The following is a 129782-nucleotide window of genomic DNA, read 5'->3' as shown; positions in this document are numbered from 1 at the left end:
TCGACAGGGGGATATTAGCAGGCCCGAGAGCTGTGCCCATCTGATGTGTCCCTTTATTATCTCCTTTATTCGCAACGTTTAAGGTTTGGGAAATTTCTGTGATTTCTGAAGTACCACCTGGCCTGCCTCTCTGGCAGGGAATGCCAGTGTGGCTCCGTGTAATGCCCCGGTTTCCAAAATGGGATCTCTGGCTCTTGGAGCCGTCTAAGACAATTATCTGGGTGCAGGAAAAATATTAATTAGAATTACTATTTTATTCTGCCGTATTTTAGTGCTTAAAATACCTGCCTTGGGGTTATGGTGACAGCAATGCTATTGAAAGTCAGGTCCATCAGAGGCCGCTTCGACATCACCTGGGAACCCGTTAAAAGTACAAACTCTTGGGTCACATCTCAAACCTACGGGATGTCTGGTGCTCTGGGGAGGGGGCCGGAGGAGCTGTGCCTGAACACCCCAGGTGCTGCTGGCACCCACTAAGGTCTGAAGAGCAGACTGGTTTCTGATGTATATATTTATAATTAAGTACACACGCGAGACATACTCGGAAGCTTCTCCTGCGGGGATGGGCAAACACAAACGTTTGAAGATGTGCTGTGGCGGAAATGTGTTAATCCGAGAACCACAGATATTCTTGTCCCTTTTCTTCTGCTTTGCTAATCGACCCGAGTCAAGGAGGGCTGGTTAGCCTCTTGTACTTCCTGGGTGAGATGAAGTAGGTTACTTAAGCACTCCAGAGAATGAGAATCAAGTGAGACGTCACTCGCCTGCGGGACTCTTGGGAGTGTCCTGTGAGTTTGTGTACATCAGAAACCCGTGGTGAGCCCTGAGCACAGACAGATGCTCACTTCTTCTCCATCCCCCCCACCCCCCGGTACGGCTGTGGACCCCACAGCCCAGCGGTTTATGTTCTTCTGCCTGCTAGGGGAGATCTCTCAGTCCCGAGCCCATCCGTGTATGTACGGAAACCAAAAAGATCTCTTACATCTATAGGCTACAACCTGGTACATTACACTTGGTGAAGCCTGGACCGGAAAGCCAGGTGGAGAAGACAGAAGATGAGTTTACTACTTGGTATTACTACTTGGTATTTACTACTTGGTATTGGAAGGTATTGACCTTCCAAGAGTTGCTTATAATTTTAAGCTGCGAAGAAGAGCTGTGTCGGGGGGGATGCGGTAGGAGACTGTAGCGGTTCAACCTCATGCTGTGAGGGACGCTTGGTAAAACCACGACATCACCGATCATCCTGAGAAAGGTGGGAGCCTCGGCCTCCAGCTGCCCGAGCTGCCTGGCAGCCAGACGCAGGGGAAGGAGTCCACGGGATACTGGGAAAAGTGCTGGCCAGAGCTCTTCCCTAAGACCCTTGGAAGTACTCCTAACCTCCAGCGTCCTTAGGAATCACCCGGAGAGCTTGTGCCCTTGGTGCATTTCTGGGCCTTGCCCCCAGAGATTTTTAGTCTACGGTACGGAGTGGGCCAGGGACTCACTGTATTCTGAGCTGTGTTTGTTCTGTGAACTGTTCAGTGAACTGTATTGTTCACTGTACTGCGAACAAGCTTCCCAGGTGGAAGACTGTAAGGGGTTCATGCAGAAGAGATTTTATATGCCCTGAATCGCACATGTCTTCAAGATGATAAGCCCTTTCCGAGCTCACTTGGTGTAAGATTTCTTAACCTTCTTCCCTTCACAAAAGCCAACATGATTGCCATTAAGATAAGTGCACAACACTTTCTTATTAATGTATTCACACTGGACAAAACCACAAACGTTGGTAAGGACTCCCTATCAGCTGCAATAATTCACAGCAGACCGAGGCACTGAAAAGGCTGTGTTTCACTCAGTTCCCTACTGTTGAACTAAACACTGCCTCAAAAGGAAAACTCATCAAGATGTAAAAAAGCAAGAATAGGTGTTAATATAGGGATGACCTTGAATCCACCCACGGTTTTTCAAATAATTCATTAGTAATCTTGAGTACTTAATTACTCAATTACTAGGTTTCCTGGTGCACAAATCACCACTGGCACATCACTGTGGCAGAGCCTGTGGCTGTCCCCTGATGTTTCTTTTCCTCTGGCCTCTGTAAGAACCTTCAAATTTTAGCTGGGCGCATGGACACCTGGGGCGGTGTGGGGAGGCGGGGGCAGGGAACTACATTTCCCAGCCTCTCTTGCAGCTACAGCAATCATTGTAGAGGTTAGGAACAAGTTCTTAGGGACAGGATATAAAAGGAAGTGGCATGTGAGGCTTCAGACAGGGTCCTTAGAGGGGGTCATGCCCTTTCCTTCCTTCTGTGGCCGAAATGTGGAGATGAAAGCTAAAACAGTCATCTTGGACCATGGTGCGGAAAGCAGGTATTGAGGACGGCAAAGGAAAGCCAAGTAGGAGGAGCCTGGGAGCCTGAAGATGCTGGAGTTGTCATGAGATCCTTGGGCTGTCTATTTACAATATAGAGAACTTTATTTCTATCCTACTTAAACCATTATTATTTCTGGCTTTTTGACACGTGTTGGGATCTGAAGGTTGAGAGCCTCTCATCCAGCCAACCCTCTTGGGTTTCAGAGGAGGACAAGAAGCCTGGAAAAGTGAGTGGCTCACCTGAAATCACACAGCAAGTGAGGTACAGACCCGGGAATGAAATCTAGGTATCTTGGCTTCTGGATCAATGCCCTTTTTACCACCCTAGGCTTTCGCAAAGTCACTGCGAGAAGCCATGCCTAGAATGGAGATCAGAGTTCTGCTATTGAACCGAGATGACTGACTGAACACGTGTGCCTACCTATCTCCTGTCCAAAGTCTTGTTGTAAAGGCAGAGAAAACATTTTTAAAAGGTTAAGTCCATAATAGTGTGGGAATACAAGAGATGGTACTGTTAGTGGATTACAGATTGAGCGTTCCTAGAAATGAGAAATTCACAAAAGGCAGAAGCAGATGGGATTGGACTGAGGAAAGTAGCAAGCTGTCCAACTGCATGATACATTGAGGCATCAGGAAGGAAAGCAGAGGAGTCCACCTTCTGTCTCGGTTTGCTCAGGCTGCTATAACAAAATAATCATAGACCAGGGGCTTCAAGCAACAGATATTTATTTCTCACAGTTCTAGGAGGCTGGAAAGTCCAAGATGGAAATGCAGGCAAATTTGGTTCCTGGCTTATAGACAACTGCCCTCTCTCTCGATCCTCACATGGTGGAGAAAGCAAGCTCTGGTGTCTCCTCCTCTTTTGTAAGGATGCTAATCCCATCATGGGAGCTCCATACTCTTCACCTCCTCTAAACCTAATTACCTTCCAAAGGTCCTACCTCCAAATGCACTGGTGGTTTGGACCTCAACATACAAATTTTAGAGGGACATAAACATTCAGTCCATTACAATTCCCCATGCCACAACTAAACTCAGGGAGGTCTAAGAAGCTGTTACATTAATAAAACAAGGGGAGAAAACCCTTCGCTAATGGGTTATTATATAGCAGACAGCTGACAACTGAATTACTGAGTTGGAAGACCAACCCAAGAGGTTGGGCTAGAACTCAAAATGAAGATGGCTAAAGGGGGAAAAAAGTTAAGATTCATGGTGGATTGACCTAGAAGTTCATGCATTTGTGTAGAAGGGAACAATGAAGAGACTGGAGGGGAAGAAATAAAGAAATAGTAGAAGAAAAATTTTGAGGGCTGAACAAAGAGGAACCTTCTGATGGAACACATCCTCTAAATCCTGAATAGGATGAAGGAGACTAAATCCACATCAAGAGACACCCTGGCGACATTTCAGAAATCACAGTCCTTGTTGCTACAGGATCTAGACACATTTCAAAATTGCTTAAGACTATGGGATTGCTACTGCTTCACTAACTCAACTCCTGAAACAACACTCCAATACTCTGTTCTCAAGGTGTACAGAACAAGGAGCCAAAGGCTGGGTCTTGATTGGTGTGCCTCAAGAGGAAAATGCACAGAAACACTATAAATTTAGATTCTAGGGATAGTATCACATAAAACAGAATGCAAAGTAATAGTGAGGGAGATAAACAATAATTCATGGTAGAAAATAATAATATTATATCTGTGCCTGTTATTAGAGCCCAACAAAAGGAACACCAAGGAAACCTGCTGCTTATATAGCTAAGTTCATTGAAGTTGCTGAGCAGGGAAAAAACATGATCTGACAAAGTCTTAGTAGGGTCTCTAAAGAGAGAAGTTAGGGAAGGATACTTACAGAGTTTATAGGACTGAAGGACATCCTGTTCTGTCAAGATTGACAGAATTTGTACATGTGGCCAGTTGCTAGAACTGTCGGTGGTCTTTGGAACACATAAATCCATGTGTTGTTACTGTTACTATAGTCTTACGGGTGTGAATGAGCTGGTGTGGAAATAGTTTGGTTTAGTTGGGTTTAGATAGTTTATATTGAATATTATGGTTTGGTACTTTTTAAAAATCAAAGTATGGGAATTTTTTGTTTGTATGTTTGTTTTGCAAATTGGGGTTACCATTTCTTCTCCTTGCCTTAGATCTAGGCTACTGCCTGGATGGACACTCAATGTTGAATGAATTAGTAAATTAACTATTAATGGGGAATCCATAACAAAGGTAAAGATCTTAAATGTCTACATGCAAAAGCATATGGCAATGTTGCTTAGTGAAAATGCAGATTCCTGGGGATTCTCTCCCTCCCCCCCCTCCACCGTCCCCAAGATAATTTGATTCAGTAGGTCTGGCTTTGGGATGAGGTGATTCTGATGCAACTGGTCTACAGTTGTGACTTTTGAGAAACTAGTGTAGTGGCATGGGGACAGACAAAGTGGGCTTCAGATCTTAACAAGTGCAAGGAAGTAAGACCTACGCGTACCTAAGAGATGGTAAGACAGGATGGATATGTGAACTACGGTAATCAAGAGAATCAAGAGATATGACCCCCTCAAAACAAGCCAGCTGATGAAGAAGGGAGTGAATCTGTCCACCTCTAAGAACACACCTGCCTACCCATCCATGCGTCTCTATGTGACACACAGTGGCGAGCCCTTAGCTGAGAATTAAAGGGAAATCAAAGTAGACTGGTAGGGGGAGGGAAAGAAGCGGCATTGCCATGGTAGAGCATTTTAGATTACAGTGTCCTCACAGACATGTTACTAGGTTATTTCTTATCAATAATAAAAGGCCTACTTTGGAATGCATTATGATTTTTTTTTATTGAAGTAAATGAACATCAAATTCACCACTTTAGAGTGGACAACTCAGTGGCAGTTGGTCCATTCACATTGTTGTACAGCAATACCGACTATCTGATTCCAAAACTTTTGCATCATCCTACAATAAAACTCTTTCCCAGGAAGCAGTTACTCGGCCCTGACTCCTACCCCCAGTTCCTGGCAACTGCTGATCTACTCTGTCTCTACAGATTTGTCGATTCTGGATGTTTCATGTAAAATGGAGTCATACGATATGGGACCTTTTGCGTATGTGTTCTCTCATGCGGCACATGTCTCCAAGCTTCTAAGTTTCATCCACGTTGTAGCATGTATCAGTACTTCATTCCTTTTTATGGCTAATAACACTCCATTGTATGCATATGCCACAGTTAGTTTATTCATTCATCCATTCATGGGCATTTGGGTTGTTTCCACCTTTTGGCTATCATCAATAATGCTGCTGTTCAAGTGCGTGGATTTGTTTGAGTAGCGGTTCTCAATCGTTTTGGGCATATATACCCACGGGTGAAATTGCTGGGTCATGTGGTAATTCTGTTTAGCTTTTGAGGAACTGCCAAACTATTTTTCCCAGTGGTTGAATCATTTGACATCCTCATCAGAAATGGACAAGGGTTCCAATTTCTCCACATCTTTGCCAACACTTGGTATTTGTGTTTTTTTCTTTTTTAATTATAGCTATTTTGGTGGATATAAAATGCTATCTCATTGTGGCTTTTATTTGCATCTCCCTAATGACTACCAATGTTGAGCATCTTTTTGTTTGTTGGTTGGTTATTTGTATATCTTCTCTGGAGAAATGTCTACTCAAGTCCTTTGCCCATTTTAAAAGTTAGCTGTCCTTCCCCCCCCCCCCTTTCTTATCATTCAGATTGTCAACAATATTTATTGTGAACCTAATGAATGTGGTGCATTTGGGTACAATGCAGAGTTACAAACACAGTAAAAAATACTTTTTTTTTACTTTTTCCCCTTTAGGTCTCATTGGTATCATTTAAAAAAAAAATCTGAATATAGTTGACATGGTTGTCTTTTTGTTACTGAGTTGTAAAAGCTCCTTATATGGTCTAGGCCCCAGGCCTTTATCAGATAATACGATTTGAAAATACTTTCTCCAGTCCCATCCATGTTGATGCAAAAGCTGGGTATTCATCCTTTTTGATGGCTGAGTAATATTCCATTGAGTGTCTGGACCACATCTGGGCATGTATTGCATGGCGAATCGGGTGTTCTATGCAAACAATGAATCTTGGAACACTACATCAAAAACTAATGATGTACTATATGGTGACTAACGTAACATAATAAAAATAATAAATAAGTAAACCGGAGGTACAGCAATTAAAAAAAAGGAAATACTTTCTCCCATTCTATAGGTTGTCCTTTGTTTTTTTTTTTACTAAATTGAATAGATTCAAAATTATCTTTATACTAACATTAGTTTCACTCCTTTTCATTCTGATATAGTTTCTTGAGTGGAAGACTTAGGACAGTATACATATATGCAAACCTATATGGTATAGATTATCTCACGCCTAATCTTAATGTCTGTGGAACAAGTTGCTCACAGGAACATATTTTTCAGGAGTATCAAGGCAGAAAAAAGATTGAGAATCACTTTCCTAGACCAAGGGTCCAGGTTCAAGAATAGGATGATGTATTCCTGATTCCTGTGTACCAAAAACTGGTATAAGCTCTAAAACAATAACAGGAAGGACACCAACTAACCTAACATCTGAAGCCACACTGAAGCCACACTGACTTTGCCATTCAGCCATATGATTGGGATACTTCTGCCTCAGGATCTTTGCACTTGCTGTTTCCTCTGATGGGAGTACTCTTTCCCACATGGCTTGTACCCTCAACTCCTTTAGGTGTCTGCTCATATGGAACCTTCTTTGTAAAACTTTCAACAACACTCTAATCATAACTGCAGCCCCCATCCACTCTCTGAAACTCCCTATCCCCCATTCTGCTTTATAATTTTCTTTAGCAACACTGAAAATACCATATGTTTATTTATATATTTCTGTTTGTTTTCCTTATCTTCCAACAGAAATATAAGCCCATGAAGACATGGATTTTTTTTAACATTGAGATATAATCCACATACCACACAATTTACCTACTTAAGCACACAATTTACCTACGTAAGCATACACCTACTTAAGCATACAATTTAATGGATTTTTAAAAAGAATCAGATTTGCCTGTCATCATAATTTTAGAATATTTTCATTCCTCCTACCCCCCTCCAAATACATTCCCACTAGCAGTCACTCTCCTTCTTGCCATCCCCCCACAGGCAATAACTAAATGACTTGTCTCTATAAATTTGCCTATTCTGGACATTCCAGAATTGGAACATGGACATTCCATAAAATTGGAATTACACAATGCATGGTCTTTTGAAACTGGCTTTCTTTGCTTAACATGTTTTCAAGGTCAATGTTAGAGCATGTATCAGTACTTCATTCCTTTTCATTGCTAAGTAATATTCCATTGTAGAGCTATGAACATTTTATTTATACATTCATCAGTTAATAGATACGAATAATGCTTCTATGAACATTTGTGTACAAGTTTTTATGTGTATATATGTTTTTATATCTCTTGGATATATAGCTAGGAGAAGAATTACTGAGTCTGGGTTGCACAGTAACTCTATTTTTAACCTTTAAAGGAATGCCAAACTATTTTCCAAGAGGCTGTACAGTTTTACATTCTTACTAGCAATGTATGAGGGTTCTAATTTCTTCAACACTTGTTCTCCAACACTTTTGCTGAGACTTGTTATTATCTGCCTTTTTTAATAACATTCATCCTACCAGATGTTCAGCGTCTTTCATTGAGGTTTTGATCTGCATTTCCCTAATAGCTAAGATGCTGAGCATCTTTTATGTTCTTCTTGGACATTTGTATACCTTCTTTGGAGAACTGTTTATACAGATCTTTTGTCCATTTCTTGATTGGGTTAAGTATCTTTTTTTAAAAAGGTTTTTATTTAAATTCGAGTTAGTTAACACACAATGTAAAAATAGTTTCAGGTGTACAATATAGTAAATCAGCACTTCTTTACATCACCCAGTGCTCATCACAAGTGCCCTCCTTAATTCCCTTCACTTATTTCACCCATCCCCCATCTACCTCCCCTCTGGTAACCATCAGTTTGTTCTCTATAGCTAAGAGTCCATTTCTTGGTTTGCCTCCTCCTCTCTTTTTTCCCCCTTTCTCATTTGTTGCTTAAGTTCCACATATGAGTAAAATCATATGGTATCTGTTTTTCACTGACTTATTTCAACTTAGCAAATTAGTACTCTCTAGCTCCATCCATATTATTGCAAATGGAAAGATTTCATTCTTTTTATGGTTGAGTAAAATTCCATTGTGTGTGTATATATACACCACATCTTCTTTATTCATCAGTGGATGAACACTTGGGCTGTTTCCGTAATTTGGCTATTGGTGATAATGCTGCTTTATACATTGGGGTGTCTCTATCCCTTTGAATTAGTATTTTTGTATTCTTTGGGTAAATACCTAGTAATGCAATTGCCGGACCATAAGGTGGCTCATATCCAGAAAGAAGTTGCTACAGCTGATGTCAAAGAGGTTACTGCCTGTGTTCACTTCTCGGATTTTTTATGGTTTCCTGTCTCACATTTAGGTCTTTAGTCCATTTTGAATTCATTTTTGTGTTTGGTGAAAGAAAGTGGTCTAGTCTCATTATTTTGCATGTTGCTGTCCAGTTTCCCCAACACTATTTGTTGAAGAGATTATCTTTTTCCCATGGGCTATTCTTTCCTGCTTTGCCAAAGATTAATTGACCATATACTTGTGAGTTCATTTCGGGAGTTTCTATTCTGTTCCACTGATCTCTGTGTCTATTTCTATGCCAGTTCCATACTGTTTTGATCACTGTAGCTTTCTAATATATCTTGAAGTCTAGAAGTGTGATGCCTCCAACTTTGCTTTTCTTTTTCAAAGTTGCTTTGGCTATTGGGGTTTTTTGTGGTTCCATACAAATTTTAGGATTGTGAATTTTAGGATTTTATCTCCGGGAAAAATGCTGCTGGTATTTTGATAGGGATTGAATTAAATGTGTAGACTACTTTGGGTAGACATTTTAACAATATTTGTTCTTCCAATCCATGATTGGAAGATTGGGATGTTTTTCCTTTTCTTTGTGTCATCTTCAGTTTCTTTCATCAGTGTTTTATAGTTTTCCAAGTACAGGTAACTTTTTAAAGGTGTGAGAGTTCTTTATGTTGTTTAGCTTCAAGTCGCTTACTAGATAAATAATTTGCAATATTTTCTCCCATTCTGTGGAGTGTCTTTTTACATTCACGATGGTGCCCTTAGTAGCACAAGCTTTTAGTTTTGATGAAGTCCAATTCATCTGTATTTTTCTTTTGTTGCTTGTACTCTTGGTGTCATATCTGAGAAAGCATGGTCTAATCCAAGTTCACAAAGGTTTCTGCCTATGTTTTCTTGTAAGAGTTCTATAGTTTTACCTGTTATGTTTAGGTCCATGATTCATTTGGGGCTCATTACTGTATGATGTGAGGGAGCAGTCCAAGTTTATCCTTTGCCTGTGGACATCCAGTTGTCTCAGTACTGCTGTTGAAAAGACTATCCTTTCTCCATTGAACTGTCTTGCCCCTTGCGGAAAATGACTTAAACATAAATGCTTATAATTTTAATGTATGCATTCTCAATTCTATTCTGTTGATCTGCATGTCTACCATTATGCCAGTACCACACCACCCTGACTACTGTAGTTTGTGGTAAGTTTTGAAATTAGGAAGTGAGTCATCCAACCTTATTCATATTTTCAGGATTGTTTTGGCTATTTGGGGTTCCTTGAATTGCCAGAGAGGAATTCTTATCTGTTTTGTTAATTGTTGTATCCCCAGAGTTTAGGACAGTGCTTGATAACACATTAAATGCTAAACAAGTATTATTTGAACAAATAAATAAATTCTCATAAAATTACAACAATAATGATTATGAAGTGGACATCTCTAAAAAATATCTCGCTTAGCATTCCTTCCCTCTATTCTTCAGGAAAGAACACTCACGCAGGCTTAGAAAACTACCCCTCACTAACTTCATGTTGTTCTTTTGGGGTTTCATACCACAGGTCATGGGTCATTCCACCACCCCCTGACCCCGGAAGAGGGTATATGACTCAGGGCTGGCCAATTCCATCCCCTCTCCTGCTATACGGAAAGGCTTTGGTATGATCATGTGAGTCAGGCCCTGCCAATTAGAGTTCTGTCCTGAGATCACCTGTTTTAAGGAGTGACACCCCCCCCCCAACTGCAAGAGAATGCATCCTACCAAATTGAGAAACATGCAAAACAACCAATAAAACCACTGCCATCATAAAAACAGGTCAAAACAGATGGGAGTGGCAACAAGACAGAGTGGGGAGAGCCTCCTGGTGAGCTCTAAGTTCCTGAATCCAGTGGACCCTGAAGCTGTACTATCTCAGCTGAGGGTAACAGGATTCTCAACTGCATACAATGCAACTACTCTGGTTGACTTCCGCAGATGAGGAATTCAGTGGGAGAGCACTGGGACGCTCACAGAATGCACGGGAAGTTTGAAAACCCTAGCTGAAGCAAGAGCCAAGTAGGTAGAGCCTGATCCAGAGCCTGCCACAGAAGTTGTGTGCTTAGGATGCCAGACCCTTCCTGCTTGGGCTCCACACTGCTACTCTTGAACTCTTTGCTCTGCCCTCGGACTCTCAACCTTGCCGCAGTCAAGAAACTATCTCGAATTCACCCTTGTACCTCTGTCCCCCACCTCTTTTTTTCCAAGTAGGTTCCACGCTGGGCATGGAGCCCAACACAGGGCTTGAACTCAGAACCCTGAGATCAAGACCTGAACTGAGATCAAGAATCAGATGATCAACCAACTGAGCCACCAAGGCACCGTTCTCTGAAGAGGTAAAGTCTTGGGCAGGAGCATTTCCTTATGTGGCCCTGGGTCAGCCACCAGGGCCCCCCTTCTCAATGCCAAGACCAGCATTTAATAAATAAATTTGCTTCCATTATTACATTTGTTTTGTCTTTTTTTGATTAAAGGAGCCAAAAAAATTACTCCCTGTTTGGCCTAAGCCACATTGGCTGAATTTCTATCATTTACAACAAAGGAAATCTGATTCAAGGAAACAAAAATAATAGTAACAGCCACAACAATTTATGGTATTTTAGCAGGTCCTGAGAGAAACGCTTTACATCCTGTATTAGCTTCCTATGGCTCTGGTGACAAAATTCCATAAATGTAGTGGTTTAAAACACCCACATTTAGCGGCTCAGTCAGTTACGTGTCTACCTTCAGCTCAGATCATGATCTGGAGTCCAGGGATCGAGTCCTGCATTGGGCTCCCCATGCAGCGGGAAGTCTGCTTTTCCTTCTGTCCTTCCTGCTCCCTACTCGTGCTCTCTCTCTCTCAAATAAATAAATACAATCTTAAAAAAAAAAAAAAAACAACCCCACACACATTTATTGCAGTTCTTGAATCAGAAGTACAAATGAGTCTCAAGAGACTATAAAGTCAAGGTATTGTGAGGGTTCTCTTCCTTCTGGAAGGAATTAATTTCCTCACCTTTTCTAGCTTCTAGAAGATGCCAGCATTCCTTGGCCCTTTCCAGTAACTGCTTCACTTGGACCCCATCACATCTCCTTCTCTGATTGACCCTCCTGCCTCCCTCTTTCACTTATAAGGACCCTTGTGATTACATAGGGCCCACTGGGAGAATCCAGGATAATCGCCCCATCTCAAAATTCTTAATCATATCTAACAAGTCCCCTTTGCCATGTTAAGGAACACATTCACAGGTTCCACAGATGAGGGCATGGATACGCTTGAAGTGCCAATGCTCTGCCTACCACACACGAATCATCCGTTGAGTCCTCACAACACTCCTGTGAGGTAAGTGGTGCTATTGTGCTCATTTTAAAAATAAAGAAATCTTGCCCAGAGAGTTTAGATAATGTGTCCTGTGTTGAGCAGAAGAGTCCATGTTCAAGTCTCGGCTGCTTTTCCAAAATCTGGTGTGTTACCCTTTCGCAACCTTACCACCTGGCTTCAGTAGACTGGCTGGTTTGGGAGTCTTGGTGAAGAAAATATGGATAGGATCTGACGGATGCATCATCTTTGTGTTTCCCTTCTAATCTGATGAATTAAGAAAAGATAAAACCCTTGGATCGTGAGATACAGTGAAGAGAAGCACCCTAATTCTATGATCCCTATTTCCAAACGCTGGCTTATTCAGCAGCCTCCATCTCAAGCCAGTAGAGCTGGCCTTATTTAAAGGGAACACAAGTCTCAAAAAAACCTCAAATACCAGCTCCTTTAACAAAGCTAAGAGCAACAGCGGCATGAGATAGAGTACGAAGCTGAAATTCTTCAGACCCTGGAGGTCGAGGGGAAGGATGTACCCAAAAGAGTGATTGTCCTTAACTTGGGAATAATACAAAGATCAGTGAGAGAGTAGACTGTTCTCGGCTGACAGAACCACAGAGCATCTCAGGTAGCCCGACCCCCTTAGACCAGGCCTTCCGTGATATTAAGCACAGGGTGAAAACTGTCTTTAACGTTCAGCTATGGACTTTGAGATCTGGAAAATGCTTGATCTTAAAGGCAGTCCCCTAGCACTCAGCATGCACGGACAGAGTAAAAGTTGCTGACTCTTCCTCATGAAATCAGGGCCATCAGCTCTCCACAGCCAAATTCTAGACAAACTGGAGCCCTTTGTTAATATAAGCAAAAGCTGGAGTCTGCATATGCTCGGGGCCCATAGAAACCATGGGTGAACTGGTGGAGATGAGAGACGTACAGGAAAGCTACTCTGGTACTTCACTATTCCCGCTTTATCCAGTCCCAGTGGACAAAATGGCCACCCGCAGAGACTTAATCGAGTCTTGAGTCACAAAACATTTACTGAGTTTCCGTTCCATGCTAGAGACAATACGAGATCATCAAAGACATAGTTCGGGCTCTGAAGGTGAGGCAGCCTGAGAGAGGAGAGGTTTCTCGCATAGAAGGAAGGAGCCTGGCGGAGGGAGGAGGCCCAATGGACTTGGGAGGAAGGAGAGCTGGGCCAGCTTTGCTCTGTGAGCCAGGGCTCTCCAAGTGCAAGTGACAGAAACTAATTTTGAACTACAAATAGGAACTGGAATGTCATGAGAACAATTGTCTGGGAAGGCAGGGGATTGGCTAAGCCTCAGAAGTGCTTGGAACTAGGGACCAGATGGCCATCATGAAGAGGCCACTGCCTGGGTTCTTCCGGGTGTCTGGAAACCTCTTCCTTCCCACTTGGTTTATTCACTACTCATTATTTGTGTGTCTCCAGTCACCTCCTTAGGGGAGCCTCCCTTCTTTCCACTCTCTTCCCTGACTGAAGCACAACCAGAGCCTTGGCTGGTCTGTTTGAGACTTCGGGGCACATTAGAAAAAGATGACCCTTTTGGGTGGACCACCAAGAGGTGAAGAATAAGATACCCCTCTGAGCAGACACAGCTTCACACCAAGTCCATGGGTCAGTGAGCAGACTGTAAGTGGTACTCCAGCCCCTTTTGTCCCTTGGCTGTGCTCCTTTGTGCAGTGCACGAATTGTATACCTGTACAAAGTTGCTGAGTCAGCTTTGCTATTGTATGCTCTCAAAAACTGTGCTCATTTTCTTCTACTTGTCAAAAGAGCCATTTTACTTTGCTTGCATGGTTACTTAAGGAATGCCTCCTCTGCAAGCTCATAAGCCCCATGAGGGCACCAAGTGGGGCTGTTTTTGCTCAACATGTTATTCCCAGAGCCCAGCAGTGTCTGGCACACAGAAGGCCCTTGCTGATGGTTATTTCATGAATAGATGAATGAGCAAGCAAGAGATCACGTGCCCACTGGGAGTGGGAGGGATCCTGATTGGCTATCAAAACTTTATCTGATGAATGGTGAGGTGAGCAGTTCCCCCCAAAGAAGCAGGGGTCTTCCTAGCAAAAGAGGGGAAGGCCAGGCAGGAAAAAGTCCAAGTGGCCCCACCCAGCCACTGACTTGCCGCAGGCCCTGTCTGACCAGACTCGTCTGTGTCTTTTTCTCCTCACCTGTGGGATGAGGGAATGTGCCCGGCTCACCTCTGAGATTGTCCTGCCCAAACATTCTATTCCCTTTTGTTCCGGTTCTGTTCCCTCCTGCCAAGTTCCGTTCTAGTGCAGCAGGTGTTCAGTGGAAAAAGACATGACTGTGGGCAACCTCAGGCAAAGAAGGGCTTAATGGAGGTAAGCCCGAAGCAGAGCTGGGGAGGGCTGGGACGGAGCTGTCGTGGAGACAGGGAGGAGGACAGGCTTGAGGGTGGGAGGCTGGCTGGGGGAAGTATGTTGTTGGTGCCGGGCCACGTGTTTGTTAGGAGTCTTATTTCAAGGGTAAATATCTCTGCGAGGGGTACTATGTTCACGCATGTGTATTTCCCCTGGATTAGCTTATCGGAGAACAGCAAGCCAGTCATGTACAAGGAGCTGAGGGAATGAGACATTGGATGGGTAAGTTCTGATCATCAAAATAGGTCCCAGGGACTACATGCGGCTCTGGGGTGCGTGAAGCCCGCTGATGGCGCTGGGCTCTGTATTTTGCCTGCGTGCTGTGGGGCGGCGGGCCTTGTTTTGTTCCATTAGTGGCAGAGTGACTCGGAGGCAGGGGAGAAAGAAGTGTCTCCATTTCCTAACCCAAAAATGGCGTGAGGAATTTCCGGAATTTCACCCTTCCTGTGGCCCCTGAGTACCGTGCTCTCTCAGCATAAGTCTGGTCTCCTTCCGATTCTCAGGCAATTCCTCTGTGTCTTTCCTCTGGGATGTTTAAGTTTGTTTCAATCTTGCTCTTATTAGGGGACAGAGAGGTTCGCCTTCTCTCACTGAGGATGGACCTCATCCTAAAAATGGCAGGGGTTTGTCCTGGAGGGCTGGCCACCAAGCACCATGATGACAGGAGCCCTGGGCACTTGGCAGGGGAGCTGGAAAAGGGAGAGAAGGCTAGTGGGGAGCAGGGGGCAAGTGGCAGAGTTTTGACCCCCATGCAGTGGCAATCCTTTAAAGCTGAATCGCCTGTAACCATACTCTGCTACTTTGAGCCCTACTCTTTTTTTTTTTTTTTTAAATGTTAGTTCTATGCCCAGCTTGGAGCCCAGTATGGGGCTTGAACCCATGACCCTGAGATCAAGACCTGAGCTGAGATCAAGAGTCGGACACCTAACCAACTGAGCCACCCAGGTGCCCTGGAGCCCTACTCTTATATCCCTCAGTAGGTAGTCCTGGTGCCAGATCTCCAGATTGTTTTAACAAGGAAGAGAACAAAGTTCCACACTCAGAACTAGGGAAACCATGTTTCATGTTGCCACTAATGATGGGCAGAGAGAACACGGGACCTTTACCCTGGCCCCCTAGAGTTATATTGGGCTTGACTGCCTACTGATACCAAAAAATAGGTATAGTTTCCACAATAAAGGACTTGGAATGTGCGTTGGGTTGGCAGGGGGACAGGGGGGTTGTTGCAGAGGGTGGGCAAACAGCCCTTTGCACAAGGCCACATGAAGAAGCGATACAGCAAAGTGATGAAAAATACAGATCTGAATCCAGGTTGCCTGGGCTTAATTCTCCCAGTTCTGCCCTTTACTAGCGGTGTGACTTTGGGGAAGTTACTTTATCTGTCTGTGCCTCAGTCGCCTCACCTGTAAAACGAGTTTAACAAAAGTTTCTACCTCTCGGGATTGTTGAGAGAATTAAATGAGTTGATAGGAACACTAGAATAGTGCCTGGTAATAAGTGAGTGGTACTTAAATTAAGTGTTTGCCAGTACAGTATTTATAGCCCCTAGTCTATTATCTGTGAATTGGAAATGTTTCCCCAAGCTACGGTTATCTAAAATTTGAAAGGAGGTTTAGAACAGATGAAGGTTGTAGTGATAGAGCTTTGAAACCAGAACCAGTGACTGTGAGGTGGAGGGATGAAGAATGAGATGAAAGCAGGTGCAGGGAGTCAAGGTCAGACTTTCCCAGGAAACTGACCAGACTGTGGGGGTGGGGCAAGGTGGCTCGGGGGCCCCAGCCCAGTGGGAGCTGCTCAGGGCCTGGGATCAGGGGATGAGAAAATGAAACAATTAGATGAGAGGTAAGGCAAAGGGTGACTGTGGTCAGGGGAGGACCCAGAGTCTGACTGGGGGTGGCTGCAGAAAGAGCAGCTTTGACTGCAACCCAGTTTGGAACTGGAGATGAACGAAACTTGGGAACAGGAGTTTATTTTTGGCATCTCCTCTCCAAAGAGCACTGCTTCTCTCTTGCTCTTTGTCCAGTGGTCCAATACACCACACTGCCTTGAAACTGCTGCCCCCCAAGAGCCAAGGCTTCCCTCCTCTCCTATTGCTCCACAGCTTGAAACTGTTCACCTCACCCACCAGTTCCCATTACTTGAGCGCAGGCCCAGACGACAGTCAGACTGGGGAACTCCTCTCTCGCCAACAAGTCACTGATGGCCACTGACTAGTCCCTCAAGTGTCTGGATTTTAAAAAGGAAATACTTGTGAACTCAAATGAATGTCTAATCTAGGAATTCTTAATTTAGGGGGTGATGGGATGGACGTAGGGGGATTTCAGGCCTTTGACAGGGAGTCATCATTTTCAATGATTCTTAAAGGGGTCCTGTGACTCCCAACATGTTAGGGCATTCGCTTTAACCTATCTTGGCTAAGGCAGTATAACAAACTGAAGTGTAAACATTCAGGCCAGCTGGAAGGAAATACTTTCCAATTGGATAAATCAGGGATGTATACATGTGTAAGTGTGCCTGCACACGTGTGTGTGTGTGCGTGCACACACGCACACGCCTCCAATTCTTTCCTTTTCCTAATTTGGAATGATAGATCTTTTTCTGAAATACTTGGATTCATTACTTTCTTCCCACAACATGGCTTCTGTGGTAACTTCAGTTGGGTGGGTGGGAGTTCAGGTGTGTCGGGGGCTTGTGGTCACTGAGACCACCCTCTGCGGATGTAACCAGCTTGTAGGAGCGGGAATCTGCTTAGTCACAGGTTTCTGATATCCTACATCCTCTTCCTTTCTAGAACAGGAAGTTCTTACTTCCATAACATGTTATCACCAAGGAAGTGAGCATATTTTTTCCTCGGCTCCTGTCCTCCTCTTCCCTCCCCCACTGCCTACTGCTGCCTGCCGGCTCCATCCACTCTCCCAGAATGCTTCACTTTGCCATAATGAGATGCTCGGCTGCCGTGCAGCCACCGACGTCTGGAGATGGATGGGGCTCCTGTACTGCCCTGAGAGGGATGTTAGAAAGACATTGTATTCATGGAAGCAGGCTAGAAAAGGCGAGGAGAAATGAAGAGCCTGACAGCACACAGCAGCCTTTGTACAAGTAAAATGGTTATTTTTTTCTGCCCATACCCTGCTAGCTGGAGTAACTGAAGCAATGGTATATTTATGAAAGTCACTATAAACCTCATGCATTGTTTAGATTCGATTGGAAAATTATACCTTCCGAGATCGAATTTAATGTAACATCATTAGGACTTGATTAGCTCGATGCGAATGAGGTGAAAATACCCAATTCAGAAAAGAACATGTGGTAATGAACACAATTTTATTCAAACACTCTGTTAAATCCCTAGGCAGGTATGATTTCTGAAAAATAGAAGGCCCTGGGTAAAAAGAAAAAAAAGAAAGAAAGAAAGAAAATAAAAATGCCAGTTTAAGCATTCTATAGTTGTGCTGGAGAAATTAACAAAAAAAAAAATTGAAATTGAAACACTGATGTCAAATCTCAGCAGAATTAGAAAATTCTTAGCTTTTCTGAGAGATCCCTAAAATGGCAGCTTCCTTCAAAGAAGGAAACCCGGATTTTCTAGGTAACTTAGAAACACAGACTCATTTTTACTTGAAATAGCTCCAAGCATAAAAATTAAATGTACCTCACAAAATTGCATGAAGTTCCTAAGGAAGTATGTTAAAACATCACATAATTGGGGCTCATGCATTTATTCCTGCTTCTGTCTCCTACTTTCATAAATGCTTGTACGTATGTTATCATATTTATCCCTGGACGATATTAATCCCATGTTTATAGATGGAGGAATTAAGGCCCAAACAAGTTTAATGCCTCCTGAAGTGGGAGGGTCTGTATCTTATCCCAGGCTGGCCCAAAGGTAATACTTAAAGACACTTTGTCTCTAGTACAGCAGATTAAAAATCTTTTATACCAGTAACTGCGTCACTCAGGGAAGGGTAACATGACTTCAAAGGACAAGGAAGAGAAATTAGTCACTATGGGAACACCATATGCACCTCTCATTATGTAGAATCCCCTGTAATTTACTACAATCTGTTTAATTGTTTAGGAATTTCCTATGTACATCTGAACTTCCAGGATCAACCAATTTTCACTAAGCTAGTTAGTTTGAATGACACAGCATTGATACTGGGTACTCATTTTTTTTCTTTATTGTGTAAAATCTCACATTTCAGTTTCAAACTAGACTAATTTCACATGGGTGGCCTGTCTTGGTGAAGAACGATTTTGTCCCTAACTCACTGTTCACTGTAAACTCTAGAAAGGAGAAAGGAAGCCAAGTTAATAAAACACAGTGACTGTGGAGGCAGGGACCAGCTTAGAGGAAAAGGAAGGTTTGGGATGATGGGGCTGCAAGGGGGAAGGACTGATTCAAGGATGTGGTGAGTACTGAGGCTAACAGGTACGGAGACAGGTACTTTTCCGTGCTCTACTTACGCTGACTCGTTCATGTAGTTCTCACAACATACCTATAAGGTAGTTCCTATTATTTTCACTATTTTGCAGATGAGGAAACCAAAACACACAGGGACATGAAATAATTTCTTTCAAATGATGCATTGTCTTCTTACGCCAATGGGTCTTTAATCCAGGCCATCTGAATTAAGTCTATGTTCTGCTTTAGGAAAAAGGTATCAAAAGTGTTGCCATGGCGAACAATGCTCAGTGTAGCGTTGGTTCCAGAAAGTTCCATCCCTTAAGGTCTCTTTTTTATTGTGGGATTTACACTACTGCCCCAACAGAAGTTGATGAAAAAAAAAAGAATTTTTTATGTACATTATAATGTACATTATAAATGCACATGACAGGATCTCAATTCTATGAAGTAACCTGGAGCAATTACAAAGAGATCACTTGCTTGTGTGTCTTTGTTAGTGTTCTGACCTCTAGCATAAGGGGGGCAGGGGAAAAGGAAGCTGATGAAAGGAGAGGATGATGCTGTATTTTCAGCTTGCCAATCATGACCAGTTTTGAGGAAGGACTGTCCCTGTTGGTGACACAGGAGGAAAATGCCTACTTCTATGCTTTTCCATTAACCTAATGATTGGTACATGACTATGTATAGGTATTGAAAAACAAAACCTCCATGTTTACTACCCTATTAGCATTCGGTAAGTGGCTAATTGCAAAACTGTTCTATGTATATATGTGAAAAGTTACGGTGATATTCTTAGGAAATTAAAAGCTAGACAGCTGAAACTGTTTCCCAGTAGCACAGGCCTCAGTGTTTAAAAGGCTAATTCCCATAGGCTGAAGGGGCTGCCCCCTCCCACTGATCTATCAGAGTAGGGAAATTATACTCAGCAAAGCCTCATGGGATACTCTAGATAAATAATCTCATTAATAATATACCATGAAGTCAATAGTTGTTATTGAAATAAGGTCAAAGGCTAAAATAGATAAGAAGGACGGAGTCACCTGGAAATAATCTTTCAGGCTCGTTTTTTCATAATATATATCAACAAAGGCAGCCTGAGTGTCTACATACTCAACTCTAGAAAGAGGTCAAGTTTCACTATCTTTTTTTTTTTTAATATTTTATTTATTTATTTGACGGAGAGAGAGGTCACAAGTAGGCAGAGAGGCAGGCAGAGAGAGAGGGAGAAACAGGCTCCCCACTGAGCAGAGAGCCCTATGCGGGGCTCGATCCCAGGACCCTGAGATCATGACCTGAGCTGAAGGCAGAGGCTTAAACCACTGAGCCACCCAGGCGCCCCAAGTTTCACTATCTTTTAAAAACACATTCACCTCCATATTATTGTATTCTTAAGTAAATCTCTCAGGTATGGAGGGCATACATTAACCTGATTAAGAAGAGAGGGAATATTATATAACACAGGGAGTTTGACCACTTAGGCACACTGTTCCTTATTAGCTAGGTGGCAAGTTACTGAAAGGTCTAAGCCTCAGTTAATTTATCTGTAAACTGGGAATAATATTAGTTTACCCCCCACCCCCCGCCTTAGAGTGTTGTGAGGTTATGCAGAATACTTTAACAAGGAAAGCACTATAAGAGTAATGCCTACCACATGGGAAGCAACTAAAAAAAAGTTGGGGGCGCCTGTGGCTTGAGCCTCTGCTTTCGGCTCAGGTCATGGTCTCAAGAGTCCTGGGATCGAGGCCCGCATCCGGCTCTGTGCTTGGCGGGGAGCCTGCTTCCCCCCTTCTCTCTCTGCCTGCCTCTCTGCTACTTGTGAACTCTCTCTCTCTCTGTCAAATATATAAATAAAATCTTAAAAAAAAAAGTTGGGATCACTTGGATCAGCAAACTGTTAGTTGGTTATGAGTTTGGAGAAATGAACTATCCTGACTTCTACCGATAGATTTACTTTTTTTGGTTTGTCTGTTTCCATGTAATCCATCTAGCCTGACCTTTCTTTTTTTTTAAGATTTTATTTATTTATTTGACAGACAGAGATCACAAGTAGGCAGAGAGGCAAGCAGAAAGAGAAAGGGGGGAGAGGGAGAAGCAGACTCCCTGCTGAGCAGAGAGCCTGATGCGGGGCTTGATCCCAGGACCTTGAGATCATGACCTGAGCCAAAGGCAGAGGCTTAACCCATTGAGTCACCCAGGTGTCCCTAGCCTGACTTTTGACAACTAGTAGAGTTCTATACACTCTTTCACTGCAATCTGAGGCTGAATTAATTCCTCCCTGGCATGAGTTCTTTCCAACTCTCTTCCAATTTTATCAGGGGCATATATATCGATTTGTCTAAGAAGGCTCAAGTTTATTTCAGTCTTAGGACTACGCTATTCTCCACTCTGTGCCCCCATCCCCCAACATATGCAGAACTGCATGCTATGGTGGGATGTGTGGAATTTGGGGAAAAGTTTTACTCTACCACCACAGTCCCAAGACACTTATTAATTCCCCCCCCCAAGGATCTGAGTATAAAGGCACAGAAGTGTACATTATTATCTTACTAAACATCCCCCCCCCCACAGAGATCAAGTTATTTGGAGATGGTACCAATGAGAAAAAAGTTAAATGTTCTATTACATATTGAAAAAATTTCCTGTTGAATTTCGTAAAAAAGAAAGCAGTATTCCAGCTATGAAGTATAGGATTTGTATTAGATTGCTATAACAACTCTCAAGTGGGAAGGAAGAGTAGTTTACCCATTTTTAGAGTTTTGAGGCTTTGATATGGGTATGGGGGAAAGACCTGGTCTAGGAGTTGAAAAACCCGAGTTTAGTTATTGCTTTGTAATGAACTAGTTGAGTAAGTTGGATTACACATTTAACTCCTTTGGACCTCAACTCTCATACGCTTAAAATGAGGAAGTTGGATTTTCCCAAGGCTCCTCTCAGATCTAAAATTTCACATTACAATCAACATTCAGTTCACTCTATGGAACAATTAAGTAGTGTCTGTTATCTGAAAGCACTGTACTAGATGCTAGGGACATAAAGATAAATATAAGAAAATTCCTGCCCTCAAAGGTTTATAGTCTTGTGATTTATTAAAATGATGGGGTATATCTGCAGAATATTACGTAATCACTCAATTACACCTATTTTGCTATTCATACATGTGGGGCCCTGAGTTTTTGCAGACTAAGAATAAGCTTAGCCCCTCGATCTTCAGGCTGTAGTTGACCTACCAAAAAGATCTGCTTTAAATTACTCTCTAAGTCTGTTTTTCATTGGAAAATAACCATAGTGACCTCACTGAAAGTGATGCTGAGAAATAAGAAAGGTTGAACGTTCTATATATTTTTGTGGACACCACGAGCCAGTGAAGAGCTGGGTGCTAGGGGCAAAGCAGCGGGCAGGTCACTCATGTAGCTTAGCCATTACATACATTATCACCAAGTTTGCAGCAAATAAATCAATATAGTAAATGGCTACCTAAAACAAATTAATTGTGAGCTTATTTTAATTTGAAGGTGTCAAGAAGCAAACCCATTTCTGTGCAAAACAACAGTTGCGACTCAGCCCTTAAAGTACCGTGATCAATAAAAACATACAAGTATTATATACATAAAATATCATGATTTAAGTTCTACAGAATTTATTACTTCCTAGATAATGAATAGGTTGCAAACCTATGGGATAAAGAATGCAGGAGCAGCTTTTCCATTTTGAGTAAGGAGGGACTTTCTTAGAGTTAGATCTACCCCACAAGGAATGGCCTCTTTCAGAGTTCAGAAGTACTTACCATCTCTGTGAGGCCCAGCTGCCCAACCTGTCATTGTTAAAGTTCACCAATATAGATGAGAATCTTGAGAAGAAACCTACAGTGGATAAATTCAGGTCAATTCTGAGATTCTATGATTAGGTGAAGTGATTCATAAATATTCGAATGATAGAAGTATGATAGATATAAAATTACAAGGATGCAATTTACCCATGAGATATTAGGGATTAAGAGGGACGAAGTATGCAACTACAGGAGTGGTGTGGGACAGAGGAACTGGTTTGATTCCGTTCTTTAAAGATACCTTGGTTATAGCGTGACATTTATCCCGATTTGAAACCTAAATTTCAGAACCATGAAACTCGAAAGCATTGGCTGAAGAAATCGAAAACCAAAATGACTAATGTTTTGTTACCAATTGTATGTGATGTAATCCTATTCTTTGACCCTATAATGCTTTGGCTGTAGGTTGGCGTAGGGCCTTGGGATGCAGGTAAGTGGTGTATGTATCCTGTGATTGAGGTAGGAGGGGGCTATTCTCCTCCCTAAATATCTCAAAATATCCTTCTGCTACACTATGGTTAAGTGTGATGAGTTGGTTGGGAAGTGTTAAAAAAAGTGGTTGCAACTCATGAAAATGGTGCGAATTCTTGATTTAGGAAGATCAATGGTCCGACGAATTTACTTACATTAACACCTTCTTTTGCTAAGTAACAGCCAAATGAGGCCCTCTCAGCGTCAGTGAGTTAGATTCAGGCTAGGTGTCCTTGAGCCCCTTGAGGGCTCAGCACCTACCTTCTAGACTTGCCAACGTGCCAGACGGAAGCTCAGAGCGTGGCCCTAATTTCCTGAATGCAGTGTGGGGCATATACAGATGTGTGCATGAAGGACAATGCCTGTGTAGCATTCGAAGCCTTTAGAAAAGCTTACTCGTGACCAAGGGGGAAGAAGTGTGATGAACCTGGAAGAGACGTGTATCTCGAAAACGGGGAGAGGACAGACTGTTGTAATTGTTGTACAAGAATCGGGAATTTGTTCCTCACCCGAGGGTTTGCTGGAAGTGAGGACTCGGCGATTCTTTACCCAGTTTCCAGCAGTAGGAAACACCTCCAAGAGAAGTCCCAGTCCAAGTTCCGCGCGGACTGGGATCCTGCTGAGAACGGCTCGGAGGCGTGCGAGACAAGTGGGGGATCCCAGTAGGGGGTGACTCCCCTACTCCTTGTACGGGACACGAGCTGCCCCAACTGCGCTTTCCCTCCTCGGCTCTTCGCGGAACACCACGCGTGCTTTGTTTCAGAGCCGACGCATCCTTCTCGGTTGGTCTGCAGCTCCACCAATCCCGCCCGTGACGGGGCGGGGCCTCAGGGTCAAGGTGGACCAATTCCCCAGCCTCGCCCCTACACGCGCTTTCGGACCCCCGGGGATGAGTGACAGCAGCCGGGTCCAACCTGCTGCTCCAGACCGTGGCCTCCGCCAGGGGCGTTACGGGGACGAGGTGCCGGGGCCAATCGCATTGGACCTCAAGGGGCGTGGCCTCATTGCCAGCTCTAGACCGGCGCCCTCCGCACTCCTTTTGTCAAATGAGAGACGCGGATGGGCGGTCCCGCAGCCGAGGTTCAGCCAATGCTTGGAGCCGAGGTGGGCGGGCCGGGTGTGCTGGCGGCTGGTCCTCAGCTCCGAGCCGAGGTGCGGCGAGCCGGTGGGGGGACCGCGAGGCGAGCGCGGGAGCCTGGGCGGAGAGTGGGGTGTGAGCTGCCCGAAAATGCACTCGGATGCTGCCTCTGTCAGTGAGTAACAGAGAGCGAGCGGGCCGGGGCCGGGCGGTTGCCAACACTCTCCACTCCGCTCCCGCAGTCCCCGCCCCGCGCCTCCTGTCCCGAAACGCGCCGGGAGCCCCTGCCCGGGAGCCACCCCTTCCCCTCCCGGGGCCGCGGCGGGCGGTGACGCTGCGGGCGGCGCGGGGCGGGGGCGGGCGTGGGGGGGGGGGAAGGGGCCGGCCTGCCGGGGGAGGGCGGAGGTGAGGGGGGTGGGGACTGGCTCCTTTTCAGTGTTGGGGGCAGGGGGGGCGGGACGTGCGATGAAGGGCTGGGACCGGAGTGCCTGGGGTGAATGGAGGTGGAGGCGGCGGCGGGCGCTAGCGGGCAGGGCCGGGGGTGGCACCGGCGCGGGAAGAGAGAGCGAGGGAGCGAGCGAGCGGGGCGCAGGGTTGAGGATTTCCTAGGGGCTGAGCGGTGCGGGCGGCTCCGTGAGAAAGGCGGGTGAGTGCGAGGGGAGCGCGGGGGCGGGGACAATGGGAAGAAGGGCTGGATGGCGGGGGTGGGGGGAACAATGCGGTGGGGGAATGGGGGGTAGCGGCCGAGCGGGGCAGGAGGGCGGGCTCGGAGATGAGGGCTGATGTAACGGGAGAGCGAGGTGGTGGGAGGGATTGGGGTGTGATGGGATAGTTGGGGAGTCCGGCGGGCTGGAGAGGCATAGAAGGGTGGTGGGGTAACTGGGAGTGGTGAGAGGGGGCAGACGTTGGGGTAATAGGATTGAGCAGGTGTTGGGAAGAGAGGTTAATTGGGAGTGAGAGGAGAGAGAAGAGGGGAGGGTTTGGGGTGACAGGATGGGGGCAGGGGTAGAGGAGGTGCGGTGGGGGTGTAGAGCTAGTTGGGAGGAAAGGGGGGTTGGGAGGGGCCAGGGCAGGGGGAGGACTGTCAAGTCCAGATTCGGTCCGCGCGGGGCTCGGGGTTGGGGGGGGGAGGTGTCAGACTGTGTTTTCTGGGAGGAGACCCCTCCCCCAGATCAAGACAGAGTCCGTGGAAGGGGGAGCCCTGAGCTTCGGGTGCGGGGAGTGGAGGGGGCGGGGCTGAGGTGGAGGGGGCGGGGAGGTGCCCTGAGGTTGGCGCTGGCCGCGGTTCCCCCAGAGCGGCGGGAAGCGAGGTCAGCGCTGGCGCGGGCTCCGGCTGCGGGACTGGGAGGCGGGGCCGGGGCGCGGGCTGCGGGTTTTCCGTGGCGGGATCCGGAGGGGTCGGGCCCTGGAGACCGGGTGGGGGGTTTTGCGCAGGGGAGGTATTGGGGTCCCAGGCAGTCCGTGGGATTGGCAGTCTGTGACGCAGTTGTCTAATTTCTGGTCGTCAGGTGTGGACGCTGGTGCCTGGGGACCCGCTTCCTTGCAGGGAGGGCCGGGCCAGAGGCCCCGCGTAGCGCTCGCGGGGCGCGACCTCTGCCAGGCTTGCGGGGAGGACGCTTTAGGGGTTTCCTTTAGGGTCTGGCTCCAGTGGCCGGGTGTGAAGGGGAAAGGCGGTCGCGCGGAATTCTGGGACTTGTAGTCCGCGCCGCGCGGAGTCGCGGTTGGGTTGGGTGCACGTGGGTAACTGTGGAAACGAGTCCCAGAATGCAGCGCGCCCCTCGGAGCCTCCAGGCTCTGCTAACTCGTGGTTTATTCCCGGAGGACCCGAGCTAGCCCTTGGGAACCTCTCTCGTGCCCTGGGACTGAAGCGATTCACTGGACCTTCTCCCTGAGTCGGCGGGAGGCGGAGAACCAAGCCAAACGCAGTCCTTTCACACTTGGGTTCTTGATTCCCGAGTTGATTACTTTCCCCTGCATTTAGTGGCCTTATTTGTAGAGTAAATGCTTAGTGTTTTACCTTATAGCACATAGGTTTGGAGAACCATTCAGGGTGCAGCACCGTCCAAAGCAGAGTTTAGGATGCTGTATTTTTTGTGGCATCCAGCGTTAAACAGAAGGTTAAGAGGTCTTTAGGTAAATCTGGGAATGCAGTGGAGACCCATGGAACCCTTCTGACGATAATATAGATTATGTGTTTGCATTTCCTGGGCTCTTTGAACTGCCCAAAGATAGGACTTCCTGAAAGAAGATGGCCTTGAAATGAATTGAGTAATGAAGGTGGCTTAGTGGAATTTAGGGTGGAACTGTGCATTCATAAACCGCGCATGAAGCTGAGCAAAGGGATATAAGATGTCTTCAATTTTCAAGGGAACGTGGGAAGCAAATGAGGCTAGCAGAAGGTAAACTCAGTGGACGACCTTAAGAGGTTTTTGTGTTTGTTTTTTTTTTTTTTTTTTTTTTTTAAGCTGGGGGTGTAATTCTTTTCTCTTGGCCTCTTTAATATTAGAGACCTTCCTCTCTGTAGATGCCCCAGACCCTAGTCCTTTGCCAGTTCCCATTACCATTTATTTTTACGCAGAATTACCATTTATATGCTGAATTTGAACATTGGAGAATCTGTCATGTAGAGGGCTATAACATTAGCTCAAAGATGACAGACTATTTTTCTGTGATATATAAGGTATTATGAAACTATTGGTAGCATAGTTGCTAGAAGAATATTACAATGACCCTAATGATAAAATTTTACCAAAAAGTCCTAAAATTTGGAAACCTTTTAGTGTGGTTACAGATATACTGAACTTGATGAAGTAATTAATGATTAAATCGTGGCTGAAAAATTGGGCAATGTATGGTTTTTTCAGGAAAAGATTTCTGTTCATCTTATATTTTACTTAATCTTATGATGAAATATTCAAGAAGCCTGTTGTGATATGTAAGTATATAATATGGACATGTTTTTTAAAATACGCACTTAGTGCTAGAATTTGTTTATATAAAGCATGGAGTGTCCGAGGTTGAAAACAGAAGTTATCATTGTGTTCAAGATGGTGTTTTAAAGAAAATATTTGGCTAGTAATTTCTATCCCTTTTTATTTTTGTTACAGCACAAAGATCAGGTGCCCTTTACACACACATAATCCCCCTCTCCTCCAGTCTCCCAAACCCTAGGTTTCTAAGCATGATCAGCTTCTATTTTATGTTGTGGATTTCAGGTTCCTCTGATTTTTGGTCTTTGGGGAGGTTCTTTATTTTCATGTGAACTGAGATATATGTCTAAACAGACGTTTCTTCTACTTTACACGGAATTTTTTGTTGTTTTATATTGGGAAGGATTTTTAGGTTATCTTGTTTATAACATTGCCAGAAGAGAAAGTCTCCCTCATTTTCTCCATTTTAGAGGACTTCTGTACATTACGCTTTCCTTCCTTTGGTCCTGCCTCCAAGAAGTGCTCCTGTAATCAATACTTGATCATGTTTTTTCAAATGTTTTTTATCATTACTTCCCTTTCTGTTTTTATCTTTAGCTGCCCCCAACAGCTCTTATAGGTTACTGCTTTCTTCCTGACTGCAATATCTGTTTGTAATACATGTTTGTACTTTCTCATCTCAAGAATAATGATCTTGTTAACTCAGCAGAATAAAAATCAGCCTGTCAGAAACTGACCTCATGATTTGACGAGTGTTGTATCCATCATTGGGAAGTAATGATACACTACAAAAAATGGCATAGATAACAGAATTTATTGTTGTCCAGTACTAAGAAGTATAGAAAATAGTTGGTTGTAAGGGTGGTGCAGTGTCTGAATGATGTTTTTGAAGACTCTAGGCTCTTTGCATTCTTTTATTCCTCCATTTTTAGTATTCTGGCTTATGGAAAGCCTCGGGCTCATTGCTTCATGTTGGCAGTGTGGTTGCTGTGGCCCCAGACATCATGCCTGTGTGAGACAGGGAAGGAAGGAAGATGTTTTCTTATAACACCCTCTTAGCAGAGAGGAGTCTTCTGGAAGGTCACCTTGGAGACTTCCCATTCAGTTTCATTGGAGAACTGATTTCATAGCAGTGCTACTTGTGAGAAAGTTGGAAAAACTGGAAGTCTAGCATTTTTCCGTTTCTTTTGGGAGATGTGGCCTTTGCTAGAGTGGTAGAGCAGTGAGGAGAATGCTCTGGGTTGGCAGCCTACAGGTTATATCCCTGATCCAGCTACTTTGTCCAGCTATCTCTGGCGTGGTCTCAATCTTTTTTTAATGTGTTGATTTATTTTCTGCCTTATTTAAAAATAATTAAAGGTGACTTACTAAGTATAGATAAAAGCCTGCGAAGAGAAGGAAATTAGGGGCACCAGGGTGGCCCAGTCAGTTAAGCGTCCGACTCTTAATGTCAGCTCAGGTCATGATCTGGGGGTTGTGAGATCGATCCCAGGGTCAGACTGCACACTCAGTATGGTGTCTCCTTGGAATTCTCTCTCTCCCTCTTTGCCTCTCCTGTCTCTCTCTCATAAGTAAATTTAAAAAACAGAAGGAAAAAAACCGTAGATTTACAGGCTGCACATAATTGCTTGCCGTATGTTAGAAATAAGCCATATATTTGGCTCTGAGCTTCCTAGTAGTCAAAACAAAGAGGAAAACAAGACTAATTTTATTCATTTGCAATTCATTTAATAACTCAAGGTGGAAACTAAGTCATTCCTCATCCTTTCGTTTCCCTGGCTGGTGGTGAGAGCGAGACTGCCTCTCCTCCTGGGCCTCATGGAACTCTCTCCTACCTGTTGCTGCCTTCCTAGGGCTCACCCATCTTTCTTACTTTCTTACATTGTTGTGGTTAATCCGCAGTAATCCTTTTGCTAGCCTCAGCCCCTCTTGCTTTGTCCTCTGCATCACCAGTTTAATCACCTTTGTCCTTAGGATTGCCCCACACAAAACTTCAAGGGCTCCTGTTTGCTTAATGAAATGCAGACTCCTTGGAACCTGGGGTTGAATTGGTTTGTGCAGTTTAAGCTCAGTTTCTGCCCTCGGCGCTCTCTGCTTCTGCAGAACTGTTCTTTACTGGGTTCCTGTTCCCTCTCTAGCAGACTCATCCTTTCCCTCCGTTGACTCTCCAAAATTGGGTTTACCTCTGTTCTCAGTTCTGTCTGATATAGCAATAGCTGCTCGTGTACTTGTCCCTTTCCCAGTTAGAGTCTTACCCCTTTGAGATCTAGTAAGACCATCTGTTTAGTATCCATTTCTCATCCACGATGGCACTTTGTTTAGGGCCTCAAATAGGTATTGAATTGCACTTAAAATGGTCAACTCTTAAATAGTGAATTATCTGGAAATTTTTAGTTCTCCCTCGTGCTATTTAGCATGCTCCTGAGTCGCCTTTCATCATCTTCAGATTGTCTCTTCAGGGAATATAAACTCTCACTTAATTCATTCGGTCTTTTTTGACAAAGTCAGCCATAAGCAAACCAATTTAAACAATAGTTCTTTTTTAAAAAATTTTTTAAATATTTTATTTATCTGACAGAGAGAAATCACAACTAGGCAGAGAGGCAGACAGAGAGAGAGGAGGAAGCAGGCTCCCTGAGGAGCAGAGAGTCCAATGCGGGGCTGGATCCAGGACTCTGGGATCATGACCTGAGCGGAAGGCAGAGGCTTTAACCCACTGAGCCACCCAGGTGCCCCTAAACAATAGTTCTTTTTAAATATGTGCAAAGATACCAGTTTTGAAGAATGTCTGTGGCATGGAGAAATTCTCAAGGAGCAAGTAAAATGCTGTTGATGGACTAAGGGCCCCTGAGTCTGGGAAAATGCGTGCTTCCATTTTGGATCTGGTATGTAAGTCTTGTGCAGATAAGGCTAAGGCAGGGCTTAACAGGTCTGACATTACCCGTCTTTTGTTGTATGACCAGATTCTGGTCCGTAGGGTTATTTCATGTTAACTGCACATTGAGATCACTGGAAAACTTTCTTCATTTAGAAAATAAACTTTGTTAGTTGGAGGTGAATTTTCTGATTATCTGACATTGACGCAGATACCTTTCTATAGTTGGTCATCTTGAATTAGTGTTAATAGCTTTTCATAGCTTGTTCTTTTTTCTTACACTGAGATTCGGGTTAGGAGAAGTACCTCTTGAGAATTACTCTTTTAAGCAGAACATACGTTTAAAAAGTATGCTTTAAGTAGAAAACGATATTGAAATGCATTTTGAATAGAATCATGTATTTTAGTGATCATCATATCACTGTTTCAGAGCTAAGGACTTTTTTTCTCTTGTGTCCTTTATTCTAGCAGACAAAGTATTTGCTACTCTGGATTTGAATTTTCTTTTAATTAGAAAACACTTTTAATGAGTCATTTTCAATTTAGGAAGGTAGGCTTGTAGTTTTTGAAACTAATATGCTGAGTACAATACTAAATGATACGAAAAAGACTTCTATCCTCCCCAAATAGCATTACCTCTGGATATGATGATTCCTTTCAGTTCCCTCTTTGAGGATTTTTTTTCTTGAAAATATTTTTTGAAAACCTTTTATTCTTGCTATCACTAGTATTCCCAAAGATGGCATGTCATCCATTTCTGTTCGTGGTGGGCATCATCAGTCTTAAGGGCCCTGGCTCTTTCCCTGATTGGGAAATTCCTACCTTTGCAGGCCAGGCTGCTCAGACACTAGAGTGTGACTCCGAAGGTGGAGGCAAGTGTTGAGAAGAGGGGAGTGCCTGGAGGCCATTTAGAGAGGACAGATAGTGGGAGGCAGCTGCCTGCTGTGGTCCCAGGGGCCAGGCCAGTTCTGGCTGTGTCCATGTGCTCTGCTGTGTGTCCTTAAGTTGTGTGACTTGATTTTCTGGATTTCCTAGACCTTCTTGTGAACTAACCAATGGCTCTTTAAAAAAAGAAATCACGGTCCTGCTCTATTAGCTGGTTGGTTTCTGATGCTCGAAACTCAGAATCCTGACAAATTGAACAACCGTACCTGTCACTGGTCAAGATGTGGCAGAGGCCCTGGAAGAGACGAGCAGTGATGTGCCTTACTACCCCGACTGGACTCTGTTCTAGGGTCCTGATCTGAGGTTACCCAAAGGACAGAAGGAGCACACAGTCAATGTTAGTTGTGGGCGCCGCCTTTGCCAATGGTCAGGCAGGCTCTGAGCCGCACATCAGCCACCCTGCTGGATCTCATTATACGGAGCTCTTCACTGCTTGTCTTTTTCCAATCACCTCTTTGTCCTTAAAAAAGAGAGAGAGAGAGAGAGAGAGGTGTGATTCTCAGGAGCTAATAATGTCTAACTTCTGGTGTGTCTTTTTGGATCTAATTTAGGAGTATTAGCCTGGAAATATTCTTTGTGCCTTTTTTGGGTAGAATCCTATCTGATAGTCTTTATTTTATTTTTAGTATTTACTGAGTATCCTAGATATACTATGAAATGGTACCTATTTTAAGTGTACAGCTTGATGAGTTTTGGTAAATATCTATACTGGCATAACTGGTACTAAAATTAAGCTACAGAACATTTTCATGACCCCCAAAGGTTCCCATGTGTCCCCTTGCAGTCTATACTTCTCCACCTTCTACCCCAACTTTTGGCTTTTCGTGTATGTCATGGGAAGCCACCTTCATGGTAGTTGATGATTTGCCATCTTGCTGTTGATTGGGATATTACAGTATAAAAAGGTGTGATAAATCTCTCCTCCTTTTTTTTTTCCCCCTGAACTATTAAGTCCAGAGAACAACTGTCAGGGCTGTATAAATTATAAATCTGGTAGTGCTTTACCGCATGGAATGGTCTAGAGTGAAATTACTAGTCCTTTTCAAGTTTTGCAGTGGATGGCTGTTCTGTACCGCCCAAAGACACAGACGGCTTGCATTTGCTCCCTGAATGTGATGATGTCTTTTAACTATTATCTGGGTCAGGTTGGGAGACAGTTAACAGTTCAGAGTTGGCCCAAGAGTCAAATTGCCTGGATTCACATCCTTGCTCTGTTATGTCTTCTCTGGGTGACCGCAGGTGAGTTACTTAGCAGCTCCTCTGCGTGCGCTACTGCGTCCTCGCCTAAAACGTACCTACCGCAGAGTCTGGAGCTGTTCGGTCTACACTGCTTACTGAGCATCTACATGGACCAGGCCCTGTTCTTGTCTCTCGTGAAGTTCTCTGTCTGGCTTAGGGGAGGGAGCCTGCAAGCCTGTAAACCATACGGTGTGTTGGATGGTTGGAAGTTCTGTAGAGAAGAGTAAAGCAGAGGGTAGGGCACGCAGGTGTGTGAGCAGAAGGGGAGAGGAGTGGAGGATGTTGTAGTTTTTAATAGCAGGGTCACTGGTGGGAGTGAGGGGCCTTCCAGGCAGGGGGCAGAGGAATGCAGGGGCTGGGCTGGGGGTTGGGGGGGGGGAGCAGACCTGTGGTGGGAATTCCATGGAGGCCCGTGTACTTGGAGTGGAGCGGGGGGACTGGGCAGAGGGGAGGAGGTAGGAGGCGAAGTCAGGGTGATCCCAAGGATTAAATGAGAAAACCACACACACACACACACACACACACGCACACACACACACACACACACACACACACACACAGTTTAGAGAAGTGCTTGGCTCTCTTCTGTTTTAGTTGCTAATGATTGCTGTGTAGGGACACTGTCCTCGTTAGGCTTTAAAAGGAGACCCTTGAGAGGAAGAGAGGTTATCAGAAAGAATCAAATGAGGCATTCCCTCCCTTAGTCATTCACCAAACATTTGAGGGTTTCTTGTTGCCAGGCAGTGCGGTAACACATGTGACTGGGGGTTTGGGGTTGGGGCCCTGTGTCCAAAGAGCTTCTTCTGGCGGCTTCAGTGGTGCAGACAGAGAAGTAATGGACAGCTTGAGTACGGCACAATGGCAGCTAGGTTGGTTGGGTTGCCCAGAGTGCTTTGGAAACAAATGGGAAGTCATTAAAATTAGACTTCATGGAAGGGTTAGCATTTATCATATGGGTTTTGCTTCTGAAGTGCCCCCCCCCCCCATTGCCGTGAGGAAAAAGGTTTGAGTGTGGCGCCTCTCCCCCCGCTGGAGGGGGAGGGTGCTTTCCCAGGGGAAGAGACAGCAAGGGTGAAAGTATTGAGAACTGGGGCTGGAGAAAGGGGGGTTGGGGAGGGGCTGACACATGCTTGGTGATTAGTGTTGGCCTGTTCCAGCTGCTTTGCCTGAGTTAATGCATTCAGTCCTCACAACAACCCACAGAAGCAGATTGTGTACTTAGTATGTCCATTCTACAGATGAGGAAGTTGAGGTGCAGAAAGGTTAATTAATCTTCTCAAGGTCACACAGCTTCTAAGTGGTGAATTGAGATTCTGACTCCAGGGTCTAGGGGCCCCACCAGTGCCAGTGAACTCAACATTCTATTTTTGCCTTTGGTTTAATCCTCACCGCGGCCCTCCAGGTATATCGGAATTCCCTATTTTGTCTTTGGCCTATGAATGTTGATGGCAGAGCCAGCTGACGTGGTCATCTCCATTTTGCTTCTGGTTCTTTTGTTCTTGGAATGGGCCCCAGTAGCATCAGGATGTAGGAGGAATTCCTTCTTTCCCATCCCTCCTGTCCCCTCGTTTCTGTCATCTTGCCCTCAATGACAGTAGGCTTTAAAAACTGATTCTAACTGGGGCACTGATCATGGCAAAGCGAAGTATTGCATTCCTTTACTCACTAATGATGTCATTTTAGTCTTCTTGGGTCTTAATTTTAAACAGACCTGTGTTAACTACTTTCTAAGTACACTTTTTGTAGTATTTTTAAATACAGAAGATATCGGACAACATTGCAGAAAAGCTACAAAACATAAAACTTACCTTTTAGGGGCTTCCGAGTGGCGCATTGGTTAAGCATCCGACTCTTGGTTTTGGCTCAGGTGGTGATCTCGGGGTCGTGGGATCGAACCCCACATTGAGTTCTGTGCTCACCAGGAGTCTGCTTAAAGATTTTCTTCCCCTCGTCCTCTGCCACTCTCCCCTCTTGGTATGCTCTCTCTCAAATAAGTAAATTAACCTTAACCAAAAAAATAACAAAAACAAAGCCCAAACCCCTTACCTTTTAGTAGAACTACTAATGTGTTTTCCTATAACATCTTTGAAATTATTTTTTATTTTGTAGTTGAGATTAAGTCCTTTTCTGCTTTAATATCCCTTTCTTCAATGCCATTCCCAAAATTTGACCACAGATTACTTGTTCTTAATTAAACAGGAAGCTGAAGAACATGGCTGTACATTCAAGTCCAGGCAGCTGGCTGTTGATGTCATACTTTTAATGACCTGTCACCTTGTCATCCCTTCCGCCTTGTCTTTACTTTCTGGTCTGGCTTCAGTGTGTTTTAGTCTCTTCTACGTGCTAATAATAACAGGGAGTGAAACGGTGCACCTCAGGGGCGCATAGGACAGGCCTGTGCTCTGCTCGTGCTTGTTAGGCACCATCTCGTTTCACCGTCGCAGAAGCCTTGTGCAAAGGGGCCTGTTAGAGCAGCTGTACAGATGGGGACACTGAGGCACAGTGAGACTGGGTCACGGGCAGGGTCACTCAGCTGGAATGTCACAGAGCTGAGACTCTGGCTCAGGCCTTTCTGACGCCAGAGCAGCAGAACTCTTGTCACATCAGTGAGATTAAAGGACGATTTTTCCTCTGAACTGTTGAGTGGATCTGTGCTCCTCAGTGGGTGAGGCGGGGCACAGGGAATGAATCTAGGGCCCCTTGTACCTTGTCACACTTGGAGTGCAGCCACGCAGGGTGTCCTGAAGCGGCCGGTTCCTTTGAGATGGCATTGGCAGGCACAGGCCGCGGAGTGGATGACGCGGCTAGGTGGCACGCCGCCTCTCCGGGCTGGATGGCTTCTCCTCGCAGCCTCTTTTATGGGTCCCGGGAGAGCCCCAAGGAAAAAGCCAGCCGCGGTATGCTTGGATGGCTTTCATTTTGGAGCCTGCGTTCCGTGAAAACGCTGAGTCACCCACGATGACCGGCCTCCCACCCTTTAGCCAGGTTCCCCTTGCCGTGCCTCACCTCCTGGCTTTTGTGCCTTGTAAAGTGGCAGGTATTTATTGATGAGGAGAGATGCCAATATCTTCCCGCTGCTACTTGGTTTCTCATTTTCACCTGGCTTTTCGGTTTTGTCATCTTTTCCCTGGATCTCGCTCTGGTTCTTTTCAGTGCGCGGGTGGGGTACCAATGACTGAGTGAGATTCTGGTCTGTAGCGTGCGGAGCTTGTCCCGTTAGCGGGTTGGCTGCCCGCAGGCTGGGGACCGAGTCAAGAGTGGGGCTAGAGCTCCCTTCTCTGGCTGCCTATTAGAATCGTCCGGGCTGCTGAAAAAAATCAGACCCCACTCCCATCCGGATGGGGGCCCTGGCCGTTTTTTCAAGCTTCCCAGGTGATGGGAAGCTTTTTCTCTGATGGGCAGCTGCTGGATTCGTTTGAAAGAGGTTTCATCAGCAGGCTTGGTTTGGACTGTGGGCAAGAGGGCACTGGGCCGATAGTGCATCCCGGGTAGTGCCTACCTCGCGCTGGCTACTGTTCTAAGCCCATCAGATCATTGACTCATTCCGGCCTTGCGGTATCCCTATGAGGCAGGCACTGTTAGGCATTTTATAAAGAAATTCCTATTTCTAGCGAAGAAGGGCATGTCGGATGAAGCTGACCCACAAACCTCACACACAAACGTAGAGAAATAAAATAAATCTAAAGCTGGTGGGGGGAGGAGGTGCTGCTTTTGCTAGGGAGTCGGGAGAGACCTCTCTGATGAGGTGACATTTGAATAGGTAGTGCAGTCAGCTGCGAGGCTCTGTGAACACCAGAAGTCGTTGACGCGGAGGGCGTATTAAATGCAAAGGCCCTGAGGTAGGAATTCACGTGAGTCTTCAAGGAAGAGAGTGGCTGGAATGGAGTGAGCAAGGATAATGGAATGAGATGACTTTAGGTCAGATCATGTAGGGCCTTGTAAGGACTTGATGAAGACTTAGGGGTTTTTTTTTTTTTTTTTTTTTTTGTTTTTTCCTTTTATACTGCAGTAACAAATCTGAAATCTTGTTGACTGAAATCAGACATTGTTACGTGTTCTTTATAGGTTGGTGGGTCTCGTCTTGATATCACTGGCATTTTCATTCTGTCTATGTGAAACCCACAGGAAAGAGGGCTCCTGTTTCTAGAAGGAAGGAGACAAGGCAAACCTAAAGAATATAGTTCAGCTACTATACACCCTTGACTTTGACAATAGAATTTTTTTCTTTTTCCTTATCACTGAATAAAATTGACATTTCAGGAGAACGGGCCATATAACCTGTAACTTAGAGAGCTCCTGAGCGTTCCGTACCCCAGTTAGAGAGGCCAGGCTCTGCTTGCTCATGTTCTGGTTCTGTCTGAGAAACATTCAGGACCAATGCTGATTTTGATAACCTTTATTTTTGTCTGATTCTGTTTCACTTCTTTGTCATGAACATGGTCATTATTCTGCCCCTCCCCTCCTCAAGAGCCTTTACTGCTTTAGTTCATCATTTTCATTGTCATCAAGAAGCATTTATTAAGCACATACCTGTGCACAGTGCTGCATTAAAATCCTTTATACCTGAGCGCATTGCCCGCTGATGGGCCAACTAGAGTCTAGCTAATAATATTTTTAGGGGCGCCTGGGTGGCTCATTCGGTTAGGCGTCTGACTCTTGATTTCGACTCAGGTCATGATCTCAAGGTCCTGGGATGGAGCCCCACGTCGGGCTTGTCCCGCTCCCTCCTCTTCTTCCCCTGCAGGCATGCGTGTGCTCTCTCTTTCTCTAAGATAAAATCTTTAGAAAAATAATGAAATACTTTCATTGATCGTTAGTGCTCAGAAGAAAGAGGTGTACTTGAAGTCAAAATAAGGTGTTGGTGGTATCTTGTCTGCCCATCTCTTCCCTTTAAATAAAGGTGGTGGGGACCCCTGTGTGGCGCAGTTGGTTGAGTATCTGACTCTTGCTTCGCGGGGGTCCTGATCTCAGGGTCCTGGGATCGAGCCTCCTGTGGAGCTCGGTGTGGAGTCTGCTTAAGTTTCTCTCTCCATTTCCCTCTGCCTCCCCCTAAAATAAATAAATAAACCTTAAAAAAAAAGTTGGTAGGTTGTTTTAGATTTAGCCAGTTTTAGTAACTTTTAAGAAAATGTTAGTCTAAGTTTGTGTACTTGATTTTTAACAACTTAGAGAGAGTGTTGCTTTTTTTTCCTTTACCGGAGCCTGGAGATCGATCTGTTCTTGCTGATTAGAAATAAACTAGAATGGAGGAATGGGCTCCGGACTGGGAATTCGAAGATCTGTGAATCACTCCCAGCTTGGCCACAGCCAGCTGTGCGATCCTGCCTGAGCCAGTAAAGGGAGAACTGGACAGATGGACACAAAACACTGAACAACTCCATGGCATCTCCTGAATGCAGTCATCGTGGTATTTCCTGATAGTGTGATCCCATTTTATCTGGACGATAGTTCTGGGTCCCTGTGTAAGGTCAAAACCCCCCGTATTAAAAACGTCCCTTGGAAACGCTTTCAGAAGGTGCCCCGCTGGAGGTTCCCTGAGATCAGCCCAGCACGGCCGCTTCTTTCCTCCGGCGCTGGAACAGATCTCTGGCTCTTCAGCGGAGCACCAGTTGAAGCAGCTGGCTTGCATTTAGGGACCATGTTTTATGGAAAATACATTTTTAAATACTAGACTCATCCAGTGTTGTGAGATTCGCAAAATGTGACTAGCATGTGGGAACGGACAGACCGAGCGGCTATGGGATCTGTGTGCCTGTCTCTGGCTCATTCAGTAGAATGGAGGGTGGTTATGGGACAAGTGAACTTTCTTTTCTTCTCTCTTCCTCCTTTCTTTTGTTGTTTTTTCTTTCTTTCTTTCTTTCTTTTTTTTTTTTTTGGCCAAGTGAATGAGGTTGAATTTGTGTGAGCTCCATGTGCGTGTGGGAGGGCCCCGCTGTACTCAGTGTTGCTCCTCTCCACTGGTCCTGCCCCATCTCACATCAGGCCCTAATCCTTCCTCGCCTCAGTCACTTCCGGTGGTCTTTGTGAGAGGCCATTCTGAAGCCAGGCCACCCACCATCCGTGCTACACATTTGCTGCCAAGTGATCCTTCTAGAAAGTTCCCAAACTGAACACTGCAGCACCTGGACCCACAGCAGTGCTCCTCAGAGTTCTCCACCGACATTCTGCTCTGGCAGAGGTTCAGTGACTTTAGCGTCCCCAGGATCCTGGCAGCAGAGCTCAGTGTGGTGGCGTCTCCTTGAAGTCTTGTGCCGTACTTGTGTCTTTGTGGCCATGTAACACTTTCAGGTGAATTACTCCTGAGTAGAATCGATGGTGCTTGAATGTGCCATGTCTGTCTGTGTGATTTGCATACCCGCAGGTGGCCCAGATGGAGACTGGGCCTTGAGAGAGTAAATCAAGACTGGTAAGCAGGGTTCACAGATTCTTCATGGTCTGACCTTGGCCGCCTTTATGCGTTTCCTCTTCTACCATGCTGCTTCTCACATTTGAAGTTCTAATGGTGTGGATGCCCTTGAAATGCCCTGAACGTACCGAAATTAAGATTTGGTGCCTTTGATCTGCGTCCATTCATTGAGTATTTATTGAGTGCCTATTATGTGCCAGGTATCGTTTTAGGTACTAGGGATGCAGTAGTGGACAAGACCAAGTCCTGGCTTCCATGAAGCTTACCCTTTAAAGGGAGAAGAAGATGACAAATCTGTGATACAAAGAAAAGAAAAAGGAAAGGGATGTGTGGGAAAGTGATAAAGATTGAAGAAGGGGTCCTATTCGTTGGTCGGGTGAGGTTGTGTAAGAAGGCTCCTGGTGGTGCCACCCCATGAAATGTGAGAGCAGCCATATTCTCATCAGAGAGCAGAAGGCTGGAGGCAAAGCACGAGTTAAGGCCCTGAGATTGGAGTGTGCTTGGAATATTCACAGAACAGCGGGAAGCTCACGTGGCTGCTGCGAATAGCGAGAGGAGGATGGGTGGGAGATCAGATCGGAGAGATGGGTAGAGGCAGAGCGCGCAGAGCCCTGAACCCAAGAGAAGGGATTTTCTTTCGCCTCGAATGCCTTCCCCTTCCATCTGTAACTTTGGGGTGAGGTTGGAATTAACTTTAGTCTGCTCCACATGCTAGCTAGTTGCCCCTCTCTCTTTTTTTTTTTTTTTTAAAGATTTTATTTATTTATTTGATAGGCAGAGATTGCAACTAGTCAGAGAGGCAGGCAGGGAGAGAGAGGAGGAAGCAGGCTTCCTGCTGAGCAGAGAGCCCGATGTGGGGCTTGATCCCAGGACCGTGGGATCATGACCTGAGCTGAAGGCAGAGGCTTTAACCCACTGAGCCACCCAGGCGCCCCTAGTTGCCCCTCTCTTTACTGATTCTCTCTCTTTACTGATTCTCTCTTCCTCATTGATTTGAATGTCATTTTATTGTATATTAATTACGTATGTGTGTTTACACAGATGTACATATGTTTATCAGCGCTCTTCCATTGATTTATCTTCTCACACATGTACCATTTTGTTGTAATTATTGTGCCTTTAATACCCAGCATTGACAGATTACAGCCCACGGGCCAAATTTGGCCTACTACTTAGATTTTATAAATAAAGTTTTATTGGAACACAGCTACCCTCATTTGTTTATGTGTTATTTATGGCTGCTTTGCGCTCTAATGGCACCAGCAGTTGCAACAGAGATTGGCATGGCCCACAGAGCTAAAAATGTTTACGATCTGGCTCTCTACAAAGAACTGACCAACCTCTGCTTTATACTGTGTATTGCTGTCTGATAGGGCACGTTCTTCCTCATTCTTCCTTTTCAGCAATTTCTTGGCAAGGCCAACGTGTTTATTCTTTCAGATGAACTTTAGAATCAATCTGCCTGACTCCCTTCCTTTTCTCCACCTCTTTTGGGGTGGAGATCTGGAAGGCAGGAAGAGTAGGAATTTGATTGCATTTAATTTGTAGTTTAGTGCAAAGGGAACGTGATTGCTTTATAATACTGAGTGTTTGCATTCCAGTCGTGTAATATCTCTGATATCTCACATTTGTGTGTTTCAGTGAACTTTCATGGTTTTTCATTTGTATGTTCCGTATTTGTTTATTCTTGTATGTATGACTGCTTTTTGTTGCTATTGTAATTGAGATCATCTCCCCTCTGTCTTTGACAAGTGACTATGGTATGAGGGAAGGATTTGATTTTTAAGAGTTGAAATTGTTTCTGACCTTCTTCTGGAAACAATCTCCTATTAGGACTGTTAATTTTTAAAATTTGATTCTTTTGGTTGATGGTCATTGTCTGAAGTTACATAACTGTTTCCTTCCTAATGTTTGGGCCTGTTTTATTGTGGAACTCTATACTTAGGGTAGGTTGGGGACATGGACTTTGACCCCTTCCCCTGCCCCCCCCCATTGTTAATTCATTTTTTTCTTTTATCATATATAGCTCACAGCAAATGGTAATTACAAAACAACAAACAAAAACCCAGGAAGCTTTATGCCCAGTCATCCTCTGTTGATGGTTGTAAGAATACCAGATCATTTAGGCATGCTGTTTATTAAGCAGGCTCTGCCTTTTTTTGCACAGCCAGGTTTGGCTTTTAATACAGGATAATAGGGTTTGCATGTCATACAGGAGAGTGAAACCCAGTCAGTGCTTTACTGTGGAGAGTCATTTGATCATGGAATAAAGGTGACTTAACCTAGCATTTATCCTTTGGAATTGAAATATGAGCAGAAGAAAATTTTTGTGAATCAGTTAGTGCTTTCCTAAGTACGTTCTCTGGAAAGCATTTGATCTTTACCCTTACTATCTATTCCTTAAAGATGTGAAATCTATTTTAGATTTCAAGGTCTGTTACTTGCCCTGAGCACTAAACAGATGAACCATAAATTCAGTATGTGTTAACCTTTGTGGATTTATCTTTTAATGCCATTCTGGTCTTTTTTTCTCTGAATTTGTATCTCCCCCTTAGCTGCTTCTTTCCTTGGTGAAGCTAAAGAGAAAGTATGCGTGTTGCTGGTTTCTTTTTCCTTCTGGTGATGCAGTGATGAGGTGGTGATGACAATGGACGTGGAAATGGAGACCCCCTAACTGTGTTGTGTGATTTGCAAAATAAACCCGCCACATTGCCTGTGAACTGAAAGTTCATATGTAGAACCTGGTCTTAAATGCTCGTCTTTTGTCCCCACTATGTCAAGGTTATCTTTGACTGTCATCATGGACACCAGTTGGTGGTATATGAATATAGAAATGCCATCATAGGCTGTAAAGACATACCAGGCCACATGCCTCAATCACAGAAGTGGCCCCAACTTGGGAGTTGGGGTTTGGGGGCTTGACTTGGACCAATGGAAATTAGGGACCATTTTAGATAGCGGTGTGATATAGAAAATGATGTTAGCGAATGTAGTGATAATTGGTCTCTTTTATTGGACACTTAATATGGTCTAGACATTATAATGGATGTCTGCCATATCTAGGAATCATAATCTATTTTATAGATAGGAGTGATGAGATTTAGGTTCAATAACTGGTAGACCTGAGATTCACATCAGCTTTCGGTCTTCACAGAGAGGTTGTAAATCGAAGTAGTATTTTGGCTGTGATTTTTAGTACAGAACTCTGTGTGTGTGTGTAGAAGGATTCAGAAATTTTAATTCATTTAGTTGGTTTTTTTTTAAGGGGGGACAGAGGGAGAGGGAGGAGGGTTTTTTTTTTTCTTCAGATTTTATTTATTTGTTTGACGAAGAGAGAGATAGCAAAAGCAGGAACACAAGCAGGGGGAATGGGAGGAGAAGCAAGCTTCCCACGGAGCAGGGAGCCTGATGGAGGGCCGATCCCAGGACCCTGGGATCATGACCTGAGCCAAAGGCAGCCGCTTAACAACTGAGCCATCCAGGCGCCCCAAGAGAGAGAATCTTAAGCAGGCTTCACCCAGCCAGATGCCAGGCTCCATCTCTTAACCCTGAGACCACGACCTGAGCTGAGATTCAGAGTCAAATGTTTAACCCACTGAGCCACCCAGGTGCCCTCATTTAGATTCTTTTATGTGAATGTCAGCAGTTGAATTAACATCAGAGTGGTGAAAGGTGTAGCGTGGGGGTGGGGCATCTGGAAACCTGGGTGCTTGAATGATCTTTGGCGAAGCCCCTTTTTCTGTGCCCCACCCCCACCCCCCCGTGTGGCTTCAGTGAAGAGAGAATCTAGATCCTTAAATTTCTTCAGTTTTTAGCTTGGGGGGGGGGTGGGCAGGAGTTTATTTCAGGATTTAATTTAGAGATGATGATGGAGTGTATCTTTTATCTTCTGATTTTGAAATTGAGAGCGTACGAGGAAGGGGAGGTTTTGGTGTGGTGGTGACGTGGGTCGGGGGGCTGTGTGTGTTCAGGCTCCCCAAAGCCTCCTGTGGATCAGAGAGCACTGTTGCTCCTAGCTTTAGAGACCCCATCAGTGTTTACTAAATATACGCATAAGTAAATAAACGCACACACATATGTTCACATACTCCAAATGCTTTCCTAAACCTTTTCTGTGCAACTGCACTGATTAAGATGGAAAATCATGATTCTGGGCCACATTATGTCATCATTTACCTTAAGTATGGCTGAAGCATTCAGATGCTAAACAAGTAACACTTGTCCTTAGTCAAGCCCATTTAGACTCTGAGGCCTTGCTCTGGTTGTCTCTCAGCCAAAAATTCTGGTTAGTTGGGCAGTTCTCGATGGCTGTGAGCAGAGCCTCTGACCATTGCTGCCACCAGGTGGGTCCAGCAGCACACCTGTGTGTGTGTGTGTGTGTGTGTGTGTGTACGTACGTACGTACGTGCCTGCTGCTCCTGACAGTGACTTGTGAATGCCAGGGGCTCTGCTCTACCGGCCTGCCCAGAACTGGATTCCTGGCACAATTTCGAAAAGAAAGTAAAGCTTTCTAAATACTGGCAGGGAAATCAGCTTGCTTTCCAGCCTCCGAGCAGCAGCCCAGAGTCCAGCCCAGCACAGACAACTTCTAGTGTCTGCTCTTTGGTCTTTTCTTTGCATCTAATACAGGTCCCAAAGAAACTGTTCCAGTGAAAGGGGATTTTTTTTCCTTTTTTATCAGAATGGCCTAACTTGAGGGAGTTACAGTATCTTTTCAAGGTCACTTTCAGACTAACTTTTCTGATGGTAAAGGAACTAGTCTAAATCTTGATATTTTATGAAAATACTCTTTGATGTTTATTCAAATATAAAATGGTCTGTAGACTTTTAACTTATATTTATGTAGCCTCCTCATATGTGTGCCAGCGACAAGAAACATTTGAACTTAGAGATTCAAAAGCCTAACAGTTGAACGTTTTATGTTGTGTGGGATTCTGAGATGGGGGTATGATTGAGCGTGTGATCCTGAAATTATTAGAGACGATGGGGGATAACGTTCTTGGATTTGGACAGGTTTATGAGCATGATTTCTGCTTCTGCGTTCCTGGGTTTGTGGCATTTTTTAATCTCGCAGTGCAAGTAACTGTAGGCTCCATCCCTGGGCTCTGGGCTCCTGGCCTCAGCTTGCAGTGGAGTCCTTTGATTTGTCTGTGTTTGCTTGATGGGAGGGGAGGGACTTAGGTTCCATTTTTGCTCTCTCGTATAAGAGCCAGCAAAATAAATATATTGCAAGAAATGCCAAATGGTTGAGATGCTTTTCTATACTTTCCTGGTCAGTAGCTTGCTTTGATACTGTATTAGTAATTCCGGGGAAGAGAAAGGGAAAAGGAAAGAGAAAGAGAAAGTGAACATGTTTCTTCTGAGATCTTTCTTCTATTTGTGTGACTTTAATTTGCTAACGTTATTGACATTTTTCTCGTACGTTCAAGTTCATTGCTGGTAGGATTTTACAACTACTGAGGGATTTTTGTTTTTCCTTACAGTTCACATGAAAATTTCATGAACTTAAACATTCGGTTGGGAATTTGACTTTATTGCCAGACTTTATTTCTAAGAGATAGGTCAGTAGTTGCGTGTTGTATTTTATTTAATAAGTATCAAATTAATGGAGAATACCATTCAGTCGTATCCAAACATTTGTTTTTCTTCACTTCTGAGTTTTCTTCTTTTCCACTGTTTTGGCAGCCTGGGAAATAAATGACACTGAATTTTCTTCTTTTTCTTTTAAAGACTTCCAGCTGAACCCTCATCTCTCAACACTGGCAAATATTCATAAGATCTACCACACCCTTAACAAGCTAGTAAGTCAACATCTTAAAGACAAAACTACCAGCTGTTTGAAGTAGTTGTTTTACGTGTATTTGGTAAAAATTTAGATTACAGATATGAAGATACTGGCTGTTTTTGAAAATGTTTATGAATTTTCATACTTGCTCTGTGGCATGTGATTTCTTGGTAATAATGAACATATTTCTTGCAGAATCTAACAGAAGACGTTGGCCAAGACGATCACCCAACAGGTATGTGTAAATGCTTACACTACTTAATTTTAAATAAGCCTTGTATATAAAGTTATGAAGGAGAAACACGAGCTGAGAATGCTCTGTGTTGTAATACACCAACAAGCTGTTACTTGGTGGAGGTGTTTCTCAGGGTGTCTGAGGGAAGCCGTGTTATAGCTCCCTCCCAGCAGCATATCTGCTGTGGGGCTCTGGCTTCTGTCAGAGTAATTCAGTCCCTTTAAAGGGGCTGGGAATCCTCCCTAGTGGTTTCACAGTACTGTTTCCTTACTCAAGTATTTTAGTTTATACTAAAAACTTACTATGGTGATGCAGTTCGAAAAGTATCCCACAAATGGTTATTGAATTGAGATGACCGATCATTTGATAGATGAGTAGAGTGTTGGATGTATGTGTTGTATAGGTCTTGAGGATTTATGAATTGGAAAATGGAAATTAATAATTACAAACAATTCTCTAGTCCTGTATGTAGTTCTTAAACTTTAGCTAGCTTATAACCCTCTAGGGAGGGCATGTTAAAACAGATTGCTAATCTCCTCCCCCAGAGTTTCTGATTCTGTAGACTGGGGCTGGGGCCCTAGAGCATGCATTTCTTTTTTTTTTTTTAAAGATTTTATTTATTTATTTGACAGACAGAGATCACAAGCAGCCAGAGAGGCAGGCAGAGAGAGGAGGAAGCACGCTCCCTGCTGAGCAGGGAGCCCCATGTGGGGCTCGATCCCAGGACCCTGGGATCATGACCCGAGCTGAAGGCAGAGGTTTTAACCCACTGAGCCACCCAGGCGCCCCTAGAGTGTGCATTTCTAACAAGGTCTCAGATGATGCTGGTGCAGCTGGTCAGAAGACCACCCTTTGAGAACCACTTCCCCAAACTGTTGCTAATCCGAAGGTTCAGAAACTTGGACTTGATCTGTGGTTACTACATCTCCCAGCAAAAATCATTAGAATGTATTTAGAGTTTTTGAAAATGACCACAGGAGTACAGGCTTGTTGGTGAATTTTGAACAGCACAAAAGCGAATGGAGTAAAAAGCGACAGTCCTCCTCATCTCCCAATCCAGCCTTCCCCATGATGCTGTTTAACATGTGTTCTTTCAGACAATTGTATGTATGCATATACTTTTATAGTACTTTAAAAATTTAGCATCTCTAAGATCATAATGTACATACTATACAGCATCTTGCTTTTTCTTTTTCATTTAATGGTATATCTTGGAGGTTTGGGGATTTAGAACTCTCCCACCTTCTCCTCCAGATTGGTTCAGAACCAGTTGAAAATTAGGTGTAAGATGGAGATTGAAGTAACAGTTTTGTTGGAGAACCCAGCTCTGATGTGCAGCGAGAAGGCGGAGGCTTTTCTGTATTTCACCAGAGTGAGATAGCCTGACGCCCAGTCACCGCCACAGCCGGATGAGCCCAGGCCGGCACACCTGCTGTGCCCCTCAGGGCCTGAGAGGGAGTTCAGAAGGGCTGGGCCCCTCTGCTCAGCTCTTTCTCCCTGGACCACTAATTTGATCAGACACTCCTCCTTCCAGGGCAAGGAGTGAGAGAGGTGGTGGGTGGTGGGGTGGGGTGGGGGGCAGAGTCTGTGCTAGGAGTGTTCTAGAAGGCCAGGCCACAGAGGCTCCCTTCACCTGATCTTTCTGTGTCAGTAAATCAACTTAAGGGCAATCAAAAGCAATTTGCTTAATACGTTTTGAAAACAATGTGTGCACGTGGTTTTAAAAGAAATGTCGAAAAGGTATAAACTAAAAAAATGAAAGTTTCTTTTCCATTTTATTGCCCCCAGCTGTCTTCCCCTGTTAGCAGTCTGCATTTGACTCTCTAGGGGTAACTCTTAGATTCTTGTTTGTCTCCCCAATGCTGATGGTAGCCCCCCAACAATATATATTTGTATGTGCCTCTTGTGTTTGTCACTCAGTATATCTTGATTGTTTTCTAGTAGCACATTTATAAAGCATCTGCTTTATATTTTCATGTCTCTGCATTTTGAAAGTTGATGGATCTATCATAATGTTTCCGCAGCCTCCTACTGGTACACATTTAAGTCTCTTTGACTCGGCTGCTCCCAATTATGCTGAAATAAAATTTTCAGGGCCAGTTTTAATAGTTCAGAAGTAAAGCACGTTTCTCTCCAATTCTGAACTGATGTATTGGTGGGCTCTGAGGAGTTTTTTAAACTTCCGAGTTCACGCAATTTTGATTGAAAACTGAATTTTGTGTTGGTACAGCCTTGAGGTTGTCTCTTCTTTAGCAGAAGTAATAAAACCTCTTAAGTTCTGAATTTTGTACATTATGTAGTTAACTCTGAACTTTAGATTCAAATGAATATTGTTACTATAGTAATTTTATGTCTAAACATTTAACCTGAATGTGGCAATTTAAAAATTGGAAACTATAATTAAGAAAACGAAAGTAGAAAATGTAGCTGGCCTTATACCTCCTCTCTCACCCTTGCGGGACAGAGCATATGTGTGCTGTTTGGAATGTAACGTGCTGATGCAATGCCTGGCACCTCGTACGTGCCTGTCAGTGTCGATTAGCATTAGTAATTTCTTCAAATAGTCCATTTCATTAGCATTTGCCCATTTGGTTATAGCATCGCTTGTGATTACCATACCTGACAGAGTGTGCTTTAAAAATCAAACATTAAATCTGTTGTGTTTGGAAATCCGAGAACATTAATCACCGTAATGCTGCTTTGAACCTTTTTGGCTCAGCCATAGTCTCAGCAATCTCTGTAAGAAACTGTACATGCAGGAGCCAGTCCTAAGTCCAAGAGAGGCTGCTGTCTTCCTGCTCTGTCTCTTCCAGAACTTTCCTTTGCTGCTTTCGGTCTTCCTCCCACCAAAAAAAAGAAAAAGAGAGACAGAGAGAGTTCATCTTGGACAAGTAGCCCCAAATCCAGATTATAGGGAATGAATAAGAAAAGCCAAATGGAAAGGACAAAAAACAACGAAGGAGGAGAAAGATGACAGATGTCAGAAGTCCGTATTTAGAAAGGAACGGCAAAATTTTTTTGTCTTAAATAGGGAAAAAATTTCCCATTTAGACCCAAATAGTTTCACTCAGGCAAGCAAGTAGTTCAGTGATCTGTTCCAGGACATGAAAGAAAATATTAGGTACTAGAAAGGTGTTTTGAAATGTGATCTGTTTATCAACCGAAATCACTATGTCTTTGTGACATTGTTCAGTGACGAGTGAGGCGAAACAGCCATATGAAAAGTACTGAAGTGGCAGAATGAACTGTGTATGTTATTAAGTGAAACAAGGTTATAATAAACTCAATAAAACGAAAAATTAGTGAGTTTTTTTGTGTCAGAACATGCATTTACGCTGTAAGGAAAAGTCAGACAAATTCTCTGATTTTATGGATCTCTTGAGGCCCCAAAACAAAAAGATTAAAAAAGAAAAGGCCGTGGAGCACCTACTTAGATACTATTTATTAAAAATAACAGGTTTAGGGATGACTGGGTGGCTCAGTTAAGTATCTGCCTTAGGCTCAGGTCATGATCTCAGGGTCCTGGGATCTAGCCCTGCATCAGTCTCCCTACTCAGTGGGGAGTCTGCTTCTCCCTGTCGTGCACACACTCTCAAATAAATATAATCTTAAAAAGAAAAAAGTGGGGCTCCTGGGTGGCTCAGTGGGTAAAGCCTCTGCCTTCATCTCAGGTCATGATCTCAGGGTCCTGGGATCGAGCCCCACATCAGGCTCCCTGCTCAGCGGGGCGCCTGCTTCCCCCTCTCTATGCCTGCCTCTCTGCCTACTTGGGATCTCTCTCTCTATCAGAAAAATAAGTAAAATCTTTTAAAAAAAAGTAATACGTTTAGCTAAATTATCCTCAAAACAGCAAGCCGGATAGTCATTAAACAGCCTTTGGTCTGATCCAGGTGAACTTGAGTTGCTGTTTAAAATAGATTTTGTGGGACCAACTATTAAATAAGCTGAAGGATGTTGGCAGTATTTCTGATTGTTTAATGTGAAAAGATTTCACTGACTGCCCGATTTATTTGAAAATGTAGGCAGTAAGTAGAAATTTCATTTGTTCTCTTTAGTACCTGAGATCACTTTGGATCCACTTTAGTGATCCGAAGTTCTTTTAACACTAAATCAAAAAGAAGGGAACCTGAACTCAAGTCATAACCCTTGGGTAAAAAATATAAGCAATTTTTATTGCCTTCTTAACACACACACACACACACACACACCAGCATCAGGGTAGATTTCAGACTGTCCATCTAGTGTAGAAATACTGAGACTGAACACCAGGACATCAAGATAATATTAAAGAATGTCAGAGTTTGTGATTGTTAGATGAGATTCTTCTCTCCCTCTTCCTCTTTCCTTATTATTATTATTATTATTATTATCAAAAGGCTTTTCTTTCCTGTGTATCTGCCAAATATTTCTCATGATGTAAGATGGATCTTTAAAATCTTTTTCATTCAGTGCTTTCTCTTAGATGATTGGCAAAGAATGAAAACTTGTACCTGTGATCATTTCAAATGAATTTTGGGGTTTCTTAAAGCTCATCTATGGAAGTTGCTTTTTCTTTGTTAAGTACTTATTGATCTAGGAACTTTTGGGTGCTCAACTCTATAGGTCAGTTTTCTCATCTGTAGAATTGGGACGGTAATAATATTTCTCAGATTTGTGAGGATAACTTTAAAAATGCTTCAGAGTTATTCTTTAAAATGTCTGCCTTTACATTTTGCCTCGATCGATAATGTCACATTGATTGTACTTCCATAGCTACTTCTGGGGGTTAAAATAGTCTATTCTTTGAAGGAGACAACATTTCATAACATTTTTATAAATTTTTTTTAGTTTAAAAATAAAGTTTAATTGAAGTAGATTAATAAATTCTGAGTCAGTAAAGCCAAAATTTAATGATACAAATAAATACAAATTGATAAAATATTCATTTAAGTGATTATAATTTTTATTATAAAAAGACATTACAGAGTTATTTTAAGAAGCAACATTCTCAGGGCACCTGGGTGGCTCAGTCATTAAGCATCTGCCTTCCGCCCAGGTCATGATCTCAGAGTCCTGGGATCGAGCCCTGTGTCTGGCTCCCTGCTTGGCAGGGAGCCTGCTTCTCCCTCTCCCACACCTCTGCTTGTGTTCCCTCTCTTGCTGTATCTCCCTCTGTCAAATAAATAAATAAAATCTTAAAAGAAAAAAAAAAAGCAAACATTCTCGAGTATTTTTGTTTAAAAAAAGCCCTACTTGCCAGGCGACTTAAAGTTGAGTGCTCATTTTATTGACAAACAGAAAAAAAGAATCTGAAATGATGATATACTGTCTATTCATTGGTATTTTAAATATCTGGAAAGGCACTGAGGAAACGTACTGACTTTTTTTTTTTTTTTTTTTTTTTTTAAATTTCTTTGACAGAGATCACAAGTAGACAGAGAGGCAGGCGGGGGTGGGGGGTGGGTAGGAAGCAGGTTCCCTGCTGAGCAGAGAGCCCAAGGCAGGGCTTGATCCCAGGACCCTGAGATCAGGACCTGAGCCTAAGGCAGAGGCTTAACCCACTGAGCCACCCAGGCGCCCCTGTACTGACTTTTTAGAATTTGATTTACACATGTTTTAAGAACGTTTATTTATTGCGAGCCTCCTGTAGGATTCTCGGTAATGTGTGTATCTTATTATTGTTCTAAGATACTGTATTAGCTGCTGTGTACGCACAGGTGAACCAGATGGGGCCCTCCATGCCAGTGTGTACCTTTGTGTGTGCACTTACAAACTCTCGGTGTTGCCCTTGCTCAGGCAGACTCCCTGGAACTCTGTTGGGGTGGGGGGAAGGGGAGCAGGTTTGGAGCACATAAGCCTTGAGTTGTGTGCTCTCTGTGTATTTTGTTGATTTGGTTCATGTGGCAAAGTGTATTGTAAGCAAACTTGCTTTCTTCAGCATTAAAAAATTGCTTCATGTAGCCTGAAACTTTTCCCTAACAGTACGGGTTCTAGGGTTCTACCTCTGGAGCTATGCCGTATGGCCCTTTGTATCTACACTCGGGGAGGAGTTTGACACGCCTTTCCTCTGAGGCGGGGTAAATGGGTCAGCGAGCCAGTGAGGGCCCTGGGAAGGTGAACGGACGTTGTTTCTTGGTGAAAGATGGCCCCATATAGCCACTCGCCTATGCTGTCATTAGAGTAGAGCGATCTAAGCCAAAGCCGAGCTAGAAGATAAAAATTTTAAGCAAAGAATAAAACGCCGAAATGGGGCTCAAATAGGAGTGCATTTTTACACAACCACCAAAAAAAGAGTGATTTGTGAAACTTTTCACAGAAAACATTCAGCAATGAGGAAGAAAATAAGAGAAAGTTGAACAAGTGAACTTAAGATGTTTGTATATTTTCCAAAAATAGGATACCCTTGAAAAGTCGGCCTCAGCGAAAGCTAGACGTTGTGCCAGTGTGTCCACGAGGAAGCAGATAGCAGAGGAGCTCGTGGCCTAACCTTTATTGGTGAACGTTGGTGGAGACACTACCTTAAACAGTGTGCATTGTTTGTGGGCTGAGGGGGCATGGTGCGTTTTCCTCCATGTTCTGCAGACACTGGTCTAAGGGGGTGGTTATTACTACATGAGGTGCTCAGAACCAACCCATCCCCAGTACTGGATGGAAATGACTTTCTTTCAAGAGGGAGAAGGAGAGTGAGCAATGTGGAAGGGGGCAGGGAGGGGCAGGAGGAGGGGGAGAGAATCTTAAACAGTTGCAGAGCTCGATCTCATGACCCTGAGGTCATGACCTGAGCTGAAATCAAGAGTCTGATGCTTAACGGACTGTGTCACCCAGGCTCCCCAACTTCTCTTTATACATAGACATCAAGGAGGGGAAAGTGAGCTTTGAGGTTTAAGACAGACCACTCTTCCTTCCTTCCTTCCTTTTTTAAAATTGAAGTGTAGTTGACATACAGTGTTGTATTAGTTTCAGGTGTACGACATACTGATTGGACAGTTCTGTACATTACACGGGACTCCCCAGGATAAGCGTAGTTACCATCACTCACCCTACGAGGCTATTACAATATTATCGACTCTATTCCCTGTGCTTTACTTTGCATCCCTGTGACTTAGGTATAAGTGGAAGTTTGTACCTCTTAATCCCTTTCACTTATTTTGCCCATCCGCCCAGCCCACCTCCCCCCCTGGCAGCCACCAAATTGTTCTTTGTTATTTATGAGTCTGTTTCTGTTTGTTTTTTCATTTTTTTTTTTAGATTCTCCATATATAAGTGAAACCATACGGTGTTTGTCTTTTTCTGACTTATTTCCCTTAGTATAATACTCTCCAGGTCATCCCTGTTGTTGCAAATGGCAAGACTTCATTATTTTTTAATGGCCGAATAATATTCCACTGTATGTATACCCCACATCTTCTTTATCCATTTATCCATTCATCTATTGCTGGCCACTGAAGTTGTTCCCATTCTGGGTTGTTGTAAATAATGCTGCACCCAGCATTGGAGTCCATATAGTCTTTTTTTTTTTTAAAGATTTTATTTATTTATTTGACAGACAGAGATCACAGGTACACAGGCAGGCAGAGAGAGAGAGAAGCAGGCTCCCCGCTGAGCCAGAGAGCCCGATGCGGGCCTCGATCCCAGGACCCTGAGATCATGACCTGAGCTGAAGGCAGAGGCTTTAACCCACTGAGCCACCCAGGCGCCCCATATAGTCTTTTCAAATTAGTGTTTTTGTTTTCCTCGGGTATAAAGACCCAGCAGCAGAATTTTCAATTTTGGGGGGACTTCCGTACTATTTTCCAGAGTGGCTGCACCAGCTTGCCTGCCCACCAACAGTGCCCAATGGTCCTGCTAGCCCCACGTCCTCGCCAACACTCGCTGTTCCTCGGACACACTTGTTTCCAAGCCGTGTGGCCGGCTTTCCAGCCAGGCAGGACGCACTGTTACACTTTGCAGACCTTACCCCAAAGCGTTCATGGACAAGAATAAATCTTTTTCTTTCTTTCTTTCTTTTTTTTTTTTAAAAAAGCTTGGGTCACTGTGAAACTCTTTGGACCTTTTTGTACGCTTTAGTGTTATTTATAAACAGGACCATTCTGTAGGGAAGATGGGGTGTGTGCGGTGGTGGGAGGCACTTTCCCCACCTTCCTCTTTAGTTGCCACTGCTGTTGCTGGGGTCAGAGATACCGTCTGCCTTTTGTCTCCAAAAAACTCTCTGTTGCCATCCTTGCACAGGATCTGGTCGGGAGCTGGAGAAGGGTGACTGCGGGTTGTCTTTTTAGCCCTGTGTGGGGTCTGCTTCTGAGCTAGAGGAGGAGGCAGGATCCTTGAGCTCGTGCATCGTTCAGTGCCTGGCACTGGGCAGCCACCCCATTTGGGCTGTGGTCATGGCTTATTACAGAAGAGGTGCTCTTGGCCGATGTGTGCCTGCAGCACGTCGCCCTGGGAACCTAGCACCAGCCGTGAACCTCATTGTGAACCGGGATTTAGGTTCCATTTCTGATCATCGCTCTTCCTGGGGCTGTGACCTTTAGCTATGGATGGCTGTCTCCCTTCCCTCAGAGCAGGTTTCTAGAAAGAGCTGCCGTGTGCCCTGTGCGGGCTCCCTCACCCGCATCCCTCTGTAGGCAGGCCAGCTGCAGCCTGGCCTCCACCCTCGCCCCCGCCCCCTGCTGCGGGCCTTCAGCCCCTAGTCCGGTGGGGGCCTCCGCTCCTTCCCGAGCTGACCTCGGCTGCCCTCGGCTGCCCTGGACCACACCTCCAAACCCGCTCTCCTCCTTTGGCTTGTAGGGCATGACGCTTTCTCCCCGCCCAGGTCTTTCTGAGCCCTTATGCATTCACCCGTCTCCTGGGGCTCTGTCCGGAGTTTTCTGCTTCTCCGTCTCCACTCAGAAGGCCTCAGAGAGGCGACACTGAGTAGTGGCTGAGCACGAGGACTTCGCTGCATGGCTTCCGTCATCCACTTCACCTGCTGCTTTCTGGATTGGACTTAGTCTCTCTTCAGCATCTTCATCTGTGAAAATGGGGATGCTAGCAAGGCCTACATCCACGGTGGCCGTGAACACTCGGGGCGCTAGGGTCTGCCTGAGCAGCGCGGGCATCCCTCCGTTCTGGCCGTTAGAACGCGTGTCTGTTTATACCCCCGCCACCTCTCTACACACAGTGCTTGGCGCCGAAGCACTTCCAGGGCATGTGTTTCTTCACGAAAGTCCCGAGAGGGAGGCATCATAGTTCTTGCTCTTAAAATGATGAACCAGAATAGGTCAGTGATGGACCAAGCCACATAAACTTACTCACTGAATGCAGATCACCAGCACCCTTCCTTTCATTTTATTTTTTTATTAAAGATTTTTATTTATTTATTTGACAGACAGATATCATTCATAGGCAGAGAGGCAGGCAGAGAGAGAGGGGGAAGCAGGCTCCCCACTGAGCAGAGAGCCCAATGTGGGGCTCGATCCCAGGACCCTGGGATCATGACCTGAGCTGAAGGCAGAGGCTTAACCCACTGAGCCACCCAGGTGTCCCCAGCACCCTTCCTTAAGCTCCCTCTTGTCCTCTGACTCAGGGAGAGCCCAGGGCCTTCTACCAAGGGACTAGTGGAAGGAGGAGAGACATGGGGGCCCTGAATTCACCCCTCTACACTTTGGGGACCTTGGAAAACCACTTGAATGTCCAAGCTTTGGTTTTTCCCCTCTGTCGAGCAGAGATAACAATCTCTACCTTGCCAGACTGACATTCGGGGTTAGTGTGGGACCCAGACGGCATATCCGGTAGCCCCTGTGCCAGGATGGACACATTTTAATGATCTTATAATTGTTTTGTAAGTTGTAATGGCTTTAGATGGTCCAAAGCAAGACTGTCTGGGTTTGAACTCCAGTTTTGCCACTTAACCTAAGCTCTCCCTGCCCCCCATTCTCTCATCGGCATAGACAGTAACGAGGATTCTCTTTTCATAAGCCGGGTAGGTGGTTAACAAGTAAAGACATCCTATAAGTGTTAGAAACTGGGCCTGGCTCACCGTGAGGTCCCTGTACGTGTTTCCTATTGGGATCATCTGTTAGTACATTTTAATATCTTTTACCAAAGGAAGGTTTAATTCTGAAAATCCTGACCAAAAGTGGCAGAAGCAGACTAAAAATTGGTATGGAAATTTGCTCAAGATCCTGTCGGGCTTCTGTCCAAAAAATCTAAATCTTGTTTTTCTGATATCAGCTATCCCTTGAAGCTTAACAGTATTGGGACTAATGTGCTTGTTTGTGTTTCAGAGTCAAGGTTACTGGTTGATCTGACCTTGCCTAATGAAATACACAAATGAGATAGCAGTGCAGTTAGTTCCTTTTGAAGGAACACTGACCTATGAAAGAGACCGAAAGCTTTGATGATTTACGTTAGTGTTTTTGGAGAGTAAATGGAAATCATGATAACTTCCGTTTCTAATGTGTTTTTTTCCGGGGGTTTGGGGATATTAACTTATTTGTGTCATTGCTAGGTTTATTTCTTGACTATAACATTTTCCCAAAGAGGAACCAAAAACCTTTTTTTTCACCTTAGAACATTTACAAATAACATCAAAACCCTTTACAGTACAAGCCGCAGACATTCTTAATTTGGCGGGTGGCGCTCTCTGGGGATGTAGGATGTGGCTAAACTGGCTGTTGTGCCCTGTGGCCCTTTGTCCCTAGGAAGCCTGCGTTCGTGCAGCTCTTCAGACTGCTTTAGTAAAGTGATGCCGCCGAGGAAAAAGAGAAGACCTGCGTCCGGAGATGACTTATCCGCCAAGAAAAGTAGACACGATGGGTATGTCGCAGAGCCAGTAGATCAGACACGATGACGTGTATCAAAGAGGCACACTTTCAGAGTGTAATTATCTTGGGATATTTATTTTATGTGTGGGTTTATGAATGAAATCCAAATTAGGTAAGTCGAGTTCTTAGAAACTGAACTTTTATCTCGGTCCGTTGAGCCACCAAAACTGGTGTAGAGTCTCTTTCTTTCCTTTCAAGGGCTTGCCGTCTGTGCCCGTTGAGGACCTCAGGATTGGTATGTATCTGTCCTCTAAGAGGGTCTCGCCAAGCACAATCACAGGAATCCATAATTGCTTTCACGAGGGCCCCCACGGCCGAGTGGCTGGGGGAGCGCCGTGGGGCCTGGCCGCTCTGAGCCTGCTTGGAGTGTTAGTCGGGCCGACCAGTCTCAGATGAGTGAGAATTTCTTAGAAACTGTGAAAAAGAAGACCCTGCAAACCACTTCTCTTTCAGACAAGTGCACTGTTGAATTTGGTCACTCTGAAAGTCAGTAGACTTACCTTAGACATCTTTATTCTTTCACCTGGATTTTCATGAGCCGTTGGGAACAGACATCATAATTTTAATCTTTTCTGCCTTTTTTCCACTTTTCTCCATTCTGGCTCTGTAGGTTACTTCACTCATGGGCCTGAACATTCACATCTATGAACCAAGGGGATTAGATGAGATTTTTCTGTTGTGTTCTTGCCATGGTACTTAATATGCTCTGCCTCATTTGGAAGGATAGAGAACTCAACTCTAAACATGGCCATCCCTCGTCCTACCCCAGATAAGCAGCAAATGTGATCTGTAAGAAGGTAGCAGTGACTAAGACAATCACCAGCAAGGTTTCGACCAGTGATTTTCAGCTTTGGGAAGCCAGTCACTTGATACTTCTTTGGTGGTGTTGATGCTCTGGTCATGGAGCTTTAAATGCTAATAGTCACATGGAGTTTGTGACTCTATCCACAGCCCTCGTTCCTTCTACCACACGCTGGGATAACTCCGTATGAGAAAGCTGCTTAGAGACCGGTAGCTGCATTGTGGGAGGGTGTGACGTCCTCTTGCCGATAGGATAGCATTTCACTGGCCACCCAAGGGATAGGGGTCTGTAGCTTTGGCTGAGTTTCATTCTTGGTCTTTTAAAAAAAAACAACCAACTTTATTTACATACCGTAGCTCTCATCCACGTTAAGCGTTACAATTCAGTGATTTTTACCAAGTAGTTAAGAGTTAACGCAACCATCACACAAACCAGTTTTAGAAGATGTCCACCACCCCAGTGAGATCCCTGAGGCCCATTCACAGTCCCCCCCAACCCCGTTCTCACCCCCAGATGCCCACAACCCCCCTTTTAGTGGCCGTGTACAGATTGGCCTTTCCTGGGCATTTCACATGAGTAGTGTGTTTGTGTCACGCTTCTTTGACTTAGCATTGTTGTTTCTGAGGTTCATTCATGTAATCACATGTATCGGTATCTTTTATTTACCAAATAGTGCTCAATTGTCCTTTTTTCTGTAGAGTACTTCAAAGCAGTTCAAACATAGCAGCGTCCTATGTATGTCTCCATGTTGTTGATCGGTTACAGTCTGTGGACGAGAATGTCTCGGCCCAGGATTGGAAGCTCTCTGTTTGAACCGTTGGCCGGTCCCACCTTTGTTTCTGGGTAGTATGGCCTATAGAAGAAATACAAAACTGGGGGTTTGCTGTTTCAGTATCTTGATACCCTACAGCCATGCTCGGTATGGAAACCCAGAATCTCTAATCGGGTATATACAGATATTCTGGTGAATGTCTGGGTCATGAATAAATTCTTACTAAAAGGTACTTGTGTATGATCTTTGTAATATATAATATGTAAATTAAAACTATATTCTTAAGTGTTGACATATATATATATATATATGCATACACATACGTGTTTAGGCAATTTATATATAAATGAGGAAAAGAAAAGGTATATAGTCAGAAATTTTTTGTTGAAAGGACTGTTTTAAAGATCCTGCCTTCTCTCCCCTCCCCAGATGGGGAACATCATGGTTCTTAGGTCCCAGTCATCACAAAATACAGAACTCCTGCAGAGTCAGTGTTGCAGGAGGAGGCTGCTGGGCTTCCTGACTTGGTTCTGCAGCTTATGCTGGGTGTTTCATACCAGCGGGGCATGACAGGAGAGCGGCCGAAGCCAGGCTCCTGTACTTCTCTCTTCTGAGTTTTTTTCCTCTTAGACGTTTGGACATAATTTTATGTTTCTTTTTATTTGCTTAATATTCCCTTGACGTGTCCAATACTGATGGGTTCTTCCTTAGCCTGTGTTCTGTGCCCACCCTGATTTGTAAGACCTGAAAGGAGAATTTAATGCAGAGACCCGAGTGAGTTCTAGGGTCATTGCTGGGAGGAAACACCTTAGCCAGGTCTGGCTGGGTCTTACTATATCATTCTGTAGGTCGTTCTGGCTAGTGAGGTAGAGGGGAGTATATTAAATCAGTCCTTCCTGAGTACTTGTTAATCAGAGCAAAACCTGTATCAAGTATTTACCACTTAATTCTGCTTTGGGTCTGACTGTATTTAAAACTGTAGTTATAAAAGCTGAAGCTTCCATGTGCAGGAAGCAAAATGTTTAAAATATACTGGAAATACTGGTTGAATAGATGTCTGGTTTGGGTAAAAGAGGAAAAACTGTCTGCCACTTAAAAGAAACTCCGCATCTTTAAATAATTTCAGACTCCTTTCTCCATTTCTAGTATGTATAGGAAATATGAGTCAACCAGAATAAAGACAGAAGAAGAAGCCTTTTCAAGTAAGAGATGCTTAGAGTGGTTCTACGAATATGCAGGTAGGTCCTCGTTCAGATGATCTGAGTCTGTCCCTCGTGAAAGTAAGGACTACCTTAGGAAAGAGTGAAGAATTTAAAAATGTGTACTTTTCTAATGTGGTTTGTGTGCTGTCTCTTCCTGTTTGAGAGAGGGAACATAGTCGAAACAAGTCACCAAATGTCCTATTTATAGCCAGCAGCTAAGCCAAAGAATTCAGAACACTAGAAGGGAACTGAAAAGATGAATGCACTTGGGAGAAATAGTCGGGATTGCTAGGAAACCTACTTAGAATGCTGGTAGTGGGTGACTCTTTGGTTTGTACATCAAAGTTAAAATAAGCTTTGCTGCTTTGAACCCTTACGTGCAATGGAATTTCGTATATTAAGTGTCTATTTTGAAAGATCATTTGGCAGAAAATGTTTGTTTTGTCATTTAAAGTGTCTCAAATTCCATCCTGTTTTTGCAGCTCACAATAGCTGGTTGGATAGTATCAGACTGAAATCCAGGGTGGCTTGTCACTGTGGCTGTGTGCAGGGTAAAAAGAAAAGGAATATTTCCAGACAAGTTTGAGCTGAAGACTCTTCTCCCCTTCCTCTCTGCTGTGTTTCTGCCCTCTCCTAGCCTGCGCATTTGACAATTTCAGCCCCTTTCAAACCGATTTTCCTGTCCTCTGTCTCTGCTCCCAGCTAGGTTTCATGGGCCTCCTGTGGTCTTATTTAAAAAAACAAAACAAAAACAAAAAACTGAGCAGATCGGACATGTCATTCCCTAACACTCCATCCCAGCCTCGCCTCCTGCTGCAAACTCTGTTCTCCCTCTAGGTTAAAAGACAGCTCCCGGACTCACTGCCGTCTCGGGGGACTCACTGCCATCCCTCCACCTGGAGGGTTTCCTCTCCGCTCTGCCATCTGACCGCTCTTGCTGGTCATTTTTGAAGCCTCGTCATTAGCTTAATAGCCTTCTTTGTACTGACACAGGACATTTTCATAACTGGTTCACATGCCCTTTTATTACGTGTCAGAGCGAGGGTTCCTCCTGTGGTCTGATCTTGCCATTCCCGGCCCCCCAAACCTACCCCATCCCATCCCCTACCTCACCCTGTTCGTTTTCTGGTGAGAACCTTGTCCCTTTGGCCACAGAAGTTGTTCCAGGGGCTGGCAGGTAACTCAGGCCAGGCCAATCCGATCAAATTCCCTGAGATTTTGAGATTGAAGCTAGGAGAAGAGCATTTTCTCTTCTGGTGGTAGACTTGAAAGGACATGATCCTGTTTCCCTGTAGGTCTTTTGATTTTCGCGAGCTACTCCGATATCTTTCTAATGAATTCTCCTTCATTGCTTGAACTAGTTGGAGCTCGATTTTGTTTGCAGGGCATGGACCTTAGTACAAATACTTACAGTATGAGAATGTATGTGTTTCCATGTTACATCGAGAGAAGGTGAATCTCTCGAAGACATTTTGTATTCCTAGGAAAAGTGGTGGGCCCTTTGCGAGGTGCTTGATACTTGGGTGCTGGATGTGGTCTTTTCATATTTATATTACTTTGATTATGAAGGTTTTTTGCTTTCTTGGTTCACATTGATTTTTATGGAAGTGGGGTATGAAAAGGAAAAAGTTTTGTCTTTTAAACAGACAAAAAGTACACTTAATTCTGGGGCGCCTGGGTGGCTCAGTGGGTTAAAGCCTCTGCCTTTCGCTCAGGTCATGATCCCAGGCTCCTGGGATCGAGCCCCGCATCTGGCTCTCTGCTTGGCAGGGAGCCTGCTTCCTCCTCTCGTCTCTGCCTGCCTCTCTCCCTACTTGTGATCTCTGTCAAATAAATAAATAAATAAAATCTTAAAAAAAAAAAAAAGTACACTTAATTCTGCCATCAGAGCATAGCTATTTTGATGTGTGTGTGTGTCTTTCCAAGCAAACATCATTTTTTCATGCTATGGCCACATTTCTGTGTCCTTTAAAAAGAGCAGGCTACAATTTTCCTTGTTGTTTGCTTTTCTCTGGCTCAGGAAGGTGACATTTGGGATAAAGATTAAGCCACATTCTTTAGGTTCCTTGAAATCCCTGCCGGGTGGTTCCTTGCAGTTCATCTCTGCAAACAGTGTTTGTGGGTGCGGCCATCCCTGTTTTTACTCCCCTCCCCCATTTTGTCTTCTTTTCCTGTGTTGGTAGGGAAAATGGCTTGAAATTGGGTCTGACGAGGAGCTCCAGCTGATACCTGCTTTCCCTTCTAATATCCCAAGCACATGAATAAAAGCTGTAGATTAGGGGCGCCTGGGTGGCTCAGTGGTTTAGGCCACTGCCTTCGGCTCAGGTCATGATCTCAGGGTCCTGGGATCGAGTCCCGCATCGGGCTCTCTGCTCGACAGGGAGCCTGCTTCCCTCTCACTCTCTCTGCTTGCCTCTCTGCCTACTTGTGATCTCTCTCTGTCAAATAAATAAATAAAATCTTTAAAAAAAAAAAAAAAGCTGTAGATTATTCAAGAAAAGCAAATGGTGACATGACCCAGGGCGATTGTCAGGTTGTGCTGTGGGATGAGTTGGGGGGGGGGGGGCGGCAGGCTAGGAGGCTGCAGGGGGCAGGGAAGGGGATTGGGGCACTAGCTAGCAAGAGGAAGGCTTTAGCACCCGTGGTGAGTTCTGTTTCCTTGGGAAAGAGCAACTGGCATGGGCTTGACTCCTTGCACTCTCATCTGGGGTGGGTAGAGGAGCGGTAGGGGCCTTTGTGGTGTAGTCGTCTCACTGGGGTGCCCCTTCCCTTCTTCCCAGAGTTCTCCGTTCCACTCCTTACCCTGCCCCCCACTGCCCATGGCAGACCTCCCTCTGAAACAGGAGTCCCAGCTCTTTCCATTAGGATGAAAAATAACCAGTGTTACCTAAGCAACTGACCTGATAACTTCTACTTTCTGAAGTCTATCTAAGAATAAGGAATTAAGCCAAACACGTGCCATTGTCGATGTCAGAGTTACAAGGAAACTCACGTACATGTAGATCATAGAAGTTCTCCCAAGTCCTGACTCTAGGCCCTTAGTTTCTGTTTTGGATTAAGTTCTATGACAGGATTGTGTTTGGGTTTACCAAAATGAGATTAATGACCAGGAGCAGATGCTTAGTGACCAAGTGATCTGTCAGCAAGGAAACAGAGGCTATGGGTAACGCAAGGGACAGTGGCCTTGTTTGCCTCAGGGATGCAGCGTCGTGGCATTATGGAAGCTTTCTCGTGAGGGCCTGAGGCCACCATGAAAAAGGTCAAATATATTTATGAGGGGCCCCTGCTTAGGATGGTGGGGAAAGTGGGGGGGGCTACTTTTTTTTAGAGCGTAGTCAGTATATCTGCCTTCCAAATATATCTCCACTAGCTTGTTATCAGGGCAATCCACAGCTTAGGATTTTAGATACAACTTTTAAAAATCATCTCCTTCATGCTTCACCTCTGACCCACTTCGTGTCAGCCAGTTCTGTATTCAGAATGAAGAATTCTCAGTTCTTAATGGTGGCGTTAAGATGGCTGAATTCTACACGTGAATTGATAAATTCCTGATCCCAACGAGCAGCGTGATTACGACTAAATCTCAGTGCATGCACGAGAAAGACCATGGCTAAAAGAGAAAAATTGTTTTAGGTAGTAGAATTACGGGTATCTTTTAAATAGTGTTGATTGACAAGCTCTATTTTATGGTTTTTAGGATAAAATACTACTTTGGGCAGAGTCATGCCCCTGCAAGGCATACGGTTAAAACTTGCTCTTTAGAAACAACAGAGGCAAGTGTTGTAGGTAATAGGACAATGGCATCGTGTAGAATCTGGGGGAAAGGAAGAACCCTGGAGAACTTAACATGACAGCCACGCGGTATATGTCAGCAAACCTCCCCTGAGGGCCTGCTGGGTGCTAGGCTCTGGGGTGCACGCAGGCCAACAGACAGACCCGAGAAGCATCGTCTTTGGGCTGAATGCTGGCAGAGAGAGGCGTCAGTGGCCAGGCTGGAGGGTGGACAAGGCAGGAAAGTCAGCCGGGCCCCACCAAGTGCCTATGCGCAGGCCTGGGGAAAATCAGGCACCTTACAAGGCTCAAGGTTACAGCAGAAGAGCCCTTTCCAGTTGGGAGGAATGGAAACCAAAGACAGGAGTTTTAAATGAATTATAAAATAACTTTTTCTTTCACATCTGCAACTACCTCTCAAGGGGTCCTCCCGGTGGATACCAAAAAAAGGCATCTGTTCCTAAGAACAAAACCTCTTAGCATAATAGGAATGGGTGGATATTTCCTCACAAGAAGAACTCTTCTTGGATGTTGTCACTGGAATCTTTAGAGTAGTAGAACCATGGCCAGGACAGTGACCCGTACACACGCTTCTGTGCAGGGGGGTGATGGAAGACAGGCCGCTAGCAGAGCGCATGTGCGGGCCCTCGCCCGGGCAGACCACCAGGTACGCACAGGACCAAAGCCAGGGGCAGGATTTACAGGCCTAGTGTGAACCCTTGTGTGCAAGTAAACTGATAAGTGATTGATTTCATTGTGTATTTGTGCATACCTAAGTCCGAGAGCAGGAAGGTCTGAGAGGATTTGTGCCCGCCTGGTAGGGAAGGGAGAAAACACCTTTTTCTTTTTAGTCTACTTTGTCTCTTGGAGCGTTTTCCCGTGTGGCTGTATTCTTGTGTCATTTGCAGAATATTTACCTGCTGCCCACGTGTGGGTGCCTCCACCCTCAAAGCCAGAGCTTGCAGCCTGTCAGGTGGTAAAATGCTGAATGTGTTTTCATTTGAGTGAAGAGAGATAAGGGTGTTCACCCCTGGTGATGCTTATTTGCGGACGTTTTGGAAATGATGAACCAGGGCTGTTAGACAAGAGATGGAAAGAATGGGGAATAAGTCATTGCAAAGGAGTAGGCAAAACGAACATTGGCTGGAGATGAAATGATCAGATTCTCCCTGGAAAGCCACAGAGAATTTGATGGACGAACAGAAACAGCAAATAAACATGGACCTATTCCATGCCTGTAGAATTCTATTTGCGACTTATTTTGGGAAAGCTATTTAAAGGACTATTTAATAAATGATTGTCTCTGAGGAATAGGGAAGGGTAGGAGGGGAAACTTGCTTTCTAATTTTTTTTTCACTTTCACTTTGACATGAACTTTTGTATCGTGTGTGTGTTAATGTAGCAAAACATAATAACTGGATTAAAAATGCAGTTCTTTTATTTGGATAATACCTTTTATTATTGTCTTAATATTTAAGTCTTATTTAAAGATTTCAGTATTTAAATTTTTGTTTGAACAATAACGTTTCCCCCAGTCATCAAGATAAGTAAATTAGGACTATGTAGAAAAACCTGTAAAATAAAAGGAGGAAAAAAGAAAATCCCTGAAAAGGGGAACAGATTTGAATATGTGAAACAAAACATTTTGTAACAAAACAGCACATTTGTGATGCAAAGAATAACAGCATGCAGAGAAAATATTTGCAGTAGCCACATACAAGGGAAGAGCCTGAGTTTGACTTGAGGGGAGCCAAGGCTTTGAAGCAGGGAAATGACATAAGACTTTCCAACAAGCCCTCTAGGTGATTTTAATATTCATTTTATGTTGAGGACAGCAACCTTATACATTTATTGTTGTTTATTATTATTATGTTTAAAGATTTTATTTTTTTTTTTAAGTAATCTCTACATCCAACATAGCACTTGGACCATAGCCCCAAGATCGAGCATCGCATGCTCTGTGGACCCTGCCCCACTAGGCGCCTCTGTATATCATTATTTTGTATTGAAATTACTCCTGGCTGGCTCAGGTGGTTAAGCATGCAACTCTTGGTCTCCGGATTGTGAGTTCAAGCCCCATGTTGGGTGTACAGATTACTTAAAAAAAAAAAAAGATTAAAAAAAAGATTAAAAAAAAAAGGAATTACTCCTATGCTCTGTCTTCCTTCCTGGAGGGCAGGGCCCATGTTTTCTCGATCTTTAGCAAAGGTCCACCGTGTGTCAGGTAAATGTTACCTGGATGACACAGAGCTATGATAGATGGTGGGATTCTGCAGGGCTTGCTAGATCTAGGGGCTGTGCAGAGATTGTAGAGCGACTCCTGTATTCCACTCTTCACTCAATCATTCAGTACGCTTTCTAAAAGCAACTGCTCCGTGCCAGGTGGGGTGCTGGGGGTCCCCTGGAAATACAGTAGCTCTTACTTTGGAGGACTCACAAGGGAAGGACAAAGGAGCCAGGACTTAACGCAAATGGGCCACATGTGAGAAGAGCGCTCCTGCATGGCGGGGTCACAGAGGACTGCCCCTCCCAGTCTCTGCGGGGTGGGGGGGAGTGGAGGACTCCCTGTCTGGTTTCAGTCTTCAAGACTGAACGAGCTGGCCAGCTAACTTGGGGAAGGGAGAGGAAGACGGGCTGAGTCCATAGAGAACAGTCTGTGTGGCAGGACATGTGTGCGGAGCAAACCACAGGTAAGTGTTTCTAGGGCTCAGTTTTTATTCATTGAGGACTGCTTATTGATTCATTTCTTTCTAAGAGACTTGAGCTGAAGGTGGAGAGATGGGAGGCTGAAGAGGAAGGGAGGCTCTAAATCCTAGAGAACCATATTGGATATGCCAGACTTTGGACCTCATGCTCGGGGAGTGGGGAGCCACTGAAGGGCTTGAAGCCAGCATGGGGTTTGTGTCTGGGATGGCTCCTTTAGGTGGCCGTGCGCAGGGTGGGTCGGGAGGTGTGGGGCTATGGAATTCAGGAGATCCCAAGGAGACTGCTGTGGTCATCTGCATGGGAGAATAAAGCCTGAACAGGCCAGCACAGGATAGGTGCGACTCAGAAATATTTGGAAGACAAAATTGGTGTTGCACCTGCTAGTTGACCGGACGTGGAGTGCGTCGAAGAAGGGAAAAGTCCAGGATGACGCCCAGGTTTCTGTTTTCTGGTGGGGCCCCCAGCTGAGATGGACTGCAGGAGGATCAGCAGGCATGGCATGGAGAGATGATGTAGTCAGTAAGGTAGTGGCTGAAAATGAAAATCAGGAGGTGGCTCAGGGCAGAAGGTGAGAGCAGCTGTGGCCGTTCGACAGGGCGTGGTCGACAGGCCCAAGCTAAGAGGGAAAGCCTGGGCCCGAGAGCTTGAGCGCCCTTGCAACTTCCTTGGCAGAGGGTGTAGAATGGACTAGGAGAGGTTTCAAGAAGGAACTCCGCACGTCAAATTTAACACGTTGGGCGAAAGCAAAGGAACGCATGAAGAAGCCAAAAGAGAAGTAGGAGGAAAACCAGATGAGAGAGGGTACTTCCAGAAGCTGTGGGAGGAGGCAAACTTTGTGAAGAAAGAACTTGGGAAGTTTCAGATAGCACAGAGAGGTCAGATAAAATAAAAACCGGCTGGCTGTTAGATTTGGCAGTGAAGGTGTCGTTGGTGACCTTGGCAAGAAGAGTTTCAATAGAGAGAGGAGCAGAAACTAAATTGCAGCGGTTGAAGAATGAATGGGAGATAAAGTAGAGATGGAACATGTAGGCAGTTCTTTTAGGAGGGAACAAAGCTGAAGCCGGAGTGGGAAGAAAGAGGCTTTATTGCCTTATCGAGAACAGAAAGACTGCTTGCTTTTCTCCTACGGAAGAGAAGCAATTACGTTATTTCCCAGTTAATTTTGTAAAGAATGTTAGGTTCTCTGTTGGGTTTCCAGAGATTATTGTATATATTGAAATCATCACCAAAATAAGATAGAGCTGTGAGCTCCTTGAACGAGGAGGAGTTGAACTCAGGTAGCCTTATCTCCAGCCTGTGTCCTCAGGTTGGAAGACGTGGCAACAAACTGACTTAAATCATTGTGCAGAGCCGAATCCTTTAAAAAGTAATGGAAATTCCAGAATATTTTCTAGTTTATACTTGGTGACTTCTTTTTTCAGGAAGGATTATGGCCTGTAAGTGTTACTTGATTTTAGTTTCCTTTAGTCATATTTTCACTGTATAACACTACTATAGGCGTAATAGTGTACCTGGTAAGATTTAATTTATTTATATAAGGTTTCATTTCATCGCAGGTACTGATGATGTCGTAGGCCCTGAAGGCATGGAGAAATTCTGTGAAGACATTGGTGTCGAACCAGAAAATGTAAGTGTAGCCTATTAAGGTAGGCAAATCAGTTGACTACTTTCCTTACCTCTTTTGTCCCTTGACAAATAAAGCAACAGTAAAAAAGTAACGGTGCGTTAGTTTTATGAGGCAATCTAGGCAACAAGTTCCAATCTAATTTGATTTTTAAGCAAAATCTTTTCGTTGCAATTGGTATGGTTGTGACTGATTAGTCATTTTGTTCTTGTTTATGTTCTTGTATCTGGAAGGCCTGGTTATAATAAAGTAATTAGGCTAGATGTTTAAAGAGTGGTATGGGCCTGTGTGCCTTCAGTGGGAGATCAGTTGGGAGACTGAGTCACAATCTATCTGTCCCCCTCTGTAGTTGTTCCAGCCCAATGTAGAGTTTGTCCAGATCTTTGAATAATTAATTATTCATCAGGGTTTTGAGTAGGTTGTAATGATCAAGAATTTTTCATAGCTCTTTCACTTCCGATCAGATTTAACACAGGGATTGCTTTTTAGTATATAAAGGCTCTAAGCATGTCCTTAAAAAAATTTAATTAGAAGTTGCTTTATACACTTAATTATTTTTTCTTAATTCTTATCATCATGGTATTGTTGAACATTTTTTCCTGTTCCTACATCATCTCTCTTACACTGAAATGAAAACCGGTACTCGTACAAGTGCCCTGGCTCATTAACCATGCAGTCTAATATTGCATTAGCCTCCGATTTAACAAATATGTCTTAGCTCCTAAATGAATTTATGATCTAGAAGAGATCTCAAAGGATCAGCCCTCTCATTCAGACTCTTATTGGCAAGATCACTGGTGCCCATGCTCTTGAAGACAACTAGAAATGAAGACGTCACACCTTTTTCTTAAAACTTTTCTTTACCCTTAACATTTCCATGCCTCTGTCCTCCCCTAACTCCCCCCAATGCTTCACATTTCTAAAGAGCTTTTAGCTTATTACATGGATTTCTGTCTTATATTTTTTTATCTTAATGTGATCTAGTTCAGGAATCTTACTAATAAATTATTCAGCCTGCTGTAAAGGTTTAGGGACAACTGGGCCAGTAAAGAGTCTTTGCCTGATGAGACCCATAGACTGCCAGTCATAGACACAGAAAAGAATATTTCACCAGCTTTATGAAGGAAATTTCCTGATGGTGGCTGGGCCGAGGTTGGCAGAGTGTTTTCTGGAGTGAATGGTAAGAGGGGTAAGAGTGAGTTGGCCCGAGAGTGGACCTAAAGGAGCACAGCTGTCAGTCTGGATGGGAGGAGGGGTGGCCAGCAGGGCCCGGAGGGGAGGAGATCAGGACGGGTCAGTGTGAGAGGCATTGCGGGAGCATTTACTCCCGGGGACAGGGAAGGCTGTTGGAGAGGAGCGAGTGCCGCCCTTGATTCTAGTTCTTCAGATAGCTGTACTCAGTTACCGAGAGCTGCTGTTACTGTCCTTTTGGGGAGCAGTGATGAGGCCTTCAGTTCTTGATTCTGTAGGAAAAGAAATAGTCTTTTAATGTGAAATCGCACTGAAAACCAGGAGACCGAATTCAGAATATTATCCTGAAGTATTTATTACCGTGCTTCAGTTCTAAGACACCACTAATAGAAGTTGCATTTTATATCATCACTAAGAAAGGAAAACATGTTGCTAAGTAGACTGATATGCTTCACTTGTGAACGCATTCCAATATCGGAAGTGTTAACATTTGAAAAATAAGTGGTGAGATAGTTTTTTTAAGGCTTGTCTGTTCTGTTGACTTAGCACTTGAAAACACTTTAAAAGTAGGTTGTAGGGCACCTGGGTGGCTCAGTCATTAAGTGTCTGTGTTTGGCTCAGGTCATGATCCCAGGGTTCTGGGATCGAGCCCCACATTGGGCTCTCTACTCAGTGGGAAGCAATAAATAATGAATAAAATCTTTAAAAAAAAAAAAGTTGTAAAGCCCTCACCTTGCCTGAGACTTACGGCTTATAAAATTTAAGCAGGCTCGTAAAATTCAAATGTGCTGTCATTTACTAAAGCAACAACAAAATCCTTTATTTAAGTAATTAGCATCCTGATTAGCTACCATAAGAAAAAGTCCATTTTGTGTAAAGAAATACTCATTGCAAATATTGACTTGGCTTTTTAGCCACATTTCTTGCATGTTAGTGTGTGTGTGTGTGTGTGTGTAAAGAAATACTCATCGCAAATATTGACTTGGCTTTTTAGCCACATTTCTTGCATGTTAGTGTGTGTGTGTGTGTAAAGAAATACTCATCGCAAATATTGACTTGGCTTTTTAGCCACATTTCTTGCATGTTAGTGTGTGTGTGTGTGTTTCTGTGTTCTAACCATTGTTTTTTTTTTTTTTAAAGATTTTATTTATTTATTTGACAGAGATCACAAGTAGATAGAGAGGTAGGCAGAGAGAGAGAGAGGGAAGCAGGCTCCCTGCTGAGCAGAGAGCCCGATGCGGGACTTGATCCCAGGACCCTGAGATCATGACCTGAGCCGAAGGCAGCGGCTTAACCCACTGAGCCACCCAGGCGCCCCCTAACCGTTGTTTTAATAAGTGTTTATGTGAACTTTAAATCTCTCCAGTAGAGGATTGAGTATAGATATTGTGTGAGAAGACACCAAGTTTGAATTAGAAAATGTGGGTCATTTCACCTAGGTAAATTGATATGCCAGAGTCAAAATCCCAAGAAAAGCTAAGGGTTAGGGAGAGATCCACTACTGTGTAAATATTTGGAAGAACATGTCAGCTCTTTTTGGGAAGTTCTTCTGAGTGGCCCTCTGGTCTCTTAAGTTAAAATTTTTTAACCTGTTAAGCAATGATATTTTGTGATGATATGCGTGGTATGTAGAAACATTGGTTTACTAATCAGTGCTAGTAATCTACCTAGTAATCTAGGTTTTTTAATCTAAGAACCGTAGTAACTTTCAAAATTGACATGTATTGATTTAATTGAGAGTTGGTGAAAAGGCTTAGAGAATCAGTTCTCACAGATAATAATTTCCAAGGTGGAAATTTCACCATAAAGTCAGCGTGAAGAGAAAGCTTTTCATTAATCTTGCAGTTAGAAATTAGAAAAAACTGGACATTTTTAGTCTACAAACTAGCTTGTTGGCGAACAAAAGGACAGACTTGCTGCATCTCCTAAATACTGTTGTTCTGAAGTTCTTAATGTGTGTGTTGGCTCTCAGAGGCTAATTAAATCATCTCAAGTGATTTCTAATTGACTGCTTGCCTTACTTTCTTCCTGTTATGTCATCCTCTTACCACCATCACCGTTGGACTCAGTGGGGCCATATGGCTGGTGGCTTGATGTTTAGGGAAGTTCTTCTGGTAGCTGAAATGAAGCCTTCAAGTCCTGTGGAAAGAAATCAGATTAACTGCCAAACATGGAACATGTTAGTCCCTGGCCAACGTTTGCGGAAACATCTGTTTTCTTCCCATTTTTTGTTGTTCTTACAACAGGCAGACATGAAGCCATTCGTCAGTGTATAGCCCTGGTTCAGGACTCGGGTGTCCCTTAGGTATGGACAACTGTCCAGAGATAACCAGCCCCACAGAGTGGTGGGATGGTCCTAGCAAATCCCCATCCCTCTTCTTTCTTTACCTGTCTAGGGCTGACCACCTTTCCTTTTCAGTTACTCCTCGTCTTATGTTGGGTCTTTGAGGTCGATGAGATGGGAAGGCTTCCTCCTCTTCCACACTTATGGATGGGCAGGGTCAGCTCTGTCGCTGTGTGGAGCCCTGAACAGCTAGAAGCTGGACATACCTTTGAAACGTTGACTTTACACCTTCAGGCATTTATTAAGCTCACCATCAGGATCTGTGGGCCGTCTTTTCTCTAAAGCTGCTAAGTAATAAGCTGTGCCGTAAACTAGGGTTGTCACAGTTCCTCATACAGCGTTTCTGAAGGTTCCCTAGAAGCCAGAGCAGTGTCCCACTGAGAAGTGATGGGGCTGGGCCACTCAGCCTGTGCTCGGTCCAGGCACTGCGCTTTTTAAAGTGGAATGTTGGGCTCTTCTCAGATAATTTTCCTCCAGTCTCTATACAGTTAAATTCACAAACATTATTGTGGTCTGTGATACGACTCCATTATTATATATGGCCCATCACCCACCTTTTTTTAAAATTTTATTTATTTTTTTTTAAAGATTTTATTTATTTATTTGACAGACAGAGATCACAAGTAGGCAGAGAGGCAGGCAGAGAGAGAGAGAGGAGGAAGCAGGCTCCCTGCTGAGCAGAGAGCCCGATGTGGGGCTCGATCCCATAACCCTGGGATCACGACCCGAGCCGAAGGCAGAGGCTTTAACCCACTGAGCCACCCAGGCACCCCCCCCACCTTTTTTTTTTTTTGTATCCCTCTGCTCTGCACCTGCTCTTTTCACTTAATAAACCTTGGAGATTGTTCCCCATTTCTGCTGATGGCTATACTTCATTTGTCTTAAGGGTGGCATAATATTTCTTTGTGCAGAAAGCATTCAACAAGGAAGTATTTAATTAGGCCCTTATTAATAGATGTGTGGTTGTTCTCAGGCTTTTGCTACTGTAAGTAATACTGCAGAAAATATTGTTGAATAATAACATCTTTGTGTACATGTATCTGTAAGGTAACTTTCCGTAAGTGGAGTTGCTGGGTCAGTAACTGGTTTTAATTTTGGTAAATATTGTGGAATTGCGCTCTGGAGAGGTTAATGGCTTTACACTTCCACCGTCATGCATCGTAAGAGTTCATGTTCCTCCACGCCTTTGTCAACAGACGAATGATCAAACTCTTTTTTAGACGTTTTCCAAACTAGAACGCATCTTTGAAGTTACCCTGTTCCTACTTCGGTGACTAAACTACCGTAAACAGAAGCGTCTGGAAAGTTGTTGATACTTTTTAATTCCTGAGATCTGTCCTTCTGATTTGATTGGTCTTTCTAACTTTTTTTTGTTTGTTTTCTTACAGGTAGTTATGCTTGTCCTAGCTTGGAAATTGGATGCACAGAACATGGGTTATTTTACTCTGCAGGAATGGTTGAAAGGAATGACTTCTCTACAGTAAGTCCCAAGGCTGCCCTGGGAGTAGAGTTGTGGGGGAGGCCTCCATGCACTCCCCAGCTGGCTGTTCCCCAAGGGAGGTTAGGGAGCCCGGGCTGGGTGACCAGAGGAAGCCAGCTGGTCTGGCAGACTTCATCTGTGGCCATAGATGTAAAGACCAAATCCCATTTTTATACAGTGAAGAGGACGTTATGCGTGAACTTAAATTAAAATTTTTATGGAATGTATATTGTTTATTTTAGTATTCTTCTAGAGCAGGTCTGCCCAATAGAAGCCTCTTCTCACAGATGTGAGCCAGTGTGTCATTTTAAACTTGCTAATAGTCCCATTAAAAAAGGTCAAAAGAAACAGGTAAAATTAATTTTAATATATTTTATTTAATTCCAAATATCCAAACTGTTATTATTCCAACATGTAATCAGTATTTTAAAAATTAATGAGCTGTTGTTTTTTTCATGTTGAATCTTCAAACTCTGGTGCATGTTTTACATTTCTGGTCCACCTCAGTTTGCATTAATTGTGTCTGAAGAGCTCGGTGGCTGTGTGTGTCTGGTGGCTGTCCTATCAGCACAGGCTTAGAGCTTAGACAGTAAAGGCATAATAGCATCTGCCTTTCAGGTAGGGGGAAGACTTTGACTTGAGTTTAACTTAGAAATGACAATATTTGATATCTTCTATTTTATATATTCTGATGTTAGCTTTGGGAAAAATTGGAACTTCATTACTCTGGTAATTAAAAAGTAATAATAATGATTCTATTTGTATTACCTGAGCCAGAATAAGGAAAAAAAAAACAACAACAACAAACCCAGTGGTTTTATGAGTTCACTTTGCACGCATGTGTGTGTGTGTGAGTGAGGGAGAGCACACACTAAGAGTTTCATTCAAGAAAACAGTTGTTACCCTCTGTTGGGCACTGAAGGATATGGTTGGGACGGGTACGTAATTATTTCCGTGGTCCTAGAAGGTGAAGTGCTGATTCTTAACATGGTAACTTTGATCTTTTTTTTTGCACTTCAACTTGGAATAATAGACTTTGATATTTACTGGATTGAAATTGGAGTGGAAATGGTTTTATGGTTTTATTGAAACAATTTGGAACTTGCCAACTTACTAGCGTCATCCATTTGTCATTGATAAAAGTGCTGTCTTTGCACCTGGCTGTAGTAGTTGATTACGGTTTTCACGGCTGCCTGGTGAAGAAGACAGATCAGGCTTTCTCCTGCACATTTTACAAATGAGGAAACTGAGGCTTAGCAGGGATACATGATGTGTTAAAAGTAAGTGGCAGAAAGGAGAAGAAAGCCCCATTAAGTCACAACTATTGTCTGATGGCGAATGATTTTTAGGTAAAAGTCAGTAGCATGGTGTCTAGTGTTTGAGGGATTAAGTCCTTGGAAATCTCATTAAAAAGTGGTGTTTTGGTGTTGGGCACATCTCCTTGACAGTTTTACATCTACTCCCTTTCATGGTTTTCCTCGCTGCCTTTCTCTGCTGCCTTCCAAACATGGCACAGGATGGCTGCTCTGTTTTAAGGGTCCTTGTCTTGATGAAGGCATGGCCATATCAAGGCTTTATTTCAAGGCTTCAGAGGAGGCACCGTTAGTATTTTTCACACACACTTTGATTTGTCTTAAGAGGGAGGGTAGAATATCCATTTTACGTCATTCTAGATTCTTCTTGATGTTTGCCTTTACCAAAGAAAGTTACACAATGCCAGGCTTTTCCCATGTGGGGGCCACCTTCCCTGGGAAGTGCACAGCTCCCTGCTGGTCCTTCATTGGGAGCCCTGTGTAACACTCGTTGTGACACACTTAGTGGCAGATGGGTTCCCGTACGACACTTGGTCCTTACCATTTGGGGCGGAATGACAAGCCCGACCCACTCAGGACATTGAGGAGCCTGCTTTCTTTCCTCGTTGTGCAGCTCTGAGACGGCTTTCCCCATGACGGAGGAAGAGATAATTACTCAGAATAACCTGTAAGGTTCTTTATAGTTCAGAAAAGTCCAATCAATGTCAAGTTTTAAGAACCTCCCCTCCCCCTCCCTTGGGCCTCCCTAGATGCATCATTTGTTCAGTAAGTATTTGAACGGCCGTGATGTGCCAAGCGCAGGCGCAGTGTTTCTACATCCTGGGGAAACAAAGTCCACGAACAAGACAGTCCGTTCAGGGCAGTAGCTCAGAAGCAAAGTTCAGGCAAAAGATCTAAAAGTAATAAGGCCACTTCTCTCTAGGCTTCTTGAATTGAGTAAGTACTGTGTTTATACAGTGTGCATGGCCAGTAAATAAGGACAAGAAGTAAATAAGGATGGAAACTAATCACTCAGAGGCTGGAAAGACAGAAGGTAGTCCATCTTCTGAATTACCTGTTTTGTCTTCTGTTTTGGATTTTTTTTTTCTTTTTTGCTCTCTTTTAGTTTTATTAAACGTGCCTAGGGAAGTGTTTTGAACTCAAACTGGAATTAAAGTTATATGACAATACCTGTATTTATAACATATTAGTATATTTGATGAAAATGCTAAGCTTAAAAAAAAATGGTTACACTACAGTGGGAGCGTGCCAGAGACAGACAGCCCATGGGTTTGGAACCAGAGGTTTGAATGAGCTCCGCCACTTACTGGGTGTCTCCGCCAGCGCCTCTCGAACCAGGAAGGGGGAGTGGTGCGCTGTGGTTCACACCTGAGCTCTCAGAACTCTGCCTGGCCCCACTGGGGCCATGTTTCGTGAGTGCTGGAAGGAGTGACAGCAGCTGGTGGGGGACAATCATTGCTAAACTTTGTAGATCATTCTCAGTCAGAAGGCACAGCTCATTTCAGTCGACTCTTTGTTCTGCTTATCGCCTTATTCCAACACGTGGGCTTTAGGTTACTTCTGGTGAATTAAGCTTATAGGGATGTTTACCCTAAACAGAACAAAACGGTGTTAGAGATGTAGCTGACTCAGCATAGAACAGATGAGGGGCTAGAAAAATACCTGTGGCTAAGTGAAGGGGTAAAGGCCTTTCCCAGGTAATGGAGAATTTACTTTTGGTTTCAGAACCTTTGAGCCTTACTGTTCCAATTCCTGGTGCTTCTGAGTCTGTTACAGGAGCAGAACTCACAAAAGAAACCATCCCACGATAGATGCACATTTTGTTTTGGGAGGTGATGTCCCTGAATGGAGTGGCATGGTCTGTCACTCTTGGACTTGGGCCGGTAGGAGTTTTCTCACTTGTGCTATACCAAAAAACAGGGAAGATGGGCTGAAGATGTGGCTGCTTTCTGGAAAGTCTCAGGCGGCTTGCTTCAGTGCCCCAAGCTGGTTTCTTCACAGGCCCTGTAGAAGGGAATCCCTCTGCACGTGATCTTGTGGACTGACCACTAGATGGCGATCTGTGGTTCGAACAGGGTGACTCAGCGGCCTGTTCCCTGATGGGGGTCAGTCTAGAGACTGTGGAGCAGGATCCCCCTTTTTAAAATTAAATTTGATTTTTAATTTTATTCTTTCAGTGTCCCAAGATTCGTTGTTTATGCACAACACCCAGTGCTCCATGCCCTCCTTAATACCCACCACCAGGCTCACCCAACCTCCCACCCCCACCCCCGCCCCTTCAAAACCCTCAGATTGTTTTTCAGAGTCCACAGTCTCTCATGGTTTGTCTCTCCTTCCAATTTCCCCTGATTCACTTTTCCTTTCCTCCTCCCCATGTCCTCTGTGTTATTTCTTATGCTCCACAAGTAAGTGAAACCATATGATAATTGACTCTCTCTGCTTGACTTATTTCACTCAGCATAGTCTCCTCCAGTCCCGTCCATGTTGATAGAAAAGTTGGGTATTCATCCTTTCTGATGGCTGAGTAATATTCCATTGTATATATGGACGATGTCTTCTTTATCCATTCGTCCATTGAAGGGCATCTTGGCTCTTTCCACAGCTTGGTGATTGTGGCCACTGCTGCCGTGAACACTGGGGTACATATCAGGGCCCCTTTTAAAGCAGATTAACCCCTTTATTGATGAACCACGTCACTGTCTTCAGTACATCCACAAAGTGAAAATTTTACTTCGGGCATTTTATGCTTTACACTCCAGACAGGAGCTCTGGGTGTCTTTCAAGCAGAAGGACGTCTTTGGCCCGGGGTGGTGGCAGGACTCCCAGGCAGGCAACTGAGCTTCATTCACTTTTGGCCTTGTGGTCCTGCCCGAAGACTCGCAGCTCCTTCCTTTTGTGTTAGCTGTGCAGCCGGAGCTCTTGTCTAGATGAGCGGTCCCTGCCCTCGAATCTGTTGCAACAAACATCTTTCCTTTTCCCCCCATTGGGCAGGAGTCCCCTAAACCCCCTGCCCATATCTGGCCGATGTCCTGTGGCTTTGGTCCTTCACCTGCCCTTCCAGTGAAGAGCAGAGACCTCGGCCTTAAATGTTTTGGGGTTAGCTGGTTGCTCTCCTCTTTGACCCTCCCCCATATTATTAATAAAATATTATTAGTTATGTATATATAAACAATAAAAAATCAAATCATACAGTAGAATGCCCAGTGCAGAGATAGCTCGTTCCCCTCCTGTTTCCTGGACTCCCACTTACTGCTTTCTTGTAGTCCTTTGAGCCGCTTTTCACCCCACATTTGGGGTCTAACACTAGATCTCTCTCTAGGTTATCAGCATCTTTTTTTTTTTTTGTCTTCCCCAGTCTTTCTCCATAGAGATCCAGAGTGGGCTTTTCAAGATGCAAGCCCAGTTATGGTGGTTTCTCCCATGGTGTAGAGGGTGGCTTCCATTTTTTTTTTCTAGCATTCAATTAAAAAACAAAACAGTCTGGACCACAACACCCTTTATGGCCTGGCCCCACCTTCCTTTCACTTCCCCTCTTCATCTACCCTGTCTAGTCACAGTGGTTTCCTTTTCATCTTAACTTGGCATGCCCCCTTCTGCCACTGGGCCTTTGTACATGCTATTCCTTTTATCTGAAAGACCCTCTCTGCTAAAAATATTTGGTGTCTGCTTTTAACTGTCAACAAACATTTCAGTCCCTTCAAGAAGCCTTTTTTGGCTTCTAAAATAGTCTAATTGTTATCTTTTTTTTTTTTTTTTTTTTTTACTTTCTAAACGTCAGGAAGAAATAGAGGACATTCTAAATTGTTATAGATTCATAGAAATGAAGCATTTACTCTAATTTTTGGCTTTTAATATTTTATTATCTCATTAGATTATGGGAACTGTTTTGTAGTTAGCTACAAAAAAGAAACCTTTAGAGATTTATTGCTAACAATAGATCAGTGTGCTCTAGTATGAAGCATATTTTAGTTTATAAGGTATGTAAAATGTTTACATTGATAAGACTTAAAGTATGTATTATTTATACTTAGTAGGAAGCACATCCAGCATTGAAAAGGTTAATATCACTGGTGGAAGTGGTGACTCTTGGTTCTCCTTTTTAAGGGCTAGATATTAGGAACAGAAAATCATTTTGTAAAAATAGCCAATTAGTCTACTTCCTTAGGAAAAATAAACCGTGTGTCACTTACCTGTAAAAAATAGGTTTTTATCACCAAAGCTCCCTGGAGAAATAGCTGATTTCAGGTCCAGGGTAGAGATAGTACAAAGTGAGCTGGGATGTCTTGTGCCAGAAGCAAGGACGTGCTCGGAGACTGATGGGGGACATGTCAGAAGGACAGTGGCACCAGCTTGGAAGGGCTGCTGCCCAAATGAGGACAATTTGTGCATCACAAAGACGAAAGGCAATGCAAGATTATAACACTGAATAAAGAGCAAAAATCCTTAAGTCCAGAAGAGAAGAAAGGGGGTGAGTAGAATTTCTCTTTATAGAAGAGCTCCAGCTGGTAGCGTCACAGCAGGAGAGAGTCAGAAAAATCACCATTTCACATCTTCAAATTTGAAGTCGATTCAAGCAGGTGGGTGCTAAAGCCACCAGATGAAAGTTGTTGAGGAACAGGATTCAGTCTCAAGATAGCAGCCCATAAATTATATACCATTTCAGAGGGGGGAAAGTACCCGTTAGTGGAGAATCTGGGGGATGGTACTTAAATTGAATGAAGCAATTTAGAATCACTCACAATGGGCCAGACTGACATTAGGAGCTTCCCCATGGGACACAGGGAGAAGGATATCATGAGCAGTGTTCTTACCGTTAAGTAGTTAGCTGAAGTATAATCCTAGGGAAATTATCTGACAAACTGGGATTCTGCAAAACGACTTTTTCGAAAATGGCATTGTCAAGAAAGACAGAAAAAGGCAGGACGCCCTTCTAGAGACTAAGGAGATAAACAGCTACAAGCAGTACATGAGCTTTGATTGGATCCTGGATCAAGAAAAAGCATCTATAAAGAAAATTGGGGGAACAATTGGAAGCTTTGTATATGGGTTGTACATTAGCTAAGAAAGTTGGTAAAATATTAAGTATGATCATGATATTCACATGTTCAGGATTGAAGCATCATAATGTTGGCCAGCTACTTTCAAGTAGTAGCTGGTACAGAAAAAAAGTGCCTGTATGTGAGAAAGTGCAAATCTGACAGTATTTGTTATGAACCTAGGGGATGGGTATGTGGGGGCCTATTTACTGTCCTTTCCATTTTTCTGTACATTGGAAATTTTTTTAAAATCAAAAGTGTGGGAAAAATAAGATCATCATGAATGTGTTCTTTAGGTATTCTGTTTTATGTTACGACCCAGTTAAGAAAAAAAAAACTCAGGTTATAATTTGCCTTTATTCTGTTTTTCTAGATGTGATACAACAGAAAAACTCAGAAATACTTTGGAATACTTAAGATCATTATTAAATGATTCTACAAACTTTAAACTTATTTACAGATATGCATTTGACTTTGCACGGGTGAGTTCTCTGGAGCCTATCCAGATGTTTCCCTCTCCCCACCCCCTTTTCTTATTGCCTTTTGAGGTTCGTTTTTACATGCTGCAAGCAACAAAGTTGAGTAAGTTACTCCCAGGATGCTAGTTAGAACTTCTTTCTACACATATGCTTTCTAAACTAACTGATTCTGGGCAAAAATGTAGCGTGTTAGCAGAAAGCTGTGATGGCCGGCCTTCAGTCGTTCTTGAGGTTGGCTTAGAAGTCATTTACAGATGGGCATGCGGTAGACCGTTTTCTTAAATGTCTTTGAGACAGGCTTGGGAAAGCTTGTCATTCTCGTGAAACAGCAGACCTTCACCCATTGAGTTACTGGAGTAAACTACTCACGTCGAATCCAGCTTCCCTCCGGGTGCTGTGTTGTGTTTGGGAATCGTTTGAAGTTCAGACCCAAGCGGGTAGATGTGACTCAGACATCATTTCTAGTCATCGTTCTGAAAAGTGAGCAGTCTTGTTTGTCACGTGGTGAGGCCTATCTGAGTGTGTGACCGTGGTTCTGCTGGAGTGAATGAAGTCTCGTTTTCTCAGCCGAGTCACCGTGGGTGGGGAGTCCCGAGGCTCGGGCTGGCGCTGTGTTCATTCACACACAGCCCACGGCCCATACGGTTATACTCTATTCAGGAACGGTGTTGTGGTCTCTGTCAGGCTTGTGCGTTTGGTGGATGCAGGTGATGAGGCTTTCTTGATTGATTGGGTTTTAAAGCAGAGAGTTCAGGGACAGAGAACTCTTTTTTTTTTCCCAACATAACCACCACGCTGCTCTTTTCCCCTTTTCACATGCTTTGACTCTGGTAGGTCAGCCCCAAGGGTTTACTTGACGGTGCATTCTGGTGCATCTTTAATAACACAGTACTAGTTCTCTAGCGTGGCCTCATTTGTAACTTTCTGCATTTTCATAACCTGCCAATAAAATCACAACACATCAAAGTTTATAGATGTTAGAAATGATATGGTACAGCTCAGACACAGTCTTCTACTAAATGGCATTTGTGAAATTGTACATGGCAGTTATTTGCCAGATGCTTTTAGAATAGATACGTGGTTTTTAGGATTAACCACTTTATTACATGAGACCGATTTCCTCCCAGAGTCCGCTGCTCTTACCATATGGGCGAAGTGTGTTTCGAAGCGTCACACCTTCTCACCAAAATAAGCCCTGTTTTCTAGCTTTTCTGTTGGGGGGTCAGAGTTTGCCACATACCCGCTGCTTTAGCCCCGAGTTCCATTTTACTCCCCGCCCCGGCTTGCCACATCCGTGGCCCGTCAGCGTGGCCCGTCAGCGTGGCCCATCTCAGAAGGGCCCCTTTGCTGGCCTCTTCCTTGGTGCTTCCACCACAGCCTCGCCACTCGAGGCCCTGGTTACTCCAGGCCTGCACTGCCACAGTCACCTTGTTTCCACATCCTGTCACTTCTCATCCAGCATCCCGTCAGCAGGGTGTCCCTCGTCTGCCTTCAGCCCCAGGTCACCGGGCCACGTTTCAGCTCTGCAGAGCCTTCCACCCCCGGGCCTTCAGGGTACCTAGTGCTTCACCATGTGTTCGGTGTGGCTGTCCCCCGACACACAGTGCGTGACAAGCAGGGGTGGGTTCAGCCTCCTTCACACAGGAGGAGAGTGGGCCGCGGAGAAGCAGAGACGTTGCGCCATGGTCACGCCGTCCATCAGCACTAGATCCGGACTCAAACCCAGGTTCTGGTCCCACGTCCAGGCTGCGGGTCCCTCGGGTTTCCTTTCTCACAGGACACCTGTGTTGTGATGTCCAGCCTGCTGTTTGCTGAACCTGCTGCCTGACTTTCTGGCCTTTCTGCTTTCTGCCTTTCGTCATCAGAACCCTCGCCCGGATCCCTGCTTGCGCTCCCACAGCTCTCTCCCGCCTTGGGCTTCTGGGCCCAGCCACCCGTATCCCCTGGTCCCCTTGCCCACAGCCTCCCCTGCCTTCGTGCCCTCAGGGGTCCTGCCCCCCCCCCCCCCACTGCTGCCTCCTCCAGCGCGGCTGTGGAGTTTGGGCACAGACCTTCCTGGTCTCCGACGGAGCCAGGGAGTCGGCATTTTCCTTCTTTGCATCCCCAGTAGCAACCAGCAGAGATCCTTGCTTTTACCGAGCACTGCCAGTGAATTCACAAGCCCTGGTAGGTAAGATGAGTAACTGCCGCCCACGTTAATCCTCGCCAGACGCATTCAGTTGGGCCAGAATACCCTCTGCGATGGCTTTGTCATTGGACCCTTCAGTTTGGTTTGCTTCGCCGCATCCGCCATTTTGAGATGTTGTACGTGTTTTCGTTGGCATTCAGTTCAAGATATTTTCCATTTTCCCTTGTGATTTCTTCTTTGACACATTGGTCATTTAGAAACATGTCGTTGGCGTTATTTTCCACGTATTTAGGGCTTTCCAAGTAATCCTCGCGGTGATCCCCGGTTGAATCCAGTTGTGGTCAGAGAACATACAGCACGTGTCATTTCAGTTCACCACACGTGTGGAGACTTGATCTACGGTCCGGAATACAGTCTGCCGCAATGAATGTGTTTTTGTGTAAAACACATAAAGAATGAGTGTCCTGCTGCTGTTCGGTGAAGTGTTTTATGACGGTCAGTTAGGTCACGCTGGTTGATAGTGTTGTACCGGTCTTCTCTGTCCTTCCCGTTTTCTGCCTTCTAGGTTCTGTCCATTTCCGAGAGAGGAGCGTTGAACTCTCCAGCTTTATTCCCCCTGTTGTTTTCATCATGTACTCTGAAGTGCAGGAATTAGGTGTAGATACAGTTCATATGGTTACAGCCTTTTAAAGCATTGATCCTTTAGCATCATGAAATGTCTCTTTATCTCTAGTAATGTTCCTTGTTCTGAAATTTACTTTGTCTGACACAGATAGAGCCATTCCTACTTCCTTTTGATTAAAGTCTGCAGGATCTTTTTCCACCCTTTTACTCTAAACCCATCCGTGTCTTTATGTTTAAAGTGGGTTTCTTACAGGTGGGATATAGTTTCCTATGGATAGCATATAGACAGTCTGAAAATACCCTCTTGAGATGCTTAAACCATGTACATTTAATGTCATTATCGGTATGGTTAAACTTACGTTTCCTATAGTATTTTTTTCCCTGTTTGTCTCATCTGTTTTGTTCCTTTATCCCTCTTTATCCTGACTTCTTGAATTGAGGTATTTTTAAAAATGGTTCCATTTTAATCATTCCATTCCAGTATTGCCTTAATAGCTGCCTCTCTGTTTCATTTTTCTTGTGGTTGCTCTAGGCTTGTTGTATACATCTTTATATTTTCACAATCTACAAATAATATTTTACCACTTTATGTGTAATGCAAGAACCTTTACAACAGCAGACTTTCCTTTCGCCCTCCCATACTCTCTGCTGCTGCTGTGGGACATTGTACTTGTACTATAAATCTCACAGTATATTGTCTTAGTCTGTTCAGGCTACTGTAACAAGATCCCAGAGACTAAGTAGCTTATAAGTAACAGAAATCTGTTTCTTGCAGTTCTGGAGGCTGGGAATTCCAGGGTCACGGTGCCAGCAGGTTAGGTCCCTGGTGGTTGCCTGAAGCCTGATCTTGGATGGCTCTCTGCTGTACCCTCACGTGGCAGAGGGGAAGAGGGAGTTCTCCGGGGTCTCCTTTTAGAAGGGCACTCACCTCCAGCCGCATGACCTAACCACCTCTCAAAGGCCGCCATCTCCTAATACCCATGACCTTGGGGGTTAGGATTTCAACATACGAATTCAGGGGGAGCCACAAACATTAGGCCATAGCATACATTGTTATCACTTTTGCTTTAAATAGACAAAAATAGGGGCAGCTGGGTGGCTCAGTGGGTTAAAGCCTCTGCCTTCGGCTTAGGTCATGGTCTCAGGGTCCTGGGATCGAGCCCCGCATCGGGCTCTCTGCTCAGCGGGGAGCCTGCTTCCTCCTCTCTCCCTGCCTGCCTCTCTGACTAGTTGTAATCTCTATCTATCAAATAAATAAATAAAATCTTTTAAAAAAAAATAGACAAAAATATCTTTCATGAGCCACATTTGTGCTCTTTATTTCTTTGGCGTAGATCCACGTTTCTTCCTGGTATCCTCTGCCTTCTGCCTAAAAAATTCCCTTTAACATTCCTCATAGTACAGACTTTTTGGCGGTGAGTTCTCCAAACTTAATTTGCCTTCGATATAGGAGGTGTTTCTCTGGATAAGAGATTAGAAATTGACTGTTAATATTCTTTAAATGATCTCTTTCCCTTGTCTTCTGTCTTAAATAGTTTCTGATGGTAAGTCTGATGTTCATTTTTCCATTGAACATAGTGTCTTGTTTTGTAGCTGGTTTTATTCGTTTTCCCTCCTTTCTGGCAAGTGGATTATGATATGCCTTGGCATAATTTTCCTTCTGTTCATTCTGGTTAGGGTTTGTTCAGTTTTTGAACGTGTGGACTTACAGTTTGTATTACGTTGGGAAATTTGTCAGCTGTTATTTCTTCAGCATTTTTTCGGTTCCCCCTTTCTTTCTGGGACAGCAGTTGACACCTGTGTTAGAAGCTTGATTTTTGTCCCACAAGCCAGTGATTCTGTGTTCAGTTTTGGGGTCTCCCCTTACCCTTTGTAATATTTCTTACTATGTCTGCTAATACTGATGTTTTCTTCTTCAGTGTCTAATTCTGTTGTTAATCCTGGCCTGTATATTTATCATTTTAGGTGCTGTATTTTTCAGCTGGAGAAGTTCCATCTGAGCCTTTTTTATATCCATTTCTCTCCTCATTATGTGATAATATCTTCTTCTACCTTCTTGAACATCTAGAACATGTTTATGACAGGTGTTTTAAAAACTCTCTCTCCTGGTACCATCACGTCTTTCATTTTTGGGTATCTTTCTATTCCTTAATTTTTGTCTTGATTATGATCATATTTGACAAGTTCTTTGCATTCCTAGTAGTTTTTGGTTTTTTGGCTTTTGATTGGATGCTGGATGTTACTGGTTCCTGAGTTTTGTTGTATTCCTTTAAATAAGTTTGAGCTTAAGCATTTTCTTGGTGTACAGTTATAGTTCCTTGGAACCAGACTGATCCTTTGAAATTCCTGGTCTGGAGCAACCTTCAGTTTGGGGATGATTCAACCCCATTGGTTAAGTCTCTTTTGAGGATTCTACCCAGGGCCATGTGTCTTAGATCTTTCCGCTGTAGCTGGTGGGAACACAGGGTTTTCCCCAGCCCTGCGGAGGTCTGGGAATTTCTTTACTCCTTTTCAGTGAGTGGGTGCTGCCTTCCCTGCACTCAGTCTCCTCTCGCACTTACACAGATAAGTCCTTGGCCAATGACTGGGAAGACACTTTATGGATTTCCAGATACCTCTTTGCATAGCTCCCCCCTTGCTGGTATTTTGTCCCACAAATCAGAGTCACCTCTGCCTCCTTGAACTACAGCCTCTGCCCTTTCCAACTCAGCAAGACCCCTGGGCTCGGTTTGGGTTCTTCCTCCTGTGTTCTGGGTTGGAACCTGCCCCCGAACAATGAGCAGGGATTATTACCCTAGGCCTTCCATCCTATCTCCTTCTAGTGGTCGTGGTCCTCTGCTGCCTGTTGTCCATTGTGTGACAGCCATCATTTCAGATAATTGGTCCCGTTTCCCAGTTTTTCAAAGTGAAAGGGGAAATCTGATTTCTCTAACTCCATCTTGGTTGGGAAAAGTCCATCTCCTCTTTTTTCCCTCTAATATTTATTTTTTCCTTACTAAGAAAGGACTCCTAGAGGTAATAACATATAATTAACACAATAGACCTTTTAAAACCAAACTTTTAATAGAAATTAAGCTTTCTTATTGTTTCAACATCCTAAATATTCCCTATTGTAAATAACTGGTTGATGTTAAATACTTTCAATTACACTTTAATATATGAGGAAAGAAGCTATGATACAGTACCGGGAAATGGCAAGATGACCTCTTTGACATCTCTCCACCAAGATTATATAGCCCTATGAATGTGATGGGTTTTTCCCTCACTTTCAAACTTGTGGCCAATTAAAAATAGTGTTTAGTTGTCATTATTTTTCTCCTAACTTAATTTTTGACTTGAACTTATTTTTATAGTCTCATGGATGGCTTAGAATAGTGAAACTTTGGAGCTGAAAGAAACCACAAGAGACCACGTGGTCCCGTGTCGTCATTATGCAGATGATGAGACTGGAAGCCAGAGAGGAGGGGACAGCGCGGGGCTCTCACAGAGCCACACTGCCTTCCCTGACTTCACACTGTCACGATCTTGTGGTGTCTTGGTGGAGGAAGATGGTGGGAGACACACATTCAGGGGCTGAAATGGCCAGTTCTTTCATACAAGTGGGCATTTTTGCAGAAGGGCCCCCCCCAATGTAAATATTATTACATAAACATGTATCATTATATGGACTCATTTAAAATAAAACAGCCATTTTTTCTTGATTCCTTTCTTTTTTTAAGGATCTAGTGAGAATAAGATTGAACAAATGGAATGAGGTAAAAGACGAAATATAGTCATTTGTGTTGCTCTGGGAAGAGTTATTAAATATGTTACATTTGGTTTTTCCCATTTTCTATGGCAGAGGCAGGTAGCCAGCTGCCGTCACAGGGCGAGTGGACACTCAGAGTTTTGAGGAGGGTAGATGGGGGGCGGAGGGGGGCGCGCACCCCGTCGTAGCTCTGAGAAGAGCAGGCCCCGTCCAGCCCGGGAAAGGAAGGAGAGAGAGGGTTCGTGGGGGGCCTCCTAGAGTGCCGGAGATGATCCGGATGGACAGACCGAGGGCAGGAAGAGGAGGTTGAAGAGCCACGGCTGGAGGCAGGGAGGCCTTCCGTTCGAGGTGCCCGGAAGAGCGGGCAAGTTCTCTGGCGGGAGTTCTTGACCCCGCACTCCTGGAGGTCCAGCTTGAAGAAGTGGACCCGGAGGGAGGCAGAAGAGCCTGAGCGCCTCTTCCTGGGAGGCGCGGTCGCGGGCTTAGTGGGCGGCAGGCTGCTCCCGGCGCTGGCACGGTGCTCCCGGCGCTGGCACGGTGCTCCCGGCGCTGGCACGGTGCTCCCGGCGCTGGCACGGTGCTCCCGGCGCTGGCACGGTGCTCCCCGCGGCGGGCCCTGGCGGTGCGCGCTTTGCGGGGGGCGGGCCCCAGCGCCTCGGCGAGATGGCAGAGGTTCCACAGCGCAAAGCTCCTGTGTCGTCTTCCTCGAAGTGAAACAGCGGCTGAGTCATTTCCCGGCAAACCAGAAATGACCATGAGTGACACCCGCAGAAGCTGCTCAGGAGCATTTCCCAGGCCTGGCTCAGCAGCCCGTGTCGGCAGCGAATTGGGCCGGACGCCGACGCTGACCCGAGCCTGTTGCGATCTCGCGAGCCGCTTCTCTTCTCTTCCCACGTGGGTCAGTCTCTCCGGCCTCAGCCGCGCAGTTGCCTAGTTTCCCTGTCCACAAGGGCCCCGCCGCGCACACACACCCACCCACCCGCCCGCCGTCCCTCCCCTTTCTCCTTTTCTTCGTTGTGAATTCGGAAGAAAACGGGGTGGCCCCGGGGGAGGATGAGAGTAGGAAGGAGGGGTAGTGCTCATCCCCGGTTCCTTACCCTGAGCATCCCGTCCGCCGGGCAGACACGGTTGCTCAGCCCCTGGTTGTAAAGCTGGGTGGACTTCGCTGCCTCTGAACCTTTCTCAGGGAGGTGCTGTGCTGCTCAGCGGAGAGCTCTGGCTTGGACTTGACCGACTGGTTGCTGACTGTCATTCAGCTCCCCGTGCCTCGGTTTCCTTATTTATGAAGTGGGGGTTATAATAACGCCTGTCCTAACAGTCCTTGTATTGAATGTGTTTAAGTATAAGGCGCTTTTCACAGCTTTTGGTGCTGTTGAAGTAGTCCATAAGTTACCCTGGAGAATTAGAAACAGTTGTTCGATTATTCTAGACTGACATGATTTAGGTTATCTGTAAACCTCAAGTTCCAAATAATGACTTGTTTTCCAAGAGTAGTGCTTACAGTCAGAGAATCTGTGCCAAGTAAAATGACTAGGAAAGACTGTTGGCAGATTTTTTTCTTTTGTTTTAAAGGAAGCGTCAATAGTTTAGCTTAATTAAGTAATTGCTTTGCAAACATTGTTATCTTAATGAATGCGGGGTAAGTTCTAAGAGCAAAACTATTTCACTTTTCCCAGTGGGACGGCACTGTTGGGTTTTTTGACATTTTGCTTGTTTTTTCACGTGCATTAAAAAAAAAAAGACTCCCACTTGAAAAACTGATTTATTGTATTATCAGTTTCAAAAACCGAACCATATCAAAATTTGAGTTCTTTAGCGCTGTCTTTACCTTGCATTTGTTCCTTTAGGTAGCTGTGTTTAGGAGGACTGCGTTTTCTCTTTTTTATAATGCCAGTGGTGACCTAGAAGAATTGCAGGGCGTGTGTCCTAGGTCTTCAGTTTAGGCCTTTTGATTTCACGTACCGATTTCTGACTAGGTATTTGCCATTTATGTTTGTGAGTTGTAGTCACAGGGTTTCTTGAGTTCACCTAGTCTCTCTTGAAAACAGGAGGGATTTCTTTGAAGGGTTTTTTTTTAAATACTTTTAATAATGCAGGGTTCCCCTTTCCACATACAAATTTTTTTTTTTTTTTAGATTTTTATTTATTTATTTATTTGACAGACAGAGATCACAAGTAGGCAGAGAGGCAGGCAGAGAGAGGAGGAAGCAGGCTCCCTGTTGGGCAGAGAGCCCAACGCGGGGCTCCATCCCAGGACCCTGGGATTATGACCTGAGCCGAAGGCAGAGGCTTTAGCCCACTGAGCCACCCAGGCACCCCGTTTCACATACAAGTTTTAAGCTGTTAACACTTTGTGAGAATTGGAAATAGAGAATCTGGAAGTTGGAAACCTCTTGTACAGAATATCTAGATACTTAGGTGGTGACAGATTCATTTTGTAATACTGTATTTACATATTTAAATTGCTTTGTTTCTGTTATTGTTAAGTCATTTGAGCCATTTAAGAAAAAAAGTGCTTAATTTTCATATTTTACAAGAAGACTTATACTGGAACAGTCTTACATAAACAAAGGTAATTTTTATGTGTATATTGAATATATGGAAATAGGTAGATACTAGAACTTTATATCAGACCTTGATAAACGTCATCACTTTCTACATTCGCTGTTATTAGACTTTAGCTTGAGGAATGCATTTAGTCCAGATACAACGCATAACTTCCTCAAATCTCTAGAGTACATTCCTTTGCTTTTACGGCTGCCCCACGAAGAGGCCCGATTCACCTGTAACTGCGCTTTTAAAAATCTCTGTTTAAGGAAGACAGCAAGGCGGAATCTAGTTGTGTATTGTAGGGAGTTAGTGTATCTTTGGTATCTAGAACCTGTTCGGTTCCCATTATTATTTGAAAAATAAATTCCTTTCTAAGCTGTTCTCCTAGACAACCGAAGTTCGTGCAAGAAGAGATACCCCCATTTCTTGGGTCAGGAGTAAGCAGGAAGGGAAGTTTGGTTTCTTCTCCTTTAACCTTGATGGGCCTTTGGGGGGTGCTGATGGACTCTTGACAGACTGCCTCAAGGTCCTTTCTGCTTAGATTCTGACCGTGAGATGCAGAAATCTGTCCTTTGCTCCTTGGTTGCTCCAAGAGCAGAGGGTCATGGGTCAGTGTTGACAGGGCACTATACAAATTTCTTTCAAGGAGCTTCTGTATGTCTTTGCTGTACTCCTTGAATTTTTTAAGTTTTTTTTTTTTTTTTCTTAACTGCCCATGATGTTGATGGCTGCCTCATAGCATCCTAGAAGATTCTTTTCACTTCTGAGTGGGAGCCCTTTTGCAGAGACTGCCATTAGGATCATTGTCTGAGAACACCCTGGGCGTGTCTCAAATTTTGCTGGTTAGGAGCTCTCAACCGTGCTATTCCCAGGAACTTTGAGCGTTTCCAGTCATGGTCATTTGCACTTAGTCTGTATCCCCCCACCGGCAATGTTGGTTATCAGTGAGATGCCACTGTTCAGACCGCGAGTGCGTCCATAATATCTTTCTCTTATTTGCTAGGCAGAAGATGGTGTTAGTGATTGCGAGCTGCCGGCTGGCACCCTTGCAGAGCAGGAGTAAGTGAGTGCTGTTCAGCTTCCGGTCCTGTGAGTCTGATGCCTTTCCTCCATGTTTTGGCATCACTGCCAAACACATGCATTGAAATTCCTTCATGATCATCAGTTTGTCAGATGATTATATTGTTGCAAAGAGTCTGTCCAGGTCCTTTGTATCTTTTTTTTTTTTTTGTCACCTTAGTGTATGTCCATCGTGATGGGGACAGAGGCATTGATGTTGGAAGAAGGCACAACTGTATCAAGGCAAGACTAGCGACGTTAGGCGTAGTGAGTGATTACAAACTCCTCAGAGGGAAAGGGTGTGCAGGACGCCGGTGGCCTCAGCCCTGTGCTACCTGAGCGGTTGTTCAGCAAATGAACTTTGGGCCCGGTCCCGTGGTGCCGCGTGTGTTCTCAACAGTTTACTCGTTATTTTATTTTTTTGTGGATTGCTTTATAGTGTGGTGTGCTGTTGCTGTCTGCCACACCCATGTGACAGGGTAAGGGGAAGCTGTCCCTTTGCTGGCACAGTGCATCGCAGAAGTGTGAGCCCCTGAAATGCAGCAAACCGAGGAGGGTGGTTGGCGAGAGGTGGGCAGTCTGGGGCGCACCTCTCCTCCTGTCCTCCTCTCCTCCTCTCCCTGGGAGTGAGTCCCGCAGCCCTGAGCAAGAGCATATGCGTGGCCAGGAGACAGGCAGAGAACGCCGTGGAAAGGAGGTCCCACCTGTTTGCATGGAGCCGTGGAGCTGGGCCCCCACCATCGTCAGACTCAGTTTGCGTGGCCTGTAACGGAGAAGGGGGACTTAGAGCCATCTGACCTGGTCTGTCGGAGAACGGTCCTTAACGCTTTGCGACTGGGACTAAAGACAGACCTGTTGCCCATCTTCCTGTGTCTGCACCTGCCCTGTTTGCTGTTGTTGAGTGAGGCCCTCCCGCGGGCTGTATCGTTCAAGTCCTTCACTTTCAAATCCAGCGTCATGGCCAGAAATTCCGTGTGTACTAGCGAGCACCTCAGTGTTAGAGTCCTCGAGGTAGCAGTTAATTTGGTCGGAAGGTATGTGTGGCTCATACGTGGCTGACCGTGGTAGTCCCAGCACCATCCCTGAATTTGACGAACACTGAGATTCCGTCCCGAGCGGGATGGCCAGGCGCTCGCTCTCGCTTTGTCAAAAATCCTTTTGCACATTTCCGCTGTAGTTAAAATACCACAGGAGGCTAGCTTCGGATACGTGAGGTTACCGCTCATGGGCCCAGGTCCTCTGTCCCTTTACTTAGAAACAGCCTGCTTGTATTTCTGGAATGGAAACTTGTATGAAAGGTGAGAAAGAGAAAGTAGGATCCTTCAGCGCAAAAAGAAGTGAAGTTGGACTTAATCTGCCCATATTCAGGTTTATGTATTATTGCTTTTCTGGTTTCCTTATAAAATGTTGTCTTTCACTTGGCTACTAGTTAGGGGTGTTCTGCTAAGAGATTCCACATCTAATAAATCCAAGGTAAGGAGGACTGCAGCATGCTAGACACTTTGCCCCACAGTGCGCGGATGCGTTCGTCCTTTCAGAATCTCCAGAGCCCCAGCATTTATTAGGAGTTGATTTAATTCCAGCTTTTTAGGTTCAAGAAAAACAATGAAAAACACTTAGGAGTGAAATAAAATTGTGGGGAAAAATGATTTTTCTTAAGGAAACCTGATTCCTAAGCATGGAAATCGAAACCTTTAAATTCTGTCTAGTAAAGTTACAGGCTTTGGGGTCCATAATTGTGATTTGGATAATTATCGTAAATGTCACAGCAAGTGATCGACTTCTAGATTTTTCTTTATCCCGTGAAATGATCGTAGATACCGTGACTACATAACTAATGACTTTTGCACTAGGGCGATCACTCAGTTGACATGAATCTTGCCCACGGTAAACTGATACAGAACCGAACTGATTAAGCCCTCCCTTGCATTTGAACCGCCCCCCTCCTGCACCTCAGACTTGGTTCAGGGTTTTTATGGTGTATGACAAATGAGCTGTTTACTAATTTTGTGTTGAAGTGAAATAGAAATTTGGATTATTGGGATTTATTATTTGGGGGCATCTGGCTCATCCTTGTTTTTGTTTGTTAAACAGGAAAAGGACCAGCGCAGCCTAGACATAAACACTGCCAAGTGCATGTTGGGACTGTTATTAGGAAAAATCTGGCCCCTTTTTCCAGTTTTTCACCAATTCTTAGAGGTACCAAATTGTTATTTTATGGAATGTATGTTTGCTTGCTTAGAACTACCAAGTATACTTTATTTAACCATTTCACATAATTTTCTGTTTGTTGTACTTTTCTGCCTATAGGAATGATGGTGACGTAATTGCTGTCCGTGAGCAGTTCCCCGTTTTCTCTGGGGCTGCCTGGGTGGGGGCGGGGTGTTTGTGCCGCATCACTTCCGGGTGCGGGTGCATCGGAGACGGCCATGGCTCTGTCCTTCCCGCTCTCTTGCCCCACTTGACCTCCGTTAGGATATCCTGCTCTGTATAACAGCAGTAAAACAAGATTCATTTTCTTTTGTGGCTGTAGATGAATTTCCGCTCTTATGAAGCAAAGGTTCAGTAACAGCTGTCCACCTTCTTATTCATAGGAGTTGGTCCTGTACTGTTCTCTACTCTTACCTCCAAGAATGCAGGCACCAAGTCAATCTAAGGGTTAGCCACACTGGCAGCATCTCCCTCAGTTTCCATTTTCTTTCCGTTTGCGTTAGAAAAAATCTGCAGAGCTTGACTCCACCGAGGTTTGCTTGCTCTCAGTGTTAATGATCGAACGTCTTGAGCTGCCGGTTATCAGAGCTGGTTTTGATGCCTTGTGATACCGTAGGACCTGGAAGTAACGGAGGCGTAAGTTTCAGCTTCAGGGGTTGTCACAGACGGCATCCTTCTTGCCCTCCAGACCCAGACCTCTTAAAAAGTGCCCTTTGCTTCAAAGGACAAGGGTCCTGGGTCTTTGAGAAAAACGTAGGCCCTACCCTGACTCAAGCTTCACTCTTGCCTTAATCTCTCTTACAGCCCACTTTATGCAGTGATCCAGAAAAACTTCCAGCTGATCTGATTCTTTGAGGACTGTTACTAACAATTGCCTTTAACGGTCACTAACCAGGACTCCTCAAGACGGGTATAAGATACAGTTTTACTATAAGAAGTATTTATTGATGTGACAGTCCGTGGTTACAAGGGATCTGTTCTCATTTCTCTGGCCGTCCCATGAAATGTTAGCTTTCTTCGGAAAATGAGTAGAAATAGGTCCTGTTCTCAGAGTGGAGCAGAATTTGAGCCCCGGTGCGAGGAGATTTTTAGCTGAGAGAACTTGCCGCAAGCCAGTCTGACTTTGCATGCTTCCAGGAGCATCTTCAGCTGTTTCCGAGACCGATGTTTGCTTTGAGTTGCTTCGAAAGTTCAACATGTAGTCTGTGCTTTGTTCTCTCTTTTACATTAGTTGGCTTTTTCTTTTTTTTCTTTTCAAAGGACACAGCGAGCGTTTCCTTTGAGCTTCTTTTGTGTTTGCATCCTCAAAACTGTGGGCTCAGCTCTCTCTGCTTTTCCCCTCCTCGTATTGGTTCCCAGTGTTCCTGACTTTTAGTGGGTAGGGTTTAAAAACTGTTGAATCTGAGTTTTAATTTTTCAGTCTTTATACAGGAATTGTGTACTTTGAAAAAAAAAAAGAAAAACCTGTGGCATATTTTTTGTCTGAGTGGAATAGGAGAACTACTTCATGGGTGTTCTGAGTTATTACTTTTATGATCAGATTCAAGGTTTGAATGATTAGAACAGTAACTCCAACAGCTAGAGCACCTAGCTCTGAGGCCGCTGCTAGCCCCTCATCAGTTCCCGGAGAGTAACTTCCTGCCATGTGTGTACTTGACAGTGAGCACGCTGATCAGGCCAGGGATTATTAATGGGGAGCTACTCTTTATTTAGCACCTGCTTTCTGCCAAGCACTGAATGAGGTACTTTACATAAATTATCTCTTGTAATTCTTGCAGGATCCCTATGAAGTAGGTTAATGAGGGCTTTGGCAGTCTAGAAATTTCACTTCTAGGGATAAAAATCATGTTTCTTTGATGTGCTTGTCATTTTGTGTTGAGCCCTCATAATATTTTCCTAATGGGAATTGTCATCTTAAGTTCTACTCTTGCTGTCTCTCATCCTTCTCCTAGATTGGTGCTTAACATACCTCAGATGAAAGAGTTAACCTTCCTGAACTTTATTAAGTTGATGCATACAGCAGTTGAAGCCGTGCCATTTGTTCATTGTGAGTGTCAGTAATTCATGTTACTTTTCCCTCCATCAGCAATCAAAATATAAAGTTATTAACAAAGACCAGTGGTGCAATGTGCTAGAGTTTAGCAGGACAATTAATCTTGACCTCAGCAACTACGACGAAGACGGAGCGTGTAAGTACCGGGCACTGGGCGCGCACTCGCGCGTTTTCTCTCCCTCCCTCCCTCTATCTCTCTCTCTCTCTCTCACACACACACACACACACCAGCCCTGCCCCCCCCCACCCATGGGCACACCCTCCTCACTGGGAAGAGCCTTATAGCCCCTTTGTTTTCTCTCTCTCTTCAGGGCCAGTTTTGTTGGACGAGTTTGTGGAGTGGTATAAAGACAAACAGATGTCCTAGGACTTTATGCATAGCAGCGAGCGAGTCACTGTTCCCACAGATCTGTCAACCATTAGCCATAAATTGCTGTTTGTATCCAAGCGCATGCTGCTTTTCTTGCACTGTCTCCCTTTTGCAGGGACGTTTTGGTGTTTGCTGTTGAACGGGCCGGCTCTGCTTGCTGTGTAGCCTCGTCCCCTTGGAAGGCTGCTTTGCAGTTTGTACCTAACACTACAGAGTGGTGACTTTGCCAGTGCCCTCACTGTGATGATGTGTATATTGCTGTTTAAATTTTGTATATGTGTATAAAAAGACAAAGCTTCACCTAGAGATTATTTCTGCAAAACTGTATTGTAAAAATAATTTTTGTGGCATATTTCTAGTCCCTTTTTTCAAACGAACCAGTTATACTCCATTTGGTCTCCAGTGTAGCATTTCAGAACACAAGAGAGAACAACCTTTACCATAAGCGAATGTTGCCGGAATTAACCTCATCGTTTAAGAGGCCAACTTGTGGAAAGAGGTGCGAGTCAGACCTTCTCCGAGGCACATGCCAAATAGAATATGGCTTACTTCAACGTGAGTGTTTTTAAATGATGGAAGGTACAATTATTTGACCATCTAGACACGTGCCATGCCACAGATGCTTCCCGCCACGCAGGGTGCAGGTTTTTATTCTCTGATGTGAGGCCGTAGTGGTTTGAATATAGGTACAAATGAACAAATTAAAATTGCACCTTTTTAAAATGAGTTTGAAACTCTCGTAAACTTCCTTTGCTGTTTTTGTTTTGGTTTTTTTGTTTTGTTTTGGTTTGGTTTTGGTTTTTGCTTTCCCTTTTGCCTTCTCCTCGTCAGTGTTGGGTCTCCCGATGCTTCCCGTGCCATTCCAGGTAACACTGATTTTGCCTGCTCCGTGGAAACCTGATGGTTTGCCGGCAGTTTGTAACCGTAGAGCACCTTTAGTTGTGGTTTAGATTTTTAGTTAAGCTTTCATGGTGTCTGATTTTCTAGTTTTTTGGAAAAAGAACTATACTCTAAGTGAGAGGTGTTTTGTTTCGTTTTCTTTCATGCTAGGCTTTTCCTGGCAGAATGTCCATTGCAGGCAATGGACACGAAACCACCAGCATTGAGCTCATTTTATCACACGGTAGGACCTTTCCTGGAGGGGCCACTCGTCATTCATTACCCGAGTAATTTGTACAGAAAGGTGATAGCCATTATTTATGTGGATGAGGAAATGAGAGTAAACAGGCCGGTATTTTTAGGTTTGTATTTTATGTCTTTTTTTTTTTTTTTTTTCTTTTTTTTTGCTCTTTTTCATTCCTTGCCTTACCCTTCTTGAGGAAATGTATAGATAACCTGTTTCCCCCTCAACTATCTGGTGCTATTGAATGACTAATTAGTCCCTAAGGTTTTGTGAAAACGTAAAAGTCTAATGATTTAAACTGATAAAAAGTTAATGGTGCATTTGGACCGGTGCATGCTGTAGGTATGAGCGGGATCCATGATGGAATAATGATTGGAAGAGGTTCGGGTTATCACAAAATCTGGCCCAAAAAAATCTCTTGGACTAAATGTGAACCTTTAAATGGCATTAAATGAGCAAAAGCACACAGACAATGCTACTCCTGACCACTATGTCACAGTTTCTTTGCAAACAGTGTTCGGATTTTCATATTTTTTCTCCCCTAACTGAACCACCAAAGACAGAAATTTTGTATGTATATACGGTGTGTGTGCATATACAAAATCATGATACGGTAGAATGAAATCACTTCCTTTTTCTACCAAAAAGAAAGGTTTGGTTTGCTGTGAAATAAACCAGAAGTGTGAAAAACTCTGTAATGATTAAGCAGACTTCATCATTCCTTGCTTAGGAATGGTAGACTCGCCTCTCTACCTTACAACCTCATACCAGTTTGCACAAGTTAATAACCGAAGAGAAGAGAAGGTGTTGACGCAAGCACAGCCCTCGGGACCGATCGGTTCCATCCCAGCAGGTGCCTGGTGTTCCAGGGGTGATGGGCCAGAGGCAGGTGTGAATTTGTGAAAAACTTGATTCATTTTCAGACGTATCCCGCAAAGTTTAAAAAAAAAAATCACACTTTAAAGGCAACAGTTCTTAGATTCGATCCACTCTAGTTTTGTTTAAACAAGTAGAAATCACAGATGAAATTATTTTCAGAGTTATGATTAGTACTGGAGAATGTTTGGGAACATTAAGCACAGTTAATCCTAGCATAAGAGGATGGTTACGGGGAGATGTTCCATTTCAGCCACTGTGAACATTTTGATGATCAGGAGGAAAAAACCCAAGGGAAAACTATTCGTGATCTGGAATATGGAAAGTAAGTATTCCCAAGCGGTGAAGATCTCGTACATTTAGAAGACTCCAAATAGTTTTCGAGCTCCCTTGAAAAAGAAGCCTCTGTACCCGTGGACTGCTTGCCCTTGGCTCTTGATTTTATGCAGTTATTTTTAGGGAGACGAAAAGGGGCCAAACGAGTAACAAAATGCTTTTCTTTTTAAAAATGTCCCTAAGTTACCCAAAATTGAGCAGTCATCAGACACTTACTTACTGGCTAATGTTCAAGAAATTAGGGTGCCTTCTTCTGGTTTTTCTTTCTTAACCTGTCTTCACCCTTTCTCTCTTCCCACGGTGTCTTGAACTACACATTGCAATACTCCGTCATCATGATACAACTTTGCCGTGTTTACTGGTAGGTCAGAAATTTCACGATTGGATTTGCCATAAACACCCACTCTAATGTTATATGCAGCTTTTTCAAAGCATGAACTCTGAATTAAGTTTTTACAAATCTGACTAGACAAGCCTCTAACCTTCTCCTTCAACAACACACATCTGTTGCCTCTCCATCTCCATTTTAACAGTGCTTTTGAAGTTTATACGGAAAGCTTTCCAAGTTAGTGTGTTTGGTTTTTATTCTTACAACTGCTAAAATACCTCTGTAAGCCTTATCTTTTATTCTTTCATATGTTGTATAATAAATGTATAAAATTCATTGACCAACTAAGTGTTGGGTGTCTGTAAATGAGACCAAAACGTGGGTTGCTTCTCATCCTAAGGCCTTTCCCTGGGGGGTTACTGTTAAACGGACGGCAGCCAGCCTGTAACTGTGAACGCTTCGTGTCGTCAGTATCTGCATTCCGCCCATAGACGTGTGCAAGTTCTGTGACTCCAGCTTAACTGAAACCCTGTTCTGCCACCTAACTTGAGTACAGCAAACTGGTTTTAGGTTTTAATGGAATTGATGTAAAATGATATCCCATAAATAAAAAGTATTTGTGTTTGGTTTCAGAACCGATTCATGAGTTCTTTCTTCTCTTCTTGGGATTTTTGCTTCAAAAACCACTTAAGGTAGTTTTAAAGTATTTTCTCTCTTACTTTTTTGTCCCCCGCGACCCCTGCCACCTAAGTCTTTATACCGAAGAATTTCAAAGCTACAGAAAAAAAATTAAAGAAATATAATGAACTTCAACCCATCCATATACCTGTCACCTAGATTTTCTGCTTGTCAACGTTTTACCACCTTTTCTGTGGCATTCTGAGTGTGTGTGTGTCTGTCTGTCTGTCTGTACATACGTACACTTCTCTCTCTGGATAGATACACTTTTCTTCCTGAACCAAGAGTAAATTACATTATGATGCTTTATACCTAGTATTTTGAAACAAGGACAGTTTAAGAACCACAATACAATGATCACACTCAAGAAATTTCACATTGATAGAGTTCTACCTAATACACAGTCTAGATTAAAATCTCTCTCTTGGCCTTGATAGCAATTTTATTCATAATCCGGGGGAAAGCACCATACGTAGCTGACCTGCCTCTCTAGTCTCTTAATCTGGAACAGTTCCAGGTACAGTACAAACCCTCCTCAGCCAGACAGTGAATTAAAAAGATCTACAACCATACGCTATGGATTTCTAAAACTCTGAGCTAATAACTGAGTGCTTGGAAAACACCAGAGCCAGGCAGGAGTGCCCATTTTACTGCCTCTGGTACTACCGTCCAGTTAGTTTCTAGCGCGTGTCAGCCCCGCTTACCACTCTCTGAACTTGTCCGATGGTGGGGTATCAGCTCGCCGATGGCAGGACCTCTGGCACAGCGCAGGTGCCCCGAAAATGCATGGGGAAGGAAGGAAGTCACGAGTCCGTGCAGGGCAGAGAATCGAGAGGACGTAAGAAACCTCGCGTAAAGATCAGAGAACCCACAAGGACTGATCCGGGCTTTTTAAGACTCCCAGCTTGAAGGCAAGACAGGAGGTAGAAGACAAGGTTCCTAAAACACGGAATCTCCAGGTACGCCGTTTTAGATGGGTGACACAGATGGACTTTCAGCTATCATTTGGACCGAAGCTGGGCTCAACTCTGGAAAATCCTCTTGCAGACGCCTACAAAGACGGCAGGGGGAGATGAAGGAAAAGCTTCACTCTATATGGACGGCAAGCAATGGGAGAGGGCCGGTGGTAGGACGGGCCCAACCTGGGCCGCAGGGTTTCTCTGGGCAATACTAGTCTGCATAAAAAGCCCAGTCATTGAAATAAAGTTCTCCAGCAACGTAATGAGCAGGATGCACTGGGGAGGGAATAGATCACTAATGCCTGCTCCATGCACACACGCGTGCACACACAGACACACACACCCAGCTTGAGCTGCATTGCCGCAGACCTATGAAGGAAAGAAGTTCTAGGAATATTGCTCCAACGGAAGCGCATTTTTTTGTTATAAAGATTTTAATTATTTATTTGACAGAGATCACAAGCAGGCAGAGAGAGGGGGAAGCAGGCTCCCTGCTGAGGAGAGAGCCTGATGTGGGGCTTGATCCCAGGACCCTGAGATCATGACCTGAGCCAAAGGCAGAGGCTTAACCCACTGAGCCACCCAGGCGCCCCTGGAAGTGCATTTTTAAAGACAGCTCTTTGAAATAATGGGACAAAGAGGCACAGTGAACCGAAAATGGAAAACATTACCTGCAGGAAAAGATGGAAGTTCACGGACTCCGCCCTGGAGCTAGAGGGGTGAGGAGGAGAGGGAGCTCCCGGACAGCACCTTTCTTGATTCGTCTGAACCCACAGGGAGGCGTGCTCCCCAAGGAGCAACACGCATCCCCCCTTTGACTCGCCTGAACCTTCTCCCCATATCTTCGTGTGAGGAAGACCTTCCAGGTAGAAGATAAGAGGGAAGCTTCTGTGATCCCTTTAGAGAAGAGTTGCCTGTGGAACCTTGACAGCTTGGAAGGGGAAAAACCTAATGCGTGAGGAAATGATACAAAACTTTCTGGCCCTGTCTACTAGCCTAAGCCCTTGGGGCAGAAGGGAATCCCAAACAGAGCACGCTCACTGCACTTGGCACATTCAGCAGCAGACAGTTGGGTTTATTTCCCACCAGAATCTGTTTGTAACATTTATCTTTAATTGCCATAACAAAAACCAAAACCGTCCCCTGGGTACAAGTCCTTGCACAGAAATTACAGTGAGTAAGTGGGCTATGCTGACAATAATAATTGGAAACTGAGAAACACAAATTGTCTACGGTAATTAAATGGAATTTTTTTAAAACATTTAAAATGTAATCTCTTTTGAGGAAATGTATTCAGTCCTTTGGAAATAACGCCTTTGCAATCAGTCTCTGAAGCAAGTGGGCTGTGAAGAGCTGGGTCGATAAGAAGGTAAGCCGAGGAGGTTTTTTGTTTTGTTTGGTTTTTTGTTTTGTTTTGTTTTGTTTTGCCTCTGGCACTTTCTAGCTGAGACATCTCAGAATTGCCGAAATTTGAATATCTGAAATTCAAACTAGTGTTTTCTAGAAATCTCGGGATAAATGTGATGATGAGAGTTGCAGCTGTACTCACAACCAGTGAACTCATTCACCAAAACGTTGTGGCCAACTTTCAATAGTATATTAAAGCCCCTGCATTTCGGGGCAGCTGAGTGGCTCAGTCAGTTAAGTGTCCGACTCCTGATTTTGGCTCAGGTCATGGTCTCAGGGTCAAGAGATTGAGCCTCCATGCCCGACATGGAGCCTGCTTAAGATTCTCTCCCTCTGCCCCTCCCCACTTCTCTCTCTCTGTTTTCCTCCCTCTCCGCCTCCATCTCTAAAAAAAAAAAAAAAAAAAAAGCCACTCCATCTCGTGTCTACTCGCTTATTTTTTTATTTTGGCTTCATTACCCGTGGGGGCTGCTACCTACACCTTCTTTATTTCCTTTTTTTTTATAAACATATAATGTATTTTTATCCCCAGGGGTACAGGTCTGTGGGTCGCCAGGTTTACACACTTCACAGCACTCACCATAACACATACCCTCCCCAATGTCCATAACCCCCTCCCCCTCTCCCAACCCCCCTCCCCCCAGCAACCCTCAGTTTGTTTTGTGAGATTAAGAGTCACTTATGGTTTGTCTCCCTCCCAATCCCATCTTGTTTCATTTGCTACCTACACCCTCTTGAGAGTGGGATTTGGACAGGAGTTGTGACCCCATCACAGATCATCCTAATAGAATAATCGTGCCTTTTAGCACCATATTCTGCATATCTGAATGCTCACTAATGCTTCAAATTCCTCCACCTTTATTTCTCTCATCGAGGTTGATTTTTACATTTGCAGTGTGATCATTGTAGCAACAGACTTCAACTGTACGTTAGGCACAACTCTTAGGTGAAACTGGGAACACAGGCATTAAAATTTTTAAGTGCAGAGTGGGGGACTGGGATAAATAGAAAATCGACAGATTGAAAAATTTGGAAAGACCTCAGGGCGTGGGGGTGTGTGCCCATTGGTGTAAGTGGTATGAGCCACTGATAAGTGGTAGACCAGAAAGACACTCAGTTGGTGCCAAGAATTCCTATGGAGAATACGGCATTATAGGGATAGTTGGACTTGGCGTGTTGACTCTCAGGGGTGTCTACAGTGTACACAGAGATAGGATATAGGGGCAGCAGAGAGACTGGGCTTTTCAAGACAGGGAGTTTGTGGTTGTCGTCAAGAGAGAGTATTGTAATTGATGAAAAAATGCCAACAGAAGAAATATTTCAGGAGAAAGATATGAAATGTACCGAGGCAGCTACATTAAGCAGATGGTAAAGCACGTTCCGTCATGGAAGAATGGCCTCCCAGATCCCCAAAGTTCACTCTGAGGACATCCGACTATAGTTGAAAACTCCCACACAGTGCGAGGCTTCTGGCCAGTGAGAAATGCCCTCTTTTCCCTCTCCTGGAGGGTGTACCCCTCTGCCTTCCTTTGGAGACTGGCCCTAAGCCTGCCCACTCACAGGTGGGCAGTGACAGGTGCAGAGCACCCCAGCCTGCTCCCCACAAGAGGGAGACGGGAGGTCAGTCTTCCAGGATACCTTCTGCAGGCCCAGCCGTTAAGCATTTTCATAGAAGGGAGGACACCCATGGGAGGAAGACCCCCAGGGGTTCTGCAAGGGGAGTGGGAAGCTGAGTGCTGGGAGATGTAGGGTCCCACAGTGTGGCAGAGAGATTTAGGGGTGGGGAACCTCCAGCGGCAGCGGAGGGAGCGACAAAGCAAGGAGGGCCGACGTGTGGACAGTGCTCAGAAAACAGGGAGTTCGCCTACTGACAAATTTCCAGAGACCCCAACCCCGGGCCCAGGGAGAGTGTGTGGGCTACCAGAGACCCTATACCGTCCAACTATCACAATCTTTGCAGCTAAGCAGTTGGAGGACTTGGGTCTCCCCACCAGCCCACCGCCATCCTCAGGGTAAGTTGCTAGAAGGCACCTACCATCTTCTCCCTCTTGCTCCAGCATGGATATTTGGGGATATAAAGGAGCAGGCTTTTAAGGGTCTTTGAGGTCAAGTCCTTTTTCATTTCTGACCACAGTGAGATGACATGGCAGGTGACAGACCTGTGACAGTGAGCAAGAAAAAAATAAATGAGACTTTCTAGTTCAACACAGTCATCTTTGCTACCTTCTGCACTGATGTCATGTACGTACTCGCAAATTTTGAGACTTGATTGCTAGCAAACAAGGGAGGTAGGAGACAGGAAGGCCAGTTGGTGGCTTACTGACAATATTTGACTCTTCAGAAGAGAAGGCAGCCAGGGAGGTTTTATACTGTGTAAATACCAGTGTTGGACCCTAGTCTCCTGAGACACCTTTCAACAATCATGGAAAGTATACCAAAGAAACTGAGGTGCGGAATGTTTACGTAGCATGTGCTAAGTCACATGGTTGGAAGGTGGGAGAGTGAGGGTTAAGCTCAGGCAGATGTCTCCACCTCCAGCAGCTTGGTAGGGGGCCATGTGATATGGAGAAAAGGTTGCCACAAGGAAGGGTGAGACATGTAAGCCCTATGCATGCTGCTTGGGTCTCTGATGGACTTCCTGGTGCCCCCTTCTGCTAATTTTATCAAATCCTGGGGAAACACAGAGTTCAGGGATCAGCTGATTTTCAGAAGTGGGAACATATGGGCTGGTTACACTTCAGCCATGGAATTGAGGTCACTGGAGTAAGAATATATATATATATATATATATATATATATATATATATATATATATTTAAGATTTTATTTATTTATTTGAGAGCACAAACGGGGTAGTGGCAGGAAGAGGGAGAGGGAGAAAGAGGCTCCCCACTGAACAAGGAGTCTGACGTGGGGCTCGATCCCAGGACACTAACATCAGGACTGGAACCGAAGGCAGACCCTTAAATGACTGAGCCACCCAGGGACCTTGGAGGGAGAGAATCTTAAGCAGGTTCCATGCTCAGCATCGAGCCCAATGTACGGCTTCATCTCATGATGCTGAGACTGTGACCTGGCCTTTTTGTGATGCTACAGTCTGCACCACATGAGATGAGCAAAAGTTTAAGAAACTCTGCAGCCTTTCTAATAACCAGAAATCAGATTTCAGGGCAACCACAGTCTCTAGAAAGGGAAGGGAATCCCAGAAACAGAGCTAGGAAGGAGAAATCCCAAATTCTGCACATAAACTCTGTCCAAATGTTAAGCCAATCCTTGAATCACGCATATGCAGGTCAGCCTGCCAGTAGCCCAGCTAAAGATCAAGCTACTGAAATGTGAGGTGCCACACAATAGACAGAATTTGCTATTTGAACCTAAGCAAATTAACCAACACCCTTTGGAGGAATATAACAGAACCCAGAGTTTCCACAACAAAACAATCACAATATCCAGGATACAACCCCAACTTACTTGACTTGTGAAGAATCAATAAAATATAATCAAATCTCAGAAGATAAGATTATCAGTGGAGACTGGTCTTGAGGTAATCCAGATGTTAGAATTAGCAGATAAGAATTTTAAAGTGGATATAATGACTGGCTAAAAACATAAAGGAAAACGTGGTCATTAGAAGGGAAAAGGTGGGAGATCTCAATAGAAGAATAAGAACTATAAAATACATCCAAATGGGAATTCTAGGAGTAAAAAATACCTCAAATTAAAAGTTCACAAGAAGAAGATTCAATAAAAATGAAGATAGATTAATGAATGTTAATCCAATATGAAAAATGGGAAAATTTTCAAGAAATGAATAGAAGCTCATGCATCTATGGGATACCAGCAAAGATCTAAAATACATATGATTGGAGTTTCAGATGGAAAAAATGGGAAAAATGAGATGAAAAGAAAAAAGACACCAAAAACCCACAAAGAACCAAAGGCTAGATTTCCCCCCAAATTAGTGTAACACATACATTTATAGGTTTAAGAAGTTCAGGGAACCTGAAATAAGATAAATATGAGTAAAACCATGCTTAGGCACATCATAGTCAAACTGCTGAAAACTAAAGAAAAAGAAAATCACAAAAGTAGGGTAAAAAACCAAAGCACTATATACAGGAGAACAATCATTTCAGGAACCTTCACTCCTCATCAAACAAAGAAGTTGAGAAGACCTTGGACCAATACCTTCAGAAAGCTAAAATCAATAATAAGATTGCTAACCCAGAATTTCTACACTCAGTGAAAATATCCTTCAAAAATAAAGACAGAGACATTTTCAGATAACTGCAAATCAAGAAAATATGTTTCCAGCAGTTTTGTAGTATGAGAAATATTAAAGGAAATTTTTCAGGCTGAATTGAAATCCTATCAGATATAAATGGTACAGAATGTGTAGGACAAGTTAATAAAAGGGACGCAATGGAGGACTCTAACTAATGAAAATGAAGAGAAGACAAGAGATAAGCAAAAAAAGAAAAGAAAAGAGATAAATACAGGATACATAGTATAATACAAACAGTAAGATGGTACACGTAAACCCAAATACATCAGGAATTAGACTCATTGCAAATGGACAAATTATATGACTTAAAAGACAAAGATCTTTAGAACAACAACAACACGGCCCTAACTATATGCTGCCTACAAGAGGCAATTCTTAATACCAAAATGTTTAAATAATAGGGTAGATTAAGATGAGTCATTGCAAAAAAAAAAAAAAAAAAAAAAAAAAAGATGAGTCATTGCAAACATTACCAAAGACAAGGCGGATAAGCAATTCTAACATCAGACAAAATGGATTTCAAGACAATTAACATTACTGAAGATAAAGAGGGAGATTTCATAGCTGTAAAATGTTCAATCCACCAAGAAAATAAAATAATTCTAAATCTTACGAACCTTGTAACATGACTTCAAGATATAAGAAGCCAAAAGTGATAGGACCAAAAGGAGAAACTGACAAGTCTACATAGTTGGAGATTTTATCCCATCTCTCTCACTGACCCACAGAGAAGCCAACAACTAGGCATGAAAGCTACTCAACATGTGATCAACACAATTATCAAACTCGACTAACTTGACACATGGGACACTGCTTTCAGCAACTTCAAAATAGGCAATTTATTTTTTAAGTGAACACAAAACAATACCAAAATTAACCATATACTGGATCAAAAAGTAAGTCTCAACAGATGTCCATCCAATCAAGTACCAATACTGCAAAACTAAATAATGGTCTCAGAATTCAGGAGAGCAGTTACCCATGGGAAGGGGGCTAATGGCTGGAAGAAGACCAGAAAATGGCACTGGCATGTTGATTACGTGCTGATTATGTGTTTTTTTTTTCTTTTCAGCATAACAGTGTTCATTGTTTTTGCACAACACCCAGTGCTCCATGCAACACGTGCCCTCACTAATACCCAACACCTTGTTCCCCCAACCTCCCACCTCCCACCCCTTCTAGACCCTCAGGTTGTTTTTCAGAGTCCATAGTCTCTCATGGTTCACCTCCCCTTCCAATTTCTCTTAACTCCCTTCTCCTATCCATCTCCCCATGTCCTCCATGTTCTTTGTTATGCTCCACAAATAAGTGAAACCATATGATACTTGACTCTCTCTGCTTGACTTATTTCACTCAGCATAATCTCTTCCTGTCCCGTCCATGTTGCTATAAAAGTTGGGTATTCATCTTTTTTGAGAGAGGCATAATACTCCATTGTGTATATGGACCACATCTTCCTTATCCATTCGTCCGTTGAAGGGCATCTTGGTTCTTTCCACAGTTTGGCGACCATGGCCATTGTGCTATAAACATTGGGGTACAGATGGCCCTTCTTTTCACTATATCTGTATCCTTGGGCTAAATACCCAGCAGTGCAATTGCAGGGTCATAGGGAAGCTCTATTCTTAATTTCTTCAGGAATCTCCACACTGTTCTCCAAAGTGGCTGCACCAACTTGCATTCCCACCAAAAGTGTAAGAGGGTTCCCCTTTCTCCACATCCTCTCCAACACATGTTGTTTCCTGTCTTGCTAATTTTGGCCATTCTAACTGGTATAAGGTGGTATCTCAATGTGGTTTTAATTTGAATCTCCCTGATGGCTAGTGATGATGAACATTTTTTCATGTGTCTGATAGCCATTTGTATGTCTTCATTGGAGAAGTGTCTGTTCATACCTTCTGCCCATTTTTTGATATGATTATCTGTTTCGTGTGTGTTGAGTTTGAGAAGTTGTTTATAGATCCTGGATATCAACCTTTTGTCTGTACTGTCATTTGCAAATATCTTCTCCCATTCCGTGGGTTGCCTCTTTGTTTTGTTGACTGTTTCCTTTGCTGTGCAGAAGCTTTTGATCTTGATGAAGTCCCAAAAGTTTATTTTCACTTTTGTTTCCTTTGCTTTTGGAGACATATCTTGGAAGAAGTTGCTGTGGCTGATATCGAAGAGGTTACTGCCTATGTTCTCCTCTAGTATTCTGATGGATTCTTGTCTCACATTGAGGTCTTTTATCCATTTTGAGTTTATCTTTGTGTATGGTGTAAGAGAATGGTCGAGTTTCATTCTTCTACATATCGCTGTCCAGTTTTCCCAGCACCATTTATTGAAGAGACTGTCTTTTTTCCACTGTATATTTTTTCCTGTTTTGTCAAAGATTATTTGACCATAGAGTTGAAAGTCCATATCTGGGCTCTCTACTCTGTTCCACTGGTCTATTTGTCTGTTTTTATGCCAGTACCACACTGTCTTGGTGATCACAGCTTTGTAGCAAATCTTGAAATCAGGTAACATGATGCCACCAGTTGCTGATTATGTTCTTGATTGTGTTTCTCAATCTGGGAGCTGGTCTCGTGGCTTTATACTCAGTTTGGAAATGTATTGCTGTGTACTTATGAGCACTTTCCTAATGTTCTGCCCAAGAAGTTAACAATAGCAGCAAAACCCTCCTACAAAGCAAAATAAAACAAAACTTCAAGCCTAGGTGTCCCTACCAATGGGTTCTTCCAAACACTGAAGGAAGAGATACACTAACACTTTGAATCTTGTTTTATAATGTCATTATAACCTAGGAACTCTACAGGAAAAAGTATCGTAGGTCAATTTCTTATTAGACATAGGTACAGGGGCGCCTGGGTGGCTCAGTGGGTTAGAACCTCTGCCTTCGGCTCAGGTCATGATCCCAGGGTCCTGGGATTGGGCCCTACATCAGATTTCCTGCTCAGCGGGAGCCTGCTTCCCCCTATCTCTCTGTCTGCCTCTCTGCCTACTTGTGTCTCTGTCTGTCACATAAATAAATTAAAAAAAAAAAAGACATAGGTACAAAGCTCTAAATTATCACATCAAATTGAACCAAAATAAAAGATCATCAAATTGGGCTTATTCCAGAAATGAAAAATTGGTTTTACTTTTGAAAATCAATCAATGAAATCTACTGTATTTATAAAATAAGAAAAAATTGTATAATTCTTATAATCTTCCTAGATAAAAGATTTCATACAACTAAGCATCTGAGATTCATTAATTAAGCATCTGATGATTCATAACAGTTAATCATCTGAGAGATGCAGATCAGAATCCCAGGGAGACACTCCTATTCTCACCCTAGAATAAAATGACTGACTATACCCAGTTTTGATGAGAATATGGAGCAATTGGAACTCATGCATGTCTAGCACAGTGCAATTTGGTACAAACACTGTGGAAAATTGTTTGGTTTTATCATACAGATACCCAGTGATTGATCATTTCCCCACTAGTTATATACTCATCAGAAATGCTTACATAGAGGGTATGTGCTATGGTGAGTGTTCTGAAGTGTGTAAACCTGGAGATTCACAGACCTGTACCCCTGGGGCTAATAATACATTACATGTTTATAAAAAATTTAAAAAATTTTTTTAAAAAGAAGAAAAGAAATGCTTACATGGGGGCACCTGGGTGGTTCAGTCAGTTAAGCGTCTGCCTTCAGCTCAGATCATGACCCCAGAGTCCTGGGATCGAGCCCCATGTGGGGTTCCCTGCTCAGCAAGCTCCTCCCCGTCCCTCTGCTTCCCTCTGCTCATGCTCACTCTCTCTTCCTTAAATAAATAAATAAAATCTAAACAAATAAAAAAAGACATTGAACTCTATGTTCAATTTTAGTATATGTGTTGCCAAAGTGAGCACGAAATCTATGTTCAGAACAAACTACATACAACAGCTTACGTGATTGTTTTGGTTCTAATATAAAATGAAAGAAACAAGTTGCAAATTCATTCTCTGTTATTCCATGTGTTTAAGTTTCAAAACCAAGAAAACTAACTTATAGTGTTAGAAATCAGGACACTGGTTAGCTCTGACTAAGACAGAAGCAGTGATCATTTGGAAAGAGAATGGGTGAGGGGCAAAGTTCAAAGTTCAAGGTTCTGGTCGTGACTTTGTCCTAGGATGATGGTAATACAGGTTTCCTCACTTTGTGATAACTCACGAAGTGGTTTGCTTACTGTTTGTACCCTTTTTTGGTATATATATTTTAGGTCAATCAAAGAACTTATACTAACATGATAGCATAGGATATCACCCATTTTCTGAAAGTTCCAAAATCTTTGAGTTGCCTGGTTCTTGTTCTGGAAGACAGCAATAATTTAGCCTAGGAGTGTGTAAACCCTCACATAGCCCAAGAATCAGGCCAGTGGGCCCAATGCAGAGCTATAGATGTGATACAGATGTGATGCAGATGTGATGTAGATGTGATGCAGATGTGATACAGATGTGATGCAGATGTGATACAGATGTGATGAAGATGTGATACAGATACGATATAGATGCAATACAGATGCGATACAGATGTGATACAGATGTGATGCAGATGTGATATAGCACGCAAAAAGATAAATTCCTCAGCTGGCAGAACGGAACCACAAAGCCAATGACCTCAAAGACCAGAAGATGATTTAGGAAAATCCTTTCTGGGGCGGGGGTTTGGAAGAAGGCTCCCTTAACGAACACCCTGTGGGAACTATCCTGTTCTTCCTCTGTTGGCCGGTAGAGGATGGCTCATGGATTGCAAGCAATTGAGACACAAGAAGTTTGCCACCAAAATAATCATGGGTACCCTCTGCTGAGTACTTTGTATGCCCCAGGCTCTGTCCTAAGCATTTTGTAGACAATAACTCATTGAAGTCCTCACTACAAATGTATTATTCTCATTACGCAGATGAAATTATCAAAGGCACACACTGGTGTAACAATTTCTCCAAAGTCACAAAGAAGGGAAGAGACAAGCTTGGAACCAGACAATCTGGCCACAGAGCCCCAGACTCTTAACTTCTAACCACACGGCTCCTCCAGGCTAATTAGCAACTTTCCAAACTGCATTTGCATATAGGCTCCATAACGATACAGAAGGAATACAGCTTTTTATGCACTGGAAGACGATTCTTCCCACCCAAGGAAATTTTTCCCCCTCTGCTGGCTGTGGTTAGAAACTCATCAGTGTGGAAAGCCCTTGCTTTGGCAGATTTGTAATAGAAAACTCTCCCTCCTGCCTAGTAAAGCAGGAAGCTTGGAATTAGGGGAGGCTGCTTAGCAACTAGAAGCTTCTGACCCTAGGCGAGCTTGGCTGTGACAATGAGTAACTCTATCCATTTCTGGAAGCAGTAGGAATCCTCTCTTTGCAGAACTCTGTTCTGCTCAAGACCCTGTTTGTTCCAAATCCTCATCCCTTAGGAAGAAGAGAGAATATGGACCACATATCATTTTGTAACATTAGACTTTTCTCAGTGGGACTCCAGTATATTTTTTGTTAGAGCTTCTTGGTTTTGATTTATCTGTGCCTGGGAAGATAGATGAAATTCAGTGAATTTGTTTTTTGTTTTGTTTTGTTTTTCTGATGAGCCACAGGGCCAAGGTGGAAACCAGCAATCCAAATGTTGACAACCATCTCCTTCCCTTAAGCTGGAAAGATTGTTCTGCATCTCCAAAGTTCCAAATTTCTGCTTGATCTGACTTCGCCTTATAGTAAGTGAAGGCTAGTTACTTCTTCAAATTAAGTTTGAAGCAACTAAATGGAAAGGGTTCAAGGAATTTTCTAACAGCTAAAATATTACATATCGTGTCATTATGACTCATTTCCTTCTGGAAATGTGTTTCTGGAAATGTTTGGCTGAGGAAAGTGCTTTCAGGCCAGTAGAACCCCGACATGGCTGAGTGTTTAGGGGTGCGGTAGGTCCGTGAACTCTGATCCCAGCCTGGGTAACTGTTGGGAGTCCACACATGGCAAAGCTTTTCTTGGCTGCAAAGAAGCTTGGCTGAAGCCAACGTGAATTGTTGTAACCGCTGCAATGTGTCTGCTTGTCTGGGCAGTGACCTCGGGGTGTAAGGCCTGCTACCCACAGCTCATCTCATGTAACTTAATTGTAGGAAGACACATTTTAAGGGATTCTTAGATGCTGAGTTGGTGTTGCTACAACTTGATTGTTGTATTCAACAATCACTTATTCAGTCACTGAATAGGATGAGAAGCATAGACATGCCAGGTTTCTAAGGAGCCAACACTGCCCGGACTTCTGGTTTCTGTTTCTTGGAGAGGAGCTGATTCAGATGTTCTCAGTGCGCCAGACTTGGGTTCTGTTGTTTTGCTCGTACATTCCCATGCTGTGGTGGCTACTGACCACGTGCCATCGGACGCTTTCCCTGTTATTCTGACTTTGTGAGTAATCAGACTTTTCTGTCCTCCCATAGCTTTAAAGCTTTCCCATCGAAGTAATACATGGACAGGGTCGTGGATGGTGCCATTCGGACGGGACTCTAATGACAACTAAGTCACCTGTGGACTCGTTCTCAGCTCAGTCCATTCCTTATCACGTTTTTTAATTTCCAAGAGCTTCCTCTTACTGCTGGGTGGTTTGTTCCCTGATGTCTCTGTTCCCTGCTGAATCATTTCATCCAGTGGGTTTAGCACGGCCTTTCTCTTCAGTGTTTTTGGGTCTGAATCAAACAAGTGAGGGTCTGCCGAGAAATCTGAAAACTCACCACTTTTCTCGAACCTCTCAGAGAGCTGAAGTCACAGGTCAACCCACAGACTTGAAATCTAAAGGAAGCCGGGCACCTCCCAGGAGGAAGGGGCCATGAGCCCTTGCTTGGCCCCAGGTGGAGGCCACTGGGTACACACAAGCCAGTAACAAGAATTTAATGAAGATTTGTAATGGATTGCTGAAGGCTCAGTGTGACCAGCACAGGAATACAGAATTTCTTGGAGCTACCATGTTTGTGCTCATTTGCATGTTCTTCACTGGTCTCCCCACAGGCCTACAAGAAAGGCCGGGGACAGGTGGTGAGAACGTTGTGTTTCATGGCCAGGGAACACGGAGTTTAGGGAGGCAACTCTCTTAGAGCAGGCTGCTCTTCGTCTGGGGCAAGAGGTTACCTCCGCCTTCAGGCTGCTCCCTACAAACACAGGCCTGAGAAGCAGCCAGAAAAGGGGAGAGAGCCTTGCTTGCCTTCTTGGCACACCCAGGAAGAACATGGCGGGTCGCCTCTCCCAACGAGGTCAAGAACCAGTCTCAGAGGACCCGGCCCAGGAAGTTCCTTCACCGAATGGAGTAGATCCTTCACTGCTCACCATGCCTAGGCCACAGGCTTGCTGTTGAGGACGGGAGGATCTGAACTAGCGGAAGTGGAAAGCTGGAAGCTGCCCCTGCTGGTCTGAGGGACTGGAGGGGGTAAGGAGACAGGAAGTAGGAAGGCAGGAAGGAGATGTGCTTCCTTGATATGGAGGAGGATGAGACCAGGGTTCCTCGAGATGGGTGACATGAGCCTGCAGAAATGCTGAGGGCATCAGTCAGGGCTCTGGGAGGGGATCCCCTCAGACCCCCCCCCCCCACACACACACATCTCCCCACAGACCTGGGGCCACCACAGCCAAGGCGCAGACTCAGCCATGCAGCATGGTTAGGAGATGAGGGGCTGAAAGTGAGCTTCCCAGAGTGGCTCCTCGTACCCCTGTGGTGTGGCTCAGACCCAGCCAGTCCCGCCATACCCCAAAGGCCTGTACTGGACCTGATGCAGGTGCCTCCCCAGCCTCCCTGGGCCACATGCCGCTGGGTCCTAAGCCTCACTTTCTTCATCCTTGTAACAGGGGTAAGAATAGCACCTATCCCATTGGCTTATAGAACTACTTTGTGCCTCAGTTTCCTTATCTGCAAAATGAAGATAATAATATAACTTATTTTTCCCTCCTCCCAGTTTCATAGAGCTGTAACTGACATCCAGACTGTATCCGTTTACGGTGCTCCCCATAATGACTTGACGCACATATAGTGTGAAAAGATCATCACGGTAACTTCCATTAGCCTCTATCATGTCATATAAAGTCACTTATTTCAAAAGATAGCTGTAAGGATTAAATAATTGAACACGGGCAAAGCCCTTAAAACAGTGTCTGGTGCTCACAAGCACCGTATAAAAGCTTATGCTTGTGACTCTGTTTTCACGTTAGATTTGCTTCCTCAGAGTATCTTCGTGAAGCACAAAACTTAGGAAATGAATATATTTAAGCGACACAGAATTGGAGCCTTTTAGAATGGAAATGGATTTTTTAAAAAAAAATTAATCCAGTCCAAACATTTTGTGTTGTAAATGACTAAAACAGGCTCAGAGTAGCATACCCAACATGGGCCAGCCCGTAAGGGCAGGGCCGGGACTAGAATCCAGTCCAGAGCTCTTTCCAACATGTCACACTGTGCTCCGCACACTGGCACCATGTGCCAAGGGCCCTGATGAACCCAGAGCCTTTGCCACGACAGTCCAAACTTCTTGAGTTTGGGCCCATAAGGCAGCACGGAAGCTTAATGGCAGATACTAAGCTGTCTCAATATCTGTCTTCAGCTTGGGAATGCCTGTTGAAACCTGACTCTATAATCCCATAATACCAAGGGGTGTTACAGAGCTGCCCCACCACCCCTCCCCCAGCCCACCCCGGGCTCCACCCTTCGGCCAGAATTCCAGGGATTAAACAGGAAAGTACTTCTGAGTCTTCCTAAATGAACTCTCCCTGTCCCACCTCTTAATTCTCCCTGAGGTGTCTCTTGCCCAGGGGGAGTTTGTGTAATATTCTGCTGAGCTCAAAGCACAGTTCTTTTTTGGCAGCTGGATGTTAATTAGTCATTGATCTTTGAACTCTGCTTTTTTTTACTTTCAGGCTGCTGGACTGCCACTGCAGAAAACGATGTGTGTCTTTGAGTGCTTTCTGCGAAACCCCGCATCCATTCTTTCCTCCCCTCTGGCACGGTCATCTCCCCAGTGCAGACCCTTTTGACGTCTTGGTAGTTTAGAAGGCATGCGAGAGCACCTCAGGGAGAAGGGTAGTCTGGAGTGAGACCGGGTTTGAGCCCTGACTTTGCCACTCGTGTGCCGTGAGCACTTGTGGGGAAGCTGCCCAGCCCCCTCCAAGCCCACACACAAGAGCTGCCTCGAGTTGGCACGTGTGAACCGCCTTGGTAAGTCTTTTCCCAGCTCTGTGTTCAGTGACTTTCTGTTGGCCACTTGACCTTGGCCATGGTGGTGTTTTACGCCATGCACAGGGACAAATGCTGCAGATTCGTACCCTCCTCCCTCCCCAAGCTGCTTGTGAAACATTGACCAGCCCGGCTCGGCCTTGGAGCCTCAGTTTCTTCATCCACGTATTGGGATCGACAACAGGGTTTACCCCATGGGGCTCTCGTGAGAGTTAAATGAGATCAAGTACAGCAACACCTTGGAGATCTCGCAGGTTCGATTCCAGATTGCCACAAGAGAGCCAACACCATGACAGAGCAAGTCTAACGAACTTTCTGGGGTCCCAGTGCACGTAAAAGTTGTCTTGACACGATACTGGAGTCCAGTAAGTCCTCAATAGTGTTATGTCTAAAAACGATATACATTCTTTTAAAATATGGCTAAAAAATGCTAAACCTCGTCTCAGCCTTTAGCAAATCATAACTGTTTTGCTGGTGGAGGGTCTTGTCTAGATGTTGAAGGCTGCTGACCGATCAGGTGGTGGCTGCTGAAGGCCAGGGTGGCTGTGGCAGTTTCTCGAAACAAGACGACAATGAAGCTTGCTCCCTCTATTGTCTTCCTTTCACAGACGATCTCTCTGTAGCACGTGGTGCTGTGTGACAGCATCTTAGCCACAGTGGGACACTTTTCCAAATTGGAGTCCATCTTCTCGCACCCGGCTGCTGCTTTATCCACTGAGTTTAGGTAAAGTTCTAAATCTGTTGTTGTCATCTCAACAGTCTTCACAGCGTCTTCCCCAAGAGGCATTTCCATCTTGAGAAACCACTTTCTTTGCTCATCATGAGAAGCAACCCCTCCTCTGTTCAGGTCGGATCATGAGCTTGTAGCCATCCAGTTCCCTCTTCGGGTTCCGCTTCTCAGTCTAGATCTCTTGTTATTTCCACCGCACCTGCACTTCCTTCCTCCGCTGAAGGCTGGAACCCCTCGAGTCCTCCATGAGGTTTGGAATCCACTTCTTCCAAACTCCTGTTCATGCTGCTTTTTGAGCTCTTCCCATGAATCATGAATGTTCCTAAAGGCATCTCGAATGGTGAATCCTTTCCAGAAGGTTTTCAATGTACTTTGCCTGGCTCCCTCAGAGAAATCATTGTTTATGGCAGCTATAGCCCTATAAGATGTCTTAAAAATTTCTTAACTAATAAGATTGGAAAGTCAAAACGACTCCTTAATCCATGGATGTTGCGTTAGCCGGCATGCAAGACCATTGATCTCGTTGTCCATCTGTCAGAGCTCTTGGGTGACCGACCAGGTGATTGTCAGTGAGCAGTCATATTTTCAAAGGAAATTTTTTTCTGGGGAGCAGATCTCAACAGTGGGCTTAAGATATTCAGTGAAGCACGCTGTAAACAGATGCGCCGTCATCCAGGCTGTGTCGTGCCGTCGCTAAAACACAGAGCAGATTCAGCATCATTCTTCAGGGCACTAGGATTTCTGAGATGGTAAAGTGGCACCGGCGTCAACCCAATGTCACCAGCTGCATTAGCCTCTCACAAGAGGGTCGGCCTGTCCTTTGAAGCTTGAAGCTGGACATTGACTTCTCTTCTCCAGCTATGAAAGTTCTAGATGCAGCACTGCGACAAAACTTTGATTTGTCAAAAATGTAATATCCACAAAGAACAATCAAATGGGGCACAACAAAACGAGGTGTGGCTCTAGGTAAAATCCCCAGGAAGCGTCGGGTGTAGAGTGCTCAGTGTGGTTGCTGTTATTAGCCAGCCCCTAATTAGCCAGGACCTCCTACCTGTTTCCACTCTAGCCCATCACTTAGTCACTCAACAAACACTATTTTAAGCGCTGCCATGCTCCATTCGCCCTACATCAGGCTTCTCCTCCTTTCCTACCACCTGTGATAATTTTTCCCAAACCCAACCAGACCGCAGACGTATTCTGAATCACAGTTTCTGGGAATGAGGGGTGAGGAGGACAGATGTGAGGGAGAAGAAGGAAAATAGAAGGAAAATGTAGCTGGAAACGACTGCTTCACCACTTCAGGGACTATGTGGCGAAGCGCTTCCACGAATTATTTGCTGTCCTGGAACTGACATTCCCACGTCCTTCTGGTTATGCCTCAATAACACACGAGCAGCTGCACCTGTCCGTGGGCATGAACACAGGTGTGCGTAGGACCCCTAGCTTGCACGTGGACGCACATGCGTGTGTGTGAGTGTACGAGCATGTGAGCGGGCGTGCACACACACACACCAGCATGGGGAGGATTCTTAACTGGATGATGGTGGAAACTTCTCCAGTGGAGGGTGCTGCCTTCCATTCAGTTCTTCTGGAATGTTCTCCAGGCTCTTTGCTGTCTATTCCATTTCCTGTTTGGCTTCCAGCTTTCTTGTCTGTCAAAATCATCGCCTCTTGATGGAAGAAGGGAAAGGAGGCTACACAGAGACTGTGCCCACCAGATGCCAAAAAGCCACCGCGCCTGCCTGGGTACGTACAAAAGCCAACTTTTCCCTGAACTGACCAGTTATCGATTTGGTTTGCTGCCTTCAGCAAATCTGCATCGTGATTTGATCTGAGCCCCAGTGGAGTGGTCGGGGGGAAGGTGAAACTATTAGGGGTTTTACTTTTAAGTTTTACGAGGTTAATTATTGAGGCCAGGGCTCTACCCACACCCTGGAAAAGAGGGCAGGGAGAGGTGTTTTTCCACTCACTCTCTCCAGCTTCTTTTTGCCCACATCCTTACCATAGCCTACCTGGCTCTTCCCCGAATTTCCAGCTGGCTAGCTGCTGACATCCCTCTCCTACTCCCCCTGAAGCCCGTAAACCCGATCTAGATCCCTTGGTGGTTTTCCTGGCTAATGATCTCCAGATACAGACAAATCTCCTGTCTCCCAAGTTGAGTGCTGCAGAATTTGAAAGGTTTTAGAAAGAGCTTCATTCAGAACTTAAAGGGCAAGCTAGTCCTGAGCTGGTGTTCGCTAGTGTGATTCTACTCCTTATAAAGATATTGAAATATTGTGTATGACACCATCTTCTGTAGAGAAAACCGTAAATACTTCCAAAAGCTGTTAGTGGTAGTAAAATGCAGCGAAGTTGCAGGACATGAAAGCAACATACAAACATTAGTGACATTTCTGTACAGCAATAGCAAACCATCCAAAATTTAAATAAGGGAAACACTCCCATTTACAATACCATCAAAAACAATAAAAGACCCAGGAATAAATTTCACCAAGGAGATTAAAGAGCTGTACACGGAAAACTATAAAACATGATGAAAGAAATTAAAGAAGACAGAAAATAATGGAAGATAGGCTGTGTTCATGGACTGGAAGAATTAATATTGTTTAAAATGTCCATCCTACCCAAAGTGATCTACAGATTCAATGCAATCCCTTCCAAAATTCCAGGGGCATTTTTCACAGAAATGGAAATAAACAATTCTAAAATTCAGTACAACTTCAAAAGACTCCAAGTAGCCAAATCAGTCTTGTACAGAAAGAACAAAGCAAGGGGTATCACACTTCCTAATTTTAAAATAGACTACAAAGCCATAATAATCAAAACAGTATGGTGCCAGCCTGAAAACAGACCCATGGAACAGAAAAGAGAATCTAGAAATAAATGTTTACATTTATTTACAGTCAGTTGACATTTTGACAAAGGTGCCAAGAACACACAAGGGGGAAAGGCGAGTCTCCCCAGTAAATGGTGTTGGAAAACCTGGATATCTGTGTACATAAGCCTGACCCTTCTGTCACACCATATGTATTAAACCAACTCAAAATGTATAAAAGGCTTAAACATAAGACCCGAAACTGTGAAACCACTAGAAGAAAACAGGAGAAAAATTTCTTGACATTGTTCTGGCCAGTGATTTTTTGGGATATGATCCAACAGCACAAGCAACAAAAGCAGAAAGAGACAAATGGGGACCACACCAAACCAAAAAGCTTCTGTACAACAAAGGAAACAGTCAACAGAGTAACACAACAATCTGCAGAACAGCAGAAAAGTAGTTGCAAACTATACATCAGAGAGTTAATATCCAAGATACATGAAGAACTCAAAGAACTACAGGAAGAAAACAGGTAACGCTATTAGAAAATAGGAGAAGTACCTAAATAGACATTTCTCAAAAGAAGACAAAGCAAAGAAATAAAAAATTTTAAAAAAACACATAAAATCTTCTATCTTCTTTGGCAGAGAAATTTTAAAATGTTCCACATCACTATTCATGGGGGAAATACAAAATAAAACTGCAAGGAGATATCAGCTCACACCTGTTAGAATGGCAAGTACCAAAAAGATGAGAGATGAGTGCTGAGATGCGGACAGAGGGGAATCCTGGTGCACTGTGGGTGGGAATGTGAATGGGAACCACCATTATGGACAACAGTATGGAGTTTTCTCAAAAATTAAAAATAGAGGGGCGCCTGGGTGGCTCAGTGGGTAAGCCTCTGCCTTCAGCTCTGGTCATGATCTGAGGGTCCTGGGATCAAGCCCCGCATCGGGCTCTCTGCTCAGTGGGGAACCTGCTTGCCCCCTGCCCGCCCCCCGCCACTGCCTGCCTCTCTGCCTACTTGTAATCTCTCTCTCTCTGGCAAATAAATAAATAAAATCTTTTAAAAAATTAAAAATAGAACTATGTATTATGATCAAGTCATCTTCCTTCTGGGTATATACCCGAAGGAAGGGAAATCGGGAGCTCGGAGAGCTATCTGCCCTCCCGTGTTCACTGCAGCATTATTCACATTAGCTAAAATGTGCCATCAACGTACTTGTCTACCAACAGATGAATGAGGAAAATGTACACACACACACACACACACACACACACACACACGAATATTATTCAGCCTTGAAAAAGAAGGAAATCCTGTCATTTGGGACAAGATGGATAAGCCTGAAGGACATTATGCTCAGGGAAACAAGGAAGGCACAGAAAAAACAAACACTGATCTCACTTACATGTGGGATCCAAGAAAGTCAAACAGAGGCGAAGAGCAGAATGGCAGCTGCTGGGAGGTGGAGTGGGGGAGTGTGGTGGGGGGAGGAGGCAATATTGGTCAAATCCCACGCAGCTGCCGTTTGTAGAGACTCTGGAGTCGAATGTGCGGCATGGTGACTATGGGTAATACTCTGTATTGTATACTTGACATTTGCTAAGAGAGTAAGTCTTCAGTGCTCTCTCTCTCTATATATATATATACACACACACACCCTACACAAACGTTAACTCCGTGAGGTGATGGCTACGTCAATTGCGTTGATTGTGCTTCATTGCGCCTGTACGCACACACCAGATCACACCGCACACCGTAAATATACTTTCTATTTGTCAGTTATGTCTCGGTAAAGCTGGGGGGCGGGGAGGGAGGGGAGTGAAACACTCGTGTACCCGCTGGTATTCATCTGCTCCCCCAAGTGCCCTGACAGCCCCCAATCAAACGCAGAGCAAAGAAGCAGCCAGGGGAGCTCTAGGTCCTGGATCAGTTCTTATGTTTAAAATAACTGATGGGGCACCTGCGTGGCCCAGTCTGATGAGCATCTGCCTGCGGCTTTGGTCATGATCCCAGGGTCCTGGGATCGAACCCCGCATTGGGCTCCTTGCTCAGCGGGGAGCCTGCTTCTCCCTCTGCCCCTCCCCCTGCTTGTGCTCCCTCTCTCTCTCTCTCTGACAAAAGAAAAATAAATAAAATCTTTTAAAAATAATAAAATAAATTTTTAAAAAATAATGGAATATTACCCCCTGCTAAGGGGACTAAAGAAGATCACACATTCCCAAGCTCTGATTCCTCCTCTGAAGGTAAAAGTGGACAGAGACTGACAGGCTTCCATGGGCTGGGGGACACATCTGGGTTCCTCCCAGAGCCGCCCTGTCCTGGGTAAACTCCCTTGCAGCCTGAGGCCTAGGACACTTCACTTCTTCTTTTCCGTTTCTAGCCTAGAACCTCCATCCGCCCCAACTCCTAGAAGCTGGAGACCGCTGGCCCAATGGTTCGCAAACAGCCCTGAGGATCAGGGCCCGTCGGTGATGAAGGTCTTACCCGCCTGCTGGGATGCGATTCGTCTTAGAGATCTGCTCGTGTGGGGTGGGTTTCATGGTGTTTTATTTTGTTTTAAAGAGGAGAATGATGGCTTCATTTTATTTTTTAAATTTTTTATCATGGTGATATACATATAACACAATTTCCCATCGTAACCAATTTTTAGATATACAGCTCAATAGTGTTATATATATTCACGTTGCTTTGTAACCCATCTCCAGAACTGTTTTATCATTGAAAACTGAAACTCTCTACCCACTAAACAACAACTCCCCAATTCTCCCCTTCCCCAGCCTCTGGCAACCCCTATCCCACTTTCTGTGTCTATGAGCCTGATTACTTATGTACCATTTATCTGGCAGTGGACACTGGGATTGTTTCCACGTTTTAACTACCGTGAATCGTGCTGTTACGAACACGAGTGTACAAATATCTCTTCGAAACCTGGCTTTCAATTCTTTGGGGTATATACCCAGAAGTGGAAGGGCTGGGTCAGATGGTAGTCTTGTTTGTAATTGTCTTCTTGTAGACCATTCAAGTTCTGTACCTTGTTCATGATTCTCAGCACTGGGGGCGGAGGGACTGATTGATTTCAGATGGCGGAATTTACAAGAGATAATGTCAAGCTTCACTCAGAATATCCAACCCAGGTCCTATAAATGAGAGGAAGCTGTACGTTAGTGGCTGGTTTTCTAACCCAGAAGAATGTGAGGGGATGGACTGGTGTGTCCTTCTAAATGTCACTGTCCTGAAGGCCGCACACACACTGTAACGCTGCTCAGAACACATTCTTGTGGACAATTCCCTGGGCGGTCAGTCGCCCTGCATTCAGAATGGATGTGATTTCTGGAAATAACTGAATGTGATTCACAGCCACATCTGGCGAACATGATTGGAACCATGCTGGGAAATGCCAGTTTCGTCCAAAGAGAAGATATGGCAACAAAATAACAGAGCTGACTTGTAAACCTTTCTGAAGGCAATTCCCAGACAGAGGAATTCAGAAATATTTTGCTTCGTGGAAGCATTACAGGTAGAAGGGGATAGGGGCACAACTCGACTACTCTGAAGGTAAATGGACAAGTTTAAACTCTGCTATGAATATTGGGGGCCGGGGGGGTAAACGAAAACAAAAATATGGCTCGTAACTTACCCTCTTGGAACGCTACACACAAACGCAGCTCATAGGCTGTAGCTTGGCCCACGCTTTGGTTTTCTTTGGATTTCAGAGTATTTTTTTTTTTAAAATACTCTGAATGTTTAAATTGGGAGATTGATTTTTTTTTTTTTTTTTTGGTCTCAGTTTCTGACTACAGAAGAAGCAGCGACATTGGGCTGTATGGGCAGGCACATTCTGGAGCCAGACTGCCCGAGTCTGCAGCCCCGCTCTATCCCTTTCCACTCGTTTGACCTTGGACTCATTTAACCCCTCTGTGTCTCAGGACTCAAAGTAACTCAGTGAGGAGTTATTTTTCTCATCTGAAAAAGAGGGGTAAGAATAGTATGTCCTCCTGGGAATTGCGAGTTTCAGATGAGGTTAGCTATCTGCCTTAATAACGCAAGCTACAGTCTGGGTGCACTGAACCCCAGTGGGCAGTGGCTGGCCCAGATATGCCGGGCAAGCAGACTCCTGTTGGACACAGTTCTCAGGGAGTCCCCTTCCCCCATCGATGTCACTTGTCTGGCCCCTATAGGCATGTGCCCTCAGCAACCCTAGTTTAGAGTCGTGGATCGAGCCAAACAGCCACATTTCCAGATAAACAAAGAATAGTCTCCCCTTCATCAAGATCAGCTACGGTCAGTTCCAATGCTCCCGTACCTATAATCCTGGCCTCCCGCAAAGGCTCTCACCCAGGACTCCAGTGAATTCTAGCAGCATCACACCAGCTCTCACAAGCACCCAGACACGAAAAGCCAGTGGAATCTCTTCCTTTCGGCTTGGACAGATATTCTTTCCGGGATGGCAGGCACAACGTCGCCTTGCTTGTGAAAATCACTGCTATTTCTTCCAGTCTTAATGGTCTTCTTTCGGTTTAAAATGTTAATCTGTTGAAAAAGAAATAAAATTTTAATCTGTTGAAAAGTAATTGAACTCTCTGTGGGGACTGGTTGAAGCAGTCTCATTGGAGTGACCTCTCTCGTTTTTGTCTCTGCTCCGTTCCTATCAGCCAGTTGGGATCTGGGTACTCTGTCTCTGAGGTTTTGGGGGAAAAGGATTCTCAAGCGAGGCTTTGCAGGAGGCGACCCTGGGCTGCCCAGGGGCTGCTCCTCTTGTTGTCATTCTCTGTCTGACTCTTGTCCCATCTTTGGTCTGTGTCTCACTGGACTGCTCCCATGCAGGCTCTCGCAGACCCCAGCGTGCCTGCACTCCTGCACCGCCGTCTCTAAAGCCCCGCACGGAGAGCCGCCCGGCCCCATCGCTATGATCTTGGCAAGGTCCCCAGGCAAACCCTCAACTCCCCTCCATAGTTGTTTCCTGAGCCAGGGGTCCCCAGAAAAACAGTCTGCCAAAACCCAGAAACGTCAGTGCATTATCTGCAGGGAGGGATGAGGACGGAGAGCAGTCCCAGGGGAGCCGAAGCGAGAGGAAAGACTAACTCAGGCAGGGGACAGGAGACGGCAGGTGCAAGGAAATGCAGGTGGGGGACGCCTCCGGGGAGGCTGCGGGGGGGGGGGGCGCTGGGGAACGTGAACACCACTGGGGAGGCTTCCTGCAGCTTGGGATCCTTGATGGGGTGGGGAAAGGGGAGATGAGGAAGGGCAAGGAATTTATCTACTGGTTCCTTGCAGGTTCCTGTCTCTCCAGGTTCAGTCTTCACAAGTCAAAACTCTTCTGCGCTCCTGGATTGTGTTCCCAGCTCTGCCTGCGGCGCTCCGGAGAAGTCAAGTCGGTGTCAAGTGGTGCTGCCTCGGAACGGGAAATGGCAGTTCTGCCTTCAGCTACAATGCCTCCCATGGGGCGCGCATTTCAGACAGCTCGGGAGTAGAGGCAGGAGCACAGCCCCGCGCAGGCCCTGTCGCTGCAGGCTGGACTGACAAAGTGGCCTGGTGGCTGGCTCAAGCTGCCTCCAATGAGGAAAGGGGGGAGAGGACGGGGAGGGTCCATGTGCCTGGCAGGGGCCCTGACTGCGCCCAGGAGCACATGGCCCAGAGAGGCTGGGGAGGCACCTGCATCAGGTCCAGTACAGGCCTCAGGGGCATGGCAGGACTGGCTGGGCCTGAGTCACACCACAGGGGTACGAGGAGCCGCTCTGGGAAGCTCACTTTCAGCCCCCCATCTCCTAACCATGCTGCATGGCTGAGTCTGCTTCTTGGCTGTGGTGGCCCCAGGTCTGTGGGGAGACCTGGGGGTGGGGTGTCTGAGGGGATCCCCTCCCAGAGCCCTGACTGATGCCCTCAGCATTTCCGCAGACTCATGTCACCCATCTCAAGGAACCCTGGTCTCATCCTCCTCCATATCTCCTTCCTGCCTTCCTACTTCCTGTCTCCTTACCCCCTCCAGTCCCTCAGACCAGCAGGGGCAGCTTCTAGCTTTCCACTTCCGCTAGTTCAGATCCTCCCGTCCTCAACAGCAAGCCTGTGGCCTAGGCATGGTGAGCAGAGAAGGATCTACTCCATTCGGTGAAGGAACTTCCTGGGCCGGGTCCTCTGAGACTGGTTCTTGACCTCGTTGGGAGAGGCGACCCGCCATGTTTTTCCTGGGTGTGCCAAGAAGGCAAGCAAGGCTCTCTCCTCCTTTTCTGGCTGCTTCTCAGGCCTGTGTTTGTAGGGAGCAGCCTGAGGGCCGAGGTAACCTCTTGCCCCAGACGAGGAACAGGCCTGCCCTAAACTCCGTGTTCCCTGGCCATGGCACACAAATGTTCTCACCACCTGTCCCCGGCCTTTCTTGTGGGCACCAAGGAAGGCCCAGGGAAGGATCTGGAGGTGGGGAGGGTTGGTTATTTGTAGCAGTTTCCTCTTTTCCTGTTGTAGGCAACTCGACCTCATAGCTGTTCTGGAGCCTAAACAGGTACAAAACCAGGCAGCTAACAGTGTCCAGAAACACCCAACTCCTTACTGGCTTCCTGGCTCCAGATAATCTGATTTGTGATTTGATAGGAGCTCTGACAGAGTAGTGGGAGGAAGGCGAAACGGTTAGCAGTCCCTACTTTTATAGTTCTCAAGATTATTCATCTATGCCAGGTTTGGGGGCACACCCGGGAAAAGATTTTTTAAGGTAACAAGAGAGACTTAAAAAGTCACATAATGACTGTACTCACCCTCCCTGTCCCGCAGACAGAGGCGTTGTACTAATCTTAGTTCTATAAACCCACTCCTTGCCCTTGAAGAGTGCTAAAACTCAGGATCTGCTCTTTGGTAAGAACACAGAGGATTAGGATAAAAGGCTTCCACTGATGAGTGTCACTTGGGCACGTGGGCCATATGGAAACCGAGGTGGTGTCCTAGCATGGGTGAGAAGTCAGGCCCGGTGCTGGACTTTGGCTAAAGTGCTGATGGAGGCCACGGAAGATATGTCAAACTGAAGCGGTGAGAGGCAAGTGTAGATACCACAGGGACCTAGAAACCCTAGGAATCCTTACCTAACCCCTTTTAAAATATACTTGGAGGTGGATTTCCTTTCTCTAAAGCATATAAAAGTTGGGTAGGAGTGCCTGGGTGTCTCAGTCGGTTAAGCGTCTGACTCTTTCTTGGTTTCAGTTCAGGTCATGATCTCAGGGTCAGGAGATCGAGCCCCCTGTCGGGCTCTGCAGTGGGCACAGAGTCTGCTTGTTAAGATTCTCTTTGTCCTTCTTCTTCTGCCCCACCTCCTCATGCACACGCATGTGTGTGCTCTCTCACTCTAAAAAAAAATAAAAAATAAAATAATAATAATAATAAAGTTGGGTAAAAGTAACCATCTTTCAATGGTGAAAATTGTCAGAGAGGCAGTGGTTGGTAGCCCATCTATTGAAATTTTATGAAAATGTTTTAAGTGAAGAAGACTGGAAGTCAGCAATAGTAAACATTCTTCTCCTAATCTTAGTTTATTTTATTACGTTTTATTATTTTTATTTATTTGTTTTTTACATGGAGCTTGAATCATGACCCTAAGATTAAGACCTGAGTTGAGATCAAGAGTTGAATCCTTAGGGGCACCTGGGTGGCTCAGTGCGTTAAGCCGCTGCCTTCGGCTCAGGTCATGATCTCAGGGTCCTGGGATCGAGTCCCGCGTCCGGCTCTGCTCAGCAGGAGCCTGCTTCCTTCTCTCTCTCTCTGCCTGCCTCTCTACTTGTGATCTCGCTCTGTCAAATAAATAAATAAAATCTTTAAAAAAAAAAAGAGTTGAATCCTTAACTGATTGAGTCACACTTCTAATTTTAAAATCTTCTCAAACACAGGAATTCTTCCCAAAAAATCACATATAGTTGTTATTAGGGAAGATTGAATGCATTTTTCTTTAGTCGTTTCCGAAAGTGCACAGTCTGGGACCCAGTTCTCATCATTACTGTGTATGTCTTTTCTAATGTAAGTACATTGAAAAGCACTAATTCTGTTTATCTGGAGTTGAAATGTATTTGTTCCACCAAGAAATGCTTACTGAGCACCCACTCTGTGCCAAATACAGTCCCTGGCCCAGGGGTTGCTACAGTGACCAAGACAGATAAAATCTTTGCCCTTAGAAATACACGTCAAAACCGTGGTGAGATACCCCCTTACATAGGTCAGGAAAGCCAAAATTAACAACCCAGGAGAAAACAGGTGTTGGTGAGGATGCAGAGAATGGGGAGAAAGGGGAGCCCTTTTGTACTGTTGTGGGAATGCAGACTGGTGCAGCCACTCTGGAGAACGGTATAGTGGTTTAGAGCAAAAAGCTAAAAATAGAACTACCCTATGATCCAGCAATTGTACTACTAGAAATTTACCCAAAGGATACCAAAATACAGATTCCAAGGGGCACCTGCACCGCAATGTTTATAGCAGCATTATCAACAATAGCCAAACTCTGAAAAGAACCCAGATGAATGGATAAAGAAGAGGTGGTGTGTACACACACACACACAAACACACACACACACACACACACACACGAATACTACTCAGCTATCAAAAAGAATGAAATTTGGGGCACCTGGGTGGCTCAGTGGGTTGAAGCCTCTGCCTTCGGCTCAGGTCATGATCCTGGGGTCCGGGGATTAAGCCCTGCGTCGGGCTCTCTGTTCAGCAGGGAGCCTGCTTCCCTCTCTCTCTCTGCCTGCCTCTCTGCCTACTTGTGATCTCTGTCTGTCAAATAAATAAAATCTTTGAAAAAAAAATGAAATCCTGCCATTTGCAATGGATGGAGCTAGAGTATTGTGCTAAGCAAAATAAGTCAATCAGATAAAGAAATACCATATGATTTCATATGGGGAATTTAAGAAACAAAATGATGAACACTCAGGAGGGGGAAAAAGAGAGAGGGAAACAAATCATGAGACTCTGTTTTATAGAGAACAAACTGAGGGTTGCTGGAGGGAGGAGGGAGGGGGATGGGATGGATAGGAGATGGGTGTTAAGGAAGACAGTTAGGATGAGCACTAGGTGTTATATGCAAATGATGAACCACTGAACACTTCTCCTGAAACCAATATTGAACTCTATGTCAACTAACTAGAATTTAAATTAAAAAAAATAAAGGGGCGCCTGGGTGGCTCAGTGGGTTAAGCTTCTGCCTTTGGCTCAGGTCATGATCTCAGGGTCCTGGGATCCAGCCCTGCATCGGGCTCTCTGCTCAGTGGGGAGCCTGCTTCCCTTCCTCTCTCTCTGCCTGCCTCTCTGCCTACTTGTGATCTCTGTCTGTCAAATAACAAAAAAATCTTTATAAAAAACAAAACAAATAAAAGAAAATACAAAATAAAGAACAAACAAATGAGCAAAGGGGGAGAAAAGAGAGAGAGGCAAACCAAGAAACAGACTCTTAATTGTAGAGAACACGCTGATGGTTACCAGAGGGGAGGTAGGTGGGGAGATGGGTTAGACAGGTGATGGGGATTAAGGAGGGCACTTGTGATGAGCAGTGTGTGTTGAATGAAGCACTGAATCACTAAATTCTACACCTGAAACTAATACTATAGGATGCATTAACAGGAATTTGCACAAAAACTTAAAAAAAAAAAAAGATGTTTGCCTTTAATGGGAAACCAGACATCGAAATGACAATTTTGTAGATAATTCTAGGAGGTATGAAGACAACACCAAAACGCGCTAACGAAAGCCTCGCGTGGGGTATGCTACTTCAGACAGGCTGAGATGGGCAGGCCCGGCATTGAGGGGGAGATGCGAGCTGAGGTCTTGACCGCAAGGAGCACCCACGGTGGGAAGCCCCGTGGTCCCCGCCAGAACGACGCATAGCAGGCGCCACGCAGAGGAAGCGACACATGGGAGGTCCCTTCCTGGTGGGGACGAGCTGGGCGACTTCCGACTTCTGGGAGCAGAGAGAAGACTGTGAGGCTGACCAGGTGACCTGCGCATGCGCGGGCTTGGGGAGGGTGGGGTGTGGCAGAGGCCCCACGAGGTGTGTGGGGGTTGGGGGGTCTTAGGGGATAGTGACCGGATCCGGCAGCTGCGTGGGAACGGAGCCTGTCCCAGTCATGGGAAATCACAAAAGGGCAATGTGTATGTCACTTCTAGGTCAGGACTCATGTTTTGTTTTGTTTTGTTTTGTTTTTTTTAAAAGAAAGCTTCCACGTTCTTGTTGAGTGGCAATCTTATTCCCGAAGAAATGACATTAGCATTTCCTCCCGTGTGTGGTATTGGCTCACGTATGGCCGTTTATAACATGATGTCCTCAGGGACAAGATTTCCGCGCGTCCATCTCGAGATCAGGACCGTCAGAATGGTCGGCCTCGAAACTAAACGTAAATCGAATCTTGCTCATGAATCGGAAAATTGATTTTTCCTCTCCCGACCCCAGTCAGGCCCATTTCATCTTAGCACTTTGGACTGGATTCAATATTATTTATTTAGATGTGTGCTTTAAAGGATACCATGGGATTCTTTTCCGTGTCTCCCGACCCGAGGTCCTCCCTCCCCAGCTTCCCACTCCCCCCCCCCCCCCCACGCTGGCCGCCTCCCCGCCCTCCGCGAGCAGGAGCTGCTTCCTCTGGACAACGCAGGTTGTACTTCGGGAGGAGGAACTCGTCCTTCTGATCCTTTGCCCTGGATCCTAAGCCCTCTGAGGGCAGGACTGTGCGGGTTGGGTCCCAACCGCACACCTCACACCCCGCACACCCCGCACCCTGCACCCCCTCCTCTCGCGGGACCACGTTCTGCGCGCCCGAGGAGTCGTGGGAATTGAGCGGTAAACGACATGACGGTTCTGCGCATGTGCGCGGCCAGTTCACCGGGTTAACGTGGCGGTCACGGTGTTCGCTGCAAGTGTGCTGCGGGCGCCACTGAAAGTCACCCATCCGGACGGCCGCGTCCCCCGAAGTAAAAGCTTGTGAAGCCATGAGGCTGGGAGAAGGTGGAGAGAGTGTGTGTGTGGTTTGCCCACTTGTGGCTGAGCCCGCAAGTGGAAAGCTCCCAGGAAGGCTCTGCTTTCTGAAATGGCCAGCTTTTACAGAATCCACTCTTGCTGCTACAGGTAACTCGTTGCTTCTGTGCAAGGGAACGCTTTTGCAATTATTTGGTTTTGTCACCATTTATTGTGTGAGTGTGTGTGTGTGAGTGTGTGTGTGTTGTTGCTTGTTTCTTTTTCCCCTCTGGCGACTAACTGCTGGCAGGACTTGATGTTCTGTTTTCTATCCCCCTGGATTGGCGTGTGAGTGAATTTCCATTTTTACTGCTTTGTAAATCATTGCCGAGGCTTTGAAGGAGGCACTTCCGTAGGCCTGGGTGGCATGGGCTGCGTGCCTGAACGGCTCACTGCTCTGCCGACCCGGACGGACCTCAGCAGTATTTGCTCTCCGTTGCCCTTGCTCCAGCCGCAGACCCTATCTGGCCTGGGAACGTTTTTGGATCATTTTCTTTGAATATTAAAATAGGTAAACTCCAGGTCCCCCAGCTGAATTGGAATTTCAGGAAAACAATAATATCTTAGTAGAAATAGGTCCCCAGATGGCACGGGGCATACTGAACTATTAAAGAAGTATTTGTTGTTTACCCACAAGGCAAACTTAACTGGGCATTCTGTGTTCGTATTTCCTAAATCTGGCAGCCCTGATTACAATCACGGTGGCAGCCAGCCGGCGGGCCCACAGTCCCCTTCAGTAACGAGGGAGATGTTGAATGGAGCATTTCTCTTTTATGCGAGGTCTTCTGCTTGTGCTGGGTCATTCTGTGGGAGGGGAGTGGGGCCCTCCATGCACAACCGTGATGTGGGGCTGGGAGGAGGCAGGGAGGTGGGTCTTGGAGCAGAGGGGCCTCTGCCGGCCGGGTCACCACCGCTGTAGCAGGAACAAGTCCAGAACAGCTTCCAGTTGCTTAAATTAAAAGGAAAAAAAAAACAAAAACAAAAAACAAACCCCTCATTGCAGGCAGTTTAGCAGTTACTGTTCACATAGCCCTAGAGGTCTCCCCTGCCTGGCCACCCGAGGGAAAGGCATTGTGGGGATGGAGGACAGGGAGAGGCGCAGGGGGAGTGATGGAGAGCGAGAAGGAACGTGGGAGTCTGAATGGAAGATGGCTGTGTGGAGCCCTGACGGCAGGCAGGGGAAGGTTAGGCTGGAAGGATGGAAAGTACAAGGCTACCCCAACTGCCAGGGTCAACCCAGTCCCAGAGAGTGGGAGGCGAGGACACGGGCAGGCAAGTGGTCTTCTTGGGAATGAGTGTCTGGAAGATGCTGGGACATCCTGAAGAATGTTTTCAAAATCTCCTAGGTGGCAGGGCCTCCCTATGGGGCAGGACTGGTAGACCAAACTGTTTTCAGGGACGGGGGATGTCCAAAGTGAATCGTGGTGGCAAACAAGAGCTAGCTAAGTGACCTTGGGCACGTACATTGACTACTGTGTGCGTCAGTTTCCTCGTTTACGGAATAAGGTTGGAGTACATGGTAAGCTCATCTACCTCTGACCTCATTGTTCACCTGGAAACTGCTTCAAATTAGAATGATGCTCCCCCAGAGCCAGGCCAGTTCTGCCACCTGTAAGAAAGAACAGAATGACAAAAAGGGGAAAAAAATGAATTTGTTATTTTCTGCCTAATTATCAACATCGTTTCTCGTCTTCCATTAGAATCAATGGCTCAGCCCTTGCTGCAGGGGGTGGGCGGATCATTTAGAGAAGGTGACCAGAATTAGTAAACTGTTGCTAAGGCAAAATGAAAATGTAGCGATAGTGATAGAAAAGCCTGGAAACACAGATAATGCCATTTTACTGTTTTTCACATTGAAGAAGTTTGTGGCAACAGAGACCTGCTGGGTAGAGCCTAAGTAGTACATTTGTTCATGTTTCTGGGTTGTATATATAAATATAAATGTAAGTACCTATCTGTATATCAAAACAGAGTGCGTATGCATTCAAGACAGCACAAAAGCAAATATGGCTAAATTGTCAATAATTAGTGAATCTAAAAATAACAAAAGTGTATATAACTCTCAGATTTTCACAGCTGTATCCAGGGTAGCCACTGTTCAAACCAAGCATTGCATTTGAATGGAAAATGAGCTTTTAAATCAATAAGATATAAGAAATGACTGTAATATTGACACGAGATATTAAGGACGTTAAGTCTAGAGAAAGACTTGACTTCATAGGAGTACAAAGAATTGATAGGAAATCTCTAGTATTAGTAAAAGATTCTCTTTTCCAAAAATAGACACTGAGAGGTTATTTTTCATTTTTGTTCCTTTTGGTATTTTACATTTGGATTGAAACCATGTCCACTTTCTGCCCCAGATCCTAGGTAAAAGTTACAGGAGCCCCTGGCTTCAGTCCTTCCAGCAGAACTGGTTAAAGCTGTGTCAATTCTCCTTGTTTATAAGCTACACCTAAAGACTTTTCATTAAAGCTGAAGAGTCAACTCTGCATTTACTTTGATGAACTAATTCACCAAATAGGAATTATTTGAAATTGGATTTTTCCTTAAGTTCTGTTCACTATTTGATACTGGAATGTGGGAGGGAGGGTGGGACTTATGTATAAAACATGGTCCCTGCTCATTGAGCCTATGGCCCAGATGCTATCGGACACACGTGGCTTTAGGACTGACCTTCTGGTTCCAGGGATGCAACTGGAAGCAGATTCTTTTTTTCTCTAAAGGGGTGGATCTTTTTTTTTTTTTTTTTTGGTGGGGGGGGTAAAGATTTTATTTATTTGAGAGAGAAGAGAAAGAGAGTGAGCCATAAGCAGGGGTAGGGGCAGAGGGAGAAGCAGACTGCCCCACTCAGCAGGGAGCCTGGGTGGGGGGATCCCGGGATCATGACCTGAGCTGAAGGCAGATGCTTAACTGACTGAGTCACCCAAGCGGCCCTAGGAGTGGATCTTACGAAGCTCCCACGAGGTCTGAGTAAAACCCCAGGAGGCTCCAGTGACGTCTCTAGCCCTGGGTAGAGCATAGAGTGTGGTCAGCAAAGGGAGGGGAGAAGTGGTTGTTCTGACCGTCCCGAGTCTCCAC

General features: G+C 44.6%; 1 protein-coding gene across 5 annotated transcripts; it reads left to right on the top strand.

Moving 5' to 3' along the window:
• The first annotated feature begins 24362 nt into the window (after nt 1-24362).
• DCUN1D4 (defective in cullin neddylation 1 domain containing 4) lies at nt 24363-96269 on the top strand. Of its 5 annotated transcripts, XM_045997078.1 has the most exons (12): nt 24806-24901; nt 25175; nt 44434-44504; nt 44684-44723; nt 55382-55496; nt 58225-58316; nt 66314-66384; nt 71305-71396; nt 78119-78227; nt 90428-90532; nt 92631-92733; nt 92909-96269. In XM_045997078.1, the coding sequence occupies exons 1-12, from the start codon at nt 24806-24808 to the stop codon at nt 92962-92964; spliced, it is 951 nt and encodes a 316-aa protein (XP_045853034.1). In that variant the 3' UTR covers nt 92965-96269. The 5 variants fall into 5 exon arrangements, with proteins under 5 accessions (XP_045853030.1, XP_045853031.1, XP_045853032.1 ...); XM_045997074.1 differs by lacking the exons at nt 24806-24901; nt 25175 and adding an exon at nt 24363-24483; XM_045997076.1 differs by lacking the exons at nt 24806-24901; nt 25175 and adding an exon at nt 24465-24483 and having other exon boundaries at nt 55386-55496.
• The last annotated feature ends 33513 nt before the right edge of the window (nt 96270-129782 follow it).

Source organism: Meles meles, chromosome 2, assembly GCF_922984935.1.
Source record: "Meles meles chromosome 2, mMelMel3.1 paternal haplotype, whole genome shotgun sequence".
Classification (NCBI taxonomy): domain Eukaryota; kingdom Metazoa; phylum Chordata; class Mammalia; order Carnivora; family Mustelidae; genus Meles; species Meles meles.
Note: the sequence above shows the minus strand (reverse complement) of the source record. Positions and strands in the feature narration are given on the sequence as shown.

What these genes read in the sequence shown, in the direction of transcription:
- DCUN1D4 (XM_045997078.1), top strand. Translation starts at nt 24,806, where the DNA reads ATGGAGGTGGAGGCGGCGGCGGGCGCTAGCGGGCAGGGCCGGGGGTGG. An exon ending in ACCACACCCTTAACAAGCTA is followed by an intron (nt 44,505 to 44,683) that starts GTAAGTCAACAT and finishes TATTTCTTGCAG; the next exon opens with AATCTAACAGAAGACGTTGG. An exon ending in TTTTTCACCAATTCTTAGAG is followed by an intron (nt 90,533 to 92,630) that starts GTACCAAATTGT and finishes TCCCTCCATCAG; the next exon opens with CAATCAAAATATAAAGTTAT.